General features: G+C 46.4%; 2 protein-coding genes across 2 annotated transcripts; both read right to left on the bottom strand.

The window, feature by feature from the left end:
• Positions 1–33,863: 33,863 nt before the first annotated feature.
• LOC145337359 (sex peptide receptor-like) lies at positions 33,864–99,567 on the bottom strand. Its single transcript, XM_080182150.1, is given in 4 exon segments — positions 33,864–34,759; positions 93,057–93,233; positions 98,765–99,173; positions 99,430–99,567. Coding segments are annotated over 4 exon segments (1,620 nt in total).
• A 43,795-nt stretch (positions 99,568–143,362) lies between these two features.
• Positions 143,363–143,718, bottom strand: LOC145337376 (large ribosomal subunit protein eL42-like). Its single transcript, XM_080182167.1, is given in 1 exon segment — positions 143,363–143,718. A coding segment is annotated over 1 exon segment (321 nt). The 5' UTR covers positions 143,702–143,718; the 3' UTR covers positions 143,363–143,380.
• Positions 143,719–144,179: the final 461 nt, after the last annotated feature.

Below are 144,179 nucleotides of genomic sequence, written 5' to 3'. Positions count from 1 at the left end.
CCCCTGCTTCTCCAGGTTCCAAGTCCCACTGGATAATGTTTTCCCCGGTTGGTTAATGTTTTCCCCACGGTTGCTTAATCATAGAAACCCTATAGTACAGAAAGAGGCCATTCGGCCCATCAAGTCTGCACTGACCACAATCCCACCCAAGCCCCACCCTCATATCCCTACATACCTTACCCACTAATCCCTCTAACCCATGTATCTCGGGACACTAAGGAGCAATTTTAGCATGGCCAATCAACCTAACCTGCACATCCTTGGGCTGTGGGAGGAAACCCACACAGACACAAGGAGAACGTGCAAACTCCACACAGACAGCGGCCCAAGCCAGGAACCGAACCCAGATCCCTGGAGCCGCGAAGCAGCTGTGCCAACCACTATGCTACTGTGCTGCCCTAATGTGGCATCTCCACATTATGGATAAAGAGTGCAATATTATAGTAAGGAAGTAAGTTGTCCCCCGGGAGATGGATGCATAGTCACCACCTGCTCTTACATACATGACTTAGTCATCTCATATAGCATATGGCAGTTAGCAAGTTGCATTACCACTAACGGGCAATTAATAAACTGTCAGCTGGAGGAAGTATGGTAATTCCAGAGTCATTGGGAGTATCAGATTTTTAAAACAACATTGTATGAACGCTCTTTGGACACGTCAATTGTGATCTTCCATAAATTCTGGAAACATCCTCACTGATTGGAAAACGTCAAATTCCAGAAAGGAGACACCTCTATTCCAGAAAGGAGACAGACAGCAGGAAACTTTGGGTCAGTTAGCTCTGTCGAGCATTGGTGCAGAATCACTGAGCCAAATTGTCTCCTCCACGATGGCAGGGGTTAGCATTGCTGCTTCCCAGCACCAGAGACCCGGGCCCGACTCCCAGCTCCAGCCACCGTCCGTGCAAAGTCCGCACGCTCCCACCATGTCCACGTAGGTTTCTTCCGGGTGCTGCAGCTTTGTCCCACAGTCCAGAAGACATGCTGGTTAGGTACATTGGGCTGTGCTAAATTCACTGTTAGGTGTGCCTGATCAAGCACCGAAGTGTGGTGACTGGGGGATTTCCACAGTAACTTCATTGCAGTGTTAATGCAAGCCTACTTGTAACACTAATAAATAAACTTTAAAAATTATAACTAGCAATAAAGATTTTATAGTAAGGAACTACATTGTCCTACAGGAGGTGGACGCATAGTCACCGCCTGTTCAAATCCTTAACATAACCACAGTGTTGGGCTTGAGCAACAACTTGCATACAAGCAGAGTGCACAATCTATACAAACGCAACAAAACATCCCCCCAGGGTGTTTTCACAAATCTCCTCAAACAAAATGCTTTGCCATCCAAAGCTGGATGGGCAATGTTTTGCCCATCCAGCCGGAGACTAAGGCCCACTGGTTAATGTTTTCCCCAGTTGGTTAATGTTTTGCCTGACTGGTTAATGTTTTCCCCACGGTTGGTTAATGTGTTCCCATCCAGCCAGAGCCCAAGGCCCACTGGTTAATGTTTTCCCCAGTTGATTCATGTTTTCCCCACGGTTGGTTTATGTTTTGCCCATCCATCCAGAGCCCCAATCCCACTGGTTGATGTTTTGCCCGGTTGGTTAATGTTTTGCCCCTGCTTCCTCAGGGACCAAGTCCAACTGGTTAATGTTTTCCCCTCGGTTCTCCAGGGGTTAGGTCCGACTGGTTCATGTTTTCCCCAACAGGTTAATTATTTCCCCGACTGGTTAACGTTTTCCCCGGTTGGTTAATGTTTTCCCCGACTGGTTCATGTTTTCCCCACGGTAGGTTAATGCTGTGCCTCTGCTTCTCCAGGGACTATATCCAACTGGTTCATGGTCTCCCCAAGCTCCTCCTGGGACTATGTCCGACTGGTTAATGTTTCCCCTTCTGCTTCTCCAGGGACTAAGTCCCACTGGTTAATGTTTTCCCCATGGTTGGTTCATGCTTTTCCCACCGTTGCTTAATGTTTTGCCCATCCAGGCAGAGCCTAAGTCCCACTGGTTAATGTTTTGCCCGACTGGTTAATGTTTTCCCCACGGTTGGTTAATGTTGTGCCCCTCCTTCTCCAGGGACAATGTCCAACTGGTTAATGTTCTCCCCTTGCTTCTCCAGGGACTCTGTCCGCATGGTTACTGTTTTCCCTTCTGCTCCAGGCACCCAGTCCAAATGTTTCAGCTTTCCCCGGCTTCTCCAGGGACAAGGTCGGACTAGTTACTGATTTCCCCACGGTTGGTGAATGTTTTGCCCACTCCAGCCAGTGCCTAAGTCCCACTGGTTAATGTTTTCCCCGGCTGGTTAATGTTTTCCCCATGGTTTGTTAATGCTTTGCCCCTGCTTCTCCAGAGACTAAGTCCGACTGGTTGATGCTTTCGCCAAGGTTCTCCAGGCACCTTGTCCCACTGGTTAATGCTTTCCCTTCTGCTCCAGGCACCCAGCCCAACTGGTTAATGTTTTCCCCCTGCTTCTCCAGGGCCCAAGTCCCACTGGTAAATGTTTTCCCCGTGGTTGGTTCTTGCTTTCCGCACGGTTGGTTAATGTTTTGCCCATCCAGCCAGAGCCGAAGTCCCACTGGTTAATGTTTTCCCCGGTTGGTTAATGTTTCCCCGACTGGTTAATGTTTTCCCTGCGGTTGGTTAATGTTGTGCCCCTGCTTCTCCGGGGAGTATGCCCGACTGGTTAATGTTTCCCCCTCGGTTATCCAGGGACCAGGTCCCACGGTTCATGTTTTCACCCTGCTTCTCCAGGCACCCAGCCCGACTGGTTAATGTTTTCCCCTGCTTCTCCAGGAACCAAGTCCCACTGGTTAATGTTTTCCCCATGGTTGGTTCATGCTTTCCCCCAGTTGGTTAATGTTTTCCCCGGTTGGTTAATCTTTTCCCCACGGTTTGTTAATGCTTTGCCCCTGCTTCTCCTGAGACGAAGTCCGACTGGTTTATGCTCTCTGCAAGCTTCTCCAGGCACCATGTCCAACTGGTTAATGCTTTCCCTTCTGGTCCAAGCACCCAGCCCAACTGGTTAATGTTTTCCCCCTGCTTCTCCAGGGCCCAAGTCCCACTGGTAAATGTTTTCCCCATGGTTGGTTCATGCTTTCTCCTTGGTTAGTTAATGTTTTGCCCATCCAGCCAGGGCTTAAGTCCCACTGGTTAATGTTTTTCCCGGTTGGTTAATGTTTTCCCCAGTTGGTTAATGTTTTCCCCGACTGGTTAATGTTTTCACCGACTGGTTAATGTTTTCCCCGGTTGGTTAATGTTTTCCCTACGGTTGGTTAATGTTTTCTCCCTGCTTCTCCAGGGACACGGTCCGACTGGTTAATGTTTTCCCCCTGCTTCTCCAGTCACCATGTCGAACTGGCTAATGCTTTCCCTTCTGCTCCAGGCACCCAGGCCAACTCGTTAATGTTTTCCCCCTGCTTCTCCAGGCACCCAGCCCAACTGGTTAATGTTTTCCCCCTGCTTCTCCAGGCACCCAGCCCAACTGATTAATGTTTTCCCCCTGCTTCTTCAGGGATCAAGTCCCACTGGTTAGTGATTTCCCCATGGTTGGTTCATGCTTTCCCCACCGTTGTTTCATGTTTTGCCCATCCAGCCAGACCCTAAGTCCCACTGGTTAATGTTTTCCCCAACTGGTTAATGTTTTCCCCAGTTGATTAATGTTTTCCCTGACTGGTTAATGTTTTGCCGTCCTGGTTAATGTTTTCCCCACGGTTGGTTAATGTTGTGCCCCTGCTTCTCCAGGGATTATGTCCAACTGGTTCATATTTTCCCCTTGCTTCTCCAGGCACCAAGTCCAAGTGGTTAATGTTTTCCCCCTGCTTCTCCAGGGACCATATCCCACTGGTTAATGTTTTCCTTTCTGCTCCAGGCACCCAGCCCAGCTGGTTAATGTTTTCCCCTGCTTCTCCAGGGCCCAAGTCCCACTGGTAAATGTTTTCCCCGTGGTTGGTGCCTGGAGAAGCAGGGTCAAAGTATTAACCAACCGTGGGCAAAACATTAACCAATCGGGGAAAACATTAACCAGTGGGACTTGGTCTCTGGAGAAGCAGGGGGAAAACATGAACCAGTCGTACTTGGTGCCTGGAGCAGAAGGGAAAACATTAACCAGTTGGGCTTGGTGCCTGGAGAAGCAGGGGGAAAACATTAACCAGTCGCACTTGGCGCCTGGAGAAGCAGGGGCAAAACTTTAACCAACTGTGAACAAAACATTAACCAGTTGGGGAAAACATGAACCAACCGGTGAAAACATGAACCAGTAGGGGAAAACATTAACCAATCGGGGAAAACATTAACCAAACGGGCAAAACATTAACCAGTGCGACTTGGTCTCTGGAGAAGCAGGGGGAAAGCATTGTACAGTTGGACTTGAAGCCTGGAGAAGCGAGGGGAAAACATTAACCAGTCGGACAGAGTCCCTGGAGAACCAAGGGGAAAACATTAACCAGTTGCACATAATCCCTGCAGAAGCAGGGGCAATACATGAACCAGTCGGGGAAAACATTAACCGGGGGAATTAGTCTCTGGCTGGATGGGCAAAACATGAACCAACCATGGGGAAAACATTAACCAACCGGGGAAAACATTAACCAGTGGGACTTGGAGCTTGGAGAAGCAGGGGAGAAAACATTAACCAGTCAGGGAAAAGTTTCACCTCTCCCTCTGTATCTCTGTGTCCCAGTAAGCTGATCCAGTGTGAATGTAGGCCTTGCTTGTCAGTACGAACCATTCAAGTTGACAACTTTAAATATCGATCCCCCACTCTCTGTCTGTCTGTCTCTCCCTCTCTCTCACTGTCCCTCTCTCTCAGTAACTTCACTGCAGTGTTAACGTCAGCCTGACTTCTGACACTTAAGAAACTTTAAAAACTCACTCTCTGCCTCTCTCTGTTCAGGCAAACAACTGCAACATTAGACTCCAGCTGTTATTATCAATACCCCTTCCTATAAAGGCTAACAAACCATTGGCTTTCTTCACAACCTTCTCCACTTGTACTGCCACCTTCAAAGACTTGTGCACTTGCACCCCCAGGTCTCACTGTGTTTCTATACTCTTTATAGGCTTACCCTTTGTCATATACCTGCCCCCTACATTATTCCAGCCAAAATACATCACCTCACATTTATCCGGATTAAACTCCATTTGCCACGTATCTGCCCAATATCCCAGCCTATCAATATCCCGTTGTATTGCCAGACACTGCTCCTCACTGCCCGCCAATCCAGCCATCTTGGTGTCATCAGCAAATTTGCTGATCACACCACCGACTCCCTCTTCCAAATCATTTATATACACTACAAAGAGAAGAGGTCCCAGTACCGAGCCCTGCGGCACACCACTAGTGACAGACCTCCAGCTAGAAAAGGACCCCTCCACAACTCCTCTCTGACTCCTCTTAGCAAGCCAGTTCTCTACCCATCGAGATACCTGGCCTTGTATCCCATGAGCCTTAATCTTTTCCACCAACCTACCATGAGGGACTTTGTCAAACGCCTCACTGAAATCCTTGGTCGGAGTCGAGTTGTAGTGGGACTCCCCACCTCAGGATGATTCCGTATGCTGGGATGGGGCTCCGGTGGTGTCTTCGCAATCCCGAGTTGGGAATGCTTCCACCCAGCGGGTGAATTGATCGATTCAGACTAAACAATACTTCTTCCCTCGGCGAGTGGGTAGGGGGCCTCTGAAGTCGATCTGCAGGTTTTCCAAGGATCCCTTTGGTCGGGGTTGGTGGGTCAGTTTGACTCTCAGGGGTGGGCCCGGGTTGTGCTGGGCGCGTATGATACAGCGCTGGCAATGTTTGGCTCCACCCCGTCCCATCCCTGGCCACCACCAATCAGCTGATAGTGGGGCCAGGGTCCCATCCTGGCCGGAGTGGTGGGGCTCGTGGTGGACTCGGAGTAGTTTGGTGGGTAGAAATGAGGGGGCGACGACTTGGTGCCCTCTGCGCCACACTCCATCTTTGTCCCTGGACGCCCCTGCCTGTTCCCACTGTGCCACCTCATGTGGGCTGGTGTTACCCTGCAGCTTATAAAGATTCACTTCCTCCAAGGGTGCTGTTGTGGTGGGGGCTGTGTGCGGGAGGGCTTCCCCAGCTACAGCCTTGGCTGCAGTGTCTGCGAGTTGGTTCCCTTTCTGTTCTGCTGTCTTTACCCTTTGGTGGGCTTTTATCTTCATTACGGCTGCTTCTGAGGGCAGCCTGGCTGCAGCTACCAGGTCTCGGGTTATATTTTCATGCCTTATGCACCCCCTACCCCCCCTCCCCCCACCCCCAACTGTGCTGATAAACCCGCCCCTTTTCTAGGTCATCATGGAATCGTGGACCACCCCAAATGCATATCGGCTTTCAGTATACACATTTACTCGCTTTTCCCTTCCTGTCTTGAGGGCTTCCGTGAGGGCTATGAGTTTGGCCATTTGGGCTGAGGTCTCCCCACTCATAGTGTCCTTTGCTCCCAGTGTCCCTTCCTGGTCTACTATTGCCCAGCCTGTGTGGTATTGTCCCTCTACTTGTCTTCGGGACCCGTCTACATACAGTATGAGGTTGGGGTTATCTCGGGGTTGGTCATTAATGCCTCCCTCCGCTTCAGTGTCTGGGTTAATCGGGCAGTAATGCGGACTTCCCTCTGATAGGAGTCCCTCAGCGGGGTTCTTCCCAGTGTCCCGCACTATCTGGACTGACCGGTCTCGGGGGAGGAGTACCGCTTCCCAATTGGCCCTTCGGGCGTCCGAAACAGTCCGGAGTCGGCCTGTATTCAGGAGCTCAGCGATGGTGTGTTTCGTGTGTGAAATGATTTGTCCTGACACAGTGATCGGTTCGCGTACCCTGACTGCCCAGGAGGGGCAATCTAGAGCTGCCACACACTTGTGCAGTCCCTGGGCTCCCGGGGATTGTCGGGTGGAATAATATGCCACCGGTCGCATGGTCCCCCCGTATTCTTGGGTTCCCACGGAGCGATAAAATCCCTCTTCTGGGTCATAGAAGAGGTGGAAGGGTTTGATTATATTCGGTGGGCGTAGGGCTGGAGCTGCTAATAGTTCTGATTTTAGGCGGGTGAATGCTACCTCCTGTTCGGGTCCCCACTCGATCGTTCCTGCTCCTGGCTTTCCCCCTTTGACCAGCCGCTGAATTGGTTCAGACAGAGATGCGAACTGGTCAATGCAATCCCGGCAGTCGTTAAATAGTCCCATAACTCTACGCACCCCTTTAACTGTGTTTGGACAGGGCATATTTATAATCCCGGTCTTCCGATCGGAGGGGAGGGCTGTCTTTCCCTGACTTATGTTGTTTCCCAAATCCCGGAGCTCCTGTTGTGCAATCTGTGCCTTGGTTGGGTTGATTTTAAACCCCGCAGCCTGCGAGGCGCGTAGGATTGTGGACAGGGCTCCGATATGTGCTGTGCGGTTGGTGGAGGCAATGAAGATGTGGTCCACATATTGGAGGAAGGTGCTTCCATATGGGGACAGATCGCAGTCCTCAAGGGCCTCACTCATAACTGGGTGGAAAATGTTGGGAATGTTGTGGAGCCCTTGGGGGAGGCGTGTCCGTGTGTACTGTTTCCCTCCACAGGGAAAGGCCAACCTTTCCTGGGAGTCCGTGTGAAGCGGGATGGACGAGAATCCGTTTGCTGTGTCTAACACAGAGAAAATACCGTGTTCAGATCCGAGTCCGTTAAAAATAGTGGATGGACTCGCGACTATGGGGTGTTCTTTCGGGGTTATTTTGTTGAGGGCAGTGAAGTCTATGGCCAGTCGGTAACTTCCGTCTGGCTTACGGACTGGCCGTATCGGGGAGTTGGTGTTAGACACTGTAGGTCTTCAAATACCCTGGGCAACCAAAGCCTGACCGGTTTTCTCAGTGTCCTGTAGTGCCTGGGGCTTTATGGGGTATTGTATGTGAGGGGTGTGGATGGGCCCGTGTATGTGTAGCGGAGGGGTTTTTACCAGGCCGCAGTCTTGTTTCCCTGCTGCCCAGACTTGGGGTAATGATGGACATAGAAGCCCTACTATCCCTTCCCTTCTCCAATCTCGGGCTGTGGGTGTGTGGTCTCCTGCCCGGATTGCATCCACGTTTGTGTTCGGGACCCAATATCCCCGAATCCCACTTTTGTGTTCCTTTCTCGCAGTCCACAGCAGGTGCTTGTTAAAGGCACCCACCACCGCCCCCGAACTCCCCCCCAGGAGGTCTATTCCCAAGATTGTTCCCTCCAGATTTGGGCAGACCCAGAAGTGTACTGGGAGTAAGATGTCCTCAATCTCTAGTAGGACTGCCTGGCTCTGGTAAGCTGTAGTTCTATTTCCCCCGACCCCCCCACTACTACGATGGAACAGTGGGTTGTAGGAAGTGCCATGTTGGTGAGGGATATCGCGGCCCCCCCCCCCCCCGTATCTATTAATATTTTGCATTGCCGGCCCCCCCCCCAACGATGCGTTAACCCAGATGCGGGGGTGGGCTCCCGGGGTGAGGGGGGGCCGACGCGATTCATGCCGTCTTTCTCTCCGCCAGAGTCTGGATAATATCCAGCAGCTGCTGGTGGCTGAGGTGTGCAGGATTGGGAATGACTTCATTCCCTTTCAGGTCGGGGGGGGGCTTGCTGGGGTTTGGTCGTACCTGGGGGGGTCTCTCTCTCTCTCTCTCTCTCTCTCTCCTTGGGAACCTCCTGCTTCAGCAAGCTGAATTGCTGTGTCCAGTCCTGCTGCAATTGGGGCAAATGTGGGAGGGTTGGGACGCCTGGGCTGGGCCGTCCTTTCTATAATGACCAGGTTTCCCACACTTGTAGCAGCTCCCTCCGTCAGTTCCCAGGGAAGATCCCCCTGCCCTAGCGCTTTGGATCTTTCTCTGTTGGTTGTCTACAGTAATAGCCCAGTTCTCTCGCTCGTCAAAGGTGTTAAAGTTTACCAACACGGTCTTTAGGATTGTTCGGTGCGCTGGGCTCAGGCCGTCCTTATATAGCTGGAGGAACGCAGGGTTCTGTCTATCGGCATCGGGCATTCCCCCGTGGGCCCAAAAAGGCATCAAATTTCCATCGCCCGTATTTCTGGGCTTTCTCCTCCTTCCCCTGCACTAACCCTACGATCGCATTCCAGCTCACGGGGACTCGCCCCATGGTTTGGGTAATATCATCTTTAAAATCCCTCAGAGCTCGGTCTTGCTCTGGGCGGCTCTGGTTCAGGTTGGCGCACCAGGTCCCGTTCTGGTGCTCTCCCTGAAGCCGGGTCCAATAATTCCCCAGCATTTTAGCTCTTAGGAGCCCTGCTATCTCCCGATGATAGAAATTGGGACACATTTGCATCTCTTGAAGTGTTTTTGCCAGAAGATCGCGTTACTGTGTGTGGGCTGGAGGGTCGGGAGTTTGTCCAGCAGTTTCACGGTGTCCCCCCACCCCGGGGTAAGGGATACACGGGTCATCTTTCTATGAGCCTGGGCAGATCGCCCTCGCCCGTCTCCCCCTTGCCCCCCCCCGGGGACACACTCAATTTTAACGGGGGGGCTGCCATAACGCTCTGGGATGGTGGGGTCGGTGGGAGGTGGAATGCTCCCTCCTGTTGGGGCTAATGGACCCGTCTCATCCACTAAACATTCCCAGTCGGGACACTCCTCACTGGGAGGTTGGTGTGAGAAGTCGGACAGCGCTGGCAGCACAGGGTTAGTGTCCATCACAGCGGCGTGTTGTCCCTGTGCAGCTTGTTCCTGCTTGCCTTGTACATATTTATGAACTCGTCCTGCAAGGGTGAGATCAGCCTTTAATATTAGCATCCAAGCCTTCTCATCCTTGCTCCTTTTCTCTTTCGCCCACCACTCCCGTTGGGTTTCGAGAGGGTCGTGGGGTTTCCACCCTGCCTTCATCGTGCTTTTAATTAGATTCTTGTTTTTTTTCTCTGCTAGATAGCGGGTGAGGGACCCTTCTGGTCCCCATTCAAAGGTGGTACTGTTGCTCTCCGTGTTAGTTTCCTTTACTCGGGTCAGTAGTGTAACTAACCCTGGCTCTAATGCTTTCACAGATACTTGTGTGTGTATCTGATTGGGTTACGGTCTCGTGTTCCGACTGTTAGTACGTTTGCCCCTTCAGTGACAACCCGCAGAGCCTGACCTGCGTGTAGCGGGGAGATTGCCGCTCTCAGAGGCAGGTGAGCTCTGTACAGCCTCTCCGCAGGGGCCGCAGCGTACGGAGAGACTCCCGACTACAGTGACCGGGGCCACTAGCTCCTACCCAAACTCCTATCGCTAAATCGACTCTCAGAGGGCAGCCGTTTCCCGATCTCCCAGGGAGTCACCCGTACCTGGGTGCGGACTGGCGTGTAGTCGACCGCGGGTCGGAGTTCCCCCGATGTGTAGTGGTTTTTTCACGCTACCAGAGGTCTCCTGCTTGTAGTGGTGGAGACACTCACAGAGGCTCCAGACTTAGGAGCGCCCGGACATGGAGCAAATTCCTGGGGGATTTTGCCCCCAGTGGCCCGATCTCTCGCCCCTGCAGAGGTCCTCACCGACTTGCAACTTCCGGACGTGTCCCAAACTCCGTGAGTCCGATCCCAGTGGCCCGAAACCTTGGACGTCCTCCTTAACCTGAAATCCCAGGGTGCTGTCCCTGAACCATAAATCCCAGAGGAATATACCTACTCTGTAAGACCTGTTCTGTCGGCTCCCCTATTGGGCAGTCAGTCTGTGGTCGGGCTGGTCGGGGGGTCAGCGGGAATGTAAAAATAACACGATCCCAGCCCCCCGCCCAAAAAGAAACTTAAACCCACGTTCCCGCTGTGCAGCTACTGAACGGACCCTGTTCACAAGTACAGATCGAGGCAGCCGTGAAACACCGCTCTGACACTGGGACACTCATATTCCGCGGGTTTGATGAAATGAGTAAAGATACTCACCCAGTGCCGGGAGACGGCGTTCCAGCGACGGTCGCGATCCCGGATGAGCCCCCAATTGTTAGCGCGAGTGGGCGAAACGACCACGACGGACTCAGGGTGAAGTTCAATAACGGCACAGCTTTATTTTCATTTCCGTCGACGGAGAAGCACAGTCAGGACATCCAATCGGACTGTCCCGAAAGCTCTCTGCCCGTCCCTGGCAGCAGGCTATAGTTATACCTGAACTTCGGGGCAGTGTGCGATTCAAATGCTAATACTTTATTTCCAGTATTCGACCTTAGCCACCCTGTCTCGATGTTTCCAAGTGTTGAGGAAATTGTTTTCGGTGTGTGTTAATTGTTTTGTCTGATTGGTTATTTAATAGTCTCGAATCTCCGGGGTTTGAACCATAGGTGTGTCATTGATCTCAAAAGAGGTTTTGAGGGGCCAGGCATGTTTCCTTAACGATGCTAATTTTAGGTGTCTCCATGGGTTGGTTGACTGTTTTAAAGGTGCTGATTTTGACGGGGTGGAGATTTAGTTCCTGTCGGTGCCATCCTGTCCAGCTTCCCTGATGTGCCAGCCCTCACCTGCATTCTAAAAGCATGCTCTTGCCCACAGATCGGTGTCTGTTACTTTGTGATTCTTGGTGGAGGGGCTCTGAGGGGAGCTTTAGTTTGCTTCCATTTTGTGTGCCCAATTTCATAAAATTTGTTGTCTGATAACAAGGGTCATTTAAAATCAAACTATTTGAGTTCAGTGGAAATGCAAGGATAATATGTGACTTGGAATGTTTCCTCATGGGGACTCAGGAGATTTTTAAAATGAGTTTCAGATCTCACATTCCATTATCCTAGAATTGTGCAATTATAGAATGTGTGCAGAGCGAAAAGAGTCCAAGAATGTGAATAACTTATTCAAATCGACGTATCTGCTAGTACATTTTGAATCAGACAGGGGAACGTATCCCGTGGTACGATGAATTACGCTACTGTATTGGACAGATTTATTTTCATTTAATGGAGGGCGGGTCTGCAAGGCCATTGGTTTCAGAAAAAAAGGCTGATAAGGAATATTCACACGAGGGCAAACAAAATGTAACTGTCGTTTAGCGGTAGAAAGATTGTATTCGAACCTCTATCGTCATTTGTTCACCCTATAAACAGACCACAAGTCATTGGGAAGTCTATTATGTGAGTCCAAATACACTCTTCCCATTGCCAGCTGATCAGGACCATATTGTGCACAGAACAGGGGAAAACAACGAGACTGTGAATGTGTTGAGTCATCTCCCTTTCTTGGATTTGCCATTCAAGGCATTGTGTCTTCCCATGGTATCTCTTTTTACTGGAAACATTTTCCAATCTCCAAAACAGATTCAGCAGTTGATGGACAGAGACTCTGTTCTGTCAAAAAATAATCCATTTGTGTTGCAAAGATAGGCAACTATCATAGAGGATGAGTTATGTATGCAGGATTGATGCATACTGTGTGGGTCACGGATGGCCGTTTCAACCCTGTTCAGGAGCAGAATTCATGATTAATATAACAGCTCTTGTTAAAGTGAAAAACTACATCAAATATTTGCAACTTCTGGTCTACATGATACGTCTGTTTTGGATAATGGAACTACAGACACAATGTTTTTTTTTCAAGAATTTATGCAAAACAATGGCATATACTATTTCCGTACTGCACCATTTCATGGGGTTTCAAGTGGTTTGGCAGAGCCCTGAAACAGGGATTGAAAAAAAAAAGTGGAAGATGATTCGTTGAGTACAAAGATCTGAAGATTTTTATTCCAGTATTGTTTCACGCTACAAATGACAACTGGGCTATTTCCAGTGGAACTGCTGCTATGTGGATGGTCAAGTGTCACGTGGATCTGTACCATCAAAATCTCATAGCAAAAGAGAACAAGAGACAAGAGAAGCCGGAACAGTTTATGAAATGTGAAAAAATGTTCACAGAGTGAGTTTGAACCATGGCGAGGAAGGAATGGAGATTAGACCAGCTGTAATAAAGATAGACTGAGGACAAAATAAAGATTGCAGTAAATCAGTTGGGGTGAGTTTCCATGTTTTAAGATCTGAAACTTGAGTATTACAGGGTCAGAGATATTAAGGTTTATTTCATGACATTTGTAGAGATAACCTCTTAAAAACACTGCGCCCAGGACCTAATGATTATCAGGACCACACTTGGAGAAGAAGATCAATCGTTACAAGACAATTCGGTCATTGACTTTCCTTAGTATGAGTGAAGTTTCTTCCCAGATTGAATTATATTGTCCATTGACAAGTCTTTATCTGCTCTCCAGTTACCACCCCAAACACAAGATTATTTTAACTTGATAAACATTATTTTTTTCTCATCACTGAAGTCAGATGCCACATTCTAATTGGTCATCATATTCAGTATAACTTTTGCCAACTCGTCACCTTGGAAATTCATGTTTTTTCCCCCTGCTTCGATGATTAGATCAACAGAAACAATATTGCACTGAATCCAACAACTGAAAGTCATGGGTGAGATGGAAATAGTACTTCCAACACAACACGACTACAAGAATCCAAACAATTATGTCACTTCAATGCAATGCAACATGACAAGAAACAGATTGAAAGCAGAAACAAGCTTATGCATAGTTACACTATATAATGTGTTTTAGCTACGTACCAGGAACACCAACTAAGGCAAGCAACAGATAGAATATTTTCCTGACCAATTCAATAGTTCGATGCATTTTCTGCGTGGAATGGCCCTCTTCCTTTGCTGAGCAAGTTATTACTCTGAATTAAAATCTGTCGTGACACGTCCCTGTGCATTCACCTTTATGCGTTCCCTCGATCTCCATGGAGATACAGCTGTTGCAAAAGTGTTCTAAAAATTGCTATCTTTATATTAGAACAAACACATTAGGACAACGGGATAAATTCCCTGTGGATTGAATACATGAGATGCTGAGACTAAATTGAATCAATGTGTTTTTTTCATTTACTAAGCAACCGTCATTATATGCAATGCTTATTCATAATTGTAGACTATATTTAAAAGCAAACGAAAGTGATATCATTACCCTCCAACCACCATGACTCCCATGCCTTGATCTCATGTCAGGAGTGCAAGGACTGGGAGTTGAATGTCCAAAGCTACTCAGTATTCTAAAAGAATATACATGGTAGAACACGAGCTGGGGTTGCTTTACTGGTTAAATATAACGTCAAAGCTCCATGAAGAAATTATATTGGCATTAAAGACAAAAATATTGCTTCTATCAGGGTGGAAATAAAAAAAGAAAGAACATTCTGGTAGTAGAAAGTTGAGGGCCCCGAGCTTTAATTCCAAAGTAGGGTACAGTATATAACAATAAAAAAAAGAATGCTCCTGAGAAAAGTGCAGCAGTAATCACGGGTGGTTTAAATATGCATCTTGACAGGATTAGTGAAATTCGCAAAGAAAATCTCCCTCTTAACGCCAGCAGTTATTCAGACAATATCTCCCACTGAACTTGCAATGCAGGTGTTCTGTGCCAAATGTCTTCTCGTTCTATCATTAGAGTTCACTAATCATGATTGAAATCATCCCTTGTCCTCCCGAATTATCAACATCAACCTAATGATACAACATTGCTATCTTTCACATTTTCCGTATACTCAGCTCGGCTCACCTCATCCAGGAATGTTTCCTTTCTCTTTAGATGATACGGTTCTTGCTGTAAACTTATCCTGAACGAACTCTGGAAACTCTTGCCCACTTCTGCCCTTTACAGTAGTATTAACACTCACGTGTAATCAAATAAATGAAATCTCAAAATATAACTATCAGTCTAGTCTCTTACTTAGATGCAAATTCCCGTTAAATGTGTTCATCTTTGTATTTCCTACCATCGGGTGACATGGACAGCGCACTGGGTGAAATGGACGGTGGGAATTGAAAAGGAAAGAAAAGGGCCTGAAATGTACTCGGGCCAAATAATCCAAGTTTCATGCATCTGAGGCCTGCAGTCGAGAGGGTGCAGAGATACAGTCCATATTATTGATTTCAGAATCGCGATTCTGAAAAATTCAATGTTTTGGAAAATGGCACCGTCACATGTCTGTCCATGAAATGAGGGAGACAAAAAACAGAAAATTCCACTACAATTGGCCTCATATCTGTCATTGGGCAAAGACCTGAATTCATTAAAGGAAAGAGCAGCAGGAAATTTAGAAAATCAGAACACCATCCAGATTAGGAAATATGGTTTCACGAAAGAAAATTATGTTTTAAGGATTTACTAGAATGCCCTGAGGATTTAGCAGAAAGATTCAGTAATGGACATCAAGTGAAGTAATGCATTTGTACTATGAAAAAAACGAGAATTCGTTAATGTGCCACATAAAAGGTTGCAGGTCTTCGTGTTAATAGATTAGCCTGGATATCGGATTAGTTCACAAACAGGAATCATAGAATTGGGATAAACAGTTCATTTTAAGGTTAGTATAAAGTATGTATTGAATTCACAGGGATTAATCCTTGTGGATCACTGACTTGCAATCAATATGAATTTATTCAATACAGTCAACTCTTCTGAAAGTTCCAAGACAGGTAGAAAAGTACATCGTTATGAGGAGACACAAAGTTCCCGTGTAGATTAAATGAAGAGGTAAAACTTGGACATGTTACATACAATGTGGGAAAATTGAGATTGCCACATGGTTCAGAAGAATACAAAAGCAGAACATATTTCATATTGAAAGCCACTGCAGAATGTTGTGATATAGAGGGACAAGGATGTCCTGGTACACGAATGACAAAGTCATAGAAACATAGAGGCACACGGTGCAGATCATGGGAATTCGGCCCATTGAGTCTGCAAAGATTTTCTAACAGAGAATTTTACCTCGGCACACCAACCATGCTTCCCCATGGCTAATCAATCTAACCTGGTCACCTTGAGAAAATAAGGGACAATTTAGCATGGACAATCGACTGAACCTGCACATCGTTGGCTTTTGGGAGGAGAGCTAACACACCCAGAGGAAAAACATGCAAACACAGAGAGAATGTCTCACTCCACACAGTCAGTCACCCACGACAGCAACTAAATCCCGGTTCTCACGCGGGGAGACTACTGTGCTAATCCCTGTGCCACCACGCGGCCCTCTCTGTCGTATCAGCAACTATATTATCTCATCGTAAAATATGATACCCAGGCCGAATGGTCCCTTGTTTCTGGGCCCGATGACCTCATAACCTTATTTAAAAGGACACGTGTTCTATGTCCTGCATGTTCATGGGAAGGAAGGGGAGGAGGGTTGTGTTGGCTGGAGTTCGGTGGACGTCTGCAAATAATCCTATACTGGGTGTGATTGAAGACTCTCTATTGTTTTGAAATTGAAGAGGAACAGGGAGAGACCCGAAAAAAAATGTCGTTTGTCCGGTCAAGTCTGTTCCGAGATATGATGCTTTTCTAAAGTAATGATTTTGTTTTGCATCTACGCAGCCTGTATCCCCCTATTCCCTGTTTATTCATGTATCTATCTGTCGAGATTTTTTTTAACCATTGCGATTGTATCTGCTTCTGTCATCCCCTCCGTCAGTGAAATACAGGTACTTACCACCCTCTCTGTTAAGAAAAATCTTGCCTCTCTCATCTCTTTTAAAGTTTCCCCGTTATGCCATAAAAAAATGTCCTGTAGCAATTGGCCTTTATACCCTGAGATAAAAAGACTCTGACAAGACATTCTCCCGACTGGTCTCATAATTGTGTAAACATCTATCAGGTCGATCCTCAGCTTTTACCAAAAATAATCTAGTGGTTGGTGAGTAAAGTTGAACATTTTGAGATTGGAGCATCAGATGTGTTGCATGTGGTGGAGTTGAGGTTTGAAGGAAGGAATGAGTGAAATGCTAGATTCCTTTCTGGAGGGCAAGGGATGAAGACAGTATTCTGGGAAATGCAGCATAACGGCATCATCTTTTCAAACTATAGTGCGGGGAGTCAACTTCTGAGGTTGAGAAATCAATGTCAGAAGCTCAGACGTTGCATCATCCAAACAAACACACAGGTTAAGGGAACATTATTCAAAGGCTGTATAGAAGCAGACTAAGAGGAAGTTCGGTCAATGTCCATTTGGAATTCCGGTTTATAGTAAGTATTCATCCGTGTCTATTCGCTGATATTGAGATGGAGAATTCCGGAAAGGGAAGGGAAGTGTCACACATGAAAAGTGGAAATGTGAGTGGGGAACATCAAATTGATGGAAAAAAAATGACTGTAGTGTACAGCCTTGCCGGAAAGATGGAATGATAGAAACTGAATCTTTAATGATTCAAACAAAGAGATGAAACGGCAACATAAGCAGACCAGAGACTGCTAATGAATACTTTGCGTCGGTATTCACGAAGGAGAGCGGCTTTATGTCTAGTACGGTCATCGAGGGAGCGGTAGACCGATTGAAAGATCTATTGATTATGAGGGAAGAAGTGTTAGGGTTTTTAGAGGGCATTCAGACCGATAAATCTCCGGGACCTGATTGCATTTATCCTAGGCTGCTTAGAGAGGCAAGGGATGAGATTGCTGGGCCTCTGACGCAAATCTTTGTCTCTTCTTTGGACACAGGTGAGGTCCCAGAGGACTGGAGGATAGCGAACATGGTACCGTTGTTTAAAAAGGGTAGGAGGGATAGCCCAGGTAACTATAGGCCAGTGAGCTTAACGTCAGTGGTAGGTAAGTTGGTGGAGAGGATTCTTAGGGATAGGATGTATGCGCACTTGGAGCGTTGCGATCTGATTAAGGATACGCAGCATGGCTTTGTCAAGGGGAAGTCTTGCCTTACGAATCTGGTAGAATTCTTTGAGGAGGTGACAAAAACGGTTGACGAAGGACGAGCCGTTGGTGTCATCTGTATGGATTTCAGTAAGGCGTTTGACAAAGTCCCTCATGGTAGGTTGGTACAGAAGATTAAAGCTCATGGGATATGTGGTCAGGTATCTAGATGGGTAGAGAACTGGCTTGCAAAGAGGAGTCAGAGAGGAGTTGTGGAGGGGTCTTTTTCTAGGTGGAGGTCTGTTACTAGTGGTGTGCCGCAGGGCTCGGTACTGGGACCCCTTCTCTTTGTAGTGTATATAAATGATTTGGAAGTGGGAGTAGGTGGTGTGATCAGCAAATTTGCTGATGACACCAAGATGGCTGGATTGGCGGGCAGTGAGGAGCAGTGTCTCGCAACACAGCGGGATATTGATAGGCTGGTTGATTGGGCAGATATGTGGCAAATGGAGTTTAATCCGGATAAATGTGAGGTGATGCATTTTGGCCGGAATAATGTAGGGGGAAGTTATATGATAAAGGGTAAGCCCGTAAGGAGTATAGAGTCGCAGCGAGACCTGGGGGTGCAAGTGCACAAGTCTTTGAAGGTGGCAGTGCAAGTGGAGAGTGTGGTGAAGAAAGCCTATGGTATGTTAGCCTTTATAGGAAGGGGTATAGAATATAAGAGCTGGAGTCTCATGTTGCAGTTGTATAGAACGTTGGTTAGGCTGCATTTGGAGTACTGCGTACAGTTCTGGTCGCCTTACTACCAGAAGGACGTGGAGACTCTGGAGAGAGTGCAGAGGAGATTTACCAGGATGTTGCCTGGTATGGAAGGACTGGGGTATGAGGAAAGATTGAAGAAATTGGGGCGCTTTTCCCTTGAACGACGCCGACTGAGGGGGGGGGATCTAATAGAGGTGTATAAGATTATGAAGGGTATAGATAGAGTAAACAGAGGTAAGCTATTTCCTATAATAGAGTCACGTAGGACAAGGGGCAATGGACTTAAGGTGAGCGGGGAGAGGTACAACACAGATATTAGAGGGAGGTTTTTCACTCAGAGGGTAGTGGGGGTATGGAATGCTCTGCCAAGTAAGGTGGTGGAGGCAAACATGCTAGAGTCCTTTAAGAGTAACTTAGACAGGCACATGACTGAGCTGGAGATGGGTGGTATAGGAGAACCTTTAATTAAGGGTCATTAGCATTGGGGTGTCCCTAGAAATGTAAATGGGTATAGTATGATAATAATGTTTTTCTCTGTTTTCATTCACAGGTTTGAAGTCGGTCCACCTCGTGTCCAACGAGGGGCATACACGCGATGGGTCGTACTGGGGCTGCTCTTGGTTGTTCGAGATTGGCCTAGTGCTTCATGCTGTTAGTGTGTGCCTAAACTGGACAAGATACTGGGCAAGACGACAGCTCAGTGACTATCGCTGATTGCTGTGCAGACACATGGATTTGGGCCGGTGTCTGTGGGAGTTTGCGCATTCTCCCCGTGCTTGCGTGGGTTTTCTCCGGGTGCTCCGGTTTCCTCCCACACCCCAAAGATGTGGTGTTAGGCTGATTGGCAGGAATAAATTGTCCCGAAATCAGTTTTTCCTCAATCTGGATGGCCATAAAACATTAGATAGGGGTCATGGGTAGAGAGGTGGAGTTGAGATGGCAGCGTGGGCTCGTTGGGCCGAAGGACCTGTTTCCCAGGCTGATTTTGTTCTTTGTTCTTTGACTGGTTAATGTTTTCCCCGACTGGTCAATGTTTTCTCCTCGGTTGGTTAATGTTGTGCCCCTGCTTCTCCAGGGACTGTGCCCGACTGGTTAATGTTTTCCCCTCACTTCTTCAGGCACCAAGTCCAGCTGGTTAATGTTTTCCCCGACTGGTTAATGCTTTGCCCCTGCTTCTCTGGAGACTAAGTGCAACTGGTTAATGTTTTCCCTTCTACTCCAGGGAGCAGATCCAACTGGTTAATGTTTTCCCTTCGCTTCTCCAGGGACTTTGTCCGACTGGTTAATGACTTCCACAATGCTCCAGTGGCTTTGGCTTTCTGATTAATGTTTTCCCCGACTGGTTAATGTTTTGCCCAACTGGATAATGTTTTGCCTCTGCTTCTACAGGGACGAAGTCCAAGTGGTTAATGTTTTCCCCTCGCTTTTCCAGGGATTTAGTACACCTGGTTCATGTTTTGCCCCTGCTTGTCCAGAGGGTACAATGAAAGGGGGACTGCCATTGCCCACACTGCAGCAGCAGCAGCTGGTTAATGTTTTCCCCTCGCAAGTGGAAGCCTCCCTTCCCCCATCTGGCTGACACACTGACTTTCCCATTCCCTCAGCATCTTTACAAACACTGCCTGCCATTTCTTCAAAGCTTTGTTGACAGCTGCCTGCACCGGCTTCAATACTCACCTCTCCCCCGCTCTCACTCGAACACTCAACCTGTGCCTGAACTGAGAGAGGCAGAGAGTGAGTTTTTAAAGTTTATGAAGTGTCCGAAGTCAGGCTGACATTAACACTGCAGTGAAGTTACTGAGAGAGAGAGAGGGACAGTGAGAGAGAGACAGACAGACAGACAGAGAGTGGGGGGATCGATATTTAAAGTTGTCACCTTGAATGGTTCGTACTGACAAGCAAGGCCTACATTCACACTGAATCAGCTTACTGGGACACAGAGATACAGAGGGAGAGGTGAAAGTTTTCCCCAACTGGTTAATGTTTTCCCCCCTGCTTCTCCAGGTTCCAACTCCCACTGGATAATGTTTTCCCCGGTTGGTTAATGTTTTCGCCACGGTTGCTTAATGTTTTGCCCATCCAGCCAGAGCCCAAGGCCCACTGGTTAATGTTTTCCCCAGTTGATTCATGTTTTGCCCACGGTTGGTTTATGTTTTGCCCATCCATCCAGAGCCCCAATCCCACTGGTTAATGTTTTGCCCGACTGGTTCATGTTTTCCCCACGGTTGGTTAATGTTGTGCCCCTCCTTCTCCAGGGACAATGTCCAACTGGTTAATGTTCTCCCCTTGCTTCTCCAGGGACTCTGTCCGCCTGGTTAATGTTTTCCCTTCTGCTCCAGGCACCCAGTCCAAATGTTTCAGCTTTCCCCGGCTTCTCCAGGGACAAGGTCGGACTAGTTACTGATTTCCCCACGGTTGGTGAATGTTTTGCCCACTCCAGCCAGTGCCTAAGTCCCACTGGTTAATGTTTTCCCCGGCTGGTTAATGTTTTCCCCATGGTTTGTTAATGCTTTGCCCCTGCTTCTCCAGAGACTAAGTCCGACTGGTTGATGCTTTCGCCAAGCTTCTCCAGGCACCATGTCCCACTGGTTAATGCTTTCTCTTCTGCTCCAGGCACCCAGCCCAACTGGTTAATGTTTTCCCCCTGCTTCTCCAGGGCCCAAGTCCCACTGGTAAATGTTTTCCCCGTGGTTGGTTCTTGCTTTCCGCACGGTTGGTTAATGTTTTGCCCATCCAGCCAGAGCCGAAGTCCCACTGGTTCATGTTTTCCCCGGTTGGTTAATATTTTCCCCAACCCCACGGTTGGTTATTGTTGTGCCTCTGCTTCTCCAGGGTCTATGCCCAACTGGTTCATGTTTTCCCCTCGCTTCTCCAGGCACCCAGCCCAACTGGTTAATGTTTTCCCCCTGCGTCTCCAGGGACCATGTCCTACTGGTTAATGTTTTCCCTGCGGTTGGTTAATGTTTTGCCCACTCCAGCCAGAGACTAAGTCCCACTGGTGGATGCTTTCCCCGGTTGGTTAATGCTTTCCCCGGTTGATTAATATTTTCCCCAACTGGTTAATGTTTTGCCCGACTGGTTAATGTTTTCCCCATGGTTGGTTAATGTTGTGCCCCTGCTTCTCCGGGGAGTATGTCCGACTGGTTAATGTTTTCCCCTCAGTTCTCCAGGGACCAGGTCCCACGGTTAATGTTTTCCCCTCAGTTCTCCAGGGACCAGGTCCGACTGGTTCATGTTTTCCCCTCGCTTCTCCAGGCACCCAGCCCGACTGGTTAATGATTTCCCCATGGTTGGTTCATGCTTTCCCCACGGTTGGTTAATGTTTTGCCCATCCAGGCAGAGGCCAAGTCCCACTGGTTAATGTTTTCCCCGGTTGGTTAATGTTTTCCCCGGTTGGTTAATGTTTTGCCCAACTGCTGAATGTTTTCCCTGACTGGTTAATATTTTCCCCGACTGGTTAATGTTTTCCCCACGGTTGGTTAATGTTGTGTCCCTGCTTCTCCAGGGACTATGTCCAACTGGTTAATGTTTTCCCCAAGCTTCTCCAGGGGCTCTGTCCGACTGGTTCATGTTCTCCCCAAGCTCCTCCAGGGACCATGTCCGACTGCTTAATGTTTTCCCTTCTACTTCTCCAGGGACAAAGTCCCACTGGTTAATGTTTTCCCCATGGTTGGTTAATGTTGTGCCGCTGCTTCTCCAGGGACCAGGTCCGACTGGTTAATGTTTTCCCCGACTGGTTAATGTTTTCCCCACGGTTGGTTAATGTTGTGCCGCTGCTTCTCCAGGGACCAGGTCCGACTGGTTAATGTTTTCCCCCTGCTTCTCCAGGGACCAAGTCCCACTGGTTAATGTTTTCCCCGACTGGTTAATGCTTTGCCTCTGCTTCTCTGGAGACTCAGTGCAACTGGTTTAATGTTTTCCCTTCTACTCCAGGGACCAGAGTCTAACTGGTTAATGTTTTCCCTTCTGCTCCAGGCACCACGTCCAACTGGTTCATGTTTTGCCCCTGCTTGTCCAGAGGGTACAATAAAAGGGGGACTGCCATTGCCCACACCGCAGCAGCAGCAGCTGGTTAATGTTTTCCCCTGGCAAGTGGAAGCCTCCCTTCCCCCATCTGGCTGACACACTGACTTTCCCATTCCCTCAGCATCTTTACAAACACTGCCTGCCATTTCTTCAAAGCTTTGTTGACAGCTGCCTGCACCGGCTTCAACACTCACCTCTCCCCCGCTCTCACTCGAACACTCAACCTGTGTCTGAACTGAGAGAGGCAGAGAGTGAGTTTTTAAAGTTTATTAAGTGTCAGAAGTCAGGCTCACATTAACACTGCAGTGAAGTTACTGAGAGGGAGGGACAGTGAGAGAGAGGGAGAGACAGACAGACAGACAGACAGAGAGTGGGGGATCGATATTTAAAGGTGTCAACTTGAATGGTTCGTCCTGACAAGCAAGGCGTCCATTCACACTGGATCAGCTTACTGGGACACAGAGATACAGAGGGAGAGGTGAAAGTTTTCCCCGGTTGGTTAATGTTTTCCCCCCTGCGTCTCCAGGCTCCAAGTCCCACTGGTTAATGTTTTCCCCGGTTGGTTAATATTTTCCCCCACGGTTGGTTAATGTTTTGCCCATCCAGCCATAGCCTAAGGACCAGTGGTTCATGTTTTGCCCGGTTGGTTCATGTTTTGCCCAGTTGGTTAATGTTTTGCCCCTGCTTCTATAGGTACGAAGTCCAACTGGTTAATGTTTTCCCCTCGGTTCTCCAGGGATTAGGTCCGACAGGTTAATGTTTTCCCCTTGCTTCTCCAGGGACCATCTCCAACTGGTTAATTATTTTCCCCTCGCTTCTCCAGGGACTATGCCCAACTGGTTAATGTTTTCCCCCTGTTTCTCCAGGCACCAAGTACGACTGGTTCATGTTTTCCCCCACATCTCCTGGGACCAAGTGCCACTGGTTCCTGTTTCCCCCGACTGGTTAGTGTTTTCCCCTACTGGTTAATGTTTTTCCCGGTTGGTTAATGTTTTCCCCGACTGGGTAATGATTTGCCCACGGTTGGTTAATGTTTTGCCCCTGCTTCTCCAGAGACCAAGACCAACTGATTAATGTTTCCCCTCGCTTCTCCAGGCACCAAGTCCAACTGGTTCATATTTTCCCCGGTTGGTTAATGTTTTCCCCGACTGGTTAATGTTTTCCCCGGTTGGTTAATGTTTTCCCTACGGTTGGTTAATGTTTTCTCCCTGCTTCTCCAGGGACAAGGTCCGACTGGTTAATGTTTTGCCCCTGCTTCTCCAGTCACCATGTCGAACTGGCTAATGCTTTCCCTTCTGCTCCAGGCACCCAGGCCAACTCGTTAATGTTTTCCCCCTGCTTCTTCAGGCACCCAGCCCAACTGGTTAATGTTTTCCCCCTGCTTCTTCAGGGATCAAGTCCCACTGGTTAGTGATTTCCCCATGGTTGGTTCATGCTTTCCCCACCGTTGTTTCATGTTTTGCCCATCCAGCCAGACCCTAAGTCCCACTGGTTAATGTTTTCCCCGGTTGGTTAATGTTTTCCCCAGTTGGTTAATGTTTTCCCCAACTGGTTAATGTTTGCCCCAGTTGATTAATGTTTTCCCTGACTGGTTAATGTTTTGCCGTCCTGGTTAATGTTTTCCCCACGGTTGGTTAATGTTGTGCCCCGGCTTCTCCAGGGATTATGTCCAACTGGTTCATATTTTCCCCTTGCTTCTCCAGGCACCAAGTCCAAGTGGTTAATGTTTTCCCCCTGCTTCTCCAGGCACCATATCCCACTGGTTAATGTTTTCCTTTCTGTTCCAGGCACCCAGCCCAGCTGGTTAATGTTTTCCTCCTGCTTCTCCAGGGCCCAAGTCCCACTGGTAAATGTTTTCCCCGTGGTTGGTGCCTGGAGAAGCAGGGTCAAAGTATTAACCAACCGTGGGCAAAACATTAACCAATTGGGGAAAACATGAACCAGTCGTACTTGGTGCCTGGAGCAGAAGGGAAAACATTAACCAGTCGGGCTTGGCGCCTGGAGAAGCAGGGGCAAAACTTTAACCAACTGTGAACAAAACATTAACCAGTTGGGGAAAACATGAACCAACCGGTGAAAACATGAACCAGTAGGGGAAAACATTAACCAATCGGGGAAAACATTAACCAAACGGGCAAAACATTAACCAGTGGGACTTGGTCTCTGGAGAAGCAGGGGGAAAGCATTATACAGTTGGACTTGAAGCCTGGAGAAGCGAGGGGAAAACATTAACCAGTCAGACATAGTCCCTGGAGAACCAAGGGGAAAACATTAACCAGTTGCACATAATCCCTGCAGAAGCAGGGGCAATACATGAACCAGTCGGGGAAAACATTAACCAACGGGGGAAAACATTAACGGGGGGAATTAGTCTCTGGCTGGATGGGCAAAACATGAACCAACCGTGGGGAAAACATTAACCAACCGGGGAAAACATTAACCAGTGGGTCTTGGAGCTTGGAGAAGCAGGGGAGAAAACATTAACCAGTCAGGGAAAACTTTCACCTCTCCCTCTGTATCTCTGAGTCCCAGTAAGCTGATCCAGTGTGAATGTAGGCCTTGCTTGTCAGTACGAACCATTCAAGTTGACACCTTTAAATATCGATCCCCCACTCTCTGTCTGTCTGTCTCTCCCTCTCTCTCACTGTCCCTCTCTCTCAGTAACTTCACTGCAGTGTTAATGTCAGCCTGACTTCTGACACTTAAGAAACTTTAAAAACTCACTCTCTGCCTCTCTCTGTTCAGGCAAACAACTGCAACATTAGACTCCAGCTGATATTATCAATACCCCTTCCTATAAAGGCTAACAAACCATTGGCTTTCTTCACAACCTTCTCCACTTGTACTGCCACCTTCAAAGACTTGTGCACTTGCACCCCCAGGTCCCACTGTGTTTCTATACTCTTTATAGGCTTACCCTTTGTCATATAACTGCCCCCTACATTATTCCAGCCAAAATACATCACCTCACATTTATCCGGATTAAACTCCATTTGCCATATATCTGCCCAATATCCCAGCCTATCAATATCCCGTTGTATTGCCAGACACTGCTCCTCACTGCCCGCCAATCCAGCCATCTTCGTGTCATCAGCAAATGTGCTGATCACACCACCGACTCCCTCTTCCAAATCATTTATATACACTACAAAGAGAAGGGGTCCCAGTACCGAGCCCTGCGGCACACCACTAGTGACAGACCTCCAGCTAGAAAAGGACCCCTCCACAACTCCTCTCTGACTCCTCTTAGCAAGCCAGTTCTCTACCCATCGAGATACCTGGCCTTGTATCCCATGAGCCTTAATCTTTTCCACCAACCTACCATGAGGGACTTTATCAAACGCCTCACTGAAATCCTTGGTCGGAGTTGAGTTGTAGTGGGACTCCCCACTTCGGGATGATTTTGTATGCTGGGATGCGGGCTCCGGTGGTGTCTTCGCAATCCCGAGTTGGGAATGCTTCCACCCAGCGGGTGAATTGATCGATTCAGACTAAACAATATTTCTTCCCTCGGCGAGTGGGTAGGGGGCCTCTGAAGTCGATCTGCAGGTTTTCCCAGGATCCCTTTGGTCGGGGTTGGTGGGCCAGTTTGACTCTCAGGGGTGGGCCCGGGTTGTGCTGGGTGCGTATGATACAGCGCTGGCAATGTTTGGCTCCACCCCGTCCCATCCCTGGCCACCACCAATCAGCTGATAGTGGGGCCAGGGTCCCAACCTGGCCGGAGTGGTGGGGCTCGTGGTGGACTCGGAGTAGTTCGGTGGGTAGAAATGAGGGGGCAACGACTTGGTGCCCTCTGCGCCACACTCCATCTTTGTCCCTGGACGCCCCTGCCTGTTCCCACTGTGCCACCTCATGTGGGCTGGTGTTACCCTGCAGCTTATAAAGATCCACTTCCTCCAAGGGTGCTGTTGTGGTGGGGGCTGTGTGCGGGAGGGCTTCCCCAGCTACAGCCTTGGCTGCAGTGTCTGCTAGTTGGTTCCCTTTCTGTTACGCTGTCTTTACCCTTTGGTGGGCTTTTATCTTCATTACGGCTGCTTCTGAGGGCAGCCTGGCTGCAGCTACCAGGTCTCGGGTTATATTTTCATGCCTTATGCACCCCCCATCCCCCCTCCCCCCACCCCCAACCGTGCTGATAAACCCGCGCCTTTTCCAGGTCATCATGGAATCGTGGACCACCCCAAATGCATATCGGCTGTCAGTATACACATTTACTCACTTTTCCCTTCCTGTCTTGAGGGCTTCCGTGAGGGCTATGAGTTTGGCCATTTGGGCTGAGGTCTCCCCACTCATCGTGTCCTTTGCTCCCAGTGTCCCTTCCTGGTCTACTATTGCCCAGCCTGTGTGGTATTGTCCCTCTACTTGTCTTCGGGACCCATCTACATACAGTATGAGGTTGGGGTTATCTCGGAGTTGGTCATTAATGCCTCCCTCCGCTTCAGTGTCTGGGTTAATCAGGCAGTAGTGCGGACTTCCCTCTGATAGGAGTCCCTCAGTGGGGTTCTTCCCAGTGTCCCGCACTATCTGGACTGACCGGTCTCGGGGGAGGAATACCGCTTCCCAATTGGCCCTTCGGGCGTCCGAAACAGTCCGGAGTCGGCCTGTATTCAGGAGCTCAGCGATGGTGTGTTTCGTGTGTGAAATGATTTGTCCTGACACAGTGATCGGTTCGCGTACCCTGACTGCCCAGGAGGGGCAATCTAGAGCTGCCACACACTTGTGCAGTCCCTGGGCTCCTGGGGATTGTCGGGTGGAATAATATGCCTCCGGTCGCATGGTCCCCCCGTATTCTTGGGTTACCACAGAGCGATAAAATCCCTCTTCTGGGTCATAGAAGAGGTGGAAGGGTTTGATTATATTTGGTGGGCGTAGGGCTGGAGCTGCTAATAGTTCTGATTTTAGGCGGGTGAATGCTACCTCCTGTTCGGGTCCCCACTCGATCGTTCCTGCTCCTGGCTTTCCCCCTTTGACCAGCCGCTGAATTGGTTCAGACAGAGATGCGAACTGGTCAATGCAATCCCGGCAGTCGTGAAATAGTCCCATAACTCTACGCACCCCTTTAACTGTGTTTGGACGGGGGATATTTATAATCCCGGTCTTCCGATCGGAGGAGAGGGCTGTCTTTCCCTGACTTATGTTGTTTCCCAAATCCCGGAGCTCCTGTTGTGCAATCTGTGCCTTGGTTGGGTTGATTTTAAACCCTGCAGCCTGCGAGGCGCGTAGGATTGTGGACAGGGCTCCGATATGTGCTGTGCGGTTGGTGGAGGCAATGAAGATGTGGTCCACATATTGGAGGAAGGTCCTTCCATATGGGGACAGATCGCAGTCCTCAAGGGCCTCACTCATAACTGGGTGGAAAATGTTGGGAATGTTGTGGAGCCCTTGGGGGAGGCGTGTCCGTGTGTACTGTTTCCCTCCACAGGGAAAGGCCAACCTTTCCTGGGAGTCAGTGTGAAGCGGGATGGACGAGAATCCGTTTGCTGTGTCTAACACAGAGAAAATACCATGTTCAGATCTGAGTCCGTTAAAAATAGTGGATGGACTGGCGACTATGGGGTGTTCTTTTGGAGTTATTTTGTTGAGGGCAGTGTAGTCTATGGCCAGTCGGTAACTTCCGTCTGGCTTACGGACTGGCCGTATCGGGGAGTTGGTGTTAGACACTGTAGGTCTTCAAATACCCTGGGCAACCAAAGCCTGAATGGTTTTCTCAGGGGCCTGTAGTGCCTGGGGCTTTATGGGGTATTGTATGTGAGGGGTGTGGATGGGCCCGTGTATGTGTAGGGGAGGGGTTTTTACCAGGCCGCAGTCTTGTTTCCCTGCTGCCCAGACTTGGGGTAATGATGGACATAGAAGCCCTACTATCCCTTCCCTTCTCCAATCTCGGGCTGTGGGTGTGTGGTCTCCTGCCCGGATTGCATCCACGTTTGTGTTCGGGACCCAATATCCCCGAATCCCACTTTTGTGTTCCTTTCTCGCAGTCCACAGCAGGCGCTTGTTAAAGGCACCCACCACCGCCCCCGAACTCCCCCCCCAGGAGGTCTATTCCCAAGATTGTTCCCTCCAGATTGGGGCAGACCCAGAAGTGTACTGGGAGTAAGATGTCCTCAATCTCTAGTCGGACTGCCTGGCTCTGGTAAGCTGTAGTTCTATTTCCCCCGACCCCCCCACTACTACGATGGAACGGTGGGTTGTAGGAAGTGCCATGTTGGTGAGGGACATCGCGGCCCCCCCCCCCCCCCCCACCCCGCGTATCTATTAATATTTTGCATCGCCGGCCCCCCCCTAACGATGCATTAACCCAGATGCGGGGGTGGGCTCCCGGGGTGGGGTGGGGGCCGACGCGATTCATGCCGTCTTTCTCTCCGCCAGAGTCTGGATAATATCCAGCAGCTGCTGGTGGCTGAGGTGTGCGGGATTGGGAATGACTTCATTCCCTTTCAGCTCGGGGGGGGCTTGCCGGGGTTTGGTCGTACCTGGGGGGGGCTCGCTCTCTCTCTCTCTCTCCCCCCTTGGGAACCTCCTGCTTCAGCAAGCTGAATCGCTGTGTCCAGTCCTGCTGCAATTGGGGCAAATGTGGGAGGGTTGGGACGCCTGGGCTGGGCCGTCCTTTCTATAATGACCAGGTTTCCCACACTTGTAGCAGCTCCCTCCGTCAGTTCCCAGGGAAGATCCCCCTGCCCTAGCGCTTTGGATCTTTCTCTGTTGGTTGTCTACAGTAATAGCCCAGTTCTCTCGCTCGTCAAAGGTGTTAAAGTTTCCCAACCCAGTCTTTAGGATTGCTCGGTGCGCTGGGCTCAGGCCGTCCTTATATAGCTGGAGGAATGCGGGGTTCTGTCTATCGGCATCGGGCATTCCCCCGTGGGCCCAAAAAGGCATCAAATTTCCATCGCCCGTATTCCTGGGCTTTCTCCTCCTTCCCCTGCACTAACCCTACGATTGCGTTCCAGCTCACGGGGACTCGCCCCATGGTTTGGGTAATATCATCTTTAAAATTCCTCAGAGCTCGGTCTTGCTCTGGGCGGCTCTGGTTCAGGTTGGCGCACCAGGTCCCGTTCTGGTGCTCTCCCTGAAGCCGGGTCCAATAATTCCCCGGCATTTTGACTCTTAGGAGCCCTGCTATATCCCGATGATAGAAATTGGGACACATTTGCATCTCTTTAAGTGTTTTTGCCAGAAGACCGCGTTACTGTGTGTGGGCTGGAGGGTCGGGAGTTTGTCCAGCAGTTTCACGGTGTCCCCCCCCGGGGTAAGGGATACACGGGTCATCTTTCTCCGAGCCTGGGCAGATCGCCCTCGCCCGTCTCCCCCTTGCCCCCCCCGGGGACACACTCAATTTTAACGGGGGGGCTGCCATAACACTCTGGGATGGGGAGGTCAGTGGGAGGTGGAATGCTCCCTCCTGTTGGGGCTAATGGACCCGTCTCATCCACTAAACATTCCCAGTCGGGACACTCCTCACTGGGAGGTTGGTGTGAGAAGTCGGACAGCGCTGGCAGCACAGGGTTAGTGTCCATCACAGCGGCGTGTTGTCCCTGTGCAGCTTGTTCCTGCTTGCCTTGTACATATTTATGAACTCGTCCTGCAAGGGTGAGATCAGCCTTTAATATTAGCATCCAAGCCTTCTCATCCTTGCTCCTTTTCTCTTTCACCCACCACTCCCGTTGGGTTTCGAGAGGGTCGTGGGGTTTCCACCCTGCCTTCATCGTGCTTTTAATTAGATTCTTGTTTTTTTTTCTCTGCTAGATAGCGGGTGAGGGACCCTTCTGGTCCCCATTCAAAGGTGGTACTGTTGCTCTCCGTGTTAGTTTCCTTTACTGGGGTCAGTAGTGTAACTAACCCTGGCTCTAATGCTTTCACAGATACTTGTGTGTGTATCTGATTGGGTTACGGTCTCGTGTTCCCACTGTTAGTACGTTTGTCCCTTCAGTGACAACCCGCAGAGCCCGACCTGCGTGTAGCGGGGAGATTGCCGCTCTCAGAGGCAGGTGAGCTCTGTACAGCCTCTCCGCAGGGGCTGCAGTGTACGGAGAGACTCCCGACTACAGTGACCGGGGCCACTAGCTCCTACCCAAACTCCTATCGCTAAATCGACTCTCAGAGGGCAGCCGTTTCCCGATCTCCCAGGGAGTCACCCGGAGCTGGGTGCGGACTGGCGTGTAGTCGACCGCGGGTCGGAGTTCCCCCGATGTGTAGTGGTTTTTTCCCGCTACCAGAGGTCTCCTGCTTGTAGTGGTGGAGACACTCACAGAGGCTCCAGACTTAGGAGCGCCCGGACATGGAGCAAATTCCTGGGGGATTTTGCCCCCAGTGGCCCGATCTCTCGCCCCTGCAGAGGTCCTCACCGACTTGCAGCTTCCGGACGTGTCCCGAACTCCGTGAGTCCGATCCCAGTGGCCCGAAACCTTGGACGTCCTCCTTAACCTTAAATCCCAGGGTGCTGTCCCTGAACCATAAATCCCAGAGGAATATCCCTACTCTGTAAGACCTGTTCTGTCGGGTCCCCTAGTGGGCAGTCAGTCTGTGGTCGGGGGGGTCAGCGGGAATGTAAAAATAACACGATCCCAGCCCCCCGCCCAAAAAGAAACTTAAACCCACGTTCCCGCTGTGCAGCTACTGAACGGACCCTGTTCACAAGTACAGATCGAGGCAGCCGTGAAACACCGCTCTGACACTGGGACACTCATATTCCACAGGTTTGATGAAATGAGTAAAGATACTCACCCAGTGCAGGGAGACGGCGTTCCAGCGACGGTCGCGATCCCGGGCGAGCCCCCAATTGTTAGCGCCAGTGGGCGAAATGACCACTACGGACTCAGGATGAAGGTCAATAACGGCACAACTTTATTTTCATTTCCGTCGACGGAGAAGCACAGTCAGGACATCCAATCGGACTGTCCCGAAAGCGCTCTGCCCGTCCCTGGCAGCAGGCTATAGTTATACCTGAACTTCGGGGCAGTGTGTGATTCAAATGCTAATACTTTATTTACAGTATTCGACCTTAGCCATCCTGTCTCGATGTTTCCAAGTGTTGAGGAAATTGTTTTCGGTGTGTGTTAATTGTTTTGTCTGATTGGTTATTTAATAGTCTCGAATCTCCGGGGTTTGAACCATAGGTGTGTCATTGATCTCAAAAGAGGTTTTGAGGGGCCAGGAATGTTTCCTTAACGATGCTAATTTTAGGTGTCTCCATGGGTTGGTTGACTGTTTTAAAGGTGCTGATTTTGACGGGGTGGAGATTTAGTTGCTGTCGGTGCCATCCTGTCCAGCTACCCTTATGTGCCAGCCCTCACCTGCATTCTAAAAGCATGCTCTTGCCCACAGATCGGTGTCTGTTACTTTGTGATTCTTGGTGGAGGGACTCTGAGGGGAGCTTTAGTTTGCTTCCATTTTGTGTGCCCAATTTCATAAAATTTATCGTCCGATAACAAGGGCGATTTAAAATCAAACTATTTGAGTTCAGTGGAAATGCAAAGATAATATATGTCTAGGAATGTTTCCTCAGGGGGACTCAGGAGATTTTTAAAATGAGTTTCAGATCTCACATTCCATTATCCGAGAATTGTGCAATTATAGAATGTGTGCAGAGCGAAAAGAGTCCAAGAATCTGAATAACTTATTGAAATCGACGGATCTGCAGGGACATTTTGAATCAGACAGGGGAACATATCCCGTGGTGTGATGAATTGCGCTACTGTGTCGGACAGATTTATTTTCATTTAATGGAGGGCGGGTCCAAAAGGCCATTGGTTTCAGAAAAAAAATGGCTGATAAGGAATATTCACACGAGGGCAAAAAGAGATCTGTCGTTTTGCGGTAAAAAGATTCTATTCGAACCTCTATCGTCATTCATTCACCCTATAAACAGACCACAAATCATTGGGAAATCTTTTATGTGAGTCCAAATACACTCTTCCCATTGCCAGCTGATCAGGACCATATTGTGCACAGAACAGGGGAAAACAACGAGACTGTGAATGTGTTGTGTCATCTCCCTTTCTTGGGTTTACCATTCAAGACATTCTGTCTTCCCATGGTATCTCTTTTTACTGGAAACATTTTCCAATCTCCAAAACAGACGAAGCAGTTGACGGACAGAGACTCTGTTTTGTCAAAAGTTAATCCATTTGTGTTGTAAAGATAGGCAACTATCATAGAGGATGAGTTATGTATGCAGGATTGATGCATACTGTGGGGGTCACGGATGGCCGTTTCGACCCTGTTTGGGAGCAGAATTCATGATTAATATAACAGCTCTTGTTAAAGTGAAAAACTACATCAAATATTTGCAACTCATGGTCTACATGATACTTCTGTTTTGGATAATGGAACCGCATACACATGTTTTTTTTCAAGAATTTATGCAAAACAATGGCATATACTATTTCCGTACTGCACCATTTCATGTGATTTCAAATGGTTTGGCAGAGCTCTGAAGTAGGGATTGAAAAAAAAAGTGGAAGATGACTCGTTGAGTACAAAGATCTGAAGATATTTATTCCAGTATTGTTTCACGCTACAAACGACAACTGGGCTATTTCCAGCGGAACTGCTGCTATGTGGATGGTCAAGTGTCACGTGGATCTGTACCATCGAAATCTCATAGCAAAAGAGAACAAGATCCAGAGAAGCTGGAACAGTTAGGGAGGGCAAAGTATTACTGATTCTCCATTTAATTTCAGTATGTTCCGAAGTGGTTTTATTCGATGATAATTGTTTTAACGGTGTTGAGGGACTTAAGCATCTGTGAGTTTTGACTTTCCCTTTTGGTTTTGATCTCCAACAGCGTGATCTGGAAACAAAGAGAGAGAGGGATGGAGAGAAAAGAATAATAAGAGCAGATTTATAGAGGGACAGACAGACAGGTAGAGGAATGGATAGAGAGATAGATCAACAAAAAGGTAGACTGACAGACAGACTGGCATACGAGCAGACAGGCTGTCAGACAGTCAGGTTGACAGATAGACAGATGGATAGATAAATAGACAGATAACCAGACGGACGGGTGCATGGGTGGGCAGACGGACGGACGGACATGTGATGGATGGACAGATGGATGTTAGAGAGACAGACAGACAGACAAACAGAGCTCCCGTTATTTCCTTCTCATAATCTGCATGCCACCACTAGCCATTTTGCTGCATCACTTTGGTGTGTCCGATTCCACCTGCTACAAATTTGTAGTTGCTACAAATCATTCAAACTTTTCCCGTGTGTTTATCGATCCGTTTATTGTTTTGCCTGCGTTTTTCCACTCATTGCTTTTTTCCCCAGTCCTTGAATTGGTTCCTGTTTGTCCGAGGTCATGGACTGATCCTGTGTACGTTACCGACTGTGATTTTGTTTCTCATCCTGCCTCTCTCTATTGCCTCCTGACCCATCGTTAATAGAACGTCCACGTTTTTGCCCTTCCAAATGTCTTACTTCTGGTTCACTGAAGATCACCTATTGCAGCACACCGATGCTGTGAGTTGTTTTCATTGTTTGCATTTATTAATTAATTTAATAATTGATGTAGCAGGATATATCACTGCTCCCTTGAACTGTTCTCTGAATTTCGACTGAGTTGCTACATAAATAAATGTGTTTGTGCAGCAACTTAAATTGCGCAGCATATATGCAATGTTTTCAAATATATAAAATGGAAGAACATCTAAGCTATTTGGAACATTAAAGAAGTATAAAACGTACAGCAGCCACAGAAAGATAAAGCTCCCGGATATGGTGAATAGTATAACTATAGATTTCCTTCTGCTCTCCATTTCTGGATCATTGCAATTATCTGTCTTTTTCTGACCCCTTAATCCCTTGCGGACTCGACTGGCCACTAAAATGTGTCTGACAGTCAGAGCGTTGAGCAACAGAATTAACCCGAATGGCATCAACGGGTTGAAAATCTTTTCAAAATTTCTGAACCCAGTCCATCTAGGGTCAGTGAAATAGCTTGGCTTATTGGAACAGAACCATGGTACATTGCCGACAATTATTTTGGGTTCAAATCTAAAATAGATAGGAATATTTTTCAAAACGAACAAAGTGCTACTTGTCCATAGAACGACGGACGCAGTTTTCTTGGTGCAATATTTTGATGTTAGCTATTGGCAACAAATGGCAACAAATCTATCAAAAGTGAAAGCGACTGTGAACCAGACAGAACAGTCTGTGGCTGCACGGAGCAGGACATAGTGAACACTACACACAGGCGTTATTGTGAGGAAATTCAGTGGGAAATAATAATCATTGATTCGATAGAGAATGACCTCAGTAATAATGACCAGTAGATCCGCTATGGCCATTGCCATCAGGTAGCACGTGGTACAACTGGAAAGGCCGCATTTCCCGTTGGACAGAATGATGATTGCCACTGAGTTAACTGCAAATAAAAAGAAGGAACATACATTATAAGCCACCAATAAGCATCTTCCCTTTCTGCACAGAGCATACTTTTCTTTTTGCAGCAATGAAGCGTGCATGGGGACTCCGACATTTCCAGATTCCCTTGCAAACTCAAAACACTCCCTCAATCAGAGAAAACGATTCGTTTTGGGCCATTCCCTGGATTCTGGAACGGAGCTGTTGATGTTTCAGTGTTTTATATTCAGAAGAATAATAATGTTAGTATTCAGGCATGATCAAAGTGCAGCATTATTTTCCACATGGGAGATTACTAAATTAAGAGAAGTTGTGTTCTTTTTGGTTCGAAACCCTTTGCCTATTGTTTGTGTTCCTATCTTCAGGTGATTTTATTTTTGTGGCACAGTTGTATTATTACGGAAGTCACACCAAAACTGTGGAGGTGTGGATTAGCTAAAAATAATGTTTCTCTATAATATGGAGACGAGGAGGATAAGGGGTGACTCAACAGAAGAAATTCAAATTTTCGAGGGGTTTGAGATTTTGAATGTGGATAAGATACCTGTAACACTTATGAGGCTGTGCAAACCTAAATTTCATCAAAACTAGGCAAAACTATTTATGAATCCACAAAGATATATATTTCACAGGCAATCTTTTATTCCATGAGTGGAGTAAAAGTACATTTGCTCCGACATAGAATCATAGAGTACTGAAAGTATGGAAGGAAGCCTTTCGGCCCATTATATAGCAACTGGCTCTCTGAAAGAATATTCAACCTCGTATCAGAACCATGACCTATCCCCGTAACTTTACACTTTACTGCTTTTAGTTTGCATGCCGATTTCCTATTCCATGCCTTGAAAGGATATTCCTCTATCATTTGTTTCATGGAAATTCAATCCAGATTCCAGCAACAGTCTGAGTGAAAATAAACTCACATTCTCTTTCGAACTTTGTGCCCATTATGTTGCATCTCTTCTCTAGTTTCTGCTGCTCCCTCAGTTGGGAGCAATTTCTCATTATTTTGTTCTATCTGTGTCCCTCGGCATCTTGAACAACCAGATCAAGTGGTGCCTCAGCCTTATTTCCTCCGCAGATGATAGACCACTCTCTCCAATCCATCAAAACAGCTACAGTTCGTTTGGCTTGGAATCAGACTTCTGAATTTCCTCTATACACTTTCCAAAGCCTTCACTTCCTTCTCAAGTATTGTACACATACATGGACGGAGTGTATTTCAAACGTTTATGAAATGTCAAAAAATCTTCACAGAGTGAGTTTGAACCACGGCGAGGAAGGAATGGAGATTAGACCAGCTGTAATAAAGATAGACTGAGGACAAAATAAAGATTGAAGTAAATCAGTTGGGGCGAGTTTCCATGTTTTAACATCCGAAACTTGAGTATTACATGGTCAGAGATATTAATGTTTATTTCATGACATTTGTAGAGATAACCTCTTAAAAACACTGCGCTCAGGACCTAATGATTATCAGGACCAGACTTGGGGAAGAAGATCAATCGTTACAAGACAATTCGGTCATTGTCTTTCCTTAGTATGAGTGAAGTTTCTTCCCAGATTGAATTATATTGTCCATTGACAAGTCTTTATCTGCTCTCCAGTTACCACCCCAAACACAAGATTATTTCAACATGATAAACATTATTTTTTTCTCATTACTGAAGTCAGATACCACATTCTAATTGGTCATCATATTCAGTATAACTTTTGTCAACTCGTCACCTTGGAAATTCATGTTCCTGATGATTTTTTCCCCCTACTTCGATGTTTGGATCAACAGAGACAATATTGCACTGAATCCAACAACTGAAAGTCATGGGTGAGATGGAAATAGTTCTTCCAACACAACATGACTACCAGAATAATTCAGGAAATTTATTTTCTCCACATTATTTACTTCATTAGAATCCAAACAATTGTGTCAATTCAATGCAATGCAACATGACAAGAAACAGATTTATAGCAGAAACAAGCTTATGCATAGTTACACTATATAATATGTTTTAGCTACGTACCAGGAACACCAACTAAGGCAAGCAACAGATAGAATACTTTCCTGACCAATTCAATAGGTAGATGCATTTTCTGCGTGGAATGGCCCTCTTCCTTTGCTGAGCAAGTTATTCCTCTGAATTAAAATCTGTCGTGACACGTCCCTGTGCATTCACCTTTATGCGTTCCCTCGATCTCCATGGAGACACAGCTGTTGCAAAAGTGTTCTAAAAATTGTTATCTTTATTTTAGAACGAACACATTAGGGCAACGGGATAAATTCCCTGTGGATTGAATACACGAGATGCTGAGACTAAATTGAATCAATGTTTTTTTTTCATTTACTAAGCAACCGCCATTATATGCAATGCTTATTCATAATTGTAGACTATATTTAACAGCAAACGAAAGTGATATCATTACCCTCCAACCACCATGACTCCCATGCCTTGATATCATGTCAGGAGTGCAAGGACTGGGAGTTGAATGTCCAAAGCTACTCAGTATTCTAAAAGAATATAGATGGTTCGAACACGAGCTGGGGTTGCTTTACTGGTTAAATATAACGTCAAAGCTCCATGAAGAAATTATATAGGCATTAAAGACAAAAATGTTGCTTCTATTAGGGTGGAAATAGAAAAAAAGAAAGAACATTCTGGTAGCAGTAAGTTGAGGGCCCCAAGCTTTAATTCCAAAGAAGGGTACAGTATATAACAATAAAAAAAATGCTCCTGAGAAAAGTGCAGCAGGAATCACGGGTGATTTAAATATGCATCTTGACAGGATTAGTGAAATTCGCAAAGAAAATCTCTCTCTTCATTCCAGCAGTTATTCAGACAATATCTCCCACCGAACTTGCATTGCAGGTGTTCTGCGCCAAATGTCTTCTCATTCTATCATTAGAGTTCACTAATCATGATTAAAATCATCCCTTGTCATCCCGAATTATCAACATCAATCTAATGATACAACATTGCTATCTTTCACATTTTCCGTATACTCAGCTCGGCTCACCTCATCCAGGAATGTTTCCTTTCTCTTTAGATGATACGGTTCTTGCCGTAAACTTATCCTGAACAAACTCTGGAAACTCTTGCCCACTGCTGCCCTTTCCAATAATATTAACACTCACGTGTAATCAAATAAATGAAATCTCAAAATATAACGATCAGTCAAGACTCTTACTGACGTGTAAATTCCTCATAAATGTGTTCATCTTTGTATTTCATTCCATCGGGTGACATGGACAGCGCACTGGGTGAAATGGACAGTGGGAATTTAACAGGAGAGAAAAGGGCCTGAAATATATTTGTGCCAAATAATCCAAGTTTCATGCATCTGAGGCCTGCAGCCGGGAGGGTGCAGAGATACAGACCATAATATTTATTTCAGAATTGCATGTGGTGGAGTTGAGGTTTGAAGGAAGGAATGAGTGAAATGCTAGATTCCTTTCTGGAGGGCAAGGGATGAAGACAGTATTCTGGGAAATGCAGCATAACGGCATCATCTTTTCAAACTATAGTGCGGGGAGTCAACTTCTGAGGTTGAGAAATCAATGTCAGAAGCTCAGACGTTGCATCATCCAAACAAACACACAGGTTAAGGGAACATTATTCAAAGGCTGTATAGAAGCAGACTAAGAGGAAGTTCGGTCAATGTCCATTTGGAATTCTGGTTTATAGTAAGTACTCATCCCGAGTCTGGTGTAACTATTGGAATCAACAGGACCATCCCTACTCCCGTACTCTTGCTAACCTCGCAGTCGGGGATCACTGGACATTCCCGAGTCATTCTTTTCAAGGTTCGCCTATCCAGCACCCACTTCTGATCTGCGAGTTGTGCCAGCTGGGTGCTGTCAATCCAATCGGGCACCTCCCCCCTGTGTACCTGGTCCAAATTATGTCTTAATTGACCTACCATCCACTGAGCGTACGTATGGTACAGCTGTCCCTGTTGTACCTGGGCAGTGTTTTCTCTCTCTCTATCAATAAGGCGGTGAATGGTCCGGGCGTGTGTTTCTAATATTGTGATTCCATCTAGTTGAGTGTGGGCACCCCTCTCCCCTAAAAGAGCCTGCTCGGCTTGTTGGGCTAGTGACCGTTCCAGGATATCTTTCATCACCCCCTTCAACTGTTCGATCTTATTATTGAGTCCCTGGATATCAATTGAGTTAAACAGGCTGGAACCTGTGTTTATCCCTGGGAGGGTGTCATTGACTATCCCCCTTTTTGCTTGTGTGTGTGTGTGCGTGTTGCTCCCATCACATCGATAGCCCGCTTTTTCCCTCGTAATCAATAGATCTTCCAATCGGTCTACCACTCCCTCAATGACCGTACTAGACATCAAGCCCCTCTCCTTCGTGAATACCGACGCAAAGTATTCATTCAGGATCTCCCCCATTCCCTCTGCCTCTAAGCACAATTCCCCACGTCCGTCCCTGAGAGGACTGATTTTACACCTAGCCACCCTTTTGTTCTTAAGATAGGAGTAAAACGCCTTTGGATTCTCCTTAACCCTACCTGCCAAAGCCATCTCATGCCCCCTTTATGTTCTCCTAACTCCCCGTTTGAGATCCCTCCTACTCTCTCTGTATTCCTCCAACGCTCTCTCCATTCCCAGCTGCTTAGACTTGACATACGCCTCTCGTTTCTTCCTAACCAGGTCTTCTATATCTCTAGTAATCCACGGTTCCCTAATCCTACCTTTCCCATCCTTTCTCCTAACCGGCTCATGCCTTTCCTGCACCCTTTGCAGTTTTCCCTTGAAAGACTCCCACATGCCTAACGTGGTCTTGCCTTCCAACAGCCTATCCCAGTCTGTATCCCTAAGCTCCTGCCTAATCCGGCTGTATCTCGCCTTCCCCCCATTTAGCACCCTCCCCTTAGGACAGCTCTCACCTTTTTCCATTCGTATCCTAAAGTAGACGGAGTTGTGGTCACTATTAGCCACATGTTCGCCTACTGCAACCTCAACCACCTGACCCGGCTCATTTCCCAGAACTAAATCCAGTATCGCCCCCTCTCTAGTCGGGCTATCTACATATTGTTGCAAGGATCCTTCCAATACACATCTTACGAATTCCTCCCCATCCGACCCTCCAGCTCTAGGCACCTTCCAATCCACCCCAGGGAGATTAAAATCTCCCACTACAACAACCTTATTCTTCCTACACTTATCCAAAATGTCCCTACATGGAAGCCCTCAAGACAGGAAGGGAAAAGCGAGTAAATGTGTACACTGACAGCCGATATGCATTTGGGGTGGTCCACGATTCCATGATGGACTGGAAAAGGCGCGGGTTTATCAGCACAGTTGGGGAGCGGGGTGCATAAGGCATGAAAATATAACCCGAGACCTGGTAGCTGCAGCCAGGCTGCCCTCAGAAGCAGCCGTAATGAAGATAAAAGCCCACCAAAGGGTAAAGACAGCAGAACAGAAAGGGAAGCAACTAGCAGACACTGCAGCCAAGGCTGTAGCTGGGGAAGCCCTCCTGCACACAGCCTCCACCACAACAGCACCCTTGGAGGAAGTGGATCTTTATAAGCTGCAGGGTAACACCAGCCCACATGAGGTGGCACAGTGGGAACAGGCAGGGGCGTCCAGGGACAAAGATGGAGTGTGGCGCAGAGGGCACCAAGTCGTCGCCCCCTCATTTCTACCCACCAAACTACTCCGAGTCCACCACGAGCCCCACCACTCCGGCCGGAATGGGACCCTGGCCCCACTATCAGCTGATTGGTGGTGGCCAGGGATGGGACGGGATGAACCCAAACATTGCCAGCGCTGTATCATACGCGCCCAGCACAACCCGGGCCCACCCCTGAGAGTCAAACTGACCCACCAACCCCGACCAAAGGGATCCTGGGAAAACCTGCAGATCGACTTCAGAGGCCCCCTACCCACTCGCCGAGGGAAGAAATATTGTTTAGTCTGAATCGATCAATTCACCCGCTGGGTGGAAGCATTCCCAACTCGGGATTGCGAAGACACCACCGGAGCCCGCATCCCAGCATACAAAATCATCCCGAGGTGGGGAGTCCCACTACAACTCAACTCCGACCAAGGATTTCAGTGAGGCGTTTGACAAAGTCCCTCATGGTAGGTTGGTGGAAAAGATTAAGGCTCATGGGATACAAGGCCAGGTATCTCGATGGGGAGAGAACTGGCTTGCTAAGAGGAGACAGAGAGGAATTGTGGAGGGGTCCTTTTCTAGCTGGAGGTCTGTCACTCGTGGTGTCTCGCAGGGCTCGGTACTGGGACCTCTTTGTAGTGTATATAAATGATTTGGAAGAGGGAGTCGGTGGTGTGATCAGCAAATTTGCTGATGACACCAAGATGGCTGGATTGGCGGGCAGTGAGGAGCAGTTTCTGGCAATACAGCAGGATATTGACAGGCTGGTTGATTGGGCAGATATATGGCAAATGGAGTTTAATCTGGATAAATGTGAGGTGATGCATTTTGTCTGGAATAATGTAGGGGGCAGTTATATGATAAAGGGTAAGCCTATAAAGAGTATAGAAACACAGTGAGACCTGGGGGTGCAAGTGCACAAGTCTTTGAAGGTAGCAGTACAAGTGGAGAAGGTTGTGAAGAAAGCCAATGGTTTGTTAGCCTTTATAGGAAGGGGTATTGATAATATCAGCTGGAGTTTAATGTTGCAGTTGTTTGCCTGAACAGAGAGAGGCAGAGAGTGAGTTTTTAAAGTTTCTTAAGTGTCAGAAGTCAGGCTGACATTAACACTGCAGTGAAGTTACTGAGAGAGAGGGACAGTGAGAGAGAGGGAGAGACAGACAGACAGTGGGGGATCGATATTTAAAGTTGTCAACTTGAATGGTTCGTACTGACAAGCAAGGCCTACATTCACACTGGATCAGCTTACTGGGACACAGAGATACAGAGGGAGAGGTGAAAGTTTTCCCCGACTGGTTAATGTTTTCTCCCCTGCTTCTCCAAGCTCCAAGTCCCACTGGTTAATGTTTTCCCCGGTTGGTTAATGTTTTCCCCACGGTTGGTTCATGTTTTGCCCATCCAGCCGGAAACTAATTCCCCCTGGTTAATGTTTTCCCCGACTGGTTCATGTATTGCCCCTGCTTCTGCAGGGATTATGTGCAACTGGTTAATGTTTTCCCCTCGGTTCTCCAGGGACTATGTCCGACTGGTTAATGTTTTCCCCTCGCTTCTCCAGGCTTCAAGTCCAACTGTATAATGCTTTCCCCCTGCTTCTCCAGAGACCAAGTCCCACTGGTTAATGTTTTGCCCGTTTGGTTAATGTTTTCCCCGATTGGTTAATGTTTTCCCCGGTTGGTTAATGGTTTCCCCGTCTGGTTAATGTTTTGCCTCTACTTCTACAGGGACCAAGTCCAACTGGTTAATGTTTTCCCCTCGATTCTCCAGTGACTCTGTCCGACTGGTTAATGCTTTGCCCCTGCTTCTCTGGACACTAAGTGCAACTGGTTTAATGTTTTCCCTTCTACTCCAGGGACCCGAGTCTAACTGGTTAATGTTTTCCCTTCTGCTCCAGGCACCACGTCCAACTGGTTCATGTTTTGCCCCTGCTTGTCCAGAGGGTACAATAAAAGGGGGACTGCCATTGCCCACACCGCAGCAGCAGCAGCTGGTTAATGTTTTCCCCTCGCAAGTGGAAGCCTCCCTTCCCCCACCTGGCTGACACACTGACTTTCCCATTCCCTCAGCATCTTTACAAACACTGCCTGCCATTTCTTCAAAGCTTTGTTGACAGCTGCCTGCACCTACTTCAATACTCACCTCTCCCCCACTCTCACTCGAACGCTCAACCTGTGCCTGAACTGAGAGAGGCAGAGAGTGAGTTTTTAAAGTTTCTTCAGTGTCCGAAGTCAGGCTGACATTAACACTGCAGTGAAGTTACTGAGAGAGAGGGACAGTGAGAGAGAGGGAGAGACAGACAGACAGAGAGTGGGGGATCGATATTTAAAGGTGTCACCTTGAATGGTTCGTACTGACAAGCAAGGCCTACATTCACACTGAATCAGCTTACTGGCACACAGAGATACAGGGGGAAAGGTGAAAATTTTCCCCAACTGGTTAATGTTTTCCCCCCTGCTTCTCCAGGCAACAAGTCTAACTGGTTAATGTTTTCCCTTCTGCTCCAGGCACCAAGTACAACTGGTTCATGTTTTCCCCGACTGGTTAATGTTTTATCCACGGTTGGTAAATGTTTTGCCCCTGCTTCTCCAGAGACCAAGAACAACTGGTTAATGTTTTCCCCCTGCTTCTGCAGGCACCAAGCCCAACTGGTCAATCTTTTCCCCTCGGTTCTCCAGGGACCAGGTCCGACAGGGTAATGTTTTCCCCTCGCTTCTCCATGCACCAAGTCCAACTGGTTCATGTTTTCCCCTGTTGGTTACTGCTTTCCCCACGGTTGGTTCATGTTTTGCTCATCCAGCCAGAGCCTACGTCCCACTGGTTAATGTTTTCCCTGGTTGGTTAACGTTTTCCCCAACTGGTTAATGTTTTCCCCGACTGGTTAATGTTTTCTCCAGTTGGTTAATGGTTTCCCTACGGTTGGTTAATGGTTTCCCTACGGTTGGTTAATATTTTGCCCCTGTTTCTACAGGGACTATGTCCAACTGGTTAATGTTTTCCTCTCGGTTCTCCAAGGACAAGGTCCGACCGGTTAATGTTTTGCCCCTGCTTCTCCAGGGTCAATGTCCAACTGGTTAATGTTTTCCCCTCGGTTCTCCAGGGGCCAAGTCCAACTGGCTAATGCTTTCCCTTCTGCTCCAGGCACGCAGGCCAACTGGTTAATGTTTTCCCCCTGCTTCTCCAGGGATCAAGTCCCACTGGTTAGTGATTTCCCCATGGTTGGTTCATGCTTTCCCCACCGTTGTTTCACGTTTTGGCCATCCAGCCAGACCCTAAGTCCCACTGGTTAATGTTTTGCCGGACTGGTTAATGTTTTCCCCAGTTGGTTAATGTTTTCCCCAACTGGTTAATGTTTTGCCCTACTGGTTAATGTTTTGCCCTACTGGTTAATGTTTTCACCACGGTTGGTTAATGTTGTGCCCCTGCTCCTCCAGGGACTAAGTCCCACTGGTTAATGTTTTCCCCGTGGTTGGTTCATGCTTTCCCCACCGTTGCTTAATGTTTTGCCCATCCAGACAGAGCCTAAGTCCCACTGGTTAATGTTTTGCCCGACTGGTTAATGTTTCGCCCTACTGGTTAATGTTTTCCCCACGGCTGGTTAATGTTGTGCCCCTGCTTCTCCAGGGACTATGTCCAGCTGGTTAATGTTTTCCCCTCGCTTCTCCAGGGACCCTGTCCGCCTGGTTAATGTTTTCCCTTCTGCTCCAGGCACCAAGTCCAAATGTTTCAGCTTTCCCCGGCTCCTCCAGGGACAAAGTCCGACTGGTTACTGCTTTCCCCACGGTTGGTTAATGTTTTGCCCACTCCAGCCAGCGCCTGTCCCACTGGTTAATGTTTTCCGCGGTTGGTTAATGTTTTCCCCGACTGGTTAATGTTTTCCCCGACTGGTTAATGTTTTCCCCGACTGGTAAATGTTTTCCCCGACTGGTAAATGTTTTCCCCGACTGGTAAATGTTTTCCCTATGGTTTGTTAATGCTTTGCCCCTGCTTCTCTAGAGACTAAGTCCGACTGGTTAATGCTTTCCCCAAGCTTCTCCAGGCACCATGTCCCACCGGTTAATGCTTTCCCTTCTGCTCCAGGCACCCAGCCCAACTGGTTAATGTTTTCTCCCAGCTTCTCCAGGGCCCAAGTCCCACTGGTAAATGTTTTCCCCGTGGTTGGTTCATGCTTTCTGCATGGTTGGTTTATGTTTTGCCCATCCAGCCAGAGCCCAAGCCCCACTGGTTAATGTTTTGCCCGGTTGATTAATGTTTTGCCCGGTTGGTTAATGTTTTCCCCTCGCTTCTCCAGGGACTATGCCCAACTGGTTCATGTTTTCCCCTCACTTCTGGCAACTGGGCAAAACATGAACCAACTGGGCAAAACATGAACCACTGGTCCTTAGGCTATGGCTGGATGGGCAAAACATTAACCAACCGTGGGGGAAAATATTCACCAACTGGGGAAAACATTAACCAGTGGGACTTGGAGCCTGGAGAAGCAGGGGGGAAAACATTAACCAGTCGGGGAAAACTTTCACCTCTCCCTCTGTATCTCTGTGTCCCAGTAAGCTGATCCAGTGTGCATGTAGGCCTTGCTTGTCAGTACGAACCATTCAAGTTGACACCTTTAAATATCGATCCCCCACTCTCTGTCTGTCTGTGTCTCCCTCTCTCTCACTGTCCCTCTCTCTCAGTAACTTCACTGCAGTGTTAATGTCAGCCTGACTTCTGACACTTAATAAACTTTAAAAACTCACTCTCTGCCTCTCTCAGTTCAGGCACAGGTTGAGTGTTCGAGTGAGAGTGGGGGAGAGGTGAGTGTTGAAGCCGGTGCAGGCAGCTGTCAACAAAGCTTTGAAGAAATGGCAGGCAGTGTTTGTAAAGATGCTGAGGGAATGGGAAAGTCAGTGTGTCAGCCAGATGGGGGAAGGGAGGCTTCCACTTGCGAGGGGAAAACATTAACCAGCTGCTGCGGTGTGGGCAATGGCAGTCCCCCTTTTATTGTACCCTCTGGACAAGCAGGGGCAAAACATGAACCAGTTGGACGTGGTGCCTGGAGCAGAAGGGAAAACATTAACCAGTTAGACTCGGGTCCCTGGAGTAGAAGGGAAAACATTAAACCAGTTGCACTGAGTCTCCAGGGAAGCAGGGGCAAAGCATTAACCAGTCGGGGAAAACATTAACCAGTTGGACTTGGTGCCTGAAGAAGCGAGGGGAAAACATGAACCAGTCGGACCTGGTCCCTGGAGAAGCAGCGGCACAACATTAACCAACCGTGGGGAAAACATTAACCAGTCAGGCAAAACATTAACCAGTGGGACTTTGTCCCTGGAGAAGTAGAAGGGAAAACATTAAGCAGTTGGACATAGTCCCTGGAGGAGCTTGGGGAGAACATGAACCAGTCGGACAGAGCCCCTGGAGAAGCTTGGGAAAAACATTAACCAGTTGGACATAGTCCCTGGAGAAGCAGGGACACAACATTAACCAACCGTGGGGAAAACATTAACCAGTCTTGGGAAAACATTCACCAGTTGGGCAAAACATTAACCAACCAGGGAAAACATTAACCAGTCGGGGAAAACATTAACCAGTGGGACTTGGCCTCTGGCTGGATGGGCAAAACATTAACCAACCGTGGGGAAAGCATGAACCAACCATGGGGAAAACATTAACCAGTGGGGCTTGGTCCCTGCAGAAGTAGGGGGAAAACATTAACCAGACGGGCTGGATGCCTGGAGAAGCAAGGGGAAAATATTAACCAGTCGGGCTGGGTGCCTGGAGAAGCAGGGGGAAAACATTAACCAGTTGGGCTGGGTGCCTGGAGAAGCAGGGGGAAAACATTAACCAGTCGGACCTGGTCCCTGGAGAACTGAGGGGAAAACATTAACCAGTCGGACATACTCCCCAGAGAAGCAGGGGCACAACATTAACCAACCGTGGGGAGAACATTAACCAGTCGGGCAAAGCATTAACCAGTCGGGGAAAATATTAACCAAACGGGGAAAGCATTCACCTGTGGGACTTAGTCTCTGGCTGGAGTGGGCAAAACATTAACCAACTGCGGGGAAAACATTAACCAGTGGGACATGGGTCCCTGGAGACGCAGGGGGAAAAAATTAACCAGTTGGGCTGGGTGCCTGGAGCAGAAGGGAAAACATTAACCAGTGGGACATGGTGCCTGGAGACGCAGGGGGAAAATATTAACCACTTGGACTTAGTGCCTGGAGAAGCGAGGGGAAAATATGAACCAGTTGGTCATACTCCCTCGAGAAGCAGGGGCACAACATTAACCAACCGGGGGGGAAAACATTAACCAGTCAGGGAAAACATTAACCAGTCGGGGAAAACATTAACCAGTGGGACTTAAGCCCTGGCTGGATGGGCAAAACATTAACCAACCAAGGAGAAAGCATGAACCAACCATGGGGAAAACATTTACCAGTGGGACTTGGGCCCTGGAGAAGCAGGGGGAAAACATTAACCAGTTGGGCTGGGTGCCTGGACCAGAAGGGAAAGCATTAACCAGTTGGACATGGTGCCTGGAGAAGCTTGCAGAGAGCATAAACCAGTCGGACTTAGTCTCAGGAGAAGCAGGGGCAAAGCATTAACAAACCGTGGGGAAAAGATTAACCAACCGGGGAAAAGCATGAACCAACCATGGGGAAAACATTAACCAGTGGGACTTGGTTCCTGGAGAAGCAGGGGAAAACATTAACCAGTCGGGCTGGGTGCCTGGAGAAGCAGGGTGAAAACATGAACCGTGGGACCTGGTCCCTGGATAACCGAGGGGGAAACATTAACCAGTCGGGCATACTCCCCGGAGAAGCAGGGACACAACATTAACCAACCGTGGGGAAAACATTAACCAGTCGGGCAAAACATTAACCAGTTGGGGAAAATATTAATCAACCGGGGAAAGCATTAACCAACCGGGGAAAACATCCACCAGTGGGACTTAGTCTCTGGCTGGAGTGGGCAAAACATTAACCAACCGCAGGGAAAACATTAACCAGTGGGACATGGTCCCTGGAGATGCAGGGGGAAAAAATTAACCAGCTGGGCTGGGTGCCTGGAGAAGCGAGGGGAAAACATGAACCAGTTGGGCATAGACCCTGGAGAAGCAGAGGCACAACATTAACCAACCGTGGGGAAAACATTAACCAGTCGGGGACACATTAACCAACCGGGGAAAACATTAACCAGTGGGACTTCAGCTCTGGCTGGATGGGCAAAACATTAACCAACCGTGCAGAAAGCAAGAACCAGCCACGGGGAAAACATTTACCAGTGGGACTTGGGCCCTGGAGAAGCAGGGGGAAAACATTAACCAGTTGGGCTGGGTGCCTGGAGCAGAAGAGAAAGCATTAACCAGTGGGACATGGTGCCTGGAGAAGCTTGAGGAAAGCATCAACCAGTCGGACTTAGTCTCTGGAGAAGCAGGGGCAAGGCATTAACAAACCATGGGGAAAACATTAACCAGCCGGGGAAAACATTAACCAGTGGGACTTAGGCACTGGCTGGAGTGGGCAAAACATTCACCAACCGTGGGGAAATCAGTAACTAGTCGGACCTTGTCCCTGGAGAAGCCGGGGAAAGCTGAAACATTTGGACTGGGTGCCTGGAGCAGAAGGGAAAACATTAACCAGGCGGACAGAGTCCCTGGAGAAGCAAGGGGAGAACATTAACCAGTTGGACATTGTCCCTGGAGAAGGAGGGGCACAACATTAACCAACCGTGGGGAAAACATTAACCAGTCGGGCAAAACATTAACCAGTGGGACTTAGGCTCGGCCTGGATGGGCAAAACATTAAGCAACGGTGGGGAAAGCATGAACCAACCATGGGGAAAACATTAACCAGTGGGACTTAGTCCCTGGAGAAGCAGAAGGGGAAACATTAACCAGTCGGACAGAGTCCCAGGAGGAGCTTGGGGAGACCATGAACCAGTTGGACATAGTCCCTGGAGAAGCAGGGGCACAGCATTAACCCACCGTGGGGAAAACATTAACCAGTCGGGGAAAACATTAACCAACCGGGGAAAACATTAACCAGTGGGACTTGGTGCATGGAGAAGCAGGGGGAAAACATTAACCAACCGGGGAAAACGTTAACCAGTCGGGGAAATAATTAACCTGTTGGGGAAAACATAGAACATAGAACAGAGAACATAGAACATTACAGCGCAGAACAGGCCCTTCGGCCCATGATGTTGCGCCGACCAGCTTTTAAAAAAAAAACAACACTAACCCACTAATCTAAACCAATCCCATTTCGTCCATGAACCAGTCGGACCTAACCCCTGGAGAACCGAGGGGAAAACATTAACCAGTTGGACTTGGTCCCTGAGGAAGCAGGGGCAAAACATTAACCAACCGTGCAAAACATCAACCAGTGGGATTTGGGCTCTGGATGAATGGGCAAAACATAAACCAACTGTGGGGAAAACATGAACCAACTGGGGAAAACATTAACCAGTGGGCCTTGGGCTCTGGCTGGATGGGAACACATTAACCAACCGTGGGGAAAACATTAACCAGTCGGGCAAAACATTAACCAACTGGGGAAAACATTAACCAGTGGGCCTTAGTCTCCGGCTGGATGGGCAAAACATTAAGCAACCGTGGGGAAAACATTAACCAACCAGGGAAAACATTATCCAGTGGGACTTGGAGCCTGGAGAAGCAGGGGGGAAAACATTAACCAGTCGGGGAAAAGTTTCACCTCTCCCTCTGTATCTCTGTGTCCCAGTAAGCTGATTCAGTGTGAATGTAGGCCTTGCTTGTCAGTACGAACCATTCAAGTTGACACCTTTAAATATCGATCCCCCCTCTCTCTGTCTGTCAGTCTCTCTCTCTCTCACTGTCCCTCTCTCTCTCTCGGTAACTTCACTGCAGTGTTAATGTCAGCCTGACTTCGGACACTTAATAAACTTTAACAACTCACTCCCTCCCTCTCTCAGTTCAGGCACAGGTTGAGTGTTCGAGTGAGAGCGGGGGAGAGGTGAGTATTGAAGCCGGTGCAGGCAGCTGTCAACAAAGCTTTGAAGAAATGGCAGGCAGTGTTTGTAAAGATGCTGAGGGAATGGGAAAGTCAGTGTGTCAGCCAGATGGGGGAAGGGAGGCTTCCACTTGCGAGGGGAAAACATTAACCAGCTGCTGCTGCTGCGGTGTGGGCAATGGCAGTCCCCCTTTTATTGTACCCCTGGACAAGCAGGGGCAAAACATGAACCAGGTGTACTGAATCCCTGGAGAAGCGAGGGGAAATCATTAACCAGTTGGACTTCGTCCCTGTAGAAGCAGAGGCAAAACATTATCCAGTCGGGCAAAACATTAACCAGTCGGGGAAAACATTAACCAGAAAGCCAAAGCCACTGGAGCATTGTGGAAGTCATTAACCAGTCGCACAAAGTCCCTGGAGAAGCGAGGGGAAAACATTAACCAGTTGGATCTGCTCCCTGGAGTAGAAGGGAAAACATTAACCAGTTGCACTTCGTCTCCAGAGAAGCAGGGGCAAAGCATTAACCAGTCGAGGAAAACATTAACCAGCTGGACTTGGTGCCTGGAGAAGTGAGGGGAAAACATTGACCAGTCGGGCACAGTCCCTGGAGAAGCAGGGGCACAACATTAACCAACCGAGGGGAAAACATTGACCAGTCGGGGAAAACACTAACCAGTCAAAGAACAAAGAACAAAATCAGCCTGGGAAACAGGCCCTTCGGCCCAATGAGCCCACGCTGCCATCTCAACTCCATCTCTCTACCCATGACCCCTATCTAATGTTTTATGGCCATCCAGATTGAGGGAAAACTGATTTCAGGACAATTTATTCCTGCCAATCAGCCTAACAGCACATCTTTGGGGTGTGGGAGGAAACCGGAGCACCCGGAGAAAACCCACGCAAGCACGGGGAGAATGCGCAAACTCCCACAGACACCGGCCCAAATCCATGTGTCTGCACAGCAATCAGCGATAGTCACTGAGCTGTCGTCTTGCCCAGAATCTTGTCCAGTTTAGGCACACACTAACGACATGAAGCACTGGGCCAATCTCGAACAACCAAGAGCAGCCCCAGTACGACCCATCGCGTGTATGCCCCTCGTTGGACACGAGGTGGACCGACTTCAAACCTGTGAATGAAAACAGAGAAAAACATTATTATCATACTATACCCATTTACATTTCTAGGGACACCCCAATGCTAATGACCCTTAATTAAAGGTTCTCCTATATCCACCCATCTCCAACTCAGTCATATGCCTGTCTAAGTTACTCTTAAAGGACTCTAGCGTGTCTGCCTCCACCACCTTACTTGGCAGAGCATTCCATACCCCCACTACCCTCTGAGTGAAAAACCTCCCTCTAATATCTGTGTTGTACCTCTCCCCTCTCACCTTAAGTCCATGGCCCCTTGTCCTACGTGATTCTATTATAGGAAATAGCTTACCTCTGTTTACTCTATCTATACCCTTCATAATCTTATATACCTCTATTAGATCCCCCCTCAGTTGGCGTCGTTCAAGGGAAAAACGCCCCAATTTCTTCAATCTTTCCTCATACCCGAGTCCTTCCATACCAGGCAACATCCTGGTAAATCTCCTCTGCACTCTCTCCAGAGTCTCCACGTCCTTCTGGTAGTAAGGCGACCAGAACTGTACGCAGTACTCCAAATGCAGCCTAACCAACGTTCTGTACATCTGCAACATTAGACTCCAGCTCTTATATTCTATACCCCTTCCTATAAAGGCTAACATACCATAGGCTTTCTTCACCACACTCTCCACTTGCACTGCCACCTTCAAAGACTTGTGCACTTGCACCCCCAGGTCTCGCTTCGACCCTATACTCCTTACAGGCTTACCCTTTATCATATAACTTCCCCCTACATTATTCCGGCCAAAATGCATCGCCTCACATTTATCCGGATTAAACTCCATTTGCCACATATCTGCCCAATCAACCAGCCTATCAATATCCCGCTGTGTTGCCAGACACTGCTCCTCACTGCCCGCCAATCCAGCCATCTTGGTGTCATCAGCAAATTTGCTGATCACACCACCTACTCCCCCTTCCAAATCATTTATATACACTACAAAGAGAAGGGGGCCCTATGGCACACCACTAGTGACAGACCTCCACCTAGAAAAAGACCCCTCCACAATTCCTCTCTGACTCCTCTTTGCAAGCCAGTTCTCTACCCATCTAGATACCTGACCACATATCCCATGAGCTTTAATCTTCTGTACCAACCTACCATGAGGGACTTTGTCAAACGCCTTACTGAAATCCATATAGACGACATCAACGGCTCATCCTTCGTCAACCGTTTTTGTCACCTCCTCAAAGAATTCTACCAGATTCGTAAGGCAAGACTTCCCCTTGACAAAGCCATGCTGTGTATCCTTAATCAGATCGCAACGCTCCAAGTGCACATACATCCTATCCCTAAGAATCCTCTCCATCAACTTACCTACCACTGATGTTAAGCTCACTGGCCGATAGTTACCTGGGCTATCCCTCCCACCCTTTTTAAACAACGGTACCACGTTCGCTATCCTGCAATCCTCTGGGACCTCACCTGTGTCCAAAGAAGAGACAAAGATTTGCGTCAGAGGCCCAGCAATCTCATCCCTCGCCTCTCTAAGCAGCCTAGGATAAATGCAATCAGGCCCCGGAGATTTATTGGTTTTAATGCCCTCTAAAAGCCCTAACACTTCTTCCCTCGTTTGAAGGAACGAATGAGTGAAATGCTAGATTCCTTTCTGGGCGCCAACGAATGGAGACATTATTCTGGGAAATGCAGCAAAACGGCATAGTCTTTTCAAACTATAGTGCGGGTAGTCAACTTCTGAGGTTAAGAAAACAATGTCAGATGCTCAGATGTTGCATCATCCAAACAAATACACAGGTTAAGGGAACATTATTCAAAGGCTCAGAGGAAGTACGGTCAATCTCACTCTGGAGTTCTGGTTTATTGTAAGTGTTCATCCGTGTTTATTCACTGATATTCAGATGGAGAATTCCAGAAAAGGAAGGGAAGTGTCACACATGAAAAGTGCAAATGTAGCTGGGGAAAATCAATTTGATGAAAAATAAATGACTAAAAATGGAGTTGGGGGTAAGGTGTTAGTGTGGATAGAGGATTGTTTGTCCAATAGGAGGCAGAGAGTTGGTATCGATGGGTGCTATTCTGATTGGCGGTTGGTGACTTGTGGAGTGCCACAGGGATCAGTGCTGGGGCCTCAGCTATTTACCATTTATATAGATGATCTGGAGGAGGGGGCTGAGTTTAGGGTGACGACATTTGCTGGTGACACGAAGATGAGTGGAAAAGCAAATTGTGTGGAGGGTGTGGAAAGTCTGCAGAGGGATCTGGATAGGCTGAGCGAGTGGGCGAGGACCTGGCAGATGGAGTACAATGTTAGCAAGTGTGAGGTTATCCACTTTGGCAGAAATAATAGTAGGAGGGATTACTATTTAAAGGGCGAAAAGCTGCAGCATGCTACGGTGCAGAGGGACCTGGGGGTCCTTGTGCATGAGTTGCTAAAACTCAGTCTGCAGGTGCAGCAGGTGATCAAGAAGGCGAATGGGATGCTGGCCTTTATAGCGAGGGGGATAGAATATAAAAGTAGGGAGGTCTTGCTGCAACTGTACAGGGCATTGGTGAGGCTGCAGCTGGAGTACTGTGTGAAGTTTTGGTCGCCATACTTGCACAAGGATATTTTGGCCTTGGAGGGAGTGCAGAGGAGGTTCACTGCTGATACTGGAGATGAGGGGGTTAGACTATGAAGGGAGACTAAATAGACTGGGTCTGTACTCGTTGGAGTTTAGAATGATGAGGGGGGATCTTTTCGAGATGTACAAGATAATGAAAGGGATGGATAGGGTAGAAGTAGAGAGATTCTTCCCGCTCAGAAAGGACAGCGGGACTAGAGGGCACAGCCTCAACATAAGGGAGGGGGGGGCGGTTTAGAATGGAGTTGTGGAGGAACTCCTTCACTCAAAGGGCGGTGAATCTCTGGAATTCTCTGCCCGTTGAAGTGGTTGAGGCTACCTCGCTAAATATTTTTAAAACACGGGTAGCTACATTTCTGATAGACAAGGGAATTAAGGGTTATGGGGAGAAAGCGGGAAAGTGGAACTGAGCCACTTCAGATCAGCCATGATCTTACTGAGTGGCGGGGCAGGCTTGAAGGGCTAGAAGGCCTACTCCTGCTCCTATTTCTTATGGCCTTACCCGTTAGCATCACCCTCCATCCTCCCCAGGCTACACACTGCGGCCATCCCCTCCGGGTTACACACCGTCTGATCTCACTGGCTCCATGCCCCCGAACTCAGTTTCCATCCTTCCCGGGTTACGCACTGTCTGAACTCGCTGCCTCCGTTTTCTCCAGTTTACACACTGTCTGATCGCCATGTCTCCATCCTGCCCGGATTGGACACTGTCTGTTCATATTGGTACCATCCTCTTGTGTTTACAGACAGATCTCACTGCCTCCATTCCCCCGCTCCCCCCATTACACATTATCTGATCTCACTATCTCTATCTCCCTGGGATTACACTCTCTGATTTCACTATCTCTATCTCCCTGGGATTACTCTCTCTGATTTCACTATCTCTGTCTCCCTGGGATTACTCTCTCTGATTTCACTATCTCTGTCTCCCTGGGATTACTCTCTCTGATTTCACTATCTCTGTCTCCCTGGGATTACTCTCTCTGATTTCACTATTTCTATCTCCCTGGGATTACTCTCTCTGATTTCACTATCTCTATCTCCCTGGGATTACACTCTCTGATTTCACTATCTCTATCTCCCTGGGATTACTCTCTCTGATTTCACTATCTCTATCTCCCTGGGATTACTCTCTCTGATTTCACTATCTCTATCTCCCTGGGATAACTCTCTCTGATTTCACTATCTCTATCTCCCTGGGATTACTCTCTCTGATTTCACTATCTCTATCTCCCTGGGATTACTCTCTCTGATTTCACTATCTCTATCTCCCTGGGATAACTCTCTCTGATTTCACTATCTCTATCTCCCTGGGATTACTCTCTCTGATTTCACTATCTCTATCTCCCTGGGATTACTCTCTCTGATTTCACTATCTCTATCTCCCTGGGATTACTCTCTCTGATTTCACTATCTCTATCTCCCTGGGATTACTCTCTCTGATTTCACTATCTCTATCTCCCTGGGATTACTCTCTCTGATTTCACTATCTCTATCTCCCTGGGATTACTCTCTCTGATTTCACTATCTCTATCTCCCTGGGATTACTCTCTCTGATTTCACTATCTCTATCTCCCTGGGATTACTCTCTCTGATTTCACTATCTCTATCTCCCTGGGATTACTCTCTCTGATTTCACTATCTCTATCTCCCTGGGATTACTCTCTCTGATTTCACTATCTCTATCTCCCTGGGATTACTCTCTCTGATTTCACTATCTCTATCTCCCTGGGATTACTCTCTCTGATTTCACTATCTCTATCTCCCTGGGATTACTCTCTCTGATCTCACTATCTCTATCTCCCTGGGATTACTCTCTCTGATTTCACTATCTCTATCTCCCTGGGATTACTCTCTCTGATCTCACTATCTCTATCTCCCTGGGATTACTCTCTCTGATTTCACTATCTCTATCTCCCTGGGATTACTCTCTCTGATCTCACTATCTCTATCTCCCTGGGATTACTCTCTCTGATTTCACTATCTCTATCTCCCTGGGATTACTCTCTCTGATTTCACTATCTCCATCTTCACTCTCTTTGCTTTCTGGGAAAGTCGGAATTCGCCATTTTCTCCCCAGAATTGGTCCAGGAACCAGGCCGCTTCTTAAACACGATTAAAAAAGCTGAAAATCCTCCCTGCTCAGAACCGAGTATAAATATTTGCATCGCTTTCTCACCCGGACTTTCTACCGCCGAAACTTCTGGAAAGAAGCAACTCTGCGACTGCGCGTCGTTGTTTGTGAGGTAAAACTGCACGCGCTCAAACTGCCCGGCGCATGCGCATACGGAGAACTGCGACTTCCTTCCCCGCTCCCCCACTCCCCCCCCTACCCAGATCACAACTCACAAAGGGCCTGCGCAGTGCGCGAGTCTTGGAGTTCCTTCCGTGCTGTCCGTCTCGCGCACAGACGGTTACAACCCGAGCGCGCCGCTGCCTGGACAATGAAGAGGGCGGGGCTGCAATCTACACCCTCTCCCCATTTGTTGTAGCGGCTATCAATCACCTGCTCCCAGCCAATAGGAAGGTCCTTCTCATCAGTGTGCTGTCTTGACCCCAGTGAAAGGTTCTCATCAGTGTGGATGGAGCAGACTTTAAACAAGGAAGAATTAGCAATTGGTGCTCAGCTCCTAATAACACTCACATTGGCTGAAAAACGGCTTTCAAAAGAACTGGGGATACAATTCCTTTCCTTTACTGAACGCTGCTGTCCATCCTGGCAGGTTAAATCTGTTTGTCACAGTCAAGAGTTTTTTTCTTTCCTCAACCATTGAATTGCTGTCCAGATGTTTCACGGTACTTCTGGGTGACAAAACCAGATCCTTCACAGAATATTTACCTCGGATTTACCCCACACATCTTCACTTGTACGTCACATTACGACTTTCAACTTGGTCCTGGTAGATTTATCAACACAGATGTCATCATCTACATTAGCGTGCAGGCTTAGATATTGAAGAGCTGCCTGCCAGTCACGAGACATGTCTTCACATATAGGAACCCAGGAAAGCAGTCAACAATATATTTCACCTTCACACTACCAGCGCCAAGATGGAATTGGATATCACCCTGGTGGTCACAACAGTATCAAGGCCCCAAACTTGTTCACCCAGATGTATTTCTTGATAGAACCCTTGGCTAAAAGCATCACCTCCTCAGGACTGCAGAGGAAACCTCCAAAACACTCCTCTGTAAACTCGTTCCTTCCTTATTGGGATCACATGCCAACACCCTCAGGACCTCTGTTTTCGCGAGCACATGTAATTGTTGGAGGTCCGCCATCTCCGTTCCATGGCACTACAGCTGGAGCTTCTCATGTGCGTTTCGGAGGCCTACCCGCCTTTAGCTATTCTTCCAAGTGGGGACATTCACTAATAACTGAACAATGCACAACACCATTCGCAAACCCACAGATACTGAAGTCGACCATGTTCAAATGTAGTAAGAAATAGACAATATCCACTTTTGGGTTGACAAATGACAAGTAGTGTTAGCGCCGCACAAGTGTCAGGCAACGACTATCTCCAATAAGAGAAAATCTGATCATTCCTCCTTTGACATTCAATTGCATTACCATCGCCGAATTGTCCATTACCGACACCCTGGGGTTTACTGTTGGCCTGAAACTGAACTGGATTACTCATATGCATACTATTGTTCCAACAGCAGGTCAGGTGGGAGGGGAGATCGTATGCAGTCGTATTGTAATCAGTGCAATAATCCAAAGACATAGGGCCAGGCTGTTGAACTGAAGACCTGTGTTCAAACCCTATGAAACCGTTGTCAATTGTTGTGAAAACCCATCTGGTTCACTGATGTCCTTTACTCAAGTAAATCTATGATCTTTGCCTGGGCTGGCCTTTATGTAACCTCAGACTAAAAACAATATTGTTGTCTCTGAAAATGCCTTCTGAAATAACCTAACAAGCCATTCAGTTCAACGGAAATGGGAGAGGAACAATAAATTCTGGCCCAGCCAACAATGCTCAGATCCCATGATTAGAAATAACCAATGGCAAAATCTCATCTCCTGACTTTCAAAAACCAAGGAATCAGGTGTTTGATGGAGGACTCTGTTATTTCTTTTGGGATGAGTACAGCTTCAACAATGCTCAAGACACGTTATGCCGTCCAGGACATAGTAACCCATTTGATTGGCATCTCATCAAAAATACCCACTCCCTCCATCATCAATGCGCATTGGTAGCGGTATGTGCAATCTAACAGTTGCACTACAGAATCTTACCAAGCCTTCTGAAGTAGCAAATTCCAAACCCACAACCACTGTCATCTAGAAAGAAAAAGGCAGTTGACACATGGGAAAATCACCAACTGGAAATTTTCCTCGAAGTCACTCAACATACTGATCGGGAAATACATTGCCATTCCTTCATTGCCATTAGAGAGGAATCCTGGAACTGTTTCCCAAACAACACAGTGTGTTTACATATATTACATGGACTGCAGCAGTTCAAAAAGGAAGATCACCACCGCCATCTCATGGAATTGGACAATAAATACTGGCTAAGGCAGCAAGCACTACATCTTATGAATTAATAATAATAAAAAAAAGTGGATGGTGCCCAGCTGCCCAAATCAAATGGATCAACATGCAACTCAATTGAAGAATGTCGATCTTCACAGGGTTCCTGGCCACTTTCTTTTGCTTCCAGTCCTAATCAATATTGCCAACTCCCTCCATGACATCAGTAAGGTAATTGCATCCAGAAAGTGGATGTCTACTCCAACCCAGCTACCTGGCTTCAAATTCTCATCAGCAGTTTCCCTTAAACTGAATTAACTTGAAATTCATTTTGCAACATGAATCATTATAGAGGACACAAGTAGCATATCAGAAGCAGTCATGAACTAGGAATGGAAGGCAGGGAGGAAATCAGCAAAATTGCATCAGGAAGGTGCTACTTAAGAAAAAAATGTTGCAGCTACGGGCTGGCATATGCTTCCTCCTGAGAAGCATCATTCTTGAGTCTTAAATGAAGTTGCTGGTGAAATGATTGATGCATTGCTTTTAGTTTTCCGAAGTCCATAGTTTTGGGGAAGGTCATATTAGATTGGAAGATAATCACAGACCCATAACAGACAGTTATGGGTCTGTGATTGGGTAGGTGGGCATGACGAGGTTCGAACTGGTTCCTCAAGAGTGATGGTCAAGTTTTGATGACAGTCAAAGAAAAAAGCACGGGAAACAGGCCCTTCGGCCCAACGAGCCCGCACCGCCATTTTAACATTGAGTCGCCTGTCCACCCATGACCCTTGTCTATGCTTATGGCATTCCAGATTGAGGGAAGACTAATTTAGGGACAATTTGTTACACCAATCAGCCTAACAGCACATCTTTGGGGTGTGAGAGGAAACCGGAGCACCAGGAGAAAACTGACGCAAGCACGGGGAGAATGTGCAAACTCCTGCAGACACTGGCCCAAATCCATGTATCTGCACAGCAGTGATAGTCACTGATCTGTCGCGTTGCCCATCATCTGGTTCAGTTTAAGCGTACACTAACGACGTGAAGTACGAGGCTATTCTCGAAACAACCAACAGCAGCCCTCGTACGACCCATCATTGTTCCCTGACCGCTCGACATTATCAATTACCTGTGGGACGATCCCACTAATTAAAGTTTGTTTGTTACTTCAGCTGATTCTTGTCAAGGTAAAATAACTTTCATGATATCGGCCTTACCAACTTGTTTAGATGGGAAAATATGTTGTCATGTTCCCATGATTAATATCGTGAGCTCCCAAACAGTGAACCTAAACTATTTGCAATATATATAATGTCTTAGATACAGGGATAGAAGGTATTATAGCCAAGTCTGCAGATGACACAAAAGTAGATGGGATACTAATTTGCAGTGAGGGAATATGAAACTTAAAAGATGGATGTAACTAGGCTAGGTGAGTGTGCCAAAATGTGGCAGATAGAGTTTTACGTGGAGATGTGTAAGCTTATCTATTTTGACCAGAAAAGGAGAAAGGTAGCATTTCTCTTTCTCAATTGAAATGCAGTGGGATCTGGGTATCGTTGTGTGCAATTTGCAGGCAACTAGTATGCTGGTATAGAAGATAATAAGGACAGCAAATGGAACTTTGGCATTTATAGCTGAAAGAATTGAGTATAAAAATAACAAAGTGTTGCTGCTACTACATGGGGCATTGGTGAGACCAAGTCAGAATACTATGCAAAGTTTTGTTTCTCTTATTTGAAGAAGGATGCAGAGACATTAGAGTCAGTTCAGAGGCAATTCACTGCATTGATTCCAGAGACACGGAGTTCTTTTACGAAGATAAGTTGAGAAGTTTAGGCTGATACTCTTTAGAATTGAGAATCATGAGTGGAGATGAAGTATACAATATGATAAACAATATTTGGTTTAATTAATTTGGACCTGATTTGTCTGTAAAATTATCGCCACAGAAATGGAAACTGCAATATTCTGATTATAGTACGAATTACAGGATAATCAGATGTCTTACTGAATAAGCCATTTGACTTATCTCAGTTGGCTGGACTGCTGGATAGCGATTTTAAAAAGTGATACCAAAAACGTAGATTTAATTCCCGTACTGACTAAAATTATTCATTAAGTCCCACCTTCTCAAATATTCCTGACGGTTGGTGATCATTGGGTTAAATCACCATCAGTCACAACTTATATTTAGCTGGGACGATGACGAATTTACCTTTTGCAAGTAAGATAAGAAAAAGTTTTGACAAAATAAGTGAAAAATGAACATTTCCTCTTTTGGGGCAATTTAGAATGAGAGGTCATAACTTTAGGATGGAAGGTAGCTGATTTAAAACAGATGAGAAGAAAATACTTCTCTCAAATGTTACGAATCTGTGGAATTCACTTTAATCATTGAATTATTACAGTGCACATTCATAGAAGGCCATTCAGCCCATTGAATGTTATTCAGTTATTCTCTCCAATTAAGCATGGTTTTGATGTCTCAGTGAGACTTCTGCAGAATTTCATATTTTAAATATATATTCTGATATTTCATAGAACATAGAACACTACAGCACAAACAGGCCCTTCGGCCCACGAGTTGCGCCGATCACATCAACACCTACCAATCCATAGACCTATCTATAACCCCCAATCCCATTAAACCCCATATACTCATCCAGAAGTCTTTTAAAAGACCCCAGCAAGTTCGCCTCCACCACCACTGACGGCAGCCGATTCCATTCACTCACCACCCTCTGAGTGAAAAACTTACCCCGAACATTACTTCTGTACTTGCCTCCCCGCACCTTAAATCTGTGTCCTCTCGTAGCGACCATTTCAACCCAGGGAAATAGCCTCTGAGAATCCACCCTATCTATTCCTCTCAACATTTTATAAACTTCCATCAGGTCGCCTCTCAACCTTCGTCTCTCCAGGGAAAAGAGTCCCAGCTCCCTCAACCTAACTTCATAAGGCATGCCTCCCAGTCCAGGCAACATCCTTGTAAATCTCCTCTGTACCCTTTCAATAGCTTCTACGTCCTTCCTATAGTGAGGCGACCAGAACTGCGCACAGTACTCCAAGTGAGGCCTGACAAGGGTCTTATAAAGGTGCAGCATTACCTCCCGATTCCTAAACTCAATCCCTTGATTAATGAAGGCCAGTACACCATACGCCTTCTTGACCACATCCTCCACCTGCGAGGCCGATTTAAGAGTCCTATGGACCCGGACCCCAAGATCCTTCTGCTCTTCAACACTACTAAGACTCCTGCCCTTGATAGTGTACTCGTTCATCCCATTGGTTCTGCCAAAATGGACGACTACACATTTATCCGCATTGAAGTCCATCTGCCACTTCTCCGCCCAGTCCTGCTACAACTTCTGACATTCTTCCAGACCATCCACAACACCACCGACCTTCGTGTCATCAGCGAACTTACTAACCCATCCCTCCACTTCCTCATCTAGGTCATTTATGAAAATGACAAACAGCAAGGGTCCTAGAACAGATCCCTGGGGCACTCCACTGGTGACTGACCTCCATGCAGAAAAAGACCCATCCACAACCACTCTCTGCCTTCTGCAGGCAAGCCAGTTCTGGATCCACAAGGCCAAAGCCCCTTGGATCCCATGCCCTCTCACCTTCTCAAGAAGTCTTGCATGGGGGACCTTATCAAACGCCTTGCTGAAGTCCATGTACACCACGTCCACTGCACTTCCTTCGTCAATGTGTTCAGTCACATTTTCGAAGAACTCACCGGTCTATAATTTCCAGGGTTATCCCTACTACCTTTTTTAAACAGCAGTACCACATTTGCTACCCTCCAGTCTTCTGGGACCTCACCTGTGTCCAAAGAAGAGACAAAGATTTGTGCTAGAGGCCCAGCAATTTCATCTTTCACCTCCCTAAGCAGCCTGGGATAAATACCATCAGGCCCCAGAGCTTTATCCGTCCTTACGCTACCTAAAAGCCCTAGCACTTCCTCCCTCGTAATAGATATTTCCTGCCACTGATCCACAGCTCCCTCCAGGACGACACCGAACCCCTCTCCTTCGTGAATACCGACGCAAAGTATTCATTCAGGAGCTCCCCCATTCCCTCCGACTCAATACATAACTCCCCACTTTTGTCCCTAAGAGGACCAATTTTCCCTCTAACTACTCTCTTGCTCCTAATATAGGAATAAAATGCCTTTGGATTTTCCTTAATCCTATCAGCCAAATCCATTTCATGCCCTCTCTTCGCCCTTCTAACTCCCCTTTTTAGCTCCCTCCTACTCTCTCTATATTCCTCCAGCGCACTCTCCGTACCCAGTTGTTTCGACCTAACATACGCATCCCTCTTCTTCCTCACCAAGTCTTCGATACCCCCTGTAATCCATGGGTCTCTAATCCTACCTTTCCCATCCTTCCGCTTAACCGGAACATGCCTCTCCTGCAACATTTTCAGTTTGCCCTTAAAAGCTTCCCACTTGCCGACTGTGGACTTGCCAGCTAACAGTCCCTCCCAGTCAGTGTCCTTCAGCTCCCTCCTAATCCAGCTATAGCTCGCCTTTCCCCAGTTCAGCACCGTCCCGTTTGGCCAGCACTCATCCCTTTCCATTTTTATCCTAAAGTAGACCGACTTGTGGTCACTGTTAGCCACATGTTCGCCTACCTCAACCTCAACCACCTGCCCCGGCTCATTACCCAACACTAAATCCAGTATAGCCCCTTCCCTAGTCGGGCTAGTTACATACTGCTCTAGGGACCCTTCCAAAACACATTTTACAAACTCCTCTCCCTCCGTACCCCCAGCTCTAGGCCCCTTCCAATCCACTCCAGGAAGATTAAAGTCACCCACTACAACCACCCTATTCTTCCTGCACCTATCCAAAATGCCCCTGCAAATGCCTTCCTCCACTGACCTCGGGCTGTTGGGTGGCCTATAGTATACCCCTAGCATCGTAATCTCTCCCTTTTTATTTCTCAACTCCACCCACAGCGACTCAATCCCTAACTCCTCCATATTGTCCTCCCTCTGCACTACTGTGATGTTTTCCTTTACTAACAGTGCCACCTCTCCACCTCTCTTTAACCCTCCTCTGTCACACCTATAACACTTATACTAGGAAGGTGTTTGTCTGGAGTAAGGGGAAATACGAAGAAGTCAGGAAGTTAATTGGACAAATAAACTGGAAAAAGTACCGAAGGAAGGTGGCAGATATTCAAGGAATGTTTGTCTGGAGCTCTGCATGACAACGTTCCGATGAGACAAGGGGGTTTTGGTAGGTCGCGGGAACCGTGGTGCACGAAGGCTGTGGTGAACCTAGTCAGGAGGAAAAGGAAGGTGTACAAAAGGTTCAGGGAGCTAGGAGATGTTAAGGATCTTGAGGAGTATAAGGATTGTAGAAAGGAGCTTAAAAGGGAAATTAGGAGAGCCAGAAGGGGTCATGAGAAGACCTTGGCGGGTAAGATTAAGGAGAATCCCAAGGCCTTCGATAAATATGTGAAAAGTAAAAGGATGAGAAGAGAAGGGATAGGACCTATAAAAGGTGAAGGGGGAAAGGTCTGTGTGGAACCAGGAGAGATGGCAGAGGTGCTTAATGAGTACTTTGCCTCAGTATTCACGGTGGAAACTGATCTGGGAGATTTTGCTACGGATTTGCAGCAGATGGAAAAGATTGAGTATGTGGATATTAAGGAGGAGGATGTGTTAGAATGTTTGAATTCCATCAAGATAGATAAGGCGCCGGGACCAGATGGGATGTACCCCAGGATAATGTGGGAGGTGAGGGAAGTGATTGCAGAGCCCCTGGCGATGATCTTTGCGTCATCAATGGAGACGGGAGAGGTTCCGGAAGATTGGAGGATTGCGGATGTGGTTCCTATTTTCAAGAAAGGGAACAGAGATAGCCCGGGAAATTACCGACCGGTGAGTCTGACCTCAGTGGTTGGTAAGCTGAGGGAGAGGCTTCTGAGGGACAAGATTTACGAGCATTTGGAGAGGTTTGACATGATCAGAAATAGTCAGCATGGTTTTGTCAAGGGCAGGTCGTGCCTTACGAGCCTAGTTGAGTTCTTCGAAAATGTGACTGAACACTTTGACGAAGGAAGTGCAGTGGACGTGGTGTACATGGACTTCAAGCAAGGCGTTTGATAAGGTCCCCCATGCAAGACTTCTTGAGAAGGTGAGAGGGCATGGGATCCAAGGGGCTTTGGCCTTGTGGATCCAGAACTGGCTTGCCTGCAGAAGGCAGAGAGTGGTTGTGGACGGGTCTTTTTCTGCATGGAGGTCAGTCACCAGTGGAGTGCCCCAGGGATCTGTTCTAGGACCCTTGCTGTTTGTCATTTTCATAAATGACCTAGATGAGGAAGTGGAGGGATGGGTTAGTAAGTTCGCTGATGACACGAAGGTCGGTGGTGTTGTGGATGGTCTGGAAGGATGTCAGAAGTTGTAGCAGGACTGGGCGGAGAAGTGGTAGATGGACTTCAACGCGGATAAATGTGTAGTCGTCCATTTTGGCAGAACCAATGGGATGAACGAGTACACTATCAAGGGCAGGAGTCTTAGTAGTGTTGAAGAGCAGAAGTATCTTGGGGTCCGGGTCCACAGGACTCTTTAATCGGCCTCGCAGGTGGAGGATATGGTCAAGAAGGCATATGGTGTACTGGCCTTCATTAATCAAAGGTTTGAGTTTAGGAATCAGGAGGTAATGCTGCACCTTTATAAGACCCTTGTGAGGCCTCACTTGGAGTACTGTGTGCAGTCCTGGTCGCCTCACTATAGGAAGGACGTAGAAGCTATTGAAAGGGTACAGAGGAGATTTACAAGGATGTTGCCTGGACTGGGAGGCATGCCTTATGAAGTTAGGTTGAGGGAGCTGGGACTCTTTTCCCTGGAGAGACGAAGGTTGAGAGGCAACCTGATAGAAGTTTACAAAATGTTGAGAGGAATAGATAGGGTGGATTCTCAGAGGCTATTTCCCCGGGTTGAAATGGTCGCTACGAGAGGACACAGATTTAAGGTGCGGGGAGGCAAGTACAGAAGTAATGTTCGGGGTAAGTTTTTCACTCAGAGGGTGGTGAGTGAATGGAATCGGCTGCCGTCAGTGGTGGTGGAGGCGAACTCGCTGGGGTCTTTTAAAAGACTTGTGGATGAGTATATGGGATTTAATGGGATTGGGGGTTATAGATAGGTCTATGGATTGGTAGGGGTTGATGTGATCAGCGCAACTCGTGGGCCAAAGGGCCTGTTTGTGCTGTAGTGTTCTATGTTCTATGTTCTATGAAATATCAGAATATATATTTAAAATATGAAATTCTGCAGAAGTCTCACTGAGACATCAAAACCATGCTTAATTGGAGAGAATAACTGAACAACATTCAATGGGCTGAATGGCCTTCTATGAATGTGCACTGTAATAATTCAATGATTAAAGTGAATTCCACAGATTCGTAACATTTGAGAGAAGTATTTTCTTCTCATCTGTTTTAAATCAGCTACCTTCCATCCTAAAGTTATGACCTCTCATTCTAAATTGCCCCAAAAGAGGAAATGTCCATTTTTCACTTATTTTGTCAAAACTTTTTCTTATCTTACTTGCAAAAGGTAAATTCGTCATCGTCCCAGCTAAATGTAGGTTGTGACTGATGGTGATTTAACCCAATGATCACCAACCGTCAGGAATATTTGAGAAGGTGGGACTTAATGAATAATTTTAGTCAGTACGGGAATTAAATCTACGTTGTTGGTATCACTTTTTAAAATCGCTATCCAGCAGTCCAGCCAACTGAGATAAGTCAAATGGCTTATTCAGTAAGACATCTGATTATCCTGTAATTCGTACTATAATCAGAATATTGCAGTTTCCATTTCTGTGGCGATAATTTTACAGACAAATCAGGTCCAAATTAATTAAACCAAATATTGTTTATCATATTGTATACTTCATCTCCACTCATGATTCTCAATTCTAAAGAGTATCAGCCTAAACTTCTCAACTTATCTTCGTAAAAGAACTCCTTGTCTCTGGAATCAATGCAGTGAATTGCCTCTGAACTGACTCTAATGTCTCTGCATCCTTCTTCAAATAAGAGAAACAAAACTTTGCATAGTATTCTGACTTGGTCTCACCAATGCCCCATGTAGTAGCAGCAACACTTTGTTATTTTTATACTCAATTCTTTCAGCTATAAATGCCAAAGTTCCATTTGCTGTCCTTATTATCTTCTATACCAGCATACTAGTTGCCCGCAAATTGCGCACAACGATACCCAGATCCCACTGCATTTCAATTGAGAAAGAGAAATGCTACCTTTCTACTTTTCTGGTCAAAATAGATAAGCTTACACATATCCACGTAAAACTCTATCTGCCACATTTTGGCACACTCACCTAGCCTAGTTACATCCATCTTTTAAGTTTCATATTCCCTCACTGCAAATTAATATCCCATCTACTTTTGTGTCATCTGCAGACTTGGCTATAATACCTTCTATCCCTGTATCTAAGACATTATATATATTGCAAATAGTTTAGGTTCACTGTTTGGGAGCTCACGATATTAATCATGGGAACATGACAACATATTTTCCCATCTAAACAAGTTGGTAAGGCCGATATCATGAAAGTTATTTTACCTTGACAAGAATCAGCTGAAGTAACAAACAAACTTTAATTAGTGGGATCGTCCCACAGGTAATTGATAATGTCGAGCGGTCAGGGAACAATGATGGGTCGTACGAGGGCTGCTGTTGGTTGTTTCGAGAATAGCCTAGTACTTCACGTCGTTAGTGTACGCTTAAACTGAACCAGATGATGGGCAACGTGACAGATCAGTGACTATCACTGCTGTGCAGATACATGGATTTGGGCCAGTGTCTGCAGGAGTTTGCACATTCTCCCCGTGCTTGCGTCAGTTTTCTCCTGGTGCTCCGGTTTCCTCTCATACCCCAAAGATGTGCTGTTAGGCTGATTGGTGTAACAAATTGTCCCTAAATTAGTCTTCCCTCAATCTGGAATGCCATAAGCATAGACAAGGGTCATGGGTGGAGAGGGGACTCAATGTTAAAATGGCGGTGCGGGCTCGTTGGGCCGAAGGGCCTGTTTCCCGTGCTTTTTTCTTTGACTGTCATCAAAACTTGACCATCACTCTCGAGGAACCAGTTCGAACCTCGTCATGCCCACTTACCCAATCACAGACCCATAACCGTTAAGACAATTATCTTCCAATCTAATATGACCTTCCCCAAAACTATGGACTTCGGAAAACTAAAAGCAATGCATCATCATTTCACCAGCAACTTCATTTAAGACTCAAGAATGATGCTTCTCAGGAGGAAGCAGATGCCAGCCCGTAGCTGCAACATTTTTTGCTTAAGTAGCACCTTCCTGATGCAATTTTGCTGATTTCCTCCCTGCCTTCCATTCCTAGTTCATGACTGCTTCTGATATGATATAGAACATAGAACACTACAGCACAAACAGGCCCTTCGGCCCACAAGTTGCGCCGATCACATCAACACCTATCTATAACCCCCAATCCCATAAAACCCCATATACTCATCCAGAAGTCTTTTAAAAGACCCCAGCGAGTTCGCCTCCACCACCACTGACAGCAGCCGATTCCATTCACTCACCACCCTCTGAGTGAAAAACTTACCCCTAACATCACTTCTGTACTTTCCTCCCCGCACCTTAAACCTGTGTCCTCTCGTAGCGACCATTTCAACCCGGGGAAATAGCCTCTGAGAATCCACCCTATCTATTCCTCTCAACATCTTATAAACCTCTATCAGGTCGCCTCTCAACCTACGTCTCTCCAGGGAAAAGAACAAAGAACAAAGAACAACACAGCACGGGAAACAGGCCCTTCGGCCCAACGAGCCCGCGCCGCCGTCCTACTATCTCAGTGACCTATTCATGATTTTAGTCTACGTCTAACGTGCGAGGATCAGGGAGGTCCAATTTAGGGACAATTTTAGTACCCAATCAATCAGCCTAAAAGCACATCTTTGGGGGATGTGGGAGGAAACCGGAGCACCCGGAGGAAACCCACGCAACCACGGGGAGAACGTGCAAACTCCCACAGACACAGGCCCAAATCCATGTGTCCGCACAGCAACAGAGATAGTCTCTGAGCTGTCATGTTGCCCTCGAGATGGTCCAGTTTAAGCACACTAACGACATGAAGCAATAGGCAACTCCCGAAGCAACATCCAAGAGCAGCCCACTACAACCTGCCGCCTGCATGCCCCTTGCTGGACTTAAATGCCTGTGGAGACAAAAAAAAATTCATTATTAAACAGGCAAAGACTAACATTCCTGAGGCAAAATGTATTCCCAAGCCTACAATGTTCAGTAAGGCCTACTATATCCCCCTATATGTAGCCCGCTCATATGGCTGTCTAAGTGACTCTTAAACAACCCTAGCGTGCCTGCTTCCACCACCTTACTCGGCAGTGCATTCCACACCCCCACTACCCTTTGCGTGAAAAACTGCCCTCTAATATTTGTCTTATACCTAGCCCCCCTCACCCTAAGCCCGTGACCCCTCGTTCTATCCATTTCTTGTAGCGGAAAAAGAGACCCAGTTCCCTCAACCTATCTTCATAAGGCATGCCTCCCAGTCCAGGCAACATCCTTGTAAATCTCCTCTGTACCCTTTCAATAGCTTCTACGTCTTTCCTATAGTGAGGCGACCAGAACTGCGCACAGTACTCCAAATGAGGCCTGACAAGGGTCTTATAAAGTTGATGATACTTGTGTCCTCTATAGTGATTCATGTTGCAAAATTAATTTCAAGTTAATTCAGTTTAAGGGAAACTGCTGATGAGAATTTGAAGCCAGGTAGCTGGGTTGGAGTAGACATCCACTTTCTGGATGCAATTACCTTACTGATGTCATGGAGGGAGTTGGCAATATTGATTAGGACTGGAAGCAAAAGAAAGTGGCCAGGAACCCTGTGAAGATCGACATTCTTCAATTGAGTTGCATGTTGATCCATTTGATTTGGGCAGCTGGACACCATCCACTTTTTTTTTATTATTATTAATTCATAAGATGTAGTGCTTGCTGCCTTAGCCAGCATTTATTGTCCAATTCCATGAGATGGCGGTGGTGATCTTCCTTTTTGAACTGCTGCAGTCCATGTAATACATGTAAACACATTGTGTTGTTTGGGAAACAGTTCCAGGATTCCTCTCTAATGGCAGTGAAGGAATGGCAATGTATTTCCCGATCAGTATGTTGAGTAACTTCGAGGAAAATTTCCAGGCGGTGATTTTCCCATGTGTCAACTGCCTTTTTCTTTCTAGATGACAGTGGTTGTGGGTTTGGAATTTGCTACTTCAGAAGGCTTGATAAGATTCTGTAGTGCAACTGTTAGATTGCACATACTGCTACCAATGCACATTGATGATGGAGGGAGTGGGTATTTTTTGATGAGGTGCCAATCAAATGGGTTACTATGTCCTGGACGGCATAACGTGTCTTGAGCATTGTTGAAGCTGTACTCATCCCAAAAGAAATAACAGAGTACTCCATCAAACACCTGATTCCTTGGTTTTCGAAAGTCAGGAGATGAGATTTTGCCATTGGTTATTTCTAATCATGGGATCTGAGCATCGTTGGCTGGGCCAGCATTTATTGTTCCTCTCCCCTTTCCGTTGAACTGAATGGCTTGTTAGGTTATTTCAGAAGGCATTTTCAGAGACAACAATATTGTTTTTAGTCTGAGGTTACATAAAGGCCAGCCCAGGCAAGGATCATAGATTTACTTGAGTAAAGGACATCAGTGAACCAGATGGGTTTTCACAACAATTGACAACGGTTTCATAGGGTTTGAACACAGGTCTTCAGTTCAACAGCCTGGCCCTATGTCTTTGGAGTATTGCACTGATTACAATACGACTGCATACGATCTCCCCTCCCACCTGACCTGCTGTTGGAGCAATAGTATGCATATGAGTAATCCAGTTCAGTTTCAGGCCAACAGTAAACCCCAGGGTGTCGGTAACGGACAATTCGGCGACGGTAATGCAATTGAATGTCAAAGGAGGAATGATCAGATTTTCTCTTATTGGAGATAGTCATTGCCTGACACTTGTGTGGCGCTCACACTACTTGTCATTTGTCAACCCAAAAGTGGATATTGTCTATTTCTTACTACATTTGAACATGGTCGACTTCAGTATCTGAGGGTTTGCGAATGGTGTTGTGCATTGTTCAGTTATTAGTGAATGTCCCCACTTGGAAGAATAGCTAAAGGCGGGTAGGCCTCAGAAACGCACATGAGAAGCTCCAGCAGTAGTGCCATGGAACGGAGATGGCGGACCTCCAACAATTACATGTGCTCGCGAAAACAGAGGTCCTGAGTGTGTTGGCATGAGATCCCAATAAGGAAGGAACGAGTTTACAGAGGAGTGTTTTGGAGGTTTCCTCTGCAGTCCTGAGGAGGTGTTGCTTTTAGCCGAGGGTTCTATCAAGAAATACATCTGGGTGAACAAGTTTGGGGCCTTGATACTGTTGTGACCACCAGGGTGATATCCAATTCCATCTTGGCGCTGGTAGTGTGAAGGTGAAATATATTGTTGACTGCTTTCCTGGGTTCCTATATGTGAAGACATGTCTCGTGACTGGCAGGCAGCTCTTCAATATCTAAGCCTGCACGCTAATGTAGATGATGACATCTGTGTTGATAAATCTACCAGGACCAAGTTGAAAGTCGTAATGTGATGTACAAGTGAAGATGTGTGGGGTAAATCCGAGGTAAATATTCTGTGAAGGATCTGGTTTTGTCACCCAGAAGTACCGTGAAACATCTGGACAGCAATTCAATGGTTGAGGAAAGGAAAAAACTCTTGACTGTGACAAACAGATTTAACCTGCCAGGATGTACAGCAGCGTTCAGTAAAGGAAAGGAATTGTATCCCCGACTTCCAGTTCTTTTGAAAGCCATTTTTCAGCCAATGTGAGTGTTATTAGGAGCTGAGCACCAATTGCTAATTCTTCCTTGTTTAAAGTCTGCTCCATCCACACTGATGAGAACCTTTCACTGGGGTCAAGACAGCACACTGATGAGAAGGACCTTCCTATTGGCTGGGAGCAGGTGATTGATAGCCGCTACAACAAATGGGGAGAGGGTGTAGATTGCAGCCCCGCCCTCTTCATTCTCCAGGCAGCGGCGCGCTCGGGTTGTAACCGTCTGTGCGCGAGACGGACAGCACGGAAGGAACGCGAAGACTCGCGCACTGCGCAGGCCCTTTGTTAGCGGGGGAGGGGGGCGCACGGAGAAGCAGTTGTCCGTATGCGCATGCGCTGGGCTCTTTGAGCGCGTGCAGTTTGACTTCGCAAACAACGACGCGCAGTCGCAGAGTTGCTTCTTTCCAGAAGTTTCGGCGGTAGAAAGTCCGGGTGAGAAAGCGATGCAAATATTTATACTCGGTTCTGAGCAGGGAGGATTTTCAGCTTTTTTAATCGTGTTTAAGAAGCGGCCTGGTTCTGTAAGGAAATTTGTACTCAATATGTAAGCATGTTAGTACTTAGAGAATTTGTACTGAACAATTGTACCTAAACTGGGTATGAAATATGGAATCACGGATAGTATTAGAGTGTCTTCCTGAAATAGATTTAGGATGGGTGATAGGATGGGACTAGTAGGTTACTTCACATAATCAAGTATAGCTGATGAAATCAGTGCATGCGACCCGATGAAGTAGTATAGTAGTTATCCATTAATGAAAGTAAACAGCAGTCACTTGGGGAGATAATGGCTACTATACAGCTGTCCAGCTTAATATATGATCGTAACAAGCAGGAAAGAATAAAGTGAGCATGTTTTTCTTCACATTCGGCCTAAGTCAGCTAAACCACTATTGTTGTACAAGCAGAGTCGTAAAGATAAGGGCAAAGGATGTAACTACCATGGTTTCGAGAGGAAAAGAGACGTAACAATGGGTGACCAATCTCAAGCAAGGTAAATAAGGGGTCAGTACAGAAACAATGGTGGCTAAACGAGGTCGCATTGTAAAAGCGAGATAAGAATCTTGAGATATGGAGCTGAAATGTGCATAAAAAGACTGTAAGCCGAGGGCTCTGTGGAGTGTTCCGGACCTCCCGGCTTTATTCTCTTGTACTGGAAAATAAAGTCTACTGCTTGGAAGATTACAACTCAGACTCTCTGTTTCAATCGGGCTACATAAGTTGTCGTCCTGGGGAACCACGACAGTTCCTGGACCAATTCTGGGGAGAAAATGGCGAATTCCGACTTTCCCAGAAAGCAAAGAGAGTGAAGATGGAGATAGTGAAATCAGAGAGTGTAATCCCAGGGAGATAGAGATAGTGAGATCAGAGAGTGTAATCCCAGGGAGAGAGAGATAGTGAGATCAGAGAGTGTAATCCCAGGGAGAGAGAGATAGTGAGATCAGAGAGTGTAATCCCAGGGAGAAAGAGATAGTGAGATCAGAGAGTGTAATCCCAGGGAGAGAGAGATAGTGAGATCAGAGAGAGTAATCCCAGGGAGATAGAGATAGTGAGATCAGAGAGAGTAATCCCAGGGAGATAGAGATAGTGAGATCAGAGAGTGTAATCCCAGGGAGATAGAGACAGTGAGATCAGAGAGAGTAATCCCAGGGAGATAGAGCTAGTGAGATCAGACAGTGTAATCCCAGGGAGATAGAGATAGGGAGATCAGAGAGTGTAATCCCAGGGAGATAGAGATAGTGAGATCAGATAATGTGTAATGGGGGGAGGGTGGGAATGGAGGCAGTGAGATCTGTCTGTAAACACAAGAGGTTGGTACCAATATGAACAGACAGTGTCCAATCCGGGCAGGATGGAGACATGGCGATCAGACAGTGTGTAAACTGGAGAAAACGGAGGCAGCGAGTTCAGACATTGCGTAACCCGGGAAGGATGGAAACTGAGTTCGGGGGCATGGAGCCAGTGAGATCAGACGATGTGTAACCCGGAGGGGATGGCCGCAGTGTGTAGCCTGGGGAGGATGGAGGGTGATGCTAACGGGTAAGGCCGTAAGAACATAAGAAATAGGAGCAGGAGTAGGCCATCTAGCCCTTCCAGCCTGCCCCGCCACTCAATAAGATCATGGCTGATCTGAAGTGGCTCAGTTCCACTTTCCCGCTTTCTCCCCATAGCCCTTAATTCCCTTGTCTATCAGAAATCTATCTACCCGTGTTTTAAAAATATTTAGCGAGGTGGCCTCAACCAGTTCAACGGGCAGAGAATTCCAGAGATTCACCACCCTTTGACTGAAGAAGTTCCTCCTCAACTCCATTCTAAACCGCGCCCCCCCCACCCCCCCAACCTTATGTTGAGGCTGTGCCCTCTAGTCCTGCTGTCCTTTCTGAGCGGGAAGAATCTGTCTACTTCTACCCTATCCATCCCTTTCATTATCTTGTACATCTCTATAAGATCCCCCCTCATCGTTCTAAACTCCAACGAGTACAGACCCAGTCTGTTTAGTCTCCCTTCATAGTCTAACCCCCTTATCTCCAGTATCAGCAGTGAACCTCCTCTGCACTCCCTCCAAGGCCAAAATATCCTTGTGGAAGTATAGCGACCAAAACTTCACACAGTACTCCAGCTGCAGCCTCACCAATGCCCTGTACAGTTGCAGCAAGACCTCCCTGCTTTTATATTCTATCCCCCTCGCTATAAAGGCCAGCATCCCATTCGCCTTCTTGATCACCTGCTGCACCTGCAGACTGGGTTTTAGCGACTCATGGACAAGGACCCCCAGGTCCCTCTGCACCATAGCATGCTGCAGCTTTTCGCCCTTTAAATAGTAATCCCTCCTACTATTATTTCTGCCAAAGTGGATAACCTCACACTTGCTAACATTGTACTCCATCTGCCAGGTCCTCGCCCACTCGCTCAGCCTATCCAGATCCCTCTGCAGACTTTCCACACCCTCCACGCAATTTGCTTTTCCACTCATCTTCGTGTCACCAGCAAATGTCGTCACCCTAAACTCAGCCCCCTCCTCCAGATCATCTGTATAAATGGTAAATAGCTGAGGCCCCAGCACTGATCCCTGTGGCACTCCACAAGTCACCAACCGCCAATCAGAATAGCACCCATCGATACCAACTCTCTGCCTCCTATTGGACAACCAATCCTCTATCCACACTAACACCTTACCCCCAACTCCATTTTTAGTCATTTATTTTTCATCAAATTGATTTTCCCCAGCTACATTTGCACTTTTCATGTGTGACACTTCCCTTCCTTTTCTGGAATTCTCCATCTGAATATCAGCGAATAGACACGGATGAACACTTACAATAAACCAGAATTCCAGAGTGAGATTGACCGTACTTCCTCTGAGCCTTTGAATAATGTTCCCTTAACCTGTGTATTTGTTTGGATGATGCAACGTCTGAGCATCTGACATTGTTTTCTTAACCTCAGAAGTTGACTACCCGCACCATAGTTTGAAAAGATGATGCCGTTTTGCTGCGTTTCCCAAAATAATGTCTTCATTCGTTGGCGTCCAGAAAGGAATCTAGCATTTCACTCATTCGTTCCTTCAAACGAGGGAAGAAGTGTTAGGGCTTTTAGAGGGCATTAAAACCAATAAATCACCGGGGCCTGATTGCATTTATCCTAGGCTGCTTAGAGAGGCGAGGGATGAGATTGCTGGGCCTCTGACGCAAATCTTTGTCTCTTCTTTGGACACAGGGGAGGTCCCAGAGGACTGGAGGATAGCGAACGTGGTACCGTTGTTTAAAAAGGGTAGGAGGGATAGCCCAGGTAACTATAGGCCAGTGAGCTTAACGTCAGTGGTAGGTAAGTTGATGGAGAGGATTCTTAGGGATAGGATGTATGCGCACTTGGAGCATTGCGATCTGATTAAGGATACGCAGCATGGCTTTGTCAAGGGGAAGTCTTGCCTTACGAATCTGGTAGAATTCTTTGAGGAGGTGACAAAAACGGTTGACGAAGGACGAGCCGTTGATGTCGTCTATATGGATTTCAGTCAGGCGTTTGACAAAGTCCCTCATGGTACGTTGGTACAGAAGATTAAAGCTCATGGGATATATGGTCAGGTATCTAGATGGGTAGAGAACTGGCTTGCAAAGAGGAGTCAGAGAGGAATTGTGGAGGGGTCTTTTTCTAGCTGGAGGTCTGTCACTAGTGGGGTGCCGTAGGGCTCGGTACTGGGACCCCTTCTCTTTGTAGTGTATATAAATGATTTGGAAGGGGGAGTCGGTGGTGCGATCAGCAAATTTGCTGATGACACCAAGATGGCTGGATTGGCGGGCAGTGAGGAGCAGTGTCTCGCAACACAGCGGGATATTGATAGGCTGGTTGATTGGGCAGATATGTGGCAAATGGAGTTTAATCCGGATAAATGTGAGGTGATGCATTTTGGCCGGAATAATGTAGGGGGAAGTTATATGATAAAGGGTAAGCCTGTAAGGAGTATAGAGTCGAAGCGAGACCTGGGGGTGCAAGTGCACAAGTCTTTGAAGGTGGCAGTGCAAGTGGAGAGTGTGGTGAAGAAAGCCTATGGTATGTTAGCCTTTATAGGAAGGGGTATAGAATATAAGAGCTGGAGCCTAATGTTGCAGATGTATAGAACGTTGGTTAGGCTGCATTTGGAGTACTGCGTACAGTTCTGGTCGCCTTACTACCAGAAGGACGTGGAGACTCTGGAGAGAGTGCAGAGGAGATTTACCAGGATGTTGCCTGGTATGGAAGGACTGGGGTATGAGGAAAGATTGAAGAAATTGGGGCGCTTTTCCCTTGAACGACGCCAACTGAGGGGGGATCTAATAGAGGTATATAAGATTATGAAGGGTATAGATAGAGTAAACAGAGGTAGGCTATTTCCTATAATAGAGTCACGTAGGACAAGGGGCCATGGACTTAAGGTGAGCGGGTAGAGGTAGAACACAGATATTAGAGGGAGGTTTTTCTCACAGAGGGTAGTGGGGGTATGGAATGCTCTGCCAAGTAAGGTGGTGGAGGCAAACACGCTAGAGTCCTTTAAGAGTAACTTAGACAGGCACATGAGGAGTATTCGCAATAAAGTGGATGAACTTGCAGCGTGGACCAGTACCTGGGACTTTGATGTTGTGGCCATTTCAGAGACTTGGGTAGAGCAGGGTCAGGAATGGATGTTGCAGGTCCTGGGGTACAAATGCTTTAGCCGGAGTAGAGAAGGAGGTAGAAGCGGGGGTGAGGTAGCATTATTGGTCAAGGACTGTATCACAGTGTCAGAGAGGAACTTTGATGAGGACTTGTCTGTTGAGGTAGTATGGGCGGAGATTAGAAATAGGAGAGGAGAGGTCACCCTGTTGGGAGTCTTTTATAGACCTCCAAAAAGTTCTAGAGAGGTTGAGGAAAGGATTGCGGAGACAATCCTTATTAGGAGTGAAAGTAATAGGGTAATTGTTATGGGGGACTTTAACTTTACTCATGTTGATTGGAATTGCTATAGCTCTAGCTCGTTAGAGGGGTCAGTTTTTGTTCAAAGTGTGCAGGAAGGTTTTTTGACTCAGTATGTAGATAGGCCGACTAGAGGTGAGGCTATATTGGATTTGGTGCTGGGAAATGAGCCAGACCAGGTGCTAGACTTGGAAGTTGGTGTGCATTTTGGGGATAGTGACCACAATTCGATTACGTTCACCTTAGTGATGGAAAGGGATAGGCATGAACCTCGGGTCAGTAGTTTCAGCTGGGGGAAGGGTAATTATGAGGCTATTAGGAGAGAATTAGGAAGCATTGGTTGGACTAGGAGATTACAGGGACTGGGAACGTCCGAGATGTGGAGATTTTTCAAGGAGCAGCTACTGCGGGTCTGTGATAGGTATATCCCTGTCAGGCAAGGAGGATTTGGTAGGCCCAGGGAACCGTGGTGCACTAAAAAAGTTGATTCGTTGGTTAGGAAGAAAAAGGAGGCTTATGTTCGGATGAGGCTTGAGGGCTCAGGTAGTGCATTAGAAAGCTTTAGATTGGCTAGGAGGGAGTTGAAGAGGGAGTTAAGATGGGCTAAAAGAGGATATGAGATGACTTTGGCTGATAGGATTAAGGAGAACCCTAAGGCGTTTTACAGGTATGTCAAGAACAGAAGGTTGGTTAGGGCAAGATTAGGGCCAGTTACAGACAGTAGAGGGAAGTTGTGTGTGGAACCGGAGGAGATTGGAGAGGCGTTGAACCAATATTTCTCTTCAGTGTTCACGCAAGGGGACATGAATGCAGCTGAGGAGGACACTGGGATGCAGGGGTGTAAATTAGATAGTATTGCAATTGATACGGGGGATGTGCTGGATATTCTAGAGGGTTTGAAAATAGATAAGTCCCCTGGTCCGGATGGGATTTACCCTAGGATTCTCTGGGAGGCAAGAGAGGTGATTGCGGAGCCTCTGGCTCTGATCTTCAGGTCGTCGTTGGTCTCTGGTATAGTACCGGAAGATTGGAGGACAGCAAATGTTGTCCCATTGTTTAAGAAGGGGAGCAGAGACTTCGCTGGGAATTATAGACCGGTGAGTCTTACTTCTGTGGTGGGTAAGGTTTTGGAAAGGATTATTAGAGACAGGATTTATAGTTATTTGGAGAGTAATGAATTGATTAGAGACAGTCAGCATGGTTTTGTAGCGGGTAGGTCGTGCCTTACTAACCTTATCGAGTTCTTTGAGAAAGTGACCAAAGAGGTGGATAGGGGTAAGGCAGTTGACGTGGTGTATATGGATTTTAGTAAGGCGTTTGATAAGGTTCACCATGGTAGGCTTCTGCAGAAAATGCAGATGTATGGGATTGGGAGTGATCTACGTAATTGGATCAGGAATTGGCTAGCAGATAGGAGACAGAGGGTGGTGGTTGATGGTAAATATTCATCATGGAGTTCGGTTACGAGTGGTGTGCCTCAGGGATCTGTTTTGGGGCCACTGCTGTTTGTAATTTTTATTAATGATCTGGATGAGGGTATAGTTGGGTGGATTAGTAAGTTTGCTGATGACACCAAAGTCGGAGGTGTGGTAGATGGTGAGGAAGGGTGTCATAGTTTGCAGGGTGACTTAGAAAGGTTGCAGAGCTGGGCCGCGAGGTGGCGGATGGAGTTTAATGTGGAGAAGTGTGAGGTAATTCATTTCGGTAGGAATAACAGATGTGTTGAGTATAGGGCTAACGGGAGGACTTTGAATAGTGTGGAGGAGCAGAGGGATCTAGGTGTATGTGTACATAGATCCCTGAAAGTTGGGAATCAAGTAGATAAAGTTGTTAAGAAGGCATACGGTGTCTTGGCGTTTATTGGTAGGGGGATTGAATTTAGGAGTCGCAGCGTCGTGATGCAACTGTACACAACTCTGGTGCGGCCGCACTTGGAGTATTGTGTGCAGTTCTGGTCCCCACATTACAGGAAGGATGTAGAGGCTTTGGAGAGGGTGCAGAGGAGGTTTACCAGGATGTTGCCTGGTATGGAGGGGAGATCCTATGAGGAGAGACTGAGAGATTTGGGGTTGTTTTCGCTGGAAAGAAGGCGGCTAAGAGGGGACCTTATTGAAACATATAAGATGATTAGAGGTTTAGACAGGGTGGATAGTGATAGCCTTTTTCCTAGGATGGAGAAAGCTAGCACGAGGGGGCACGGCTTTAAATTAAGGGGGGGTAGTTATAGGACTGATGTCAGGGGTAGGTTCTTTACCCAGAGGGTGGTGAGGGACTGGAATGCCCTGCCAGCTGCAGTTGTAAATGCGCCTAGTTTGGGGCGTTTAAGAGATCTGTGGATAGGTTTATGGATGATATGGGATTGGTTTAGATTAGTGGGTTAGTGTTGTTTTTTTAAAAGCTGGTCGGCGCAACATCGTGGGCCGAAGGGCCTGTTCTGCGCTGTAATGTTCTATGTTCTATGACTGAGCTGGAGATGGGTGGATATAGGAGAACCTTTAATTAAGGGTCATTAGCATTGGGGTGTCCCTAGAAATGTAAATGGGTATAGTATGATAATAATGTTTTTCTCTGTTTTCATTCACAGGTTTGAAGTCGGTCCACCTCGTGTCCAACGAGGGGCATACACGCGATGGGTCGTACTGGGGCTGCTCTTGGTTGTTCGAGATTGGCCTCGTGCTTCATGTCGTTAGTGTGTGCCTAAACTGGACAAGACGACAGCTCAGTGACTGTCGCTGATTGCTGTGCAGACACATGGATTTGGGCCGGTGTCTGTGGGAGTTTGCGCATTCTCCCTGTGCTTGCGTGGGTTTTCTCCAGGTGCTCCGGTTTCCTCCTACACCCCAAAGATGTGCTGTTAGGCTGATTGGCAGGAATAAATTGTCCCAAAATCAGTTTTCCCTCAATCTGGATGGCCATAAAACATTAGATAGGGGTCATGGGTAGAGAGGTGGAGTTGAGATGGCAGCGTGGGCTCGTTGGGCCGAAGGGCCTGTTTCCCAGGCTGATTTGGTTCTTTGTTCTTTGTTTAAAATTCAATCTAACAACACATATAGGTTTACAAGTAACAGACGCATACTAGTCACATATTTACCTTTGAAGCCATTTCAGAAGCTTCTAATTTCTCTTTTTTATGGCTGCCCACATTTTCACTCAATCAGAGGTTGCTGTCTGACTCCAAAGCTCGATATCGCAAGGTCAGTTCGTGCATGTCTAGCAAGTTCTTGCATTTGGAAGTTCTGCTGACTTTAAGTTGTGAAAAAGGTGCTAACTTTTGTAACTGAGAACAAACTTGTTTTCCTCTGTGACAACGGGATCTGAAACCATTTTAATTATTTTCTGAATAGGTACTAATTCTTAAATCTCTCTACACAATCATATTAAATGCACAAACTTTGCCACTGTTATGCCCTCACCCTCAAGACAGCGTTTTCTGAAAGAAAAATAGACCACTTCAAAGTACAGTTCAACGTTTTAATAATAATTGTAAATGCCTTGGCAGACAATGCTCACTTAAGTTTCAGCACTTGGCATATTCCCTCAACAGGGAATAAACTCAGGTGTTGAAATCTGTTTGTTCAATGTTTAAGAACAACAACATCAAAAAAATGAATTCGGCAAAGCCATTACTCCAGAAACCCTGGAGTATATAAAGTTTATGCACAAGGATTGTCTCACCTCATAGCTGAAATCAGAGAGACTGCTGCACAAAGTAACAGATTCACTTCACAAAGAAAATGCACCCAATAATTCAATGGATCAGGAAAATTTTCTATATGATCCTTGCCATAGTTGGTGTGCCTGGTAAGTATTTACGTCCAATGTTGCTGAGTTAATTAGTGCACAGATTTCTTTCTGCTATTATTGTGTGGATGGTAACATGAAATTGGATTGTAACGCCACAGTTATAAACTCACCATTTCAATAATATAAATATATCACATGTTTTGTGTTAATTCTGTGGTTGCATTCTACAGCATGAATGGCTTTTAGTTCACAAGCTCTCCGCGTGATTAAATTGTGTCCGTTGACTCAAACTGCAATGCAGGAAACTGATATAAAAGTATCACCGAGGTTTCCTGTCAGTGTAGAATGATGCTGAACAGAGTAACAAACTGAAATTGAGTCTCTGACCACTGTGAATGTATTGCCATTATCAACTATCCAACTTTCCACTCTCAAAACACCTTCTATTACTGAAGGTCTCTGATAGGTCAAACATTAACATTCTCTCGGCACACAGAAGGACATATGTTCACAGTCAATTCTTACACCTCTGTTTTGGTGTTACTTTCGTGTGAAATATGTGTACCCCTCCCACAGACTTGGCATTTTTGTGATGTGTCTGTGAGAAACCTTACATGGAAGTAATCTGTTTAATCATGGTTCGTTGTCAATAAATAAGTGTTCTATTCTCTGAGTGCTGTTCGAATTGTACTGAACATCTCTGCTTTGGACACACGTGTATAATCCCATTGAAAGTCTCTAAATTTATTTATCCAAAAGCCGATCACCGGTATCAAAGCAGGTGCCAGAGTTGAAATGACCACTGCCAGTCTGGGGAAATAAAACTGTGGTGGGGAGGACCTTCTAATTGGGGTGGGAATAACTACAGATGTTCAGGATGAAGAGTAGTTGAGACCATTGTTGAATATCGCCAACCATTGACCCAAGCAGAGCCCACAATTTTTGGTACCAAATTGCATGCTGCCTATGGCCAGGAGAGGACAATATATGCCAGTAATTTCGAGTCAATTTTGCCCTCTTCAATTTACAGTCAACGCAGCAGCAATCATTGTCCTGTCTTGTGGACAATGTGGCCTCTCCAACTGCACCACTCGCTACCTGGTGGCAATGGCAGCTGCAGATCTATGTGTCATTATTACTGAGGTCATTCTCAAGCGAATCAATGGATATTATTTCCCAACCAATTTCCTGAGAATCACCCCTGTGTGCAGTGTTCGCTATGTTCTTCTCCGTGCAGCCACAGACTGTTCTGTCTGGTTCACCGTCACCTTCACTTTTGATCGATTTGTCGCCATTTGTTGTCAGAAGCTGAAATCGAAATATTGCACCAAGAAAACTGCATCTGTCGTCCTAGCAACAACAGGCACCGTGCTCTGTTTGAAAAATATCCCCATCTACTTCAGATTTGAACCAAGAAGGATTATTGACAACGTACCTTGGCGCTGTGGTAACAAGCAAAGCTATTATACTGACCCTAGGTGGATTGGATTTAAAATTTTTGAAAAGGTTTTAACACCATTGGTTCCTTTTGGGATAATTCTGTTCCTGAACGCTTTGACAGTCAGACACGTTCTAGTGGTCAGTGGAATCCGAAAGGGACTGAGGGGTCAGAGCAGGGGGAGGGATCACGGTGACCCAGAGATAGAGAGTAGAAGAAAGTCTGTGATTTTAATTTTCACCATATCCGGCAGCTTCATACTCTTGTGGATTGTATACGTTTTATTTTTTTTGGTATTACAAATCTCTTAGATGACAATTCTCATTACATCTTTTCAAACGTGGCATATATGCTGCGGAAGTTAAATTGTTGCACAAACACATTTATTTATGTCGCAACTCAATCCAAATTCAGAAAGCAATTGAAGAGCGCCTTGAAATATCCAGTTATTTCAATTATTAATTTAGTCAGTGTACGAAAAAAATGAAATAGCTCAAAGATCAACAGATTTGGGACAAGAGATGTCCTCTGGAGGACCGAAATATAAGTGTATTGACGATTTAAAGCTTTAAAGAGATGGTAACAGTTGTCAAGAGAAAGGGAGATTGAGAAGAAAATGAGCAGCAAGTATGGATAAACGGATGAGAAGTGAGCTCGGTGAATGAGCCCACAATTGGAGGACAGGAAATCAGCAGAAGTAATCAGACATAGAAGTCAGCAGCAGGTCAAACATGTGAGAAACTTTATGATGATCTGCAGTAACTAGGCTGGTGGAGTCACACAGACAGACACACACACACACACACACACACCCACCCCCCCCAAAGGGCAGCAGAGCAATAGGGAAAGGCATGCAAAACCCATAGTGTAAATTAGAAAGGACAATTTAACTGGGTAAGAAAGCAAAGAACCAATGACACGAACTGACCATCTGATGAGTGGGATGGAACAGCCAGAGGACAGTCAAAACATTCCCTCAAGGACAGCAAGTAAAACAGTAAAAACAGTCTCTCCTGCACTTCTCTTTGATGGTCAGCTCCTCAAACTTCTCAAAAGCGAAACAGTTTCTAACAATGATAACATACAAAGAAAAAAGTAATAATAATCTGAGGATGCATCAATCTTGTCTGGGCATTTTTTTTTTTGTTTATTCAAAGGTTTTTTTTTCCCATTTGAGGAGGGAAACTTCGAACCTGTTACCAGATATTTCGATGGTATAAGTTAAGTTGGTGATAGGTTTTCCACGAAGGAGTTAAATGATTCTTAAAACAAGTCAATAAGCTAATAATAGAATAGTTTACACAAATATGAATTCAGTAAGAGAATCAAACAACTGATTGTGATTATGAACCATTTATGCTGATACGTAAATGCATTTTAATTATTATATGAATTATTGTTCACTGTAGCCAAAACAATTTATCACAAGGTTCGATAGTTAAGGTGTATAATTCAGAACAAAAGGCCATGGAAACCTGTGGTTGGCAAAAGGATTTGGGCCAGTGTCTGTGGGAGTTTGCGCATTCTCCCCGTGCTTGCGTGGGTTTTCTCCAGGTGCTCCGGTTTCCTCCTACACCCCAAAGATGTGCTGTTAGGCTGATTGGCAGGAATAAATTGTCCCGAAATCAGTTTTCCCTCAATCTGGATGGCCATAAAACATTAGATAGGGGTCATGGGTAGAGAGGTGGAGTTGAGATGGCAGCGTGGGCTCGTTGGGCCGAAGGGCCTGTTTCCCAGGCTGATTTGGCTCTTTGTTCTTTGTTCTTTGTATCACATTTGCAACATCATGAATAGGTTCAGTTATTGCTTCGATACAGGATATCTAGACACGGGATCACATGTCTATCTAGCTTGTCACTGATCGAGTGAAACATTCACTTTGATCTGTACAAGAGTGTCGAGCGTAACCTGGCAACATGGAGGTAAGTTTAGCCAAGAAGAGAGCTTGCATCCGAGTTTAATGGACGAATGAGATGCCATTATGCTCGGAAGTACAATACTGTTGGATGAGGTACTTAGCAGATATTTATATCGGCGTATGCCTCTTAAACATATTTGATTTTAAGCTAATTCAAGGTGGGAATGCCAAATGCAGGACATTTAATCAAGACTTGGATTGATAAGTTCCAAATAAAGGATGTTTAGGCGTCTATTGATGTGTCTATATAGACGTCCAATCTATTGAGGAGCCACATTTAATTTGAATTTAATGCTCACTAGGCCGATGAAGAAAAATCGGAATTATATTTTTTAGCAGACACTAAACTTCAATTAACATATTTTGTGTGAAGAGAAACAACTTTTCGAGTTAAAAAAAGCGCCAGGTTGCAGGACACGCACTGCCCCGCACTCTCATCACTGCTCACATTTTCTCACACCCCTTATCAACTCATTCCCACAAACTCTCTTACCGTGCACGTACTGTCTTATCCATTCACACACTCACCAAAATTGAAATCTTTAGCTCCGTCAAGCTTTCTCACCACAAAATTTCTCCTCTGAGAATCTCTCACACCACGTCCACTCTCTTAATATCCCAGACACTTCCAATCTCCAGAGGTCGTCTCATCTCCATCCTCTTTCTTTCTTTGTCTACCCACTCACCCCTAAATTCTCTCAATCCCTAAATTCTCTCACCACCCCATACAACCTCCCACCAAACACTATCTCACCCTCACAATCTCTCAAACCCTTTCACATTCCCAGCCCATTTTATATTCTCTACGCCACACATTGCTTCCCCCTCACATATTGTCTCCCCCTCACACACACTGCCTGCCGCATAATCTCTCCCCGCACATTGTCTCTCTCCCCTCCCTCTTTCTCTCATTACTCTCTCTCTCCTCTTTCTCTTTTTTCTTTCTCTCCTCACTCATACTCTCTCTCTCTTTGACCCATTCACTCTTTCACTGTCTCACTGTCAGTCTCTCGCCAACGTGCCTGCTCTTATTGCCTAATGCATTGTTCCGGTGTTCTCTGGAAACCCAGGCCTGCTACTCATGTCTGCAGCCATCTCTAGATGACCAGATTCCGCTTCTTGGTGCATGTGCTTGCTGGGACCCAATCCCTGGGTATGGCCGATGATCTCTTCGCCCTGGCACCTTTGTTCCCTTGCTCAAGGACTGAGACGAGCTTCCCTACTCCTTGGCTTACCAGCTCTCAGTTGTCGGCTCTCGTTACTTGGCTCCCCAGAAGTTGCTTTTCAGTCTGCAGCACTAAGTTCCCTGCGCCCAGCTCCCAGCCTCCTCAGCCTCGCCTCATTGTAGGGGGCCTAATAGCAGCAAATACGGGAAAGAGGCAACCTGCATTGGAGGATAAGACCCGCGCAGATTCTTCCATTCAATCCAAACTGACCCGAATTTTGGAAACTGGTTCCGGCGTCCGCAAATACAGTATCTGATTGCTGCATTCGTTGGTAACGGTGACAAATACCAACTTCTTTGAAGAAACAGAGCTGGTAAGATTGGGGAGGTGGAAAGCGAGCGCAAACTCGGTTTTTCACCTCCCACCACTACTTACAATCTCGCCTCATCGAAAGTCAGGTGGCACGAGGTCGTAAGATTGCACCCCTCAGCTTGTATTATAAGATCATCCCCAAATTTTAAAACAGAGCCAATTCGTTCTGGACACATTCGCAAAAGGAAACAATGTTTCAATTTCCGCCTTGTCTCAAGGTGAGGATCTTATATATTTCAATCCACTCACCCCAAACTTTTCTAAATTCGAGAGCACACAAACACAGTCTCTCCTATTGGCGAAAGGATATATTGGCCTTGGAGGGAGTACAGAGAAGGTTCACCAGGCTGATACCGGAGATGAGGGGGTTAGCTTATGATGAGAGATTAAATAGACTGGGTCTGTACTCGTTAGAGTTTAGAAGGCTGAGGGGGGATCTTATCGAGACTTACAAGATAATGAAGGGGCCAGATAGGGTAGAGGTAGAGAGATTATTTCCACTTAGAAAGGAAAACAGAACTAGAGGGCACAGCCTCAAAATAAGGGGTGGAGGCAGTTTAGAACGGAGTTGAGGAGGAACTTCTTCACTCAAAGGGTGGTGAATCTCTGGAATTCTCTGCCCATTGAAGTGGTGGAGGCTACCTCGTTGAATATATTTAAGTCACGGGTAGACAGATTTCTGATAGACAAGGGAATTAAGGGTTATGGGGAGAAAGCGGGAAAGTGGAACTGATCCCCTTCAGATCAGCCATGATCTTATTGAATGGCGGGGCGGGCTCGAAGGGCTAGATGGCCTACTCCTGCTCCTATTTCTTATGTTCCTATCTAACTTCATAAGGCACCAGATCAGTCCAAGCATGAAACTAGTAAGACTTCTCGGAACTGATCTGCAGCCTTGCTTAAATAAGGCGTCCAAGGCTTCACCCAATATTCTTAGTCTTCCCAATCAACTGGGTAACTAAAGCCTAACATCCTTTAGTGTTGTATTTAGTTCCACGCTCAGTAAATTAGGCTTTATTTAAATATTTGCTAACATTTTATGGATCTTTTGGCCTTGGAGGGAGTGCAGAGGAGGTTTACTAGGCTGATGCCGGAGTTGAGGGGGTTGAGCTATGAGGAGAGGCTGAATAAACTAGGCTTGTACTCGTTAGAGTTTAGAAGAATGAGGGGAGATCTCATTGAGACGTATAAGATGATGAATGGGATGGATAGGATAGAGGTGGAGAGGCTCTTCCCGCTCAGAAAGGACAGTAGGACTAGGGGGCACAGCCTCAAGATAAAGGGGGGGCGGTTTAGAACGGAGTTGAGGAGGAACTTCTTCACTCAAAGGGTGGTGAATGTCTGGAATTCTCTGCCCGTTGAAGCGAGGGGATTAAGGGTTATGGGGAGAGGGCGGGAATGTGGAACTGAGCGACGACAGATCAGCCATGATCTTATTGAATGGCGGGGCAGGCTCGAAGGGCTAGATGGCCTACTCCTGATCCTATTTCTTATGTTCTTATGTTTGCATGATGGATTGGGCTAAATTCATAACCTTGCTTCTTGGGCAGAGCAGGAGCCATACCAAGCTGTGAAACAACGAGAAATAATGTTTTCTATGGTGCATCTGCAAAAGTTGGTGAGATTCGTAGCTGACATGCCAAAGTTCCTTAGCCTTCTGAGAAAGTAGAGGCATTGATGGGCTTTCTTAATTTACAATGTCATCATAGGGGGACCGGGACAGGTTGTTGGTGATCTGGACACCTAAAAATGCAAAGATCTCGACGCTGGGTGCTATTCGGATTGGCGGTTGGTGACTAGTGGAGTGCCCCAGGGGTCGGTGCTGGGGCCTCAGCTATTTACCATTTATATAGATGATCTGGAGGAGGGAACCGAGTGTAGGGTGTCGAAATTTGCTGATGACACCAAGATTGGGGGAAAGGCAAATTGTGCGGAGGGTGGGGAGAGTCTACAGAAGGATCTAGATAGGCTGGGCAAATGGGCCAGGAAATGGCTAATGGAATTTAATGTTGGCAAATGCGAGGTGGTCCACTTTGGTAGGAATAATGGTAGGAAGGATTATTACTTACGTGGAGAAAAACTGTAGCAGGCGACGGTGCAGAGGGACCTCGGGGTCCTTGTGCATGAGTCGCAAAATCCCAGCTTGCAGGTGCAGCAGGTGGTCAGGAAGGCGAATGGGATGCTGGCCTTCATAGCGAGGGGGATTGAATATAAAAGTAGGGAGGTCTTGCTGCGGCTGTATAGGGCATTGGTGAGGCTGCAGCTGGAGTACTGTGTGCAGTTTTGGTCGCCGCACTTACGCAAGGATATTTTGGCCTTGGAGGGAGTGCAGAGGAGGTTTACTAGGCTGATGCTGGAGTTGAGCGGGTTGAGCTATGAGGAGAGGCTGAATAAATTAGGCTTGTACTCGTTAGAGTTTAGAAGAATGAGGGGAGATCTCATTGAGACGTATAAGATGATGAATGGGATGGATAGGATAGAGGTGGAGAGACTCTTCCCACTCAGAAAGGACAGTAGGACTAGGGGGCACAGCCTCAAGATAAAGGGGGGGCGGTTTAGAACGGAGTTGAGGAGGAACTTCTTCACTCAAAGGGTGGTGAATCTCTGGAATTCTCTGCCCGTTGAAGTGGTGGAAGCTGCCTCGCTAAATATTTTTAAGACGCGTGTTGATGGGTTTTTGATAAGCGAGGGGATTAAGGGTTATGGGGAGAGGGCGGGAATGTGGAGCTGAGCCAAGACAGATCAGCCATGATCTTATTGAATGGCGGGGCAGGCTCGAAGGGCTAGTTGGCCAACTCCTGCTCCTATTTCTTATGTTCTTATGTTATGTTCTTAAAAGGACACGTGTTCTATGTCCTGCATGTTCATGGGAAGGAAGGGGAGGAGGGTTGTGTTGGCTGGAGTTCGGTGGACGTCTGCAAATAATCCTATCCTGGGTGTGATTGAAGACTCTCTATTGTTTTGAAATTGAAGAGGAACAGGGAGAGGCCTGAGCTTTTTTTCCGCTCACCGCCCGGTTTGGGAAAATGGTCAACGTACCAAAGACCCGGAGGACATATTGCAAAAAAAAATCGGAGGCACCAGTCCCACAAGGTTACCCAGTACAAGAAGGGAAAGGATTCCTAATACACACAGGGTAAGAGATGTTATGACAGAAAGCAGAGGGGTTATGGTGGACTGACAAAACCTATATTTGGGGAAAAGGCGAAGACCACAAAGAAGATTGTGCTGAGATTGGAGTGTGTGGAGCCCAACTGTGGGTCAGAGAGAATGCTGGCCATGAAGAGATGCAAGCACTTTGAGCTGGGAGGAGATAAGCAGAGGAAGAGCCAAGTCATCCAGTTCTAAGCTGCATTCTTTGTTTGTTGGAGAACCAATTCACAATAAAACATCTCAAAAGTTAAAAAAAAACACAGGGAGAGGCCCGGAAAGGAAATGTCGTTTGTCCGGTCAAGCCTGTGGCGACAAATGATACTTTTCTAAACTAATGATTTTGTTTTGCATCTACGCAGCCTGTATCTCTGTATTCCCTGTTTATTCATGTATCTATCTGTCAAGATGATTTTTTGTAACCATTGCTATTGTATCTGCTTCTGACATCCCCTCCGTCAGCGAAATACAGGTACTTACCACCCTCTCTGTGAAGAAAAGTCTTGCATCTCACATCTCGTTTAAACTTTCCCCGTTATCCCAAAAAAATGTCCTGTAGCAATTGGCATTTATACCCTGAGATAAAAAGACTCTGACAAGACATTCTGCAGATTGGTCTCATAATTGTGTAAACATCTATCAGGTCGATCCTCAGCTTTTACCAAAAATAATCTAGTGGTTGGTGAGTAAAGTTGAACATTTTGAGATTGGAGCATCAGATGTGTTGCATGTGGTGGAGTTGAGGTTTGAAGGAAGGAATGAGTGAAATGCTAGATTCCTTTCTGGAGGGCAAGGGATGAAGACAGTATTCTGGGAAATGCAGCATAACGGCATCATCTTTTCAAACTATAGTGCGGGGAGTCAACTTCTGAGGTTGAGAAATCAATGTCAGAAGCTCAGACATTGCATCATCCAAACAAACACACAGGTTAAGGGAACATTATTCAAAGGCTGTATAGAAGCAGACTAAGAGGAAGTTTGGTCAATGTCCATTTGGAATTCTGGTTTATAGTAAGTATTCATCCGTGTCTATTCGCTGATATTGAGATGGAGAATTCGGGAAAGGGAAGGGAAGTGTCACACATGAAAAGTGGAAATGTGAGTGGGGAACATCAAATTGATGGAAAATAAAATGACTGTAGTGTACAGCCTTGCCAGAAAGATGGAATGATAGAAACTGAATCTTTAATGTTTCTAATAAAGAGATGAAACGGCGACATAAGCATACCAGAGACTGCTAAGAATAGAGGGCAATTTAAAATCAAACTGTTTGAGTTCAGTGGAAATGCAAGGATAATATGTGTCTTGTAATGTTTCCTCAGGGGGACTCAGGAGATTTTTAAAATCAGTTTCAGATCTCACATTCCATTATCCTAGAATTGTGCAATTATAGAATGTGTGCAGAGCGAAAAGAGTCCAAGAATCTGAATAACTTATTGAAATCGACGGATCTGCAGGGACATTTTGAATCAGACAGGGGAACGTATCCCGTGGTACGATGAATTGCGCGACTGTGTCAGGCAGATTTATTTTCATTTAATGGAACATAGAACATAGAACATTACAGCGCAGAACAGGCCCTTCGGCCCACGATGTAGCGCCGACCAGTTAAAAAACAATGACCCACTAACCTAAACCAATCCCTTTTCGTCCATAAACCTATCCATGGATCTCTTAAACGCCCCCAAACTAGGCGCATTTACAACCGCAGCAGGCAGGGCATTCCAATCCCTCACCACCCTCTGGGTAAAGAACCTACCTCTGACGTCCGTCCTATAACTACCCCGCCTTAATTTAAAGCCATGCCCCCTCGTGCTAGCTTTCTCCATCCGAGGAAAAAGGCTATCACTGTCCACCCTATCTAAACCTCTAATCATCTTATATGTTTCAATAAGATCCCCTCTTAGCCGCCTTCTTTCCAGCGAAAACAACCCCAAATCCCTCAGTCTCTCCTCATATGACCTCCCCTCCATACCAGGCAACATCCTGGTAAACCTCCTCTGCACCCTCTCCAAAGCCTCCACATCCTTCCTGTAATGTGGGGACCAGAACTGCACACAATTCTCCAAGTGCGGCCGCACCAGAGTTGTGTACAGTTGCAACATGACGCTACGACTCCTAAATTCAATCCCCCTACCAATAAACGCCAAGGCACCGTATGCCTTCTTAACAACCTTATCTACTTGATTCCCAACTTTCAGGGATCTATGTACACATACACCTAGATCCCTCTGTTCATCCACACTATTCAAAGTCCTCCCGTTAGCCCGATACTCAACACATCTGTTATTCCTACCAAAGTGAATTACCTCACACTTCTCCGCATTAAACTCCATCCGCCACCTCTCGGCCCAGCTCTGCAACCTGTCTAAGTCTTCCTGCAAACTATGACATCCTTCCTCACAATCTACCACACCTCCGACTTTGGTGTCATCAGCAAACTTACTAATCCACCTAACTATACCCTCATCCAGATCATTAATAAAAATTACAAACAGCAGTGGCCCCAAAACAGATCCCTGAGGCACACCACTCGTAACCGAACTCCATGATGAATATTTACCATCAACCACCACCCTCTGTCTCCTATCCGCTAGCCAATTCCTGATCCAATTCCCTAGATCACTCCCAATCCCATACATCTGCATTTTGTGCAGAAGCCTACCATGGTGAACCTTATCAAACGCCTTATCCATATACACCACGTCAACTGCCTTACCCCTATCCACCTCTTTGGTCACTTTCTCAAAAAACTCAATAAGGTTAGTAAGGCACGACCTACCCGCTACAAAACCATGCTGACTGTCTCTAATCAATTCATTTAATGGAGGGCGGGTCCGAAAGGCCATTGGTTTCAGAAAAAAAGGCTGATATGGAATATTCACACGAGGACAAAAAGAGATCTGACTGTTGTTTTGGCGGTCGAAAGATTCTATTCCAACCTCTATAGTCATTCATTCACCCGATTAACAGACCACAAGTCATTGGGAAATCTTTTATGTGAGTCCAAATACGTTGTTCCCATTGCCAGCTGATCAGGACCATATTGTGCACAGAACAGGGGAAAACAACGAGACTGTGAATGTGTTGAGTCATCTCCCTTTCTTGGATTTGCCATTCAAGGCATTGTGTCTTCCCATGGTATCTCTTTTTACTGGAAACATTTTCCAATCTCCAAAACAGACGAAGCAGTTGACGGACAGAGACTCTGCTCTGTCAAAAGTTAATCCATTTGTGTTGCAAAGATAGGCAACTATCATAGAGGATGAGTTATGTATGCAGGATTGATGCATACTGTGGGGGTCACGGATGGCCGTTTCAACCCTGTTTGGGAGCAGAATTCATGATTAATATAACAGTTCTTGTTAACGTGAAAAACTACATCAAATATTTGCAACTCATGGTGCACATGATTCGTCTGTTTTGGATAATGGAACCGCGTACACAATGTTTTTTTTCAAGAATTTATGCAAAACAATGGCATATACTATTTCCGTACTGCACCATTTCATGTGATTTCAAATGGTTTGGCAGAGCTCTGAAGTAGGGATTGAAAAAAAAAGTGGAAGATGATTCGTTGAGTACAAAGATCTGAAGATTTTTATTCCAGTATTGTTTCACGCTGCAAACGACAACTGGGCTATTTCCAGCGGAACTGCTGCTATGTGGATGGTCAAGTGTCACGTGGATCTGTACCATCAAAATCTCATAGCAAAAGAGAACAAGATCCAGAGAAGCTGGAACAGTTAGGGAGGGCAAAGTATTACTGATTCTCCGTTTAAGTTCAGTATGTTCCGAAGTGGTTTTATTCGATGATAATTGTTTTAACGGTGTTGAGGGACTTAAGCATCTGTGAGTTTTGACTTTTTTTTGGTTTTGATCTACAACAGCGTGATCTGGAAACAAAGAGAGAGAGGGATGGAGAGAAAAAAGTAATAGCAGATTTATAGAGGGACAGACAGATAGGTAGAGGAATGGATACAGAGATAGATAAACAACAAGGTAGACTGACAGACAGACTGGCATACAGGCAGACAGACTGTCAGACAGTCAGGTTGACAGATAGATAGATGGATAGATAAATAGACAGATAACCAGATAGACAGACGGACGAGTGCACGGGTGGGCAGATGGACGGACGGACGTGTGATGGATGGACAGATGGATGTTAGAGAGACAGACAGACAGACAAACAGAGCTCCCGTTATTTCCTTCTCATAATCTGCATGCCACCACTAGCCATTTTGCTGCATCACTTTGGTGTGTCCGATTCCACCGGCTACAAATTTGTAGTTGCTACAAATCATTCAAACTTTTCCCGTGTGTTTATCGATCTGTTTATTGTTTTGCCTGCGTTTTTCCACTCATTGTTTTTTTTCCCAGTCCTTGAATTGGTTGCTGTTTGTCCGAGGTCATGGACTGATTCTGTGTACGTTACCGACTGTGATTTTGTTTCTCATCCTGCCTCTCTCTATTGCCTCCTGACCCATCGTTAATAGAACTTCCACGTTTTTGCCCTTCCAAATGTTTTACTTCTGGTTCACTGAAGGTCACCTATTGCAGCACACCGATGCTGTGAGCTGTTTTCATTGTTTGCATTTATTAATTAATTTAATAATTGATGTAGCAGGATATATCACTGCTCCCTTGAACTGTTCTCTGAATTTCGACAGAGTTGCTACATAAATAAATGTGTTTGTGCAGCAACTTAAATTGCACAGCATATATGCAATCTGTTCAAATATATAAAATGAAAGAACATCTGAGCTAATTGGAACATTAAAGAAGTATAAAACATACAGCAGCCACAGAAAGATAAAGCTCCCGGATATGGTGAACAGTATAACTATAGATTTCCTTCTGCTCTCCATTTCTGGATCATTGCAATTATCTGTCTTTTTCTGACCCCTTAATCCCTTGCGGACTCGACTGGCCACTAAAATGTGTCTGACAGTCAGAGCGTTGAGCAACAGAATTAACCCGAATGGCATCAACGGGTTGAAAATCTTTTCAAAATTTCTGAACCCAATCCATCTAGGGTCAGTGAAATAGCTTCGCTTATTGGAACAGAACCATGGTACATTGCCGACAATTATTTTGGGTTCAAATCTAAAATAGATAGGAATATTTTTCAAAATGAACAAAGTGCTACTTGTCCATAGAACGACGGACGCAGTTTTCTTGGTGCAATATTTTGATGCCAGCTTTTGGCAACAAATGGCAACAAATCTATCAAAACTGAAAGTGACTGTGAACCAGACAGAACAGTCTGTGGCTGCACGGAGCAGGACATAGTGAACACTACACACAGGCGTTATTGCGAGGAAATTCAGTGGGAAATAATAATCATTGATTCGATAGAGAATGACCTCATTAATAATGACCAGTAGATCTGCTATGGCCATTGCCATCAGGTAGCACGTGGTACAACTGGAAAGGCCGCATTTCCCTTTGGACAGAATGATGATTGCCACTGAGTTAACTGCAAATAAAAAGAAGGAACAGACATTATAAGCCACCAATAAGCACCTTCCCTTTCTGCACAGAGCATACTTTTCTTTTTGCAGCAATGAAGCGTGCATGGGGATTCCGACATTTCCAGATTCCCTTGCAAACTCAAAACACTCCCTCAATCAGAGAAAACGATTCGTTTCGGGCCATTCCCTGGATTCTGGAATGGAGCTGTTGATGTTTCAATGTTTTATATTCAGAAGAATAATAATGTTAGTATTCAGGCATGATCAAAGTGCAGCATTATTTTCCACATGGGAGATTACTAAATTAAGAGAAGTTGTGTTCTTTTTGGATCGAAAATCTTTGCCTATTGTTTGTGTTCCTATCTTCAGGTGATTTTTTTTGTGGCGCAGTTGTATTATTACGGAAGTCACACCAAAACTGTGGAGGTGTGCATTCGGTAAAAATAATGTTTCTCTATAATATGGAGACGAGGAGGATAAGGGGTGACTCAACAGAAGAAATTCAAATTTTTGAGGGGTTTGAGATTTTGAATGTGGATAAGATACCTGTAACACTTATGAGGCTGTGCAAACATAAATTTCATCAAAACTAGGCAAAACTATTTATGAATCCACAAAGATATATATTTCACAGGCAATCTTTTATTCCATGAGTGGAGTAAAAGTACATTTGCTCCGACATAGAATCATAGAGTACTGAAAGTATGGAAGGAAGCCTTTCGGCCCATTATATAGCAACTGGCTCTCTGAAAGAATATTCAACCTCGTATCAGAGCCATGACCTATCCCCGTAACTTTACACTTTACTGCTTTTAGTTTGCATGCCGATTTCCGATTCCATGCCTTGAAAGGATATTCCTCTATCACTTGCTTCATGGAAATTCAATCCAGATTCCAGCAACAGTCTGAGTGAAAATAAACTCACATTCTCTTTCGAACTTTGTGCCCATTATGTTGCATCTCTTCTCTAGTTTTTGCTGCTCTCTCAGTTGGGAACAATTTCTCATTATTTTGTTCTATCTGTGTCCCTCGGCATCTTGAACAACCAGATCAAGTGGCACCTCAGCCTTATTTCCTCCGCAGATGATAGACCACTCTCTCCAATCCATCAAAACAGCTACAGTTCGTTTGGCTTGGAATCAGGCTTCTGAATTTCCTCTATACACTTTCCAAAGCCTTCACATCCTTCTCAAGTATTGTACACATACATGGACGGAGTGTATTTCAAATGTTTATGAAATGTGAAAAAATGTTCACGGAGTGAGTTTGAACCACGGCGAGGAAGGAATGGAGATTAGACCAGCTGTAATAAAGATAGACTGAGGACAAAATAAAGATTGAAGTAAATCAGTTGGGGCGAGTTTCCATGTTTTAACATCCGAAACTTGAGTATTACATGGTCAGAGATATTAATGTTTATTTCATGACATTTGTAGAGATAACCTCTTAAAAACACTGCGCCCAGGACCTAATGATTATCAGGACCAGACTTGGGGAAGAAGATCAATCGTTACAAGACAATTCGGTCATTGACTTTCCTTAGTATGAGTGAAGTTTCTTCTCAGATTGAATTATATTGTCCATTGACAAGTCTTTATCTGCTCTCCAGTTACCACCCCGAACACAAGATTATTTTAACTTGATAAACATTTTTTTTTCTCATTACTGAAGCCAGATGCCACATTCTAATTGGTCATCATATTCAGTATAACTTTTGCCAACTCGTCACCTTGGAAATTCATGTTCCTGATGATTTTTTCCCCCTACTTCGATGTTTGGATCAACAGAAACAATATTCCACTGAATCCAACAACTGAAAGTCATGGGTGAGATGGAAATAGTTCTTCCAACACAACATGACGACAAGAATAATTCAGGAAATTTAGTTTCTCCAGATTATTTATTTCATTAGAATCCAAATAATTATATCACTTCAGTGCAATGCAACATGACAAGAAACAGATTTATAGCAGAAACAAGCTTATGCATAGTTACACTATATAATGTGTTTTAGCTACGTACCAGGAACACCAACTAAGGCAAGCAACAGATAGAATATTTTCCAGACCAAATCAATAGGTAGATGCATTTTCTGTGTGGAATGGCCCTCTTCCTTTGCTGAGCAAGTTATTCCTCTGAATTAAAATCTGTAGTGACACGTCCCTGTGCATTCACCTTTATGCATTCCCTTGATCTCCATGGAGATACAGCTGTTGCAAAAGTGTTCTAAAAATTGTTATCTTTATATTAGAACAAACACATTAGGAGAACGGGATAAATTCCCTGTGGATTGAATACACGAGATGCTGAGAATAATTGAATCAATGTTTTTTTTCATTTACTAAGCAACCGTCATTATATGCAATGCATATTCATAACTGTAGACTATATTTAAAAGCAAACGAAAGTGATATCATTACCCTCCAACCACCATGATCCCATGCCTTGACCTCATGTCAGGAGTGCAAGGACTGGGAGTTGAATGTCCAAAGCTACTCAGTATTCTAAAAGAATATACATGGTAGAACACGAGCTGGGGTTGCTTTACTGGTTAAATATAACGTCAAAGCTCCATGAAGAAATTATATTGGCATTAAAGACAAAAATGTTGCTTCTATCAGGGTGGAAATAAAAAAAGAAAGAACATTCTGGTAGTAGAAAGTTGAGGGCCCTGAGCATTAACTCCAAAGTAGGGTACAGTATATAACAATAAAAAAAAATGCTCCTGAGAAAAGTGCAGCAGTAATCACGGGTGATTTAAATATGCATCTTGACAGGATTAGTGAAATTTGCAAAGAAAATCTCCCTCTTAACGCCAGCAGTTATTCAGACAATATCTCCCACCGAACTTGCATTGCAGGTGTTCTGCGCCAAATGTCTTCTCATTCTATCATTAGAGTTCACTGATCATGATTGAAATCATCCCTTGTCCTCCCGAATTATCAACATCAACCTAATGATACAACATTGCTATCTTTCACATTTTCCGTATACTCAGCTCGGCTCACCTCATCCAGGAATGTTTCCTTTCTCTTTAGATGATACGGTTCTTGCCGTAAACTTATCCTGAACGAACTCTGGAAACTCTTGCCCACTTCTGCCCTTTACAGTAGTATTAACACTCACGTGTAATCAAATAAATGAAATCTCAAAATATAACGATCAGTCAAGCCTCTTACTAACGTGTAAATTCCTCATAAATGTGTTCATCTTTGTATTTCATACCATCGGGTGACATGGACAGCGCACTGGGTGAAATGGACGGTGGAAATTGAAAAGGAGAGAAAAGGGCCTGAAATATACTCGGGCCAAATAATCCAAGTTTCATGCATCTGAGGCCTGCAGTCGAGAGGGTGCAGAGATACAGTCCATATTATTGATTTCAGAATCACGATTCTGAAAAATTCAATGTTTTGGAAAATGGCACCGTCACATGTCTGTCCATGAAATGAGGGAGACAAAAAACAGAAAATTCCACTACAATTGGCCTCATATCTGTCATTGGGCAAAGACCTGAATTCATTAAAGGAAAGAGCAGCAGGAAATTTAGAAAATCAGAACACCATCCAGATTAGGAAATATGGTTTCACGAAAGAAAATTATGTTTTAAGGATTTACTGGAATGTTCTGAGGATTTAGCAGAAAGATTCGGTAATGGACATCAAGTGAAGTAATGTATTAGTACTACGAAACAAACGAGAATTCGTTAATGTGCCACATAAAAGTTTGCAGCTCTTCGTGTTAATAGATGAGCATGGATATCGGATTAGTTCACAAACAGGAATCATAGAATTGGGATAAACAGTTCATTTTAAGGTTAGTATAAAGTAAGTATTGAATTCACAGAGATTAATCCTTGTGGATCACTGACTTGCAATCAATATGAATTAATTCAATACAGTCAACTCTTCTGAAAATTCCAAGACAGGTAGAAAAGTACATCGTTATGAGGAGACACAAAGTTCCCGTGTAGATTAAATGAAGAGGTAAAACTTGGACATGTTATACACAGTGTGGGAAAATTGAGGTTGCCACACGGTTCGGAAGAATACAAAAGCAGAGCATATTTCATATTGAAAGCCACTGCAGAATGTTGTGATATAGAGGGGCAAGGATGTCCTGGTACACAAATGACAAAGTCACAGAAACATAGAGGCACACGGTGCAGATCATGGGAATTCGGCCCATTGAGTCTGCAAAGATTTTCTAACAGAGAATTTTACCTCGGCACACCAACCATGCTTTCCCATGGCTAATCAATCTAACCTGGTCTCCTTGAGAAAATAAGGGACAATTTAGCATGGACAATCGACTGAACCTGCACATCGTTGGCTTTTGAGAGGAGACCTAACACACCCAGGGGAAAAACATGCAAACACGGAGAGAATGTCTCACTCCACACAGTCAGTCACCCACGACAGCAACTAAATCCCGGTTCTCACGCGGGGAGACTACTGTGCTAATCCCTGTGCCACCACGCGGCCCTCTCTGTCGTATCAGCAACTATATTATCTCATCGTAAAATATGATACCCAGGCCGAATGGTCCCTTGTTTCTGGGCCCGATGACCTCATAACCTTATTTAAAAGGACACGTGTTCTATGTCCTGCATGTTCATGGGAAGGAAGGAGAGGAGGGTTGTGTTGGCTGGAGTTCGGTGGACGTCTGCAAATAATCCTATACTGGGTGTGATTGAAGACTCTCTATTGTTTTGAAATTGAAGAGGAACAGGGAGAGACCCAAAAAAAATGTCGTTTGTCCGGTCAAGTCTGTGCCGAGAAACGATGTTTTTCTAAAGTAATGATTTTGTTTTGCATCTACGCAGCCTGTATCCCCCTATTCCCTGTTTATTCATGTATCTATCTGTCGAGATTTTTTTTTACCATTGCTATTGTATCTGCTTCTGTCATCCCCTCCGTCAGCGAAATACAGGTACTTACCACCCTCTCTGTTAAGAAAAATCTTGCCTCTCTCATCTCTTTTAAAGTTTCCCCGTTATGCCATAAAAAATATGTCCTGTAGCAATTGGCATTTATACCCTGAGATTAAAAGACTCTGACAAGACATTCTGCCGACTGGTCTCATAATTGTGTAAACATCTATCAGGTCGATCCTCAGCTTTTACCAAAAATAATCTGTGGTTGGTGAGTAAAGTGGAACATTTTGAGATTGGAGCATCAGATGTGTTGCATGTGGTGGAGTTGAGGTTTGAAGGAAGGAATGAGTGAAATGCTAGATTCCTTTCTGGAGGGCAAGGGATGAAGACAGTATTCTGGGAAATGCAGCATAACGGCATCATCTTTTCAAACTATAGTGCGGGGAGTCAACTTCTGAGGTTGAGAAATCAATGTCAGAAGCTCTGAAGTTGCATCATCCAAACAAACACACAGGTTAAGGGAACATTATTCAAAGGCTGTATAGAAGCAGACTAAGAGGAAGTTCGGTCAATGTCCATTTGGAATTCTGGTTTATAGTAAGTATTCATCCCGAGTCTGGTGTAACTATTGGAATCACAGGACCATCCCTACTCCCGTACTCTCGCTAACCTCGCAGTCGGGGATCACTGGACATTCCCGAGTCATTCCTTTCAAGGTTCGCCTATCCAGCACCCACTTCTGATCTGCGAGTTGTGCCCGCTGGGTGCTGTCAATCCAATCGGGCACCTCCCCTCTGTGTACCTGGTCCAAATTATGTCTTAATTGACCTACCATCCACTGAGCGTACGTATGGTACAGCTGTCCCTGTTGTACCCGGGCAGTGTTTTCTCTCTCTCTATCAATAAGGTGGTGAATGGTCCGGGCGTGTGTTTCTAATATTGTGATTCCATCTCGTTGAGTGTGGGCACCCCTCTCCCCTAAAAGATCCTGCTCGGCTTGTTGGGCTAGTGACCGCTGCAGGATATCTTTCATCACCCCCGTCGACTGTTCGATCTTATTATTGAGTCCCTGGATGTCAATTGAGTTAAACAGGCTGGAACCTGTGTTTATCCCTGGGAGGGTGTCATTGACTATCCCCCTTTTTGCGTGTGTGTGTGTGTGTGTGTGTGTGTGTGTGTGTGTGTGTGTGTGTGTGTGTGTGTGTGTGTGTGTGTGTGTTGTCTCTGTAGTGTGTTGCTCCCATCACATCGATAGCCCGCTTTATAGTTTCCCCGCCCAGCATTTGGGACATGTCTGGTGTCTGTTCTGAACAGTGTCCCGGTACCTGGGTCCGTGAGATATCGATCAGAACAGGCACGGTTTTGTGTTTCACATTGTCATATCCAATTTCCCCCTCGTTCCACAACACCAGTCCTCCCTCCGGACCCCCGCTCAGCAAGGGGCAGGGTAAGATTTCGGGCATCGTGGTCTTGGGGGGCACGCGTTGTAGGAAGTGCAGAACATACAAATATCGAGACTACTGGAGCCTCGACTAGTCCATAGTCCCCGCAAATATCAGTGTCCGGTTTCAAAATGTCTCTTTGTGCCTGGTTTTGTGGGTCTTCGGGAAGGGTGCAGATCGTTCCAAAGGTGCAGCCAGAGTCGCTCAGCGAGTCTGGCCATTGGATACGTGTTTGGATCTTATCCAATATGCAGGTGAAGCAGGTCACATCCAGACCTGGGTGGACTTGGAGCCATGCATTGGAATACATTCTGTTGTTCTCGGGGTATGGTGCTGCCGGCACGCACAACGCCTCAGACGTATTGAATATTATTCCGTGGGATTGTTGAGAGGTGGTGTATCCCTGGATGGCGAACCTTGACAAGAAGATCACGGATAGGGCCATCCTCAAAGTGGTTAACATTATCCTGGAGAGGGGTAGGAAGGGTACACAAAGCCTGGTGGCCGCCAGCTATTAGAATCTTAGTATTAACTAATCTCTGTCCACTAATCTCGTTAGGCTTGCCTCTACATAAGAAAATAAGAACATAAGAAATAGGAGCAGGAGTAGCCATCTAGCCCTTCGAGCCTGCCCCGCCATTCAATAAGATCATGGCTGATCTGTCGCTGCTCAGTTCCACTTTCCCGCCCTCTCCCCATAACCCTTAATCCCTTCTCTTATCAAAAACCCATCAACCCGCGTCTTAAAAATATTTAGCGAGGCAGCCTCCACCACTTCAACGGGCAGAGAATTCCAGAGATTCACCACCCTTTGAGTGAAGAAGTTCCTCCTCAACTCCGTTCTAAACCGCACCCCCTTTATCTTGAGGCTGTGCCCCCTCGTCCTACTGTCCTTTCTGAGCGGGAAGAGTCTTTCCACCTCTATCCTATCCATCCCATTCATCATCTTATACGTCTCAATGAGATCTCCCCTCATTCTTCTAAACTCTAACGAGTACAAGCCTAGTTTATTCAGCCTCTCCTCATAGCTCAACCCCCTCAACTCCGGTATCAGCCTAGTAAACCTCCTCTGCACTCCCTCCAAGGCCAAAATATCCTTGCGTAAGTGCGGCGACCAAAACTGCACACAGTACTCCAGCTGCGGCCTCACCAATGCCCCGCCTCAGACGTATTGAATATTATTCCGTGGGATTGTTGATAGGTGGTGTATCCCTGGATGGCGAACCTTGACAAGAAGATCACGGATAGGGCCATCCTCAAAGTGGTTAACATTATCCTGGAGACGGGTAGGAAGGGTACACAAAGCCTGGTGGCCCCAGGTATTAGAATCTTAGTGTTAACTAATCTCTGTCCACTAATCTCCTTAGGCTTGCCTCTAGATCTATATCCATATATCCACATATTAGAGCCATGGCTGGTGTGTGGCTTTCCTCCGTCCGAGAGATGAAGGTTGTTAATTCAATCTCCGCTGTGTGGATAGAGGTGGTTAGTTCTGGGTCGATACGTGGGCCGTTTATATCGATGGACTATCCTTGTCTTTACAGTCGGTCTGTCCCGTCTCCACCCACCCCCCCCTCCCCCACACCCCCCCCCCGGGGTGATGTGCCTTAAGCTGTGACCAGTGTTTCCAGCGGCCTTTCCCTCTGATGTCAACACAGGCACATGTCTTGTTGCTGAGGATAATCTCATGGGGTCCGACCCATTTCGGTGCGAACCCTGTTTGATCAGGGGGCAACTCGGATCAAAACCCTGTCCCCTACCTGGGGAAGTGTGGGGGTATGGCAGATGTCATGTTTCCGAACCTGGTCTTTTATAGCCTGTTGGTCTCTGGCTGTGTGGTGTAGCTCTCTGAGTTGGTGGTCTAACTGTTGCACATATCTTCTCATTTTATCCCGGATGGGTGCCAGTTCTTCTCCTCCTACCGTTATGTTTTCTGGGAGTCTCATTGCCCTCCCCGTCATGAATTCAAATGGTGTAAGTCCTATGGTGCGACCTGGGGTGGCTCATAGGCGCATTCAAATACAGGGAAGGACATCTACCCACCCCTGAGCTGTCTCAGCAATTGACTTGGCAATTGCGTTTTTAAGTGTGCGGTTCATTCTCTCGACCATCCCAGAACTCTGAGGGTGGGATGGGATATGGAATCGTTGTCGGATTCCCAGGGTCTTACAAGCCTGTTTCATTATCTTGCCTGTGAAGTATGTCTCTTGGTCGGAGTCGAGTTGTAGTGGGGATCCCCACCTCGGGATGATTCCGTATGCTGGGATGGGGCTCCGGTGGTGTCTTCGCAATCCCGAGTTGGGAATGCTTCCACCCAGCGGGTGAATTGATCGATTCAGACTAAACAATATTTCTTCCCTCGGCGAGTGGGTAGGGGGCCTCTGAAGTCGATCTGCAGGTTTCCCCAGGATCCCTTTGGTCGGGGTTGGTGGGTCAGTTTGACTGTCAGGGGTGGGCCCGGGTTGTGCTGGGCGCGTATGATACAGCGCTGGCAATGTTTGTCCCCACCCCGTCCCATCCCTGGCCACCACCAATCAGCTGATAGTGGGGCCAGGGTCCCATCCCGGCCGGAGTGGTGGGGCTCGTGGTGGACTCGGAGTAGTTCGGTGGGTAGAAATGAGGGGGCGACGACTTGGTGCCCTCTGCGCCACACTCCATCTTTGTCCCTGGACGCCCCTGCCTGTTCCCACTGTGCCACCTCATGTGGGCTGGTGTTACCCTGCAGCTTATAAAGATCCACTTCCTCCAAGGGTGCTGTTGTGGTGGGGGCTGTGTGCGGGAGGGCTTCCCCAGCTACAGCCTTGGCTGCAGTGTCTGCGAGTTGCTTCCCTTTCTGTTCCACTGTCTTTACCCTTTGGTGGGCTTTTATCTTCATTCCGGCTGCTTCTGAGGGCAGCCTGGCTGCAGCTACCAGGTCTCGGGTTATATTTTCATGCCTTATGCACCCCCCCACCCGCCTCCCCCCACCCCCAACCGTGCTGATAAACCCGCACCTTTTCCAGGTCATCATGGAATCGTGGACCACCCCAAATGCATATCGGCTGTCAGTATACACATTTACTCGCTTTTCCCTTCCTGTCTTGAGGGCTTCCGTGTAGGGACATTTTGGATAAGTGTAGGAAGAATAAGGTTGTTGTAGTGGGAGATTTTAATCTCCCTGGGGTGGATTGGAAGGTGCCTAGAGCTGGGGGGTCGGATGGGGAGGAATTCGTAAGATGTGTATTGGAAGGATCCTTGCAACAGTATGTAGATAGCCCGACTAGAGAGGGGGCGATACTGGATTTCGTTCTGGGAAATGAGCCGGGTCAGGTGGTTGAGGTTGCGGTAGGTGAACATGTGGCTAATAGTGACCACAACTCCGTCTACTTTAGGATAACAATGGAAAAAGGTGAGAGCTGTCCTAAGGGGAGGGTGCTAAATGGGGGGAAGGCTAGATACAGCCAGATTAGGCAGGAGCTTAGGGATACAGACTGGGATAGGCTATTGGAAGGCAAGACCACGTTAGGCATGTGGGAGTCTTTCAAGGGAAAACTGCAAAGGGTGCAGGAAAGGCATGTGCCGGTTAGGAGAAAGGATGGGAAAGGTAGGATTAGGGAACCCTGGATTACTAGAGATATAGAAGACCTGGTTAGGAAGAAATGAGAGGCGTATATCAGGTCTAAGCAGCTGGGAACGGAGAGAGCGTTGGAGGAATACAGAGAGAGTAGGAGGGATCTCAAACGGGGAGTTAGGAGAGCAAAGAGGGGACATGAGATGGCTTTGGCACGTAGGGTTAAGGAGAATCCAAAGGCGTTTTACTCCTATCTTAAGAACAAAAGGGTGGCTAGGTGTAAAATCAGTCCTCTCAGGGACAGACGTGGGGAATTGTGCTTAGAGGCAGAGGGAATGGGGGAGATCCTGAATGAATACTTTGCGTCGGTATTCACGAAGGAGAGGGGCTTGATGTCTAGTACGGTCATTGAGGGAGCGGTAGACCGATTGAAAGATCTGTTGATTATGAGGGAAGAAGTGTGAGGGCTTTTAGAGGGCATTAAATCCAATAAATCTCCAGGGCCTGATTACATTTATCCCAGGCTGCTTAGAGAGGCGAGGGATGAGATTGCTGGGCCTCTGACACAAATCTTTGTCTCTTCTTTGGACACAGGTGAGGTCCCAGAGGACTGGAGGATAGCGAGCGTGGTACTGTTGTTTAAAAAGGGTAGGAGGGATAGCCCAGGTAACTATAGGCCAGTGAGCTTAACGTCAGTGGTAGGTAAGTTGATGGAGAGGATTCTTAGGGATAGGATGTATGCGCACTTGGAGCGTTGCGATCTGATTAAGGATACGCAGCATGGCTTTGTCAAGGGGAAGTCTTGCCTTACGAATCTGGTAGAATTCTTTGAGGAGGTGACAAAAACCGTTGACGAAGGACGAGCCGTTGATGTCGTCTATATGGATTTCAGTAAGGCGTTTGACAAAGTCCCTCATGGTAGGTTGGTACAGAAGATTAAAGCTCATGGGATATGTGGTCAGGTTTCTAGATGGGTAGAGAACTGGCTTGCAAAGAGGAGTCAGAGAGGAGTAGTGGAGGGGTGTTTTTCTAGCTGGAGGTCTGTCACTAGTGGTGTGCCGTAGGGCTCGGTACTGGGACCCCTTCTCTTTGTAGTGTATATAAATGATTTGGAAGAGGGAGTCGGTGGTGTGATCAGCAAATTTGCTGATGACACCAAGATGGCTGGATTGGCGGGCAGTGAGGAGCAGTGTCTGGCAACACAGCAGGATATTGATAGGCTGGTTGATTGGGCAGATACGTGGCAAATGGAGTTTAATCCAGATAAATGTGAGGCGATGCATTTTGGCCGGAATAATGTAGGGGGAAGTTATATGAAAAAGGGGAAGCCTGTAAGGAGTATAGAGTCGAAGCGAGACCTGGGGGTGCAAGTGCACAAGCCTTTGAAGGTGGCAGTGCAAGTGGAGAGTGTGGTGAAGAAAGCCTATGGTATGTTAGCCTTTATAGGAAGGGGTATAGAATATAAGAGCTGGAGTCTCATGTTGCAGTTGTATAGAACGTTGGTTAGGCTGCATTTGGAGTACTGCGTACAGTTCTGGTCGCCTTACTACCAGAAGGACGTGGAGACTCTGGAGAGAGTGCAGAGGAGATTTACCAGGATGTTGCCTGGTATGGAAGGACTGGGGTATGAGGAAAGATTGAAGAAATTGGGACTCTTTTCCCTTGAAAGACGCCGACTGAGGGGGGGATCTAATAGAGGTATATAAGATTATGAAGGGTATAGATAGAGTAAACAGAGGTAGGCTATTTCCTATAATAGAGTCACATAGGACAAGGGGCCATGGACTTTAGGTGAGGGGGGAGACCAACTGGTTCATGCTTTCCCCGGTTGGTTAATGTTTTCCCCTCGGTTGGTTCATGCTTTGCCCATCCAGCCAGAGCCTACGTCCCACTGGTTAATGTTTTCCCCGACTGGTTAATGGTTTTCCCCGGTTGGTTAATGGTTTTCCCCGGTTGGTTAATGGTTTTCCCCGGTTGGTTAATGTTTTCCCCGGTTGGTTAATGTTTTCCCCGACTGGTTAATGGTTTTCCCCGGTTGGTTAATGTTTTCCCCGGTTGGTTAATGGTTTTCCCCGGTTGGTTAATGTTTTCCCCGGTTGGTTAATGTTTTCCCCGGTTAGAACATAGAACATTACAGCGCAGAACAGGCCCTTCGGCCCACAATGTTGCGCCGACCAATTTAGAGAAAAGCAATGACCCTCTCACCTAAACCAATCCTTTTCCATCCATAAACCTATCCATGGATCTCTTAAATGCCCCCAAACTAGGCGCATCTACAACTGCAGCAGGCAGGGCATTCCAATCCCTCACCACCCTCTGGGTAAAGAACCTACCTCTGACATCCATCCTATAACTACCACCCCTTAATTTAAAGCTATGCCCCCTCATGCTAGCTTTCTCCATCTGAGGAAAAAGGCTATCACTGTCCACCCTATCTAAACCTCTAATCATCTTGTATGTTTCAATAAGATCCTCTCTTAGCCGCCTTCTTTCTAACGAAAACAACCCCAAATCCCTCAGTCTCTCCTCATAGGACCTTCCCTCCATACCAGGCAACATCCTGGTAAACCTCCTCTGCACCCTCTCCAATGCCACCACATCCTTCCTATAATGTGGGGACCAGAACTGCACACAATACTCCAAGTGCGGCCACACCAGAGTTTTGTACAGTTGCAACATGACGTTGCGGCTCCTAAATTCAATCCCCCTACCAATAAACGCCAAGACACCGTATGCCTTCCTAACAACCTTATCGACTTGATTTCCAACTTTCAGGGATCTATGCACATATACACCTAGATCCCTCTGATCGTCAACACTATTCAGAGTCCTCCTGTTAGCCCTATACTCAACACATCTGTTATTCCTGCCAAAGTGAATTACCTCACACTTTTCCGCATTAAACTCCATCCGCCACCTCTCGGCCCAGCTCTGCAACTTGTCCAAGTCTCTCTGTAAACCATGATACCTCTCTTCACTATCTACCACTCCTCCGACTTTGGTGTCATCAGCAAATTTCCTAATCCATCCTTCTATACCCTCATCCAGATCATTTATAAAAATTACAAACAGCAGTGGCCCCAAAACAGATCCCTGAGGCACACCACTCGTAACCGAACTCCATGACGAATACTTTCCATCAAACAGCACCCTCTGTCTCCTATCTGCTAGCCAATTCCTGATCCAATTCACTAAATCACCCTCAATCCCATACATCTGCATTTTCTGCAGAAGCCTTCCATGGTGAACCTTATCAAACGCCTTACTAAAGTCCATATATACCACGTCAACTGCCTTACCCCCATCCACCTCTTTGGTCACTTTCTCAAAAAACTCAATAAGGTTAGTAAGGCACGACCTACCCTTCACAAAACCGTGCTGACTGTCTCCAATCAATTCATTACTCTATAAATAACTATAAATCCTATCCCTAACAATTTTTTCTAATACTTTGCCCACAACAGAAGTAAGACTCACCGGTCTATAATTCCCGGGGAAGTCTCTATTCCCCTTCTTAAACAATGGGACAACATTCGCTATCCTCCAATCTTCTGGCACTATACCTGTGACCAACGACGACCTGAAGATCAGAGCCAGAGGCTCTGCAATCGCCTCTCTTGCCTCCCAGAGAATCCTAGGGTAAATCCCGTCCGGCCCAGAGGACTTATCTATTTTCAAACCCTCAAGAATATCTAGCATATCCTCCTTATCAACTGCAATACTATCCAGTTTACAACCCTGTAACCCAGTGTTCTCCACAACTACATTTACGTCTCCCTGTGTGAATGCCGAAGAGAAATATTTGTTCAGTGCCTCTCCAATCTCTTCCGGTTCCACACATAACTTCCCACTGCTGTCTCTGACTGGCCCTAATCTTGCCCTAATCAATCTTCTATTCTTAACATATCTAAAGAAAGCCTTAGGATTCTCCTTAATCCTATCAGCCAAAGTCTTCTCGTGTCCTCTTTTAGCTCTTCTTAACACACTCTTTAACTCCCTCCTGGCTAATCTATAGCTTTCCAGTGCACTACCTGAGCCCTCAAGCCTCATCCTGACATAAGCCTCCTTTTTCCTTTGAACCAGCAAATCAACTTTTTTAGTGCACCACGGTTCCCTTGCTCGACCATTTCCTCCTTGCCTGACAGGGACATACTCATCAAGGACTCGCAGTAGCTGCTCCTTGAAGAAACTCCACATTTCGGATGTTCCCAGCCCCTGTAGTTTCCTAGCCCAACCTAATTCTCTCCGAATAGCCTCATAATTACCCTTCCCCCAGCTATAACTACTGCCCCGAGGTTCATGCCTATCCCTTTCCATCACTAAGGTGAACGTAACCGAATTGTGGTCACTATCACCGAAATGTTCACCAACTTCCAAGTCTAACACCTGGTCTGGCTCATTTCCCAGCACCAAATCCAATATAGCCTCACCTCTAGTTGGCCTATCTACATACTGAGTCAAAAAACCTTCCTGCACGCTTTGTGTAAAAACTGACCCCTCTAACGAGCTAGAGCTTTAGTTATTCCAATCAATATTAGTAAAGTTAAAGTCTCCCATAACAAGGCAACACACCAGCCCTGAGACCCTTCCGTTCCTGTTGACTCTCCTATCCGTCCCTCTAACTATGGAGTCCCCAATCACCAGGCCCAATCTTTTACTTCCCCTACCCACCTGCACCTTCACAGCAGGCTCACCTCCAGAGACCTGCTCCCTTTGGCTATCTCCAGTTGATTCTTCCTCAACTGTAGCCTCCAGGACAGAAAACTTATTTTGGAGGGGAACAGCCCGAGGGGATTGTCTCCCCGATTGCTTCTTACCCCTCTTCCTAGCAGTTACCCAAGACTCATTTTTAGGAGTGACTATCTCTTTGTAACTCCTATCAATGTCCGCCTCAACCTCCCGAATTATCCGGAGTTCCTCCAATTCCAGCTCCAGCTCCTTAACACGATCCTCCAGAAGCTGCAAGTGTACACACTTCCTGCAGGTAAAATCAGCAGGAACACTACTGGTGTCCCTCACCACATACATACCGCAGGAGGTGCAGCTTACTGCCTGAACCGCCATCTCTGAAACAATTTCCAGGAGGGGAGAAAAAAACTTCCCACACACTTATTATTAGGTTAGAGGAGGGGGGAGGGTGGGATACTCTACCTGTGTAGAGGATCGGGTATCCTCCCTGTACCAATTTATAGGGTCAGAGGGACAAAAAAAAACTACAACTACCGGTAAGCCTCCTAATGACGACTTCCGGTTTCTAGCTAACTTAAAAAAAGAAAAAAAAACACTGCTGCTTGCAACTTTAACGAGAAAGAAAAAGTTAAAATTTTAAAAAAAATTTACCTTAATCGCGACCTCCACACACGCCCAAATCACTGCCTCTCCGTGCTGCTCCACAGGAACACTGGTTAATGTTTTCCCCAACTGGTTAATGCTTTGCCCCTGCTTCTCTGGAGACTAAGTGTGACTGGTTAATGTTTTCCCTTCTACTCCAGGGAGCAGATCCAACTGGTTAATGTTTTCCCCTCGCTTCTCCAGGGACTTTGTCCGACTGGTTAATGACTTCCATGATGCTCCAGCGGCTTTGGCTTTCTGGTTAATGTTTTCCCCGACTGGTTAATGTTTTCCCCGACTGGTTAATGTTTTCCCCGACTGGTGAATGCTTTGCCCCTGCTTCTCTGGAGGCTCAGTGCAACTGGTTTAATGTTTTCCCTTCTACTCCAGGGACCAGAGTCTAACTGGTTAATGTTTTGCCTTCTGCTCCAGGCACCACGTCCAACTGGTTCATGTTTTGCCCCTGCTTGTCCAGAGGGTACAATAAAAGGGGGACTGCCATTGCCCACACTGCAGCAGCAGCAGCTGGTTAATGTTTTCCCCTGGCAAGTGGAAGCCTCCCTTCCCCCATCTGGCTGACACACTGACTTTCCCATTCCCTCAGCATCTTTACAAACACTGCCTGCCATTTCTTCAAAGCTTTGTTGACAGCTGCCTGCACCGGCTTCAATACTCACCTCTCCCCCGCTCTCACTCGAACACTCAACCTGTGCCTGAACTGAGAGAGGCAGAGAGTGAGTTTTTAAAGTTTCTTCAGTGTCAGAAGTCAGGCTGACATTAACACTGCAGTGAAGTTACTGAGAGAGAGGGACAGTGAGAGAGAGGGAGAGACAGACAGACAGACAGACAGAGAGTGGGGGATCGATATTTAAAGGTGTCAACTTGAATGGTTCGTACTGACAAGCAAGGCCTACATTCACACTGAATCAGCTTACTGGGACACAGAGATACAGAGGGAGAGGTGAAAGTTTTCCCCGACCGGTTAATGTTTTCCCCCCTGCTTCTCCAGGCTCCAAGTCCCACTGGTTAATGTTTTCCCCGGTTGGTTTATGTTTTCCCCACGGTTGGTTCATGTTTTGCCCATCCAGCCGGAGACTAAGCCCCCCTGGTAAATGTTTTCCCCCGTTGGTTAATGTTTTGCCCATGGTTGGTTAATGTGTTGCCCATCCAGCCAGAGCCCACGTCCCACTGGTTAATGTTTTGCCCGATTGGTTAATGTTTTGCCTGGTTGGTTAATGTTTTGCCCGGTTGGTTAATGTTTTGCCCACTTGGTTAATGTTTTGCCGCTGCTTCTACAGGGACTAAGTCCAACTGGTTAATATTTTCCCCTCACTTCTCCAGGGATTAGGTCCGACTGGTTAATATTTTCCCCTCACTTCTCCAGGGACCATCTCCAACTGGTTAATGTTTTCCCCTCAGTTCTCCAGGGACCAGGTCCGACTGGTTAATGTTTTCCCCTCGCTTCTCCAGGGACCATCTCCAACTGGTTAATGTTTTCCCCTCAGTTCTCCAGGGACCAGGTCCCACTGGTTAATGTTTTCCCTGACTGGTTAGTGTTGTGCCCCTGCTTCTCCAGGCTCCAAGTCCCACTGGTTCATGTTTTCCCCACGGTTGTTTCATGTTTTGCCCATGCAGCCACAGACTAAGTCCCACTGGTTAATGTTTTCCCGTTTGGTTAATGTTTTCACCCACTGGTTAATGTTTTCCCCGACTGGTTAATGTTTTCCCCACGGTTGGTTAATGTTTTGCCCCTGCTTCTCCAGGGACTATGTCCAACTGGTTGATGTTTTCCCCAAGCTTCTCCAGAGACTCTGTCCGACTGGTTCATGTTTTCCCTTCTGCTCCAGGCAACAAGTCCAAATGTTTCAGCTTCCCCCGGCTTCTCCAGGGACAAAGTCCGACTGGTTACTGCTTTCCCCACGGTTGGTGAATGTTTTGCCCATCCAGCCAGTGCCTAAGTCCCACTGGTTAATGTTTTCCCCGGTTGGTTAATGTTTTCCCTGACTGGTTAATGTTTTCCCTGACTGGTTAATGTTTTTCCTTTGGTTTGTTCATGCTTTCCCCAAGCTTCTCCAGGCACCCAGCCCAACTGGTTAATGTTTTCCCCCTGCGTCTCCAGGGACCAAGTCCCACTGGTAAATCTTTTCCCCATGGTTGGTTCATGCTTTCCCCACGGTTGGTTAATGTTTTGCCCATCCAGCCAGAGCCTAAGACCCACTTGTTTATGTTTTCCCCGGTTGCTTAATGTTTTCCCTGGATGGTTAATGTTTTCCCCGACTGGTTAATGTTTTCCCCACGGTTGGTTAATGTTGTGCCCCTGCTTCTCCAGGGACTATGTCCAACTGGATCATGTTTGCCCCTCACTTCTCCAGGCACCCAGCCCAACTGGTTAATGTTTTCCCTTCTGCTCCAGGCACCCAGCCCAACTGGTTAATGTTTCCCCCCTGCGTCTCCAGGGACCATGTCCCACTGGTTAATGTTTTCCCCGGTTGGTTAATGTTTTGCCCACTCCAGCCAGAGACTAAGTCCCACTGGTGAATGTTTTGCCCCTGCTTCTCCAGGGACAGTGCCCGACTGATCAATGTTGTCCCCTGGCTTCTCCAGGGACTGTGCCCGACTGGTTAATGTTGTGCCCCTGCTTCTCCAGGGACGATGTCCGACTGGTTAATGTTTTCCCCTAGCTTCTCCATGCCCCAAGTCCAACTGGTTAACGTTTTCTCCGACTGGTTAATGTTTTGCCCCTGCTTCTCCGGAGACCACGTCCGACTGGTTAATATTTTCCCCTCGCTTCTCCAGGGATTCAGTACACCTGGTTCATGTTTTGCCCCTGCTTGTCCAGAGGGTACAATAAAAGGGGGACTGCCATTGCCCACACCGCAGCAGCAGCAGCTGGTTAATGTTTTCCCCTCGCAAGTGGAAGCCTCCCTTCCCCCATCTGGCTGACACACTGACTTTCCCATTCCCTCAGCATCTTTACAAACACTGCCTGCCATTTCTTCAAAGCTTTGTTGACAGCTGCCTGCACCGGCTTCAATACTCACCTCTCCCCCGCTCTCACTCGAACACTCAACCTGTGCCTGAACTGAGAGAGGCAGAGAGGGAGTTTTTAAAGTTTATTAAGTGTCCGAAGTCAGGCTGACATTAACACTGCAGTGAAGTTACTGAGAGAGAGGGACAGTGAGAGAGAGGGAGAGACAGACAGACAGACAGACAGAGAGTGGGGGATCGATGTTTAAAGGTGTCCACATGAATGATTCGCCTCACAAGCAAGGCCTACATGCACACTGGATCAGCTTACTGGGACACAGAGATACAGAGGGAGAGGTGAAAGTTTTCCCCGACTGGTTAATGTTTTCCCCCTGCTTCTCCAGGCTCCAACTCCCACTGGTTAATGTTTTCATAAGAACATAAGAACATAAGAAATAGGAGCAGGAGTAGGCCATCTAGCCCTTCGAGCCTGCCCCGCCATTCAATAAGATCATGGCTGATCTGTCGTGGCTCAGTTCCACATTCCCGCCCTCTCCACATAACCCTTAATCCCCTCGCTTATCAAAAACCCATCAACCCGCGTCTTAAAAATATTTAGCGAGGCAGTCTCCACCACTTCAACGGGCAGAGAATTCCAGAGATTCACAACCCTTTGAGTGAAGAAGTTCTTCCTCAACTCTGTTCTAAACCGCACCCCCTTTATCTTGAGGCTGTGCCCTCTAGTCCTACTGTCCTTTCTGAGCAGGAAGAGTCTCTCCACCTCTATCCTATCCATCCCATTCATCATCTTATACGTCTCAATGAGATCTCCCCTCATTCTACTGGTTCATGTGTTCCCCCTGCTTCTCCAGGGACCAAGTCCCAATGGTTCATGTTTTCCCCAGTTGGTTAATGTTTTCCCTGACTGATTAATGTTTTGCCCACGGTTGGTAAATGTTTTGCCCCTGCTTCTCCAGGCACCAAGCCCAACTTGTTAATGTTTTCCCCCTGCTTCTCCAGGCACCAAGCCCAACTGGTCAATGTTTTCCCCTCGGTTCTCCAGGGACCAGGTCCGACTGGTTAATGTTTTCCCCTCGCTTTTCCATGCACCAAGTCCAACTGGTTCATGTTTTCCCCGGTTGGTTAATGTTTTCCCCACGGTTGGTTCATGTTTTGCCCATCCAGCCGGAGCCTACGTCCCACTGGTTAATGTTTTCCCTGGTTGGTTAACGTTTTCCCCAACTGGTTAATGTTTTCCCCACGGTTGGTTAATGTTGTGCCCCTGCTTCTCCAGGGACTATGTCCAACTGGTTAATGTTTTCCCCTCGCTTCTCCAGGGACTATGTCTGCCTGGTTAATGTTTTCCCTTCTGCTTCAGGCACCAAGTCCAAATGTTTCAGCTTTCCCCGGCTTCTCCAGGGACAAGGTCCGACTGGTTAATGTTTTGCCCCTGCTTCTCCAGGGTCTATGTCCATCTGGTTAATGATTTCCCCTCAGTTCTCCAGGGGACAAGCCCAACTGTTTAATGTTTTCCCCCTGCTTCTCCAGGCACCATGTCCAACTGGCTAATGTTTTCCCCACTTGGTTAATGTTTACCGAGACTGGTTAATGTTTTCCCCAGTTGGTTAATGTTTTCCCCGTCTGGTTAATGTTTTGCTCTGTGGGTTAATGTTTTCCCCACGGTTGGTTAATGCTGTGCCCCTGCTTCTCCAGGGACTATGTCCAACTGGTTGATGTTTTCCCCAAGCTTCTCCAGGGGCTCTGTCCAACTGGTTCATGTTCTCCCCAAGCTCCTCCAGGGATTATGTCCAACTGCTTAATGTTTTCCCTTCAGCTTCTCCAGGGGCTAAGTCCCACTGGTTAATGTTTTCCCCATGGTTGGTTCATGCTTTCCCCACCGTTGCTTAATGTTTTGCCCATCCAGCCAGAGCCCAAGTCCCACTGGTTAATGTTTTGCCCGGTTGGTTAATGGTTTGCCCGGTTGGTTAATGGTTTGCCCAGTTGGTTAATGTTTTGCCCCTGCTTCTACAGGGACAAAGGCCAACTGATTAATGTTTTCCCCTCGGTTCTCCAGGTATTAGGTCCGACAGGTTATTGTTTTCCCCTCGCTTCTCCAGGGACGATGCCCAACTGGTTAATGTTTTCCCCTCGGTTCTCCAGGAACCAGGTCCAACTGGCTAATGCTTTCCCCTCGCTTCTCCAGGGACCATCTCCAACTGGTTAATGTTTTCCCCTCGCTTCTCCAGGGACAATGTTCAACTGGTTAATGTTTTCCCCGGTTGGTTTATGTTTTCCCCTCGCTTCTCCAGGGACAATGTTCAACTGGTTAATGTTTTCCCCGGCTGGTTAATGTTTTCCCCGGTTGGTTTATGTTTTCCCCGGTTAGTTAATGTTTTCCCCTGCTGGTTAATGTTTTTGCCGACTGGTTAATGTTTTGCCCTTGCTTCTCCAGGGATTATGTGCAACTGGTTAATGTTTTCCCCTCGGTTCTCCATGCACCAAGTCCAACTGTTTAATGCTTTCCCCCTGCTTCTCCAGGGACCAAATCCCACTGGTTAATGTTTTCCCCGTGGTTGGTTCATGTTTTCCCCACCGTTGGTTAATGTTTTGCCCATCCAGCCAGAGGCCAAGTCCCACTGGTTAATGTTTTCCCCGAATGGTTAATGTTTTCCCCGAATGGTTAATGTTTTCCTCCTGCTTCTCCAGGGCCCAAGTCCCACTGGTAAATGTTTTCCCCGTGGTTGCTTCATGCTTACCGCACGGTTGGTTAATGTTTCGCCCATCCAGCCAGAGCCTAAGACCCACTGGTTAATGTTTTCCCCAGTTGGTTAATGTTTTACCCCCGTTTGGTTAATGTTGTGCCCCTGCTTCTCCAGGGACTATGGCCAACTGGTTAATGTTTTCCCCTCAGTTCTCCAGGGACCAGGTCCGACTGGTTCATGTTTTCCCCTCGCTTCTCCAGGCACCAAGTCCAAGAGGTTCATGTTTTCCCCTCGCTTCTCCAGGGACTAAGTACAACTGGTTAATGTTTTCCCTGACTGGTTAATTCTTTGATCCCTGCTTCTCTGGAGACTAACTGCGACTGGTTAATGTTTTCCCTTCTACTCCAGGGACCAAAGTCTAACTGGTTAATGTTTTCCCCGACTGATGAATGCTTTGCCCCTGCTTCTCTGGAGACTCAGTGCAACTGGTTTAATGTTTTTCCTTCTACTCCAGGGACCAGAGTCTAACTGGTTAATGTTTTCCCTTCTGCTCCAGGCACCACGTCCAACTGGTTCATGTTTTGCCCCTGCTTGTCCAGAGGGTACAATAAAAGGGGGACTGCCATTGCCCACACCGCAGCAGCAGCAGCTGGTTAATGTTTTCCCCTCGCAAATGGAAGCCTCCCTTCCCCCATCTGGCTGACACACTGACTTTCCCATTCCCTCAGCATCTTTACAAACACTGCCTGCCATTTCTTCAAAGCTTTGTTGACAGCTGCCTGCACCGGCTTCAACACTCACCTCTCCCCCGCTCTCACTCGAACACTCAACCTGTGCCTGAACTGAGAGAGGCAGAGAGGGAGTTTTTAAAGTTTATTCAGTGTCCGAAGTCAGGCTGACATTAACACTGCAGTGAAGTTACTGAGAGAGAGGGACAGTGAGAGAGAGGGAGAGACAGACAGACAGAGAGAGGGGGGATCGATATTTTAAGATGTGAACATGAATGATTCGCCCCACAAGCAAGGCCTACATTCACACTGAATCAGCTTACTGGGACACAGAGATACAGAAGGAGAGGTGAAAGTTTTCCCCGACTGGTTAATGTTTCCCCCTCTGCTTCTCCAAGCTCCAAGTCCCACTGGTTAATGTTTTCCCCGTTTGGTTAATGCTTTGACCATTCAGCCGGAGACTAAGCCCGCCGGTTAATGTTTTCCCCTGTTGGTTAATGTTTTGCCCATCCAGCCAGTGCCTAAGTCCCACTGGTTAATATTTTCCCCGGTTGGTTGATGTTTTCCCCACGGTTGGTTAATGTGTTGCCCATCCAGCAAGAGCCCATCCCACTGGTTAATGTTTTGCCCAGTTGGTTAATGTTTCCCCTTCTGCTTCTCCAGGGACTAAGTCCCACTGGTTAATGTTTTCCCCATGGTTGGTTCATGCTTTCCCCACCGTTGCTTAATGTTTTGCCCATCCAGGCAGAGCCTAAGTCCCACTGGTTAATGTTTTGCCCGACTGGTTAATGTTTTCCCCATGGTTGGTTAATGTTGTGCCCCTGTTTCTCCAGGGACTATGTCCAACTGGTTAATGTTGTCCTCTTGCTTCTCCAGGGACTCTGTCCGCCGGATTAATGTTTTCCCTTCTGCTCCAGGCAACAAGTCCAAATGTTTCAGCTTTCCCCGGCTTCTCCAGGGACAAGGTCGGACTGGTTCCTGCTTTCCTCACGGTTGGTTAATGTTTTGCCAACTCCAGCAAGTGCCTAAGTCCCACTGGTTAATGTTTTCCCCGGTTGGTTAATGTTTTCCCCACGGTTGGTTAATGTTTTGCGCACGGTTGGTTAATGTTTTGCCCCTGTTTCTCCAGAGACCAAGTCTGACTGGTCAGTGTTGTCCCCTGGCTTCTCCAGGGATGATGTCCGACTGGTTAATGTTTTCCCCTCGCTTCTCCATGCACCAAGTCCAACCGGTTAACGTTTTCTCCGACTGGTTAATGTTTTGCCCCTGCTTCTCCGGAGACCATGTCCGACTGGTTAATGTTTTCCCCTCGCTTCTACAGGGATTCAGTACACCTGGTTCATGTTTTGCCCCTGCTTGTCCAGAGGGTACAATAAAAGGGGGACTGCCATTGCCCACACCGCAGCAGCAGCAGCTGGTTAATGTTTTCCCCTCGCAAATGGAAGCCTCCCTTCCCCCATCTGGCTGACACACTGACTTTCCCATTCCCTCAGCATCTTTACAAACACTGCCTGCCATTTCTTCAAAGCTTTGTTGACATCTGCCTGCACCGGCTTCAATACTCACCTCTCCCCCGCTCTCACTCGAACACTCAACCTGTGCCTGAACTGAGAGAGGCAGAGAGGGAGTTTTTAAAGTTTATTAAGTGTCCGAAGTCAGGCTGACATTAACACTGCAGTGAAGTTACTGAGAGAGAGGGACAGTGAGAGAGAGGGAGAGACAGACAGACAGAGAGTGGGGGATCGATATTTAAAGGTGTCAACTTGAATGTTTCGTACTCACACGCAAGGCCTACATTCACACTGGATCAGCTTACTGGGACACAGAGATACAGGGGGAGAGGTGAAAGTTTTCCCCGACTGGTTAATGATTTCCCCCCTGCTTCTCCAGGCTCCAAGTCCCACTGGTTAATGGCTTCCCCCACTGGTTCATGTTTTCCCCACGGTTGGTTAATGTTTTACATAAGAACATAAGAAATAGGAGCAGGAGTAGGCCATCTAGCCCTTCGAGCCTGCCCCGCCATTCAATAAGATCATGGCTGATCTGTCGTGGCTCAGTTCCACATTCCCGCCCTCTCCCCATAACCCTTAATCCCCTCTCTTATCAAAAACCCATCAACCCGCGTCTTAAAAATATTTAGCGAGGCAGCTTCCACCACTTCAACGGGCAGAGAATTCCAGAGATTCACAACCCTTTGAGTGAAGAAGTTCCTCCTCAACTCCGTTCTAAACCGCACCCCCTTTATCTTGAGGCTGTGCCCCCTAGTCCTACTGTCCTTTCTGAGCGGGAAGAATCTCTCCACCTCTATCCTATCCATCCCATTCATCATCTTATACGTCTCAATGAGATCTCCCCTCATTCTTCTAAACTCTAACGAGTACAAGCCTAGTTTATTCAGCCTCTCCTCATAGCTCAAACCCATCAACTCTGGTATCAGCCTAGTAATCCTCTTCTGGACTCCCTCCAAGGCCAAAGTATCCTTGCGTAAGTGCAGCGACCAAAACTGCACACAGTACTCCAGCTGCGGCCTCACCAATGCCCTATACAGCTGCAGCAAGACCTCCCTACTTTTATATTCAATCCCCCTCGCTATGAAGGCCAGCATCCCATTCGCCTTCCTGACCACCTGCTGCACCTGAAGGCTGGGTTTTTACGACTCATGCACAAGGACCCTGAGGTCCCTCTGCACCGTCGCCTGCTGCGGTTTTTCGCCACGTAAGTAATAGTCCTTCCAAACATTTACCAGGCAGGAATAGTCCCTGGAGAACCGAGGGGGAAACATTAACCAGTTGGACTTGGTGCCTGGAGAAGCAGGGGGAAAACATGAACCAGTCGGACCTGGTCCCTGGAGAACCGAGGGGAAAACATTAACCAGTCGGGCATACTCCCTGGAGAAGCAGGGGCACAACATTAACCAACCGTGGGGAAAACATTAACCAGTCGGGCAAAACATTAACCAGTCGGGGAAAACATTAACCAACCGTGGGGAAAGCATGAACCAACCATGGGGAAAACATTTGCCAGTGGGACTTGGGCCCTGGAGAAGCAGGGGGAAATCATTAACCAGTTGGACTTGGTGCCTGGAGAAGCTTGGGGAAAGCATTAACCAGTCGGACTTAGTCTCTGGAGAAGCAGGGGCAAAGCATTCACAAAATTTGGGAAAACATTAACCAACCGGGGAAAACATGACCCAACCATGGGGAAAACATTAACCAGTGGGACTTGGTCGCTGGAGAAGCAGGGGGAAATCATTAACCAGTTGGACTTGGAGCCTGGAGAAGCAGGGGGAAATCATTAACCAGTTGGACTTGGTGCATGGAGAATCGAGGGGAAAACATTAACCAGTCGGACATAGACCCTGGAGAACCGAGGGGGAAACATTAACCAGTTGCACGTAATCCCTGGAGAAGCAGGGGCAAAACATTAACCAGTCAGGGAAAACATTAACCAGTCGGGGAAAACATTAACCAGTCAGGCAAAACATTAACCAGTTGCACATAATCCCTGGAGAAGCAGGGGCAAAACATTAACCAGTCAGGGAAAACATCAACCAGTCGGGGAAATCATTAACCAGTCGGGCAAAACATTAGCCAACCGGGGAAAACATGAACCAGCCGGGAAAAACATTAACCAGTTGGACATTGTCCCTGGAGAAGCGAGGGGAAAACATGAACCAGTTGGGCATAGTCACTGGAGAAGCGAAGGGAAAACATTAACCAGTTGGACTTGGTCCCTGGAGAAGCAGGGGGAAATCATTAACCAGTTGGACTTGGTGCATGGAGAAGCGAGGGGAAAACATTAACCAGTCGGACATAGACCCTCGAGAACCGAGGGGAAAACATTAACCAGTTGCGCATAATCCCTGGAGAAGCAGGGGCAAAACATTAACCAGTCAGGGAAGACATTAACCAGTAGAGGAAAACATTAACCAGCCGGGGAAAACATGAACCAACCGGGGAAAACATTATCCAGCCAGGGTAAACATTAACCAGTTGGACATTGTCCCTGGAGAAGCGAGGGGAAAGCATGAACCATTTACAAAGAACAAAGAACAACCCAGCACGGGAAACAGGCCCTTCGGCCCAACGAGCCCGCGCCGCCATATCCTCCTACACCTACCCTGCCCTGCGTGTCTGCAAGTGGAACCGCTAACTTAGCCAGATTCAGGGGAGAATAGTGTCAATTTGGTAAACCAATCAGCCTAATAGCACATCTTTGGGGTGTGGGAGGAAACCGGAGCGCCCGGAGGAAACCCACACAACCACAGGGAGAATACACAAACTCCCACAGACACAGGCCCAAATCCATGTATCTGCACAGCTAGCAGTGCTCGTCACTGAGCTGTTGCGGCGCCCGTCTACTGGTCCAGGATCAAGCACACACACCGACACAAAGTACTAGGCCACTCCCGGAACCTCCAAGAGCAGCCCACGCACGACCCACCGTGTGCATGCCCCTCGTTTGACAACAAGGTGGACCTCCACCTGCGGAATAAAAGACAAAAACGTTAACATATAAGTCTGCATTTCCGGTGTCTCCCAAGGCTCTGACCCTATTTAATACCCCCTACTATAACCCTCCATCCTCGTTTCGCTCATGTGTCTATCGAAGTAAACCTTAAACGAGTCCAACGTTCCTGCCTCCACCACCCTACTCGGTAGTGCGTTCCATACCCCCACGACCCTCTGCGTGAAGAACCTTCCTCTCATATCCAAATTATACTTCTTCCCCCTCACCCTTAGATCATGACCTCTCGTAATTGTACCCAGTCTAGGTAGCAGCCTCTCACTATTGACTCTATCTATTCCCTTCAGTATCTTATATACCTCTATCATGTCTCCCCTCAATCTCCGTCTTTCCAAGGAGAAAAGTCCCAGTTTCTCCAACCTTTCCTCGTAACTCAGTCCTTCCATGCCAGGCAACATCCTGGTAAACCTCCTCTGCACCCTCTCCAGGGTCTCCACGTCCTTCCAGTAGTAAGGTGACCAGAACTGGACGCAGTACTCCAAATGCGGTCTAACCAACGTTCTGTACCACTGAAGCATTAGACGGCAGCTCCTATACTCTATACCCCTTCCTATAAAGGCTAGCATTCCATAAGCTTTCCTCACAACCTTCTCCACTTGTGTCGCAACCGTCATAGACTTGTGAACCTGCACTCCCAGGTCCCTCTGTATTTCTATACTCCTAATCGGTCTACTTTTTATCACGTAGTTCCTCTCTGCATTATTCCTTCCAAAATGCATCACCTCGCATTTGTCAGGATTAAATTCCATCTGCCACCTATCTGCCCAATGTACCAGCCTATTTATATTCTGCTGTATCACCTGACATTCCACCTCAGTATCCACCAACCCTGCCATCTTGGTGCCATCCGCAAACTTGCTGATCACACCACGTACGCTCTCTTCCAAGTCGTTTATATATACTACAAAGAGGAGAGGTCCCAGTACTGAGCCCTGTGGCACACCACTGGTCACTGGCCTCCAGCCCGAAAAGGTCCCCTCAACAACTACCCTCTGTCTCCTATTGCACAGCCAGTTCTCAATCCACCCAGCTACCTGTCCTTGTATCCCATGCGCCTTAACCTTTTCTACCAGCCTACTATGAGGGACTTTGTCAAACGCCTTACTGAAATCCATATCGATGACATCAACAGCTCTCCCATCGTCAACCGTTTTTGTCACCTCCTCAAAGAATTCTACCAGATTCGTAAGGCAAGACCTCCCTCTAACAAAGCCATGTTGCGTATCCCTAATCAGATCGCAACGCTCCAAATGCTCATACATCCTACCCCTAAGTATTTTTCCCATTAATTTCCCTACCACCGATGTCAAACTCACCGGTCTATAATTTCCAGGGTTATCCCTACTACCTTTTTTAAACAGCGGTACCACATTTGCTACCCTCCAGTCTTCTGGGACCTCACCTGTGTCCAAAGAAGAGACAAAGATTTGTGCCAGAGGCCCAGCAATTTCATCTTTCACCTCCCTAAGCAGCCTGGGATAAATACCATCAGGCCCCAGAGCTTTATCTGTCCTTACGCTACCTAAAAGCCCTAGCACTTCCTCCCTCGTAATAGATATTTCCTGCCACTGATCCACAGCTCCCTCCAGGACACCGCACGACACCGAACCCCTCTCCTTCGTGAATACCGACGCAAAGTATTCATTCAGGAGCTCCCCCATTCCCTCCGACTCAATACATAACTCCCCACTTTTGTCCCTAAGAGGACCAATTTTCCCTCTAACTACTCTCTTGCTCCTAATATAGGAATAAAATGCCTTTGGATTTTCCTTAATCCTATCAGCCAAAGCCATTTTATGCCCTCTCTTCGCCCTTCTAACTCCCCTTTTTAGCTCCCTCCTTCTCTCTCTATATTCCTCCAGCGCACTCTCCGTACCCAGTTGTTTCGACCTAACATACGCATCCCTCTTCTTCCTCACCAAGTCTTCGATACCCCCTGTAATCCACGGGTCTCTAATCCTACCTTTCCCATCCTTCCGCTTAACCGGAACATGCCTCTCCTGCAACATTTTCAGTTTGCCCTTAAAAGCTTCCCACTTGCCGACCGTGGACTTGCCATCTAACAGTCCCTCCCAGTCAGTGTCCTTCAGCTCCCTCCTAATCCTGCTATAGCTCGCCTTTCCCCAGGTCAGCACCCTCCCGTTTGGCCGGCACTCATCCCTTTCCATTTTTATCCTAAAGTAGACGGACTTGTGGTCACTGTTAGCCACATGTTCGCCTACCTCAACCTCAACCACCTGCCCCGGCTCATTACCCAACACTAAATCCAGTATAGCCCCTTCCCTAGTCGGGCTAGTTACATACTGCTCTAGAGACCCTTCCAAAACACATTTTACAAACTCCTCTCCCTCCGTACCCCCAGCTCTAGGCCCCTTCCAATCCACTCCAGGAAGATTAAATTCACCCACTACAACCACCCTATTCTTCCTGCACCTATCCAAAATGCCCCTGCAAGTGCCTTCCTCCACTGACCTCGGGCTGTTGGGTGGCCTATAGTATACCCCTAGCATCGTAATCTCTCCCTTTTTATTTCTCAACTCCACCCACAGCGACTCAATCCCTAACTCCTCCATATTGTCCTCCCTCTGCACTACTGTGATGTTTTCCTTTACTAACAGTGCCACCCCTCCACCTCTCTTTAACCCTCCTCTGTCACACCTATAACACTTATTCGAGGAAGGTGTTTGTCTCGAGTAAGGGGAAATACGAAGAAGTCAGGAAGTCACTTGGACAAATAAACTGGAAGGAGGCGTTCTTAGGGAAAAGTACCGAAGGAAGGTGGCGGATATTCAAGGAATGTTTGTCTGGAGCTCTGCATGACAACGTTCCGATGAGACAAGGGGATTTGGTAGGTCGCGGGAACCGTGGTGCACGAAGGCTGTGGTGAACCTAGTCAGGAGGAAAAGGAAGGTGTACAAAAGGTTCAGGGAGCGAGGAGATGTTAAGGATCTTGAGGAGTATAAGGATTGTAGAAAGGAGCTTAAAAGGGAAATTAGGAGAGCCAGAAGGGGTCATGAGAAGACCTTGGTGGGTAAGATTAAGGAGAATCCCAAGGCCTTCTATAAATATGTTAAAAGTAAAAGGATGAGAAGAGAAGGGATAGGACCTATAAAAGGTGAAGGGGGAAAGGTCTGTGTGGAACCAGAAGAAATGGCAGAGGTGCTTCATGAGTACTTTGCCTCAGTATTCACAGTGGAAACTGAACTGGGAGATTTTGCTACGGATTTGCAGCAGATGGAAAAGATTGAGTATGTGGATATTAAGGAGGAGGATGTGTTAGAGCTTTTGAATGCTATCAAGATAGATAAGTCGCCGGGACCAGATGGGATGAACCCCAGGATACTGTGGGAGGTGAGGGAAGTGATTGCAGAGCCCCTGGCGATGACCTTTGCGTCGTCAATGGAGACGGGAGAGGTTCCGGAGGATTGGAGGATTGCGGATGTGGTTCCTATTTTCAAGAAAGGGAACAGAGATAGCCCGGGAAATTACCGACCGGTGTGTCTGACCTCAGTGGTTGGTAAGCTGATGGAGAGGCTTCTGAGGGACAAGACTTACGAGCATTTGGAGAGGTTTAGCATGATCAGAAATAGTCAGCATGGTTTTGTCAAGGGCAGGTCGTGCCTTACGAGCCTAGTTGAGTTCTTCGAAAATGTGACTGAACACATTGACGAAGGAAGTGCAGTGGACGTGGTGTACATGGACTTCAGCAAGGCGTTTGATAAGGTCCCCCATGCAAGACTTCTTGAGAAGGTGAGAGGGCATGGGATCCAAGGGGCTTTGGCCTTGTGGATCCAGAACTGGCTTGCCTGCAGAAGGCAGAGAGTGGTTGTGGATGGGTCTTTTTCTGCATGGAGGTCAGTCACCACTGGAGTGCCCCAGGGATCTGTTCTAGGACCCTTGCTGTTTGTCATTTTCATAAATGACCTAGATGAGGAAGTGGAGGGATGGGTTAGTAAGTTCGCCGATGACACGAAGGTCGGTGGTGTTGTGGATGTTCTGGAAGGATGTCAGAAGTTGCAGCAGGACATAAATAGGATGCAGGACTGGGCGGAGAAGTGGCAGATGGACTTCAACGCAGATAAATGTGTAGTCGTCCATTTTGGCAGGACCAATGGGATGAACAAGTACACTATCAAGGGCAGGAGTCTTAGTAGTGTTGAAGAGCAGAAGGATCTTGGGGTCCGGGTCCACAGGACTCTTAAATCGGCCTCGCAGGTGGAGGATGTGGTCAAGAAGGCGTATGGTGTACTGGCCTTCATTAATCAAGGGATTGAGTTTAGGAATCGGGAGGTAATGCTGCAACTTTATAAGACCCTTGTCAGGCCTCACTTGGAGTACTGTGCGCAGTCCTGGTCGCCTCACTATAGGAAGGACGTAGAAGCTATTGAAAGGGTACAGAGGAGATTTACAAGGATGTTTCCTGGACTGGAAGGCATGCCTTATGAAGTTAGGTTGAGGGAGCTGGGACTCTTTTCCCTGGAGAGATGAAGGTTGAGAGGCAACCTGATAGAAGTTTATAAGATGTTGAGAGGAATAGATAGGGTGGATTCTCAGAAGCTATTTCCCTGGGTTGAAATGGTCGCTACGAGAGGACACAGATTTAAGGTGCGGGGAGGCAAGTACAGAAGTTATGTTTGGGGTAAGTTTTTCACTGAGAGGGTGGTGAGGGAATGGAATCGGCTGCCGTCAGTGGTGGTGGAGGCGAACTCGCTGGGGTCTTTTAAAAGACTTCTGGATGAGTATATGGGGTTTAATGGGATTGGGGGTTATAGATAGGTCTATGGATTGGTCGGTGTTGATGTGATCGGCGCAACTTGTGGGCCGAAGGGCCTGTTTGTGCTGTAGTGTTCTATGTTCTATGAAATATCAGAATATATATTTAAAATATGAAATTCTGCAGAAGTCTCACTGAAACATCAAAGCCATGCTTAATTGGAGAGAATAATTGAACAACATTCAATGGGCTGAATGGCCTTCTATGATTGTGCACTGTAATAATTCAATGATTAAAGTGAATTCCACAGATTCCTAACATTTGAGAGAAGTATTTTCTTCTCATCTGTTTTAAATCAGCGACCTTCCATCCTAAAATTATGACCTCTCATTCTAAATTGCCCCAAAAAAGGAAATGTCCATTTTTCACTTATGTTGTCAAAACTTTTTCTTATCTTACTTGCAAAAGGTAAATTCGTCATCATCCCAGCTAAATATAAGTTGTGACTGATGGTGATTTAACCCAATGATCACCAACCGTCAGGAATATTTGAGAAGGTGGGACTTAATGAATAATTTTAGTCAGGACAGGAATTAAATCTACGTTGTTGGTATCACTTTTTAAAATCGCTATCCAGCAGTCCAGCCAACTGAGATAAGTCAAATGGCTTATTCAGTAAGACATCTGATTATCCTGTAATTCGTACTATAATCAGAATATTGCAGTTTCCATTTCTGTGGCGATAATTTTACAGACAAATCAGGTCCAAATTAATTAAACCAAATATTCTTTATCATATTGTATACTTCATCTCCACTCATGATTCTCAATTCTAAAGAGTATCAGCCTAAACTTCTCAACTTATCTTCGTAAAAGAACTCCTTGTCTCTGGAATCAATGCAGTGAATTGCCTCTGAACTGACTCTAATTTCTCTGCATCCTTCTTCAAATAAGAGAAACAAAACTTTGCATAGTATTCTGACTTGGTCTCACCAATGCCCCATGTAGTAGCAGCAACACTTTGTTATTTTTATACTCAATTCTTTCAGCTATAAATGCCAAAGTTCCATTTGCTGTCCTTATTATCTTCTATACCAGCATACTAGTTGCCCGCAAATTCCGCACAACGATACCCAGATCCCACTGCATTTCAATTGAGAAAGAGAAATGCTACCTTTCTACTTTTCTGGTCAAAATAGATAAGCTTACACATATCCACGTAAAACTCTATCTGCCACATTTTGGCACACTCACCGAGCCTAGTTACACCCATCTTTTAAGTTTCATATTCCCTCACTGCAAATTAGTATCCCATCTACTTTTGTGTCATCTGCAGACTTGGCTATAATACCTTCTATCCCTGTATCTAAGACATTATATATATTGCAAATAGTTTAGGTTCACTGTTTGGGAGCTCACGATATTAATCATGGGAACATGACAACATATTTTCCCATCTAAACAAATTGGTAAGGCCGATATCATGAAAATTATTTTACCTTGACAAGAATCAGCTGAAGTAACAAACAAACTTTAATTAGTGGGATCGTCCCACAGGTAATTGATAATGTCGAGCGGTCAGGGAACAATGACGGGTCGTACGAGGGCTGCTGTTGGTTGTTTCGAGAATAGCCTAGTACTTCACGTCGTTAGTGTACACTTAAACTGAACCAGATGATGGACAACGCGACAGATCAGTGACTATCACTGCTGTGCAGATACATGGATTTGGGCCAGTGTCTGCAGGAGTTTGCACATTCTCCCCGTGCTTGCGTCAGTTTTCTCCTGGTGCTCCGGTTTCCTCTCACACCCCAAAGATGTGCTGTTAGGCTGATTGGTGTAACAAATTGTCCCTAAATTAGTCTTCCCTCAATCTGGAATGCCATAAGCATAGACAAGGGTCATGGGTGGAGAGGGGACTCAATGTTAAAATGGCGGTGCGGGCTCGTTGGGCCGAAGGGCCTGTTTCCCGTGCTTTTTTCTTTGACTGTCATCAAAACTTGACCATCACTCTTGAGGAACCAGTTTGAACCTCATCATGCCCACCTACCCAATCACAGACCCATAACCGTTAAGACAATTATCTTCCAATCTAATATGACCTTCCCCAAAACTATGGACTTCGGAAAACTAAAAGCAATGCATCATCATTTCACCAGCAACTTCATTTAAGACTCAAGGATGATGCTTCTCAGGAGGAAGCAGATGCCAGCCCATAGCTGCAACATTTTTTGCTTAAGGAGCACCTTCCTGTTGCAATTTTGCTGATTTCCTCCCTGCCTTCCATTCCTAGTTCATGACTGCTTCTGATATGATATAGAACATAGAACACTACAGCACAAACAGGCCCTTCGGCCCACGAGTTGCGCCAATCACATCAACACCTATCTATTTCCCCCCAATCCCATAAAACCCCATATACTCATCCAGAAGTCTTTTAAAAGACCCCAGCGAGTTCGCCTCCACCACCACTGACAGCAGCCGATTCCATTCACTCACCACCCTCTGAGTGAAAAACTTACCCCTAACATCACTTCTGTACTTTCCTCCCCGCACCTTAAACCTGTGTCCTCTCGTAGCGACCATTTCAACCCGGGGAAATAGCCTCTGAGAATCCACCCTATCTATTCCTCTCAACATCTTATAAACCTCTATCAGGTCGCTTCTCAACCTACGTCTCTCCAGGGAAAAGAGACCCAGTTCCCTCAACCTATCTTCATAAGGCATGCCTCCCAGTCCAGGCAACGTCCTTGTAAATCTCCTCTGTACCCTTTCAATAGCTTCTACGTCTTTCCTATAGTGAGGCGACCAGAACTGCGCACAGTACTCCAAATGAGGCCTGACAAGGGTCTTATAAAGTTGATGATACTTGTGTTCTCTATAGTGATTCATGTTGCAAAATTAATTTCAAGTTAATTCAGTTTAAGGGAAACTGCTGATGAGAATTTGAAGCCAGGTAGCTGGGTTGGAGTAGACATCCACTTTCTGGATGCAATTACCTTACTGATGTCATGGAGGGAGTTGGCAATATTGATTAGGACTGGAAGCAAAAGAAAGTGGCCAGGAACCCTGTGAAGATCGACATTCTTCAATTGAGTTGCATGTTGATCCATTTGATTTGGGCAGCTGGACACCATCCACTTTTTTTTTTATTATCATTAATTCATAAGATGTAGTGCTTGCTGCCTTAGCCAGCATTTATTGTCCAATTCCATGAGATGGCGGTGGTGATCTTCCTTTTTGAACTGCTGCAGTCCATGTAATATATGTAAACACATTGTGTTGTTTGGGAAACAGTTCCAGGATTCCTCTCTAATGGCAGTGAAGGATTGGCAATGTATTTCCCGATCAGTATGTTGAGTGACTTCGAGGAAAATTTCCAGGCGGTGATTTTCCCATGTGTCAACTGCCTTTTTCTTTCTAGATGACAGTGGTTGTGGGTTTGGAATTTGCTACTTCAGAAGGCTTGATAAGATTCTGTAGTACAACTGTTAGATTGCACATACTGCTACCAATGCGCATTGATGATGGAGGGAGTGGGTATTTTTTGATGAGGTGCCAATCAAATGGGTTACTATGTCCTGGACGGCATAACGTGTCTTGAGCATTGTTGAAGCTGTACTCATCCCAAAAGAAATAACAGAGTACTCCATCAAACACCTGATTCCTTGGTTTTCGAAAGTCAGGAGATGAGATTTTGCCATTGGTTATTTCTAATCATGGGATCTGAGCATCGTTGGCTGGGCCAGCATTTATTGTTCCTCTCCCATTTCCGTTGAACTGAATGGCTTGTTAGGTTATTTCAGAAGGCATTTTCAGAGACAACAATATTGTTTTTAGTCTGAGGTTACATAAAGGCCAGCCCAGGCAAGGATCATAGATTTACTTGAGTAAAGGACATCAGTGAACCAGATGGGTTTTCACAACAATTGACAACGGTTTCATAGGGTTTGAACACGGGTCTTCAGTTCAACAGCCTGGCCCTATGTCTTTGGATTATTGCACTGATTACAATACGACTGTATACTACCTCCCCTCCCATCTGACCTGCTGTTGGAACAATAGTATGCATATGAGTAATCCAGTTCAATTTCAGGCCAACAGTAAACCCCAGGGTGTCGGTAACGGACAATTCGGCGACGGTAATGCAATTGAATGTCAAAGGAGGAATGATCAGTTTTTCTCTTATTGGAGATAGTCGTTGCCTGACACTTGTGTGGCGCTAACACTACTTGTCATTTGTCAACCCAAAAGTGGATATTGTCTATTTCTTACTACATTTGAACATGGTCGACTTCAGTATCTGAGGGTTTGCGAAATGGTGTTGTGCATTGTTCAGTTATTAGTGAATGTCCCCACTTGGAAGAATAGCTAAAGGCGGGTAGGCCTCAGAAACGCACGAGAAACTCCAGCTGTAGTGCCATGGAACGGAGATGGCTGACCTCCAACAATCACATGTGCTCGCGAAAACAGAGGTCCTGAGGATGTTGGCATGTGATCCCAATGAGGAAGGAACGAGTTTACAGAGGAGTGTTTTGGAGGTTTCTTCTGCAGTCCTGAGGAGGTGATGCTTTTAGCCAAGGGTTCGATCAAGAAATACATCTGGGTGAACAAGTTTGGGGCCTTGATACTGTTGTGACCACCAGGGTGATATCCAATTCCATCTTGGCGCTGGTAGCGTGAAGGTGAAATATATTGTTGACTGCTTTCCTGGGTTCCTATATGTGAAGACATGTCTCGTGACTGGCAGGCAGCTCTTCAATATCTAAGCCTGCACGCTAATGTAGATGATGACATCTGTGTTGATCAATCTACCAGGACCAAGTTGAAAGTCGTAATGTGACGTACAAGTGAAGATGTGTGGGGTAAATCCGAGGTAAATATTCTGTGAAGGATCTGGTTTTGTCACCCAGAAGTACCGTGAAACATCTGGACAGCAATTCAATGGTTGAGGAAAGAAAAAAACTCTTGACTGTGACAAACAGATTTAACCTGCCAGGATGTACAGCAGCGTTCAGTAAAGGAAAGGAATTGTATCCCCGACTTCCAGTTCTTTTGAAAGCCATTTTTCAGCCAATGTGAGTGTTATTAGGAGCTGAGCACCAATTGCTAATTCTTCCTTGTTTAAAGTCTGTTCCATCCACACTGATGAGAACCTTTCACTGGGGTCAAGACAGCACACTGATGAGAAGGACCTTCCTATTGGCTGGGAGCAGGTGATTGATAGCCGCTACAACAAATGGGGAGAGGGTGTAGATTGCAGCCCCGCCCTCTTCATTCTCCAGGCAGCTGCGCGCTCGGGTTGTAACCGTCTGTGCGCGAGATGGACAGCACGGAAGAAACTCCAAGACTCGCGCACTGCGCAGGCCCTTTGTGAGTTGTGAGCGGGGGAGGGGAGGGCGGACGAAGAAGCAGTTCTCCGTATGCGCATGCGCCGGGCACTTCGAGCGCGTGCAGTTTTACTTCACAAACAACGACGCGCAGTCGCAGAGTTGCTTCTTTCCAGAAGTTTCGGCGGTAGAAAGTCCGGGTGAGAAAGCGATGCAAATATTTATACTCGGTTCTGAGCAGGGAGGATTTTCAGCTTTTTTAATCGTGTTTAAGAAGCGGCCTGGTTCCTGGACCAATTCTGGGGAGAAAATGGCGAATTCCGACTTTCCCAGAAAGCAAAGAGAGTGAAGATGGAGATAGTGAAATCAGAGAGAGTAATCCCAGGGAGATAGAGATAGTGAGATCAGAGAGAGTAATCCCAGGGAGATAGAGATAGTGAAATCAGAGAGAGTAATCCCAGGGAGATAGAGATAGTGAGATCAGAGAGTGTAATCCCAGGGAGATAGAGATAGTGAAATCAGAGAGAGTAATCCCAGGGAGATAGAGATAGTGAGATCAGAGAGAGTAATCCCAGGGAGATAGAGATAGTGAGATCAGAGAGTGTAATCCCAGGGAGATAGAGATAGTGAGATCAGAGAGTGTAATCCCAGGGAGATAGAGATAGTGAAATCAGAGAGAGTAATCCCAGGGAGATAGAGATAGTGAAATCAGAGAGTGTAATCCCAGGGAGATAGAGATAGTGAGATCAGAGAGAGTAATCCCAGGGAGATAGAGATAGTGAAATCAGAGAGTGTAATCCCAGGGAGATAGAGATAGTGAGATCAGAGAGAGTAATCCCAGGGAGATAGAGATAGTGAGATCAGAGAGTGTAATCCCAGGGAGATAGAGATAGTGAAATCAGAGAGTGTAATCCCAGGGAGATAGAGATAGTGAGATCAGAGAGAGTAATCCCAGGGAGCTAGAGATAGTGAGATCAGAGAGAGTAATCCCAGGGAGATAGAGATAGTGAAATCAGAGAGAGTAATCCCAGGGAGATAGAGATAGTGAAATCAGAGAGAGTAATCCCAGGGAGATAGAGATAGTGAGATCAGAGAGAGTAATCCCAGGGAGATAGAGATAGTGAAATCAGAGAGAGTAATCCCAGGGAGATAGAGATAGTGAAATCAGAGAGAGTAATCCCAGGGAGATAGAGATAGTGAGATCAGACAGTGTAATCCCAGGGAGATAGAGATAGTGAGATCAGAGAGTGTAATCCCAGGGAGATGGAGATAGTGAGATCAGAGAGTGTAATCCCAGGGAGATAGAGATAGTGAGATCAGACAGTGTAATCCCAGGGAGATAGAGATAGTGAGATCAGAGAGAGTAATCCCAGGGAGATAGAGATAGTGAAATCAGAGAGAGTAATCCCAGGGAGATAGAGATAGTGAGATCAGAGAGAGTAATCCCAGGGAGATAGAGATAGTGAAATCAGAGAGTGTAATCCCAGGGAGATAGAGATAGTGAGATCAGAGAGAGTAATCCCAGGGAGATAGAGATAGTGAAATCAGAGAGTGTAATCCCAGGGAGATAGAGATAGTGAGATCAGAGAGAGTAATCCCAGGGAGATAGAGATAGTGAGATCAGAGAGTGTAATCCCAGGGAGATAGAGATAGTGAAATCAGAGAGTGTAATCCCAGGGAGATAGAGATAGTGAGATCAGAGAGAGTAATCCCAGGGAGCTAGAGATAGTGAGATCAGAGAGAGTAATCCCAGGGAGATAGAGATAGTGAAATCAGAGAGAGTAATCCCAGGGAGATAGAGATAGTGAAATCAGAGAGAGTAATCCCAGGGAGATAGAGATAGTGAGATCAGAGAGAGTAATCCCAGGGAGATAGAGATAGTGAAATCAGAGAGAGTAATCCCAGGGAGATAGAGATAGTGAAATCAGAGAGAGTAATCCCAGGGAGATAGAGATAGTGAGATCAGACAGTGTAATCCCAGGGAGATAGAGATAGTGAGATCAGAGAGTGTAATCCCAGGGAGATGGAGATAGTGAGATCAGAGAGTGTAATCCCAGGGAGATAGAGATAGTGAGATCAGACAGTGTAATCCCAGGGAGATAGAGATAGTGAGATCAGAGAGAGTAATCCCAGGGAGATAGAGATAGTGAGATCAGACAGTGTAATCCCAGGGAGATAGAGATAGTGAGATCAGACAGTGTAATCCCAGGGAGATAGAGATAGTGAGATCAGACAGTGTAATCCCAGGGAGATAGAGATAGTGAGATCAGACAGTGTAATCCCAGGGAGATAGAGATAGTGAAATCAGAGAGAGTAATCCCAGGGAGATAGAGATAGTGAGATCAGAGAGAGTAATCCCAGGGAGATAGAGATAGTGAGATCAGACAGTGTAATCCCAGGGAGATAGAGATAGTGAAATCAGAGAGTGTAATCCCAGGGAGATAGAGATAGTGAGATCAGACAGTGTAATCCCAGGGAGATAGAGATAGTGAGATCAGATAATGTGTAATGGGGGGAGGGTGGGAATGGAGGCAGTGAGATCTGTCTGTAAACACAAGAGGATGGCACCAATATGAACAGACAGTTTCCAATCCGGGCAGGATGGAGACATGGCCATCAGACAGTGTGTAAACTGGAGAAAACGGAGGCAGCGAGTTCAGACAGTGCGTAACCCGGGAAGGATGGAGACTGAGTTCGGGGGCATGGAGCCAGTGAGATCAGACGGTGTGTAACCCGGAGGGGATGGCCGCAGTGTGTAGCCTGGGGAGGATGGAGCGTGATGCTCACTGGTAAGGCCGAAAGAACATAAGAAATAGGAGCAGGAGTAGGCCATCTAGCCCTTCGATTCAAACCCAGGTCCCTGTAGCTGTGAAGCAGCAGTGCTAACCACTGTGCTACTGTGCAGCCCAATTTGAATCTAGTGACAGGCTGTGAAGAAAAACATTGCATAATAGTGGCAGAAACGTTAACAGACTGAAAATGAACAAACTGGGGAAAAAAAAGTCACAGGTAGATAGGTTTTTGACAGACAAGGGAATTAAGGGTTATGGGGAGAAAGTGGGAAAGTGGAACTGATCTACTTCTGATCAGCCATGATCTTATTGAATGGCGGGGCAGGTTCGAAGGGCTCGATGGCCTACTCCTGCTCCTATTTCTTATGCTCTTATGTTCTTATGCCTTGCCAGAAAGATGGAATGATAGAAATTGAATCTTTACTGTTTCTAATAAAGAGATGAAACGGCAACATAAGCATACCAGAGACTGCTAAGAATAGAGGGTGTTAGCGCGAGTGGGCGAAACGACCACGACGGACTCAGGGTGAAGTTCAATAATGGCACAGCTTTATTTTCATTTACGTCGACGGAGAAGCACAGTCAGGACATCCAATCGGACTGTCCCGAAAGCGCTCTCCCGTCCCTGGCAGCAGGCTATAGTTATACCTGAACTTTGGGGCAGTGTGCGATTCAAATGCTAATACTTTATTTACAGTATTCAACCTTAGCCATCCTGTCTCGATGTTTCCAAGTGTTGAGGAAATTGTTTTCGGTGTGTGTTAATTGTTTTGTCTGGTTATTTAATAGTCTAGAATCTCCGGGGTTTGAACCACAGGTGTGTCATTGATCTCAAAAGAGGTTTTGAGGGGCCAGGAATGTTTCCTTAACGATGCTAATTTTAGGTGTCTCCATGGGTTGGTTGACTGTTTTAAAGGTGCTGATTTTGACGGGGTGGAGATTTAGTTCCTGTCGGTGCCATCCTGTCCAGCTTCCCTGATGTGCCAGCCCTCACCTGCATTCTAAAAGCATGCTCTTGCCCACAGATCGGTGTCTGTTACTTTGTGATTCTTGGTGGAGGGGCTCTGAGGGGAGCTTTAGTTTGCTTCCATTTGGTGTGCCCAATTTCATAAAATTTGTTGTCCCATAACAGTTCCCCCCGTGTGGGTCGGGAGCGGGCTTGTTCCTCCTCCCTCAGACCGATTTCCTTCAGAAATGCTATGTCCGGTGCTCCCTGCATTTGCACGCTGCAGTCGTACAGTTTAGGGGAGCCCCGGGTTTGTCAAATTAGGTGTATGTGGGAGAAGTCTTCCCGAGATGTTCATTGTCCCATGTTGCCAATCATTCCGATTAGTTCCGTCCTAGTTTTATTTTTCTTGTGCTGGTGGGATGTATAGCACATTATGACCCCCCCAGGATATTGCCAGTATGAGTTGGATGGCAACCGGTATGTGCGAGACTATCCGGATCCAGGGGTGAATGTCCACACTTAGACCCCAGTCCCACACCCTCCGAACCCATGTCTGGCTCTGTAAGGCTGACTCTGTGTCATGCTCTAGGGTTTTGTATGTGATTGGAACTGGTGGTATAATCGAACAGTGTGTCCCACTTAGAGACGTAACTCTCTCAGTACTTCTGCTAAGTGTGGGATGGGGACCTGTTCTGGCTCTCGGTAATATTTGAGGTCGTCTCACAAAAGGGTGGTTCGGGGTAAAATCAGTCCTCTCAGGGACAGACGTGGGGAATTGTGCTCAGAGGCAGAGGGAATGGGGGAGATCCTGAATGAATACTTTGCGTCGGTATTCACGAAGGAGAGGGCTTGATGTCTAGCACGGTCATTGAGGGAGCGGTAGACCGATTGAAAGATGAATTGATTACGAGGGAAGAAGTGTTAGGGCTTTTAGAGGGCATTAAAACCGATAAATCTCGGGGCCTGATTGCATTTATCCTAGGCTGCTTAGAGAGGTGAGGGATGAGATTGCTGGGCCTCTGACGCAAATCTTTGTCTCTTCTTTGGACACAGGTGAGGTCCCAGAGGACTGGAGGATAGCGAACATGGTACCGTTGTTTAAAAAGGGTAGGAGGGATAGCCCAGGTAACTATAGGCTGGTGAGCTTAACGTCAGTGGTAGGTAAGTTGGTGGAGAGCATTCTCAGGGATAGGATGTATGCGCACTCAGAGCATTGCGATCTGATTAAGGATACGCATCATGGCTTTGTCAAGGTGAAGTCTTGCCTTAAGAATCTGGTAGAATTCTTTGAGGAGGTGACAAAAACGGTTGACGAAGGACGAGCCGTTGATGTCGTCTATATGGACTTCAGTAAGGCGTTTGACTAAGTCCCTCATGGTAGGTTGGTACAGAAGATTAAATCTCATGGGATATGTGGTCAGGTATCTAGATGGGTAGAGAACTGGCTTGCAAAGAGGAGTCAGAGAGGAGTTGTGGAGGGGTCTTTTTCTAGCTGGAGGTCTGTCACTAGTGGTGTGCCACAGGGCTCGGTACTGGGACCCCTTCTCTTTGTAGTGTATATAAATGATTTGGAAGGGGGAGTCGGTGGTGTGATCAGCAAATTTGCTGATGACACCAAGATGGCTGGATTGGCGGGCAGTGAGGAGCAGTGTCTCGCAACACAGCAGGATATTGATAGGCTGGTTGATTGGGCAGATACGTGGCAAATGGAGTTAAATCCAGATACATGTGAGGCAATGCATTTTGGCCGGAATAATGTAGGGGGAAGTTATATGATAAAGGGTAAGCCCGTAAGGAGTATAGAGTTGCAGCGAGACCTGGGGGTGCAAGTGCACAAGTCTTTGAAGGTGGCAGTGCAAGTGGAGAGTGTGGTGAAGAAAGCCTATGGTATGTTAGCCTTTATAGGAAGGGGTATAGAATATAAGAGCTGGAGTCTAATGTTGCAGTTGTATAGAACGTTGGTTAGGCCGCATTTGGAGTACTGCATCCAGTTCTGGTCGCCTTACTACCAGAAGGACGTGGAGACTCTGGAGAGAGTGCAGAGGAGATTTACCAGGATGTTGCCTGGTATGGAAGGACTAGGGTATGAGGAAAGATTGAAGAAATTGGGACTCTTTTCCCTTGAAAGACGCCGACTGAGGGGGGATCTAATAGAGGTATATAAGATTATGAAGGGTATAGATAGAGTAAACAGAGGTAAGCTATTTCCTATAATAGAGTCACGTAGGACAAGGGGCCATGGACTTAAGGTGAGGGGGGAGAGGCACAACACAGATATTAGAGGGAGGTTTTTCACACAGAGGGTAGTGGGGGTATGGAATGCTCTGCCAAGTAAGGTGGTGGAAGCAAACACGCTAGAGTCCTTTAAGAGTAACTTAGACAGGCACAGGACTGAGCTGGAGATGGGTGGATATAGGAGAACCTTCAATTAAGGGTCATTAGCATTGGGGTGCCCCTAGAAATGTAAATGGGTATAGTATGATAATAATGTTTTTCTCTGTTTTCATTCACAGGTTTGAAGTCGGTCCACCTCGTGTCCAACGAGGGGCATACACGCGATGGGTCGTACTGGGGCTGCTCTTGGTTGTTCGGGATTGGCCTAGTGCTTCATGTCGTTAGTGTGTGCCTAAACTGGACAAGATACTGGGCAAGACGACAGCTCAGTGACTATCGCTGATTGCTGTGCAGACACATGGATTTGGGCCGGTGTCTGTGGGAGTTTGCGCATTCTCCCCGTGCTTGCGTGGGTTTTCTCCGGGTGCTCCGGTTTCCTCCTACACCCCAAAGATGTGCTGTTAGGCTGATTGGCAGGAATAAATTGTCCCTAAATCAGTTTTCCCTCAATCTGGATGGCCATAAAACATTAGATAGGGGCCATGGGTAGAGAGGTGGAGTTGAGATGGCAGCGTGGGCTCGTTGGGCCGAAGGGCGTGTTTCCCAGGCTGATTTTGTTCTTCGTTCTTTGACTGGTTAAAGTTTTCCCCGACTGGTCAATGTTCTGCCTCACTGGTTCATGTTTTCCCCACTGGTTCATGTTGTGCCCCTGCTTCTCCAGGGACCAAGTCCCACTGGTTAATGTTTTCCAAGACTGGTTAATGCTTTGCCCCTGCCTCTCTGGAGACTAAGTGCGACTGGTTAATGTTTTCCCTTCTACTCCAGGGAGCAGATGCAACTGGTTAATGTTTTCCCCTCACTTCTCCAGGGACTCTGTCCGACTGGTTAATGACTTCCATGATGCTCCAGCGGCTTTGGCTTTCTGGTTAATGTTTTCCCCGACTGGTTAATGTTTTCCCCACGGTTGGTTAATGTTTTACAAAAGAACATAAGAAATAGGAGCAGGAGTTGGCCATCTGGCCCTTCGAGCCTGCCCCGCCATTCAATAAGATCATGGCTGATCTGTCGTGTCTCAGTTCCACATTCCCGCCCTCCCCCCATAACCCTTAATCCCCTCTCTTATCAAAAACCCATCAACCCGCGTCTTAAAAATATTTAGCGAGGTAGCCTCTACCACTTCAACGGGCAGAGAATTCCAGAGATTCACCACCCTTTGAGTGAAGAAGTTCCTCCTCAACTCCGTTCTAAACCGCGCCCCCCTTTATCTTGAGGCTGTGCCCCCTAGTCCTACTGTCCTTTCTGAGCGGGAAGAGTCTCTCCACCTCTATCCCATCCATCCCATTCATCATCTTATACGTCTCAATGAGATCTCCCCTCATTCTTCTAAACTCTAATGAGTACAAGCCTAATTTATTCAGCCTCTCCTCATAGCTCAACCCCCTCAACTCCGGCATCAGCTTAGTAAACCTCCTCTGCACTCCCTCCAAGGCCAAAATATCCTTGCGTAAGTGCGGCGCCCAAAACTGCACACAGTACTCCAGCTGTGGCCTCACCAATGCCCTATACAGCTGCAGCAAGACCTCCCTACTTTTATATTCAATCCCCCTCGCTATGAAGGCCAGCATCCCATTCACCTTCCTGACCACCTGCTGCACCTGCTGGCTGGGTTTAGTGAACTCTAATGATAGAATGAGAAGACATTTGGCGCAGAACACCTGCAATGCAAGTTCGGTGGGAGATATTGTCTGAATAACTGGTGGCGTTAAGAGGGAGATTTTCTTTGCGAATTTCACTAATCCTGTCAAGATGCAGATTTAAACCACCCGTGATTTCTGCTGCACTTTTCTCAGGAGCATTCTTTTTTTTATTGTGATATACTGGACCCTACTTTGGAATTAATGCTCAGGGCCCTCAACTTTCTACTACCAGAATGTTCTTTCTTTTTTTATTTCCACCGTGATAGAAGTAACATTTTTGTCTTTAATGCCAATATAATTTCTTCATGGAGCTTTGACGTTATACTTAACCAGTAAAACAACCCCAGCTCGTGTTCCACCATGTATAATCTTTTAGAATACTGAGTAGCTTTGGACATTCAACTCCCAGTCCTTGCACTCCTGACATGAGGTCAAGGCATGGGAGTCATGGTGGTTGGAGGGTAATGATATCACTTTCGTTTGCTTTTAAATATAGTCTACAATTATGAATAAGCATTGCATATAATGACGGTTGCTTAGTAAATGAAAAAAAAATTGATTCAATTTAGTCTCAGCATCTCGTGTATTCAATCCACAGGGAATTTATCCCGTTGTCCTAATGTGTGTGTTCTAATATAAAGATAGCAATTTTTAGAACACTTTTGCAACAGCTGTATCTCCATGGAGATCGAGGGAATGCATAAAGGTGAATGCACAGGGACGTGTCACGACAGATTTTAATTCAGAGGAATAACTTGCTCAGCAAAGGAAGAGGGCCATTCCACGCAGAAAATGCATCTACCTATTGATTTGGTCAGGAAAATATTCTATCTGTTGCTTGCCTTAGTTGGTGTTCCTGGTACGTAGCTAAAACACATTATATAGTGTAACTATGCATAAGCTTGTTTCTGCTTTCAATCTGTTTCTTGTCATGTTGCATTGCATGGAAGTGACAAAATTAGTTGGATTCTAATGAAATAAATAATCTGGAATAAATAATAAATTATGTATTATATAAATAAATAAATTTATTTATTATAAATAAATTAAATAAATAATAATAAATAATAAATACATAATAATAAATAATAACTTTCCTGAATTATTCTTGTAGTCATGTTGTGTTGGAAGAAGTATTTCCATCTCACCCATGACTTTCAGTTGTTGGATTCAGTGGAATATTGTTTCTGTTGATCCAAACATCGAAGTAGGGGGAAAAAATCATCAGGAACATGAATTTCCAAGGTGACGAGTTGGCAAAAGTTATACTGAATATGATGACCAATTCGAATGTGGCATCTGACTTCAGTAATGAGAAAAAAAAGTGTTTATCAAGTTAAAATAATCTTGTGTTTGGGGTGGTAACTGGAGGGCAGATAAAGACTTGTCAATGGACAATATAATTCAATCTGGGAAGAAACTTCACTCATACTAAGGAAAGTCAATGACCGAATTGTCTTGTAACGATTGATCTTCTTCCCCAAGTCTGGTCCTGATAATCATTAGGTCCTGGGCGCAGTGTTTTTAAGAGGTTATCTATACAAATATCATGAAATAAACATTAATATCTCTGATCATGTAATACTCAAGTTTCGGATGTTAAAACATGGAAACTCGCCCCAACTGATTTACTTCAATCTTTATTTTGTCCTCAGTCTATCTTTATTACAGCTGGTCTAATCTCCATTCCTTCCTCGCCGTGGTGAAAACTCACTCCGTGAACATTTTTTCACATTTCATAAACATTTGAAATACACTCCGTCCATGTATGTGTACAATACTTGAGAAGGATGTGAAGGCTTTGGAAAGTGTATAGAGGAAATTCAGAAGCCTGATTCCAAGCCAAACGAACTGTAGCTGTTTTGATGGATTGGAGAGAGTGGTCTATCATCTGCGGAGGAAATAAGGCTGAGACGCCACTTGATCTGGTTGTTCAAGATGCCGAGGGACACAGATAGAACAAAATAATGAGAAATTGCTCCCAAATGAGAGAGCAGCAAAAACTAGAGAAGAGATGCAACATAATGGGCACAAAGTTCGAAAGAGAATGTGAGTTTATTTTCACTCAGACTGTTGGTGGAATCTGGATTGAATTTCCATGAAACAAATGATAGAGGAATATCCTTTCAAGGCATGGAAGGTGGAATCGGACACACCAAAGTGACACAGCAAAATGGCGAGTGGTGGCATGCAGACTATTCGAAGGAAATAACGGGAGGTCTGTCTGTCTCTCTAACGTCCATCTATCCATCCCTCACATATCTGTCTGTCCGTCCATCTGGCGACCCACCCACCCGTCTGTCTGGTTATCTGTCTATTTATCTATCCATCTGTCTGTCAACCTGACTGTCTGACAGTCTTCCTGCCTGTATGCCAGTCTGTTTGTCTGCCTACCTTTTTGTTGATCTATCTCTCTAAACATTCCTCTACCTATCTGTCTGTCTCTGTATAAATCTGCAATTATTTTTTCCCTCTCCTTCCCTCTCTTTGTTTCCAGATCACGCTCTTGTAGATCAAAACCAAAAAAAAAGTCAAAACTCACACATGCTTAAGTCCCGCAACACCGTTAAAACAATTGTCATTGAATAAAACCACTGAGGAACATACTGAACTTAAATGGAGAATAAGTAATCTGAAAATAAGAACATAAGAAATAGGAGCAGGAGTAGGCCATCCAGCCCTTCGAGCCTGCCCCGCCATTCAGTAAGATCATGGCTGATCAGAAGTGGATCGGTTCCACTTTCCCGCTTTCTCCCCATCACCCTCAATTCCCTTGTCTATCAAAAACCTATCTACCCGTGACTTAAATATGTTTAGCGAGGTAGCCTCCACCACTTCAACGGGTAGAGAATTCCAGAGATTCACCACCATTTGAGTGAAGACGTTCCTCCTCAACTCCGATCTAAACTGCCTCCCTGCCCCACCCTTTTCTTGAGGCTGTTCCCTCTAGTCCTGCTATCCTTTCTAAGCGTCAGGAATATCTCTACCTCTTCCCTATCCATCCCTTTCATTATTTTCTACGTCTCTATAAGATCCCCCCTCATCCTTCTAATCTCCAACGAGTGCAGACCCAGTCTATTTAGTCGCTCTTCATAGTCCAACCCCCTCATCTCCGGTATCAGCCTAGTGAACCTCCTCTGTACTCCCTCCAAGGCCAAAATATCCTTGCGCAAGTGCGGCGACTAAAACTGCACATAGTACTCCAGCTGTGGCCTCACCAGTGCCCTGTACAGTTGCAGCAAGACCTCCCTGCTTTTATATTCTATCCCCCTCGCTATAAAGGCCAGCATCCCATTCGCCTTCTTGATCACCTGCTGCACCTGCAGACTGGGTTTCTGCGACTCATGCACAAGGACCCCCAGGTCCCTCTGCACCATAGCATGCTGCAGCTTTTCACCCTTTCACTAGTAATCCCTCCTACTATTATTTCTGCCAAAGTGGATAACCTCACACTTGCTAACATTGTACTCCATCTGCCATGTCCTCGCTCAGCCTATCCAGATCCCTCTGCAGACTTTCCACACCCTCCACGCAATTTGCTTTTCCACTCATCTTCGTGTCATCAGCAAATATCGTCACCCTAAACTCAGCCCCCTCCTCCAGATCATCTATATAAATGGTAAATAGCTGAGGCCCCAGCACCGATCCCTGTGGCACTCCACAAGTCACCAACCGCCAATCAGAATAGCACCCATCGATACCAACTCTCTGCTTCCTATTGGACAACCAATCCTCTATCCACACTAACACCTTACAACCAACTCCGTGCACCCGAACATTCTGTAGCAACCTTTTATGAGGCACCTTATCAAACACCTTCTAAAAATCTAAAAACACCACATCCACCGGTTCCCCTCTGTCTACCACACGAGTCACATCCTCATAGAAATCCAAGAAATTTGTCAAACACGACTTCCCCTTAACGAATCCATCCTGCATAATTTGTAATATTTTGTCCTCCTGAACAACTCCTGCTTCTCTTCTCTCTTGCCCTTTTTTGCTATGAGATTTCGATGGTACGTGACACTTGACCATCCACATAGCAGCAGTTCCGCTGGAAATAGCCCAGTTGTCGTTTGTAGCGTGAAACAATACTGGAATAAAAATCTTCAGATCTTTGTACTCAACGAATCATCTTCCACTTTTTTTTCAATCCCTACTTCAGAGCTCCACCAAACCATTTGAAACCACATGAAATGGTGCAGTACGGAAATAGTATATGCCATTGTTTTGCATAAATTCTTGAAGAAAAAACATTGTGTACATAGTTCCATTATCCAAAACAGAAGAATCATGTGCACCATGAGTTGCAAATATTTGGTGTAGATTTTCACTATAACAATAGCTGTTACATTAATCATGAATTCTGCTCCCAAACAGGGTCGAAACGGCCATCCGTGACCCCCACAGTATGCATCAATCCTGCATACATAACTCAACCTCTATGATAGTTGCCTCTCTTTGCAACACAGATTGGTTAACTTTTGACAGAGCAGAGTCTCTGTCCCTCAACTGCTGAATCTGTTTTGGAGATTGGAAAATGTTTCCAGTAAAAAGAGATACCATGGGAAGACAATGCCTTGAATGGCAAATCCAAGAAAGGGAGATGACTCAACACATTCACAGTCTCGTTGTTTTCCCCTGTTCTGTGCACAATATGGTCCTGATCAGCTGGCAATGGGAAGAATGTATTTGGACTCACATAATAGATTTCCCAATGACTTGTGGTCTGTTTATAGGGTGAATGAATGACGATAGAGGTTCGAATAGAATCTTTCTACCGCAAAACGACAGATCATTTTTTGTCCTCGTGTGAATATTCCATATCAGCCTTTTTTTTCTGAAACCAATGGCCTTTCGGACCCGCCCTCCATTACATGAAAATAAATCTGCCCAACACAGTAGCGCAATTCATTGTACCACAGGATACGTTCCCCTGTCTGATTCAAAGTGTACTAACAGATACGTCGATTTGAATAAGTTATTCAGATTCTTGGACTCTTTTCGCTCTGCACACAATCTATAATTGCACAATTCTAGGATAATGGAATGTGAGTTCTGAAACTCATTTTAAAAATCTCCTGAGTTCCCCTGAGGAAACATTGCAAGACACATATTATCCTTGCATTTCCACTGAACTCAAACAGTTTGATTTTAAATCGCCCTCTATTCTTAGCAGTCTCTGGTTTGCTTACGTCGCCGTTTCATCTCTTTATTAGAAACATTAAAAATTCAGTTTCTATCATTCCATCTTTCTGGCAAGGCTGTACATTTCGGTCAGGTTTTTTAAATCAAATTGATGTCCCCCAGTCACATTTGCACTTTTCACGTAAGAGACTTCCCTTTCCTGAATTCTCCATCTCAATATCAGCGAATAGACACGGATGAATACTTACTATAAACCAGAATTCCAAATGGACATTGACCGAACTTCCTCTTAGTCTGCTTCTATACAGCCTTTGAATAATGTTCCCTTAACCTGTGTGTTTGTTTGGATGATGCAACGTCTGAGCTTCTGACATTGATTTCTCAACCTCAGAAGTTGACTCCCCGCACTATAGTTTGAAAAGATGATGCCGTTATGCTGCATTTCCCAGAATATTGTCTTCATCCCTTGCCCTCCAGAAAGGAATCTAGCATTTCACTCATTCCTTCCTTCAAACCTCAACTCCACCACATGCAACACATCTGATGCTCCAATCTCAAAATGTTCAACTTTACTCACCAACCACTAGATTATTTTTGGTAAAAGCTGAGGATCGACCTGATAGATGTTTACACAATTATGAGACCAATCGGCAGAATGTCTTGTCAGAGTCTTTTTATCTCAGGGTATAAATGCCAATTGCTGCAGGACTTATTTTAAAGTCATAACGGGCAAACTTTAAAAGAGATGAGAGAGGCAAGATTTTTCTTCACAGAGAGGGTGGTAAGTACCTGTATTTCGCTGACGGGGGGGATGTCAGAAGCAGATACAATAGCAATGGTTACAAAAAATCATCTTGACAGATAGATACATGAATAAACAGGGAATACAGAGATACAGGCTGCATAGATGCAAAACAAAATCATTAGTTTAGAAAAGTATCATTTGTCGGCACAGGCTTGACCAAACAAACAACATTTCCTTTCCGGGCCTCTCCCTGTGTGTTTTTTTTTAGCATTTGAGATGTTTTATTGTGAATTGGTTCTCCAACAAACAAAGAATGCAGCTTAGAACTGGATGACTTGGCTCTTCCTCTGCTTATCTCCTCCCAGCTCAAAGTGCTTGCATCTCTTCATGGCCAGCATTCTCTCTGACCTACAATTGGGCTCCACACACTCCAATCTCAGCACAATCTTCTTTGTGGTCTTCGCCTTTTCCCCAAATATAGGTTTTGTCAGTCCACCATAACCTCTCTGCTTTCTGTCATAACATCTCTTACCCTGTGTGTATTAGGTATCCTTTCCCTTCTTGTACTGGGTAACCTTGTGGGGCTGGTGCCTCCGATTTTTTTTGCAATATGTCCTCCGGGTCTTTGGTACGTTGACCATTTTCCCAAACCGGGCGGTGAGCGGAAAAAAAGCTCAGGCCTCTCCCTGTTCCTCTTCAATTTCAAAACAGAGAGTCTTCAATCACACCCAGGATAGGATTATTTGCAGACATCCACCGAACTCCAGCCAACACAACCCTCCTCCCCTTCCTTCCTATGAACATGCAGGACATAGAACACGTGTCCTTTTAACTAAGGTTTTGAGGTCATCGGGCCCAGAAACAAGGGACCATTCGGCCTGGGTATCATGTCTCACAGTGAAATAACACAGTTGCTGAGGTGACAGACAGGGCCGTGTGGTGGTACAGTTAATAGCACAGCAGTCTCCCCGCGTGAGGACCTGGATTTAGTTGCTGTCGTGGGTGACTGTGTAGAGCTTGACATTCTCTCCGTGTTTGCATGTTTTTCCTCTGGGTGCTTAGAACAAAAACAAAACAAAGAACAAAGAACAACCCAACACGGGAAACAGGCCCTCCGGC

This window comes from Carcharhinus amblyrhynchos, unplaced genomic scaffold (assembly GCF_965287045.1).
Source record: "Carcharhinus amblyrhynchos unplaced genomic scaffold, sCarAmb.v2.hapA scaffold_47, whole genome shotgun sequence".
Classification (NCBI taxonomy): Eukaryota; Metazoa; Chordata; class Chondrichthyes; order Carcharhiniformes; family Carcharhinidae; genus Carcharhinus; species Carcharhinus amblyrhynchos.
Note: the sequence above shows the minus strand (reverse complement) of the source record. Positions and strands in the feature narration are given on the sequence as shown.